The 144,179-nt window shown below is 41.0% G+C and overlaps 1 protein-coding gene across 2 annotated transcripts; it reads right to left on the bottom strand.

Annotated features, from left to right (window-relative positions):
• Nucleotides 1-53,338: 53,338 nt before the first annotated feature.
• TRANK1 (tetratricopeptide repeat and ankyrin repeat containing 1) lies at nt 53,339-137,872 on the bottom strand. 2 transcript variants are annotated; one of them, XM_075212628.1, is made up of 25 exons: nt 137,770-137,872; nt 134,409-134,478; nt 124,049-124,186; nt 121,367-121,493; nt 111,543-111,693; nt 110,402-110,517; nt 106,987-107,070; nt 104,495-104,633; nt 100,718-100,852; nt 99,765-99,944; nt 99,384-99,533; nt 98,318-98,569; nt 88,134-88,310; nt 84,885-87,647; nt 82,399-82,598; nt 80,939-81,076; nt 80,315-80,458; nt 73,590-73,746; nt 69,600-69,688; nt 64,359-64,462; nt 64,006-64,138; nt 61,423-61,568; nt 58,381-61,313; nt 56,316-56,417; nt 53,339-54,723 (listed from the first exon to the last, which is right to left on the bottom strand). In XM_075212628.1, the coding sequence occupies exons 2-25, from the start codon at nt 134,432-134,434 to the stop codon at nt 54,629-54,631; spliced, it is 8,679 nt and encodes a 2,892-aa protein (XP_075068729.1). In that variant the 5' UTR covers nt 134,435-134,478; nt 137,770-137,872; the 3' UTR covers nt 53,339-54,628. The 2 variants fall into 2 exon arrangements, with proteins under 2 accessions (XP_075068729.1, XP_075068730.1); XM_075212629.1 differs by lacking the exons at nt 110,402-110,517; nt 111,543-111,693; nt 121,367-121,493; ... (1 more) ...; nt 134,409-134,478; nt 137,770-137,872 and adding an exon at nt 110,117-110,254.
• Between the last annotated feature and the right edge of the window lie 6,307 nt (nt 137,873-144,179).

Here is a 144,179-nt window from a genome sequence, read left to right as displayed (position 1 = left end):
AGACTTTCTCAAGTCTCACTCAGCAACAGAACCAAGGGAGCTAAATTATGCAGCTCTATTGGGGTTTGTGCAAGAGATCAGGACATTACCCTGGATATTTATTAGGTAACTTAGCAACCTTGCCAATTTTCGTACTAGCTAGTGACAAACATTCTATGCAACATACCTACACTGGGCAATAAGACAATAAAATGTAATAGTAAAACACAATGCTATTCTATAATGCATTAGTGACAAATATTACATTAATTACACTATAATTTATGCAGCAAACATACCTATTTAATGTAAAGCATTATTGTGTTTAGATAGCAATTGACACTCTCATTTCTTGGCTCAGGATATATGCCTATATATCTCAATAATACTGGTGACATTATTGTGACAGTTGTGAAAAAGAAACCTTTTGAAGGATTTTACAGATATGGATGGCATTAATTCTAATTTATAGAACACATGTTGTTTGCAATAAAGGGTTACTTTATATTAGCAGAATCATGTTTCCATTGTTTCAGGTAAATACATTATGTGCAGGTGTACAGGCGCTTGCAATAGGGAACAATAAGAATAGCACCACTATAAATATGACCATTCAACATAAACAGAGGGTGGACTATAAATGTTTTATGCATTATTGTGTTATGTCCCCTTATGTATATAAAATGCAGTTTATAATTGGGACGTGTGCTGTTTCACTGCAAGGTTAATGTCAGGTAGCTTTTGCAATAAGAGGCAAAAGCCATAGCACCATTTCAAATTGGAAATATAGCAGAAGTCAATGATGCACTTAATTATGTTTGAATATTGTCCAAAATATAATATTCATGTAGTCGTATAAATGCTTGTATTCTGTATTTTTGAGCTGCGCATGTGTCATTAATATTACTACTTGTAGCTGGGACTGTCAATCAGCATGACATGATGGTATGACACTGCAAGGAGGGGCCAATCTACATTCAAACTGTGAGGGACTTTGAATACAATCATTGTCTATGGAGAAGGTTATTTTTTAAGTATGCCGGCCTTGCCCTGTCATTTCTTTCTTTCTGTTATTAATTAGCCTTTTAATATGGCAGTCTGCCTTGTTCTCCTTCCTAATACTTAGATCATGTTAGCTTGAAGGTCAGTGGTGGCTATAATAGGGGAGGATAGGGAATCTGTCAAGGGCCAAGGGTAATAGGGGGACTCTGGCTACATCCACACTGGGGGAGCCCCAGTTATATAATTTTGTCCCTGGGCAATTCTCTGCAAGCTGATGAGAAGAAGACCTCAATGTTCCTCCAACAAACACTGCAGCAGGTAGGAGGAACATGTGGTGGAAGAGGTTTACATGGCAAACATGACAAGGGGAGAATGGTGGGATAACATACGTGACAAGGGGAGACCATCATCAAGGCACCGTGAGTGGGGGGCTCTAATGGAAGCAGCCAGCTACGCTTTTAATCATTTTGTATTCCAATTCTGTTAAGAAAATTTACATGATTTTTCCATCGGGCGGGGGGGTCGGGGTGTTGGTAGTTATGGGTTGGCAGCTGCTACCCAAGACTAAGAGCTTCCCTGCTCACTCTGCAGGACGTTTCCACTCTGATGGATGTCTGCAGCACCAGCACAGCATAGGTAAGTACAGTGGGCTGGTGGTGTCATAAAGTGTCTGGGAGGAGTGTCATCATGTGTCTGCGGGGGTGTTGTGATTTGCCTGGGGGGAATGTCGTGATTTGTTTGGGGGGCTGTTATAATGTGACTGGGGGGTTGCATGATGTTGCTGGGGAGGGCGTAATGTGGCTGGGGGTGGCGTGATAAATTTAATGTTTTAATATAATGCAGGGCTGGACTGGCCATCTGGCACTTCTGGCATTTGCCAGAAGGGCCGATGGCTGTATGGGCCGGTCCGGTCCGGTCCCTGCGCTTCCAGTCCTTTTTTTTTTTTTTTTTAAAAACTTCCGCGCGTCCGCGCGATGTGACGTCATGACGTCACGCAGCCGTCTAGGTGCCGTCGGTCTGTTGAGCGCGCAGGTTGTTGAGGTGAGTTGGTGTGTCCGGGGATAGTGACAGGTACTGCAGGGGAGGGGGGGGAATGAGTAAAAATAACTGCAGGGAGACTGTATGGGAGAAGTGATTGAAAATGTCTGCAGGGGGAAGGGGGGGTGTGAGGGACAATGTCTGCAGGGGGAAGGGGGAGAGTGAGGGACATGTCTGCAGTGGGAAGGGGGGGTGTGAGGGACAATGTCTGCAGGGGGAAGGGGGGGTGTGAGGGACAATGTCTGCAGGGGGAAGGGGGAGAGTGAGGGACATGTCTGCAGTGGGAAGGGGGGGTGTGAGGGACAATGTCTGCAGGGGGAAGGGGGGTGTGAGGGACAATGTCTGCAGGGGGAAGGGGGGAGTGGGGAGTGTGAGGGACAATGTCTGCAGGGGGAAGGGGGGAGTGTGAGGGACAATGTCTGCAGGGGGAAGGGGGGGTGTGAGCGACAATGTCTGCAGGGGGAAGGGGGGGGTGTGAGGGACAATGTCTGCAGGGGGAAGGTGGGTGTGAGGGACAATGTCTGCAGGGGGAAGGGGGGGTGTGAGGGACAATGTCTGCAGCGGGAAGGGGGAGTGTGAGGGACAATGTCTGCAGCGGGAAGGGGGGGGTGTGAGGGACAATGTCTGCAGCGGGAAGGGGGAGGTGTGAGGGACAATGTCTGCAGGGGGAAGGGGGTGTCTGAGGGACAATGTCTGCAAGGGGAAGGGGGGGTGAAGGACAATGTCTGCAGGGGGAAGGGGGGGTGAGTGACAATGTCTGCAGGGAGATTGGGGGGGGCGAGTGACAATGTCTGCAGGGGGATTGGGGGGGTTGAGTGACAATGTCTGCAGGGGGAATTGGGGGTGAAAATGTCTGCAAGGGAGCAATGGCTGTAGGAGGGGGAAAATAAAAAATTGCCAATGTGTGTGGGGGTACAGTATATGACTGTAATGTATGTGGAGCGACAGTATATGACTGTAATGTGTGTGGGGGGACAGTATATGACTGTAATGTGTGTGGGGGACAGTATATGACTGTAATGTGTGTGGGGGACAGTATATGACTGTAATGTGTGTGGGGGACAGTATATGACTATAATGTGTGCTATTAAGTGAATGTGGGGCTGTTTGGGGAAAATTAGGTATATTTATTAAATTAAATTATAAATTATTTAATGCCTGAGATGGTTGGGAAATGGTTATTTTTATTAAATATAAATGCTATTTTATTTCTTGCTGGGGTTGATTGGAGGGAGGGAAAGCGGTTTATTTATTAAATGGGAATACTATTAATTTAATGTTGGGGCTGTGTCACGGGCACTAGGAGTCTTTACCCAGGGATCACCAGGTGATAGGCTTACCAGAGCAGTATAGGTGGTAATATGGTACTCTGGTAGCAGGGTGATCACGGAACAGGAAATAGCAGATGATGAGATGCTCAGGAAAGTCTATGACTAGCAGCACTGGCAATATGGAGGTAGTAATACACGAGGAACTGTATGGACAAAGGACACGTGAAGGTAGTCAGTGGTCTGCGGTAGCAAGTTGTACCACTGCTATAGTGAGGAGGAATGTCCAACAGAAACGAGGAGGTGATGAGAGTCAGCGGTCTGCGGATAGCAAGTTGTACCGCTGTCTGAGTGAAGGAATGGAATCCAAGTGGAGGTATCCGGGAGTCAGTGGTCTGCGTTAGCAAGTTGTACCACTGCTATGTGAGAGGATACTGGAACAGGTGAAACTGTAAACAGGAGTCAGTGGTCTGCCACTAGCAAGTTGTACTACTGAATATATATGTGAGGAGGTGCACGGGGAGAGACTGCAACACAATATATACACGGGCACCTTGACTTTGATCCACAGTAATATGCACAATATAAATGTATAAATGACTGAACAACACTGCCAATATAGAAAGTCTCTTGAAGCAATCCGGCATGAGATAACACAGTCAATGATGGCAGTAGAGTCAGCGGATAGTACACCCCAGAGGAGAACCAACACAGTCCAGCAAGGTATGCAATACACAGCACAGTCAATGGGAAGTATGCATACCGTGGTTCAGGAGAAGGCAGTCAGACAGGAGTGCAGAGATACCTGAAGGGCAGGAGGCCAGCAGGATACAAGTCCCTGGATGGGTGAAGCAGGGGTCTATCAGGTGCAGCGCACAGGTAGGTAGACCAGCAGGGAACACAGGAAGGCGTGGAGAGCGGATCAGCAGTAGATGGATGAGTAGTGCTGAGAAGTAACAGCAGCGGGTCTCTGCGGGAACACGGAGGTAACCAATAGCAACCAGCAGGTGCAGAAACGATGGGACACCGGAGCAGAGTTGAACTGGAACAGATGATCACGGAGAGTAGCGGGTAGCAATAGTGGCAGCAGACTCAAGGAAACACGGTAGAGTTGACAAGGACTGAAGACTGAAGCGCACAGAGGCAGCGGATAGGAATCAGTTAACCAGTCACGATGAAACACAGACGGGTTGCAGGTTGAAGACTGTAGTGCACGGAGGCAGCGGATAGGAATCAGCTAGCAGTCACGATGATGAAACACAGACGAGTTGCAGGTTGAAGACTGTAGTGCACGGAGGCAGCGGATAGGAATCAGCTGGCAGTCACAATCATGAACAGGTGAGTGGATGTGGTTGAAGCCTGTAATGCACGGAGGCAGCGGATAGGCATCAGCTAACAGTCCCAATGATACATGGTAGAGTTGAAGTGATTAGAAGACTGTAGTGCACGGAGGCAGCGGATAGGAATCAGCTCACAGTCACGATGATACAGTAGATGGTAGAAGTGGTATGGGAACCACAGTAGCAGAAGTGGTTTGGAAACCACAGAGGTAGAAGTGGTTTGGAAACCACAGGAATCAGCAGGGCTGAATAAACAAGGAAACACAGGAACACCTTCAGAGACTCATGGGGAATGAGACTCCAAGATCAGGCCATGTGGTGATGACCACAGGTGCTTAATATAGGGAGGTTGCCTGATCTGCCAATTAAGTTAAAGGAACATACACTGGAGGTATAGAAAGGGCTGCGCATGCGCAGTCCCTCAGGATGGAGGACGGCCACGGTTCCTAAATGTCCGGGAAGAAGCACTCACAGTCCGGTGAGTGACAGTACCCCCCCTTTTAAAGGTGGGCACAGAACGCCTGGAACCGGGCTTGTCCGGATTTTTGGAATAAAACTTCTTCAGAAGGGCAGGAGCATTAAGATCTTCAGCTTTGATCCATGAACGCTCTTCAGGACCAAAGCCCTTCCAATGAACGAGGAAACGGAGGACTCCTCGCGAAATTTTTGCATCCAATACCTCAGTAATCTCGAAATCCTCCTCCTGATGAACTTGAACTGGCTGCGGTGCTGAGGGAGGAGTCGAGAAACGGTTGATGATGAGAGGTTTGAGCAAGGACACATGGAAGGCATTGGAAATCCGAAAATTCTTAGGAAGAAGAAGTTTAACACATACTGGATTGATAACTTGAATGATCCTATATGGACCAATAAAACGAGGGGCGAATTTCATAGATGGAACCTTCAAACGAATATTTTTGGTAGATAACCAGACACGATCTCCAATTTTTAGTGGTGGAATAGCCCGCCTCTTCTTATCTGCGAAAGACTTATATTTGTTAGATGTCTTCTTTAAACAGGTTTTGACCTGAGACCAGATATTTTTGAAGGTTTGACAAGCAGTCTCCACAGCAGGAACTTGGGTGGGCGGGAGGGCAGGAAATTCCGGAAAAGACGGATGGTGACCGTAGACCACAAAGAATGGAGTTTTGGATGATGACTCATGGTACATGTTGTTATGGGCGAATTCAGCCCAAGGGAGCAATTCTACCCAGTTGTCTTGGTTGGCTGAAGAGAACATCCTAATAAAAGTCTCAAGATCTTGATTGACTCGTTCCGTTTGTCCGTTAGATTGCGGATGGTAAGACGATGAGAGTGCTAATCGTATGCCCAAGGTTTTACAAAGGGCCCGCCAGAATCTGGAAACGAATTGTACTCCTCTATCCGACACAATCTCAGACGGACATCCATGGATGCGGAAGATTTCTTTAATGAAATGTTCAGCCAGAGTAGACGAGGAAGGTAAACCGGACAGAGGGACGAAATGGGCCATCTTCGAAAATCTGTCTACCACTACCCAAATAGTATTGTGATTCTTACTTGGTGGCAAATCAGTAACGAAATCCATACTAATATGGGTCCAAGGCTTGGACGGAATGGGTAGTGGTCGCAGCAACCCTGCTGGAGTTCTGCGGGAGGATTTGAACTGAGAACATAAATCACAGGAAGCAATAAACTCTTTGACGTCTCTCCTCATTGAAGGCCACCAGTAACTACGAGAGAGAATCTCAAAGGTCTTGTGTTCACCGGCGTGTCCAGAAAAACGAGAGGCATGGAACCACGAAAGGATTTTCCTCCTCAGAGTAGGAGGCACAAGGGTCTTCCCAAATGGTAGCATTTTGGTGGATGAAGCAGCCAGAGAAATACATTTGGGGTCTAGAATAGCATGGTTGGGAACCTCTTCTACATCAGAGGACGTCACAAAAGCTCGAGATAGAGCGTCAGCTTTCTTGTTCTTAGCAGCTGGTTTGAAGGTTATAATTAATTCAAAACGGGAAAAGAAAAGAGACCATCTTGCTTGACGAGGGTTCAAGCATTGAGCAGATTGCAAATATGACAAGTTCTTATGATCCGTGAAGATCGTCACCGGATGGCGAGCTCCTTCCAACAAGTATCTCCATTCCTCTAATGCAGCTTTGATGGCCAGCAACTCCTTGTCCCCGATAGTATAGTTTTTCTCTGCGGGCAGAAGACCCCGAGAGTAGAAGGCACAAGGATGTAATTTTTGTTGCTCCGAGCGTTGGGAGAGAATAGCTCCTAAGCCCACATTAGAGGCATCTACTTCTAGGAAGAAGGGGAGTGTCACATCAGGTTGTCGCAGAATGGGAGCAGACGAGAAGGACTCTTTGAGGATTTGAAAGGCTTGGAGAGCCTCAGATGACCATTGCTTAGTATTAGCCCCTTTCCGAGTTAAGGCCACAATGGGAGATGCAATGGATGAGAAGTCTTGAATGAAGCGTCTATAGTAATTGGCAAAACCTAAAAAACGCTGGATGGCACGAAGAGTAGTTGGCTGAGGCCAATGTAGTACAGCATTTACTTTGTCTGGATCCATCTTCAGGCCAACTCCGGAAACTATATACCCCAAGAATGGAATCTGGGGTAACTCGAATGAACATTTTTCCAATTTACAGAACAACGAGTTTTTCCGTAGTCTGGAGAGGACCTCTGCCACATGTTGGTGATGAGAAGGCAGGTCCTGTGAGAAGATCAATATGTCGTCCAGGTAGACAACGACACATACATATAATAAGTCCCGAAAGATCTCATTGATGAAACCCTGGAAAACCGCGGGGGCATTACACAGCCCGAAGGGCATTACTAAATATTCGTAATGCCCATCTCTGGTGTTAAACGCGGTCTTCCATTCGTCACCGGAACGGATTCTAATTAAATTGTAGGCACCACGAAGATCCAACTTAGTAAATATCCGAGCTCCCTTGATGCGATCAAATAGCTCAGTGATCAGCGGAATGGGATACCGATTCTTGATAGTAATGGCGTTGAGTCCACGAAAATCTATACAAGGGCGTAATGATCCATCCTTCTTTTTGACGAAGAAGAACCCAGCTCCAGCGGGAGAGGTGGAAGGTCGAATGAACCCACGCTGGAGATTCTCCTGTATGTACTCAGATGTGGCTTGAGTTTCAGGTAACGAGAGAGGATAGACCCGACCCCTGGGAGGAGTCTTGCCAGGTAGAAGGTCGATCGGACAATCCCAAGAACGATGAGGAGGAAGACGTTCAGACTGAGCTTTATCAAACACATCGGCAAATGAAGCATACTGAGGAGGGAGTCCCGGGGAGGAAGCTGAGATGGAAGATTGCTGTACTTTAAGAGGAATAACTTGAGAGAGACAACGATGGTGACATTCAGGCCCCCAAGACGTAACTTGAGGGGTGCGCCAGTCAATCTGGGGAGAGTGACATTGAAGCCATGGAAGGCCTAAGACAATCGGACTTGTCGTAACAGGAAGAATTAAAAACGAAATTTCTTCATGGTGTAGTGCACCAATCTGAAGGGTTACTGGAGACGTACTCTGGGTGATGAGACCATTGATGAGACGTGATCCATCTATAGCCGTCACAGTAATGGGTGTTTTTAAAGTGATCACTGGTAGGGACCATTGATTCACTAGTGATTTAGAAATGAAATTTCCTGCTGCTCCGGAATCAATCAATGCCTGTGACTCAAAGGATTTGGTAGCAAAGGAAATCGTAACATCGAAAGCGCAGACTTTAGATTTCATAGACAATGGAGAGGACTCCAGGGACCCTAACTTCACCTCTCCAGAACTAGTTAGGGCCTGGCATTTCCCGATTTCTTAGGGCAAGAACTGAGCATATGTGTGGAATCAGCACAATAGATACAGAGTCTATTCTTTACTCTTCGTTTCCTCTCTTCTAAAGATAATTTGGAACGTCCTATCTCCATGGGAATCACAGAAGGTGAAACTGGACGAAATTGAGGGTTTAAACGAAGAGGTGCTTTAGCAGAAGTTGTTTTCTCAGATTCTCTTTCACGAAATCTCATGTCTACACGATGGCAAAGAGAGATCAAATCTTCTAGTGACGAAGGAAGCTCTTGGGTAGTCAGTGCATCTTTAATTTTATCGGAGAGCCCCTGCCAGAAGGCGGCAACTAATGCTTCAGTGTTCCACTGAAGTTCAGAGGCTAAGATCCTAAATTGAATGACATACTGTCCTACTGTATGGGAGCCTTGTCGCAAACGAAGAATGCTGGAAGCAGCGGAGGTCACACGACCTGGTTCATCGAACACACTTCGGAACGTGGAAATGAATTTGGCACTATCTTGTAGAATTGGATCGTTTCTTTCCCACAGAGGGGAGGCCCAAGCCAGGGCTTGTCCAGAAAACAATGAGATAAGATAGGCCACTCTGGAACGATGGGTAGAAAAATTTTGAGGTTGGAGTTCAAAATGGACTGAACATTGGTTAAGGAAACCTCTACAAGTTTTGGGGTCCCCGTCATATTTTGACGGAGTAGGCAGGTGAAGCGTAGGAGCTGTAGACACCTGGGATGGCACTGGGGAAACGGAGGAAAGCACAGGAGCTTCAATACTAGCTGTAACAGTCTGTCCAGATGTTCCTTGGGAGGTTAACGATTGGTAACATTGAAGTAACAGCTGTTGGCGAGCATCCTGTTGCTCCACACGGCTGACCAGATGCTGCAGCATCTCTTTAGCGGTAGGTTCCGTATCTGGGTCTGTCATGGCCTGATCTTACTGTCACGGGCACTAGGAGTCTTTACCCAGGGATCACCAGGTGATAGGCTTACCAGAGCAGTATAGGTGGTAATATGGTACTCTGGTAGCAGGGTGATCACGGAACAGGAAATAGCAGATGATGAGATGCTCAGGAAAGTCTATGACTAGCAGCACTGGCAATATGGAGGTAGTAATACACGAGGAACTGTATGGACAAAGGACACGTGAAGGTAGTCAGTGGTCTGCGGTAGCAAGTTGTACCACTGCTATAGTGAGGAGGAATGTCCAACAGAAACGAGGAGGTGATGAGAGTCAGCGGTCTGCGGATAGCAAGTTGTACCGCTGTCTGAGTGAAGGAATGGAATCCAAGTGGAGGTATCCGGGAGTCAGTGGTCTGCGTTAGCAAGTTGTACCACTGCTATGTGAGAGGATACTGGAACAGGTGAAACTGTAAACAGGAGTCAGTGGTCTGCCACTAGCAAGTTGTACTACTGAATATATATGTGAGGAGGTGCACGGGGAGAGACTGCAACACAATATATACACGGGCACCTTGACTTTGATCCACAGTAATATGCACAATATAAATGTATAAATGACTGAACAACACTGCCAATATAGAAAGTCTCTTGAAGCAATCCGGCATGAGATAACACAGTCAATGATGGCAGTAGAGTCAGCGGATAGTACACCCCAGAGGAGAACCAACACAGTCCAGCAAGGTATGCAATACACAGCACAGTCAATGGGAAGTATGCATACCGTGGTTCAGGAGAAGGCAGTCAGACAGGAGTGCAGAGATACCTGAAGGGCAGGAGGCCAGCAGGATACAAGTCCCTGGATGGGTGAAGCAGGGGTCTATCAGGTGCAGCGCACAGGTAGGTAGACCAGCAGGGAACACAGGAAGGCGTGGAGAGCGGATCAGCAGTAGATGGATGAGTAGTGCTGAGAAGTAACAGCAGCGGGTCTCTGCGGGAACACGGAGGTAACCAATAGCAACCAGCAGGTGCAGAAACGATGGGACACCGGAGCAGAGTTGAACTGGAACAGATGATCACGGAGAGTAGCGGGTAGCAATAGTGGCAGCAGACTCAAGGAAACACGGTAGAGTTGACAAGGACTGAAGACTGAAGCGCACAGAGGCAGCGGATAGGAATCAGTTAACCAGTCACGATGAAACACAGACGGGTTGCAGGTTGAAGACTGTAGTGCACGGAGGCAGCGGATAGGAATCAGCTAGCAGTCACGATGATGAAACACAGACGAGTTGCAGGTTGAAGACTGTAGTGCACGGAGGCAGCGGATAGGAATCAGCTGGCAGTCACAATCATGAACAGGTGAGTGGATGTGGTTGAAGCCTGTAATGCACGGAGGCAGCGGATAGGCATCAGCTAACAGTCCCAATGATACATGGTAGAGTTGAAGTGATTAGAAGACTGTAGTGCACGGAGGCAGCGGATAGGAATCAGCTCACAGTCACGATGATACAGTAGATGGTAGAAGTGGTATGGGAACCACAGTAGCAGAAGTGGTTTGGAAACCACAGAGGTAGAAGTGGTTTGGAAACCACAGGAATCAGCAGGGCTGAATAAACAAGGAAACACAGGAACACCTTCAGAGACTCATGGGGAATGAGACTCCAAGATCAGGCCATGTGGTGATGACCACAGGTGCTTAATATAGGGAGGTTGCCTGATCTGCCAATTAAGTTAAAGGAACATACACTGGAGGTATAGAAAGGGCTGCGCATGCGCAGTCCCTCAGGATGGAGGACGGCCACGGTTCCTAAATGTCCGGGAAGAAGCACTCACAGTCCGGTGAGTGACAGGCTGGTTGTAGGGAAATAGGTCTATTTATTAAATGTATATACTATTTAATGTCAGGGCTAGTTGGAGGGAAATAGATGTATTTATCAAATGTGAATACTATCATTTTAATGTTGGGGCTGGAGTAAGGCCTAATTTTAAAACGTAGGTGTTATATTGATGTAACACCACTGCTGGTTGGAGTTTTCTAAATTTCATGTGACCATTTTTTTTTTCCAAATAGGGCCCCCAACATTCCAGGATCCAGACAAGCAGCAACTGATCTAAAGACACCAGCAGCCACAAGTGGAGACAATGACAAGGCAGGTAAGAGAGACCAGGACATTCTGCCAACTGCCCTGAATTTGGTGGGTGACTGTCCCGCTTAGTCAGGATTTGGTGTGAGTACAAGGACAGTTGGGAGGTATGTACTGCTTCACATTGTACTGCTTGTGAAGGCAGAACTGTGTGCTCCTAATAGTGCTCACAGTATTGCCTGTGTATTTGTTGAAAATGTGTCTAATAACCATATTACATAATAGGCGCCTCTCTGTCTTAAGTGCCTAGGGCCCCCTGAGCCTAAGTCTAGCTCTGGTTAGCAGGAGGGAGCGGATAGCTACTCCCAGTTCCTGGATAGGACACAGCCTGCAGAGAAAGCCGAGGAGCTCTAAGTCTCATGAGATTTATTAATCTTGTGAGACTAAGAGCTTCCCTGCTCACTCTACAGGAAGTTCCCACTCTGATGGATGTCAGCAGCATCAGAAGCATAGATAAGTGCAGTGGGCTGGGGGTGTTGTAATGTGTTTCTGGGGTGGGGTGTGGTATGATAGGGAGGGCCTGATAAATGTAATGTTTTATTATAATGTATGTATCAATGCCCCACGTTGACCACGCCCCCAACATAATGTGGGTACGCCCCTTCTGGCGCCGCTGCTGCGCAGCGGCACACAGTTTTGTCCTGCTCATCAACAGGGATGGGCCTGTATGCTTGAAATGCCAGTGCTGATTTTTAGTCCCAGTCCGGCCCTGATATAATGTATGTATTATATACTGCGTGATCTGTGTTATGTACTGTGTTCACTTATTGCTTGGCTTTCCATATTTCATGTACCTATACATTTTCCAAACAGGTCCCAACATTTCGGATTCCAGACAGGAATCCAGTACCAGGTTATGAAAGCCCCAATAACAAGTAGGTGAGAGCAACACAGTTTTAATACATAATATGTTATGTCCAAAGAGGAGCAGCCATGCCCTATGTTGACCATGCCCCAACACAATGTGGCCCCATCCCACTGCGCGGTTGCACACATCCCTTGTCCTGCTCATCTATGGAGGTGGCCCCTCTTAGCAACTCTTTATATATGACAAAGGGTGAGGGTCATATATGACAAGGTAGTAGTGGAGGGGTATATGTTTGCGGAATAATGTGTAACAAGGACAAGGAGAGAGGTGCGTGTGCCAAGACCACATGAGTCTTGACTACACATCAAATGTACATTATGCTGCTCTCAATGCACCAGGAGCTCTGACAGGAAAACGTTAACAGCAAAGGGCAACAATAGGAAATAGTACATATTCCAGGACTGTGTTATTGTGATATTTGTGCATTAATTTGCAGAGCAAGGCAAAACAGATGAGCAAACTGCAGATCAATTGACTGCATATTTCAACTTGTGGAGGTTAAACTTATCTTAGGAAGTAATTTGTAATGTTGTTGGTTTTGTTTGTAATCTCTCTGCTCCAAAAATATGAACAACAGTAACAAAAAGGGAAGCAGTTATTTTGCTGATTAAAATTTTAGTAATCAGTGATACAGTAGTGATCCACTTAGTGAGGGGACACTTTAATATGTAAGACAATTTACTTATATAACAAGAAGCTAAAATGGAGCATATTTAGAAGAGACAGTCAGCGCAATCAAATGCTAGCAGCAGGGTGGATAGACCATACATTTCAAATCTAACCCACCATACTACCACTGACATACAATTCAGTCGATATGGTTAATACAAGGCCATTTGTCTCATTTAAATATACTCCGTCTGTTTTTTAAGAACACTATATATTTGCATCTCCTTCTTGCTCAGTAAATGTGCTCAAACTTTTTGTAGGGTAATGCTATATAAGCCTTCTGAGTTTTGTAATAAATTCCCCACTAGTCTATAGCAGTGTTTCTTAAATCTGGTCCTCAGGACCACTAACAATGCATGTTTTCCACAACTGCTTTAGCGCAGGTGTATTCATTACTGACTGATATAAATCCACAGGTGCTATAATTATTCCCTGGAAAACATGCACTATCAGGGTTTTTGAGAAACACAGTCACCGCTGCACATGGACATGAGTTTTGATATTACATATAGGTTCAATGTAAAAATCTTGTTCTGTTTTGTATTATTGCATGTACAATATAAGGAGTAGACTTTTGATGTGCTATATATAGAATATATGACTGAATGTGAAGATTTTTTATTATTGGTAAAATTATCCCTGCACGCTTGGATTCTAAACTAAGAAAAACTATCTCTGTTTAAAGTATACTCCTAGGTCCTGTCCTACGCAGGATCACAAGGATGAGATCAGTGAACCGATTCCTACAGCATGTGTCTTTTGGAGATACATACACTTCATTTTAAAATCACTGAACAGCAAAAATAGTCACCCAACATTAAAGTCTCAACTTCGTCACATACTCACATCAGTAAATTAAATACAGCTAATAGGATTAAAGAGCAACCCATCTTTTCTAAAAAGCTGACCAGCTGGATGTCCTGTGATGACCTAATATTCTCTTTTCACAAAGTGTCTTTACCTCAGACCAGAGTAAGATCATACAGTGTCTGAAATTAAAAGTTCTTTAGCAAACATTTTTTTTTACAATTACTTGTTCCCATATGCATTTGACAGAAGAGTAAACTATGCAACTAGGCAACCATCTCTTTGAACATTAAAGACACAAATGTAGTTGTGGCTGGGTCCCCCTCACATCCCACCTGACCAAGATGACTGCTGCAGCATCGAATGGGTTAATACCTGATGTTGCTGTGCCAAATGGGTTAAACCTCAGCACTAAAAGATTAAAGATCTATTAAAGGGTATATTTATTCATTTAAATGTAAAATTTTAAGGTATAGATGCTGTGACGCCGGTGAGTAACAGGCATGCTGCGCGAAAACTGGCTAAGTCCCTGTGCTGGAAGTATAAATGTATTTATTTTCATATGCATGCATTGATTTCTGATGCAATAGCCATTTGTTGGAGGAAGCTTGTTTTTGTAACTTTTCTAAAGAAAGATCCCCATGCTAAGTAGACCTTTTAATATGTGAGTGTTCAACAAACAGGAGGGGGTAATTAGATTTTCTATTTCTCTAAGACAGGATGCAAGTAATATAGGAAACGTAACACAAAGTTTCAGGAAATCACAGGTTAATGTCAATTTTGTTAAAGTTTAAATTGCATTAGCTCTAAGGTTAGATGATATATTACATCCTAATCGTAGTTATTGAATGTGATATATCAGGCATTGCGTTGCCAGCTGGGACAGGGGCTGGGTTACCCCATGCCAACATGAATGTCAGAATCTGTATAAAAAGTGCACTGTTTGACCATGTAATGTATCATTCCAACTGTAGGTTCTGGAAAGATTGCTAATACCACAAACTGGCATGTAACTGTCCTTATTAGGACGGCTTGACCTAATAAAACATCGCTGCTTCAAGATCCTGCTTTGACGCCTACTTACCTGCTGTAAATTCCTGTGGCCTACAGATTAGACCAATCTAATCCCTTATCGGACTTTTGGACCCAGCATCCAGTACCAATGCTCTGTCCACTACCCTGCAGCTCTGGCCACTGTGAGAGGACAGAGGGAACCATCTACAGTAACCTTGATCTAAAGGAAGAGGTCAGGTGTACCAGCCCAGGTGACCAGCAAGGGGGTACACTAGCAGCAAGAGTTACCCAGTAGGAATTGGTTCTATGTTTTGGCGAAGGAGCCTAATGATGGCAACAGGCCCCTACTACTGTTAGAGGGGTGCAATTTTGGATAAGGAAAGGGAACAGTGGCAAGGCAATCCCAGCTTGTGCCCAGCAAACACGGACAGGGTGGCATAGGAGGTCCATCCTGTCACAGTAGTCATCTTGTTGAAAATAAAATATAAATCATTTGCATTAAAATTATCTACTTACTATGTAATTGTTATTACAGAATGATTTTGCTTTATTTTCTATTCACTGTATGTAGAAGTGGCATCTGTGTTATAAGGCGGAATCAACTAAAATGTAAGTCAGGATGCCGTAAACGTTATGTGCTTGCAAGCAAAGTAAACTGCTGTAAGCCATGTGTTGCACACTTTACAGCAAAGTTTCTCAATTGTACATGTACCCATAGCAAGAGTACCGCAGCCAGATTCAAGGAAGGAACTTTCACAGAATTTTGAAATGATGTATTATGTCTCTTTGCTTTACACCAAATATTCATATTGTATGAATATACATACTCAATTACAAGATATAATATACAGTAAAGTGAAAAATAACGTACACACTCTTTCAAACTTGTGTTTTTACATATCAATACATAATTAACAGACATTTAATATTAAAATTTGATAAATCTAAGCTGATGTAACAAATAACATGAAGAAGCTAGGCGTGAAAAAGTAATTCCACCCTTCCATATCAAATGGGGATGGAGCTGACTGCCGAACTTTGTGACATCATAGTGCTTCATCTCTGCAGTATAACACACAAACAGTTCTAGGGAACAACCTCGGCGCTTGTAGTCAGCAGTTAACCCTCGTTATGGGAATATTCTTTAGGTAACCCTGCAGCTTGGACCACGGTTCATCGAGCCGTGTAATAAACAAAAAGATACACCAAAATGTCCAGCGCTGGGAATAGACCCTCTGCTTATATACAATCACTCTCTATAAAATACACACTTGAGTAAAATACACATATTTATTGGAACTTGAGTTCCTGCAGTAAATCACACAACTCCCAACTAGGTAACTAATATGCAGAATGCAAACAACAGTATATGATGTTTAAGTTAGGCTAAGCATGCCAGTATAATCCAACCTTTATATGTCTCATAAATTGTTAAAAAGGGAGACTAGTATGAACAACTGATAAAAACATTCTATGTCTCCTCTTTCATCTGATGAAACTTATATCTATCATAAACCTTAAAAATGCGAATACATGCATGATTCAAAAATATAGAGATCTCAATTCCTAAAAATTCTTGTCTAAAAATAAAATAAAAAATGAAAGGATGCTTGTAATAGGATAACTACTTCATATATATCCACAACGAACAAGTGATCTTCAGTGGAATGAAAAATAAAAAATCCAAAAATACAGAGTTAAACTTGTTCCATATCTGTACGGTGAATGCAGTTCATAATATCTTCCTTTCTACACATATATAGAATCCCATAGCATCGGAGACGATAAGTCTGTAATGTAATAGTTCTTACCGCATCCTATAGTCCTCGTAAAGAGGTGCAGGGAAGCGTGAATCCACCTGTGCAAAATTCTTAAGCCACCCGGATATCCGGTGATGTTTCCACTTAAAGAAGTGCAATATCCAATTAAAACATACAGGAACCGATATGCTGTATTTTCGTTCCGCTTGAGTACAATACCAATGGAAATCCTTTGCTTACTGACGCGTTTTGTCCCGTTCCAAAGCAAAGGATTTCCCTTCAGGTTTCTTCATTATACACAGCGCTGTGTGGAGAGAAATAACACTTTGATAGATACATGCTCCGACGTTTCCATTGGTATTGCAACATCAATTTTACACTAAAACAATATGGTAAAATGTTAGCAAATACCTTCCGCAACCAAAAGGTGCGCTCCAATAGCCTCCATCCAAGGACTGGGAGAGTGAGGGTTTGATCAATCCCACCAACATTGCTAATGTCTTTGCTAAGTACTATCATTTTTTTACAACCATCCTGCAGTCCCCTCAACCCACCAGTTGTCCCTAGAATGGATTTGTGAGTTCATCAATTCTATCCATTTGCCAAACTTGTCCTCTGAATTGGTTTGATGAATTGTGTTTCAATAGCAAGACAAAGTTCTACAGGTCTGTCATCACTCACAGTTACATAAGTATACTATTCTACTTTTGAAAAAGGATTAAACAATATTTTTCCAAGGTGTGTATAAGATGTTGTCATTCATAGTTACTTAACAAGTATACTATGCTGTTTCTGATGAGGAAATGAAAAAATTGGGTTAAGAAGGTTGTGTCAATCTAAGTCTGAGAATAATTTAATTATCTTACTGATATAGTGCTGAGCTTGCAGGGAAGTCAAGGTATAGGTTTGCAAAAAACTATATTTCTTGGCATGAGCAAAATTATAAGGCTTTCTAGATGTCTTATCTGTGAGGCATCCCACTGAGGAGATACCCTCCTGTTTCCACAGGGAGATGGGGTACGTTTCCATGTCATATTGGAAGTCTGGCTTGTGAATAAATGGTTGGTGAAGGGATTTGTGTACACTACAACAATTTTTGTGCCTTAAAATGGTGTGGTACAGCATTGTCTTGTGTTGGGGTTGTCTTGTATTTCTTGCGGGATTTCCTGGTCATGTTGATGGAAAAACATTTACAAATTTTTTCAACCAAGGTGCTTGTGTGTGTGAATTGATCATTAATCCAATCTCTGCTATAAACAAATGCAAAAAAGAGTTTATATGTCTGATATCATTGAGGGTCTCTAAGATTGTTAGTGATTGTATCAACTACATTAGTTTGGTGAATGACACATTTAGATCAAACTTGCTCTCCATAAATAGGATATGAAAAAATGGCTACAGCCCTCTAATTCCTTGGACATATTGTTTATTGCTTTAGTTATATTTAGATAATATAGATTGTCTGGTAGTTTGTGGAGCTGTATGTTCAAATAAGTGAAATGTTAATGGCTCATTGTAGAGAGGTGTCCCTACTCCTTGGCAAGCAAAGTCAGATACAGACACAACAATCTCCCTGAAGTTTTAAAACGCACAAGACAGAAGCCTGTTAAGTACATTGCTGCCTTTAATAACTTTCCCTGTGCTTATATCGACCTGTGGTGTGAACATTTGTAGTCCCCAAACAATAAAATTGAGACAATGCATCTGCAGAGAAATAAAAATTTTGCAGAGCTAAAAACCACCTGGTTATTCTACCATTAGTCTTTTTATTCTCAGTCACCCATTTTAACGGACCTAAATTTTCAGCCCAAAAGGTAATAGCTTAGCATTTCTAATGCTTTTCTTAATCCAGTTCGATGGTTGCATAATATCTCTAATGTATATTTCATTTTCTGCTTAAATAAATAAGAGGATGCTCCTCAACATCTTTATTTTGGAAAATAATTTTTAAAATCAGGTGTCATCAAAATAGATTGGGTGCACAATGCTACCTGTAATGCCTAAAAAGTATTTTCTGCCTTCGGACTCCACTTAATCATAACTGACTTCATACCATTGGTAAGGTCTATCAACAGATCAGTAATGGTGGCAAAATTGGGAATAAACTTTCTATAATACCCGGTGATTCCCAGGAGAGCACTCACCTGCTTCTTGTTTAAAGGTCATGCCCATTTATGTAACGGCCAAAGGATCGTCAACTTTATTAAGCATCTAATTCCAACATTTTTAAAATTCTTTGGACTTTGATTCTGATTGGCCTTCTGGTATTATATATGGTTTTAGCTTAACCTTAATCCGTGGTTCAGAGAATATGTCATATTTAATGACTGTTGTTTTACCTTGAATGTTCACAAACAAATTTCTATTTCTTATAAGAAACTCTTTAGCCTCATGCTGTTGAATGGCTGAGAGTGTTTTGGCACATATTACTTCCAGAATCAGAGGTATATTGGTTACCGGTGGGACCAGTGTAGCTGACAGAGCTATTCTATCTTTCCATGATTTTATAAGGTTTACATAATAGATCTGTTCCAGTTTTATTTTCCCTGGCTGGTATACCTTATAATTAACTTCACCCACTTTTCCATGATTTCAAACAGACCTTGCTATTTAGCCAAAAGTGTACTTTCTTCCGTGGGTACCAAAGCAAACACTCTGTCCCCGGAAGCAAAGGTGCATAATTGGGCATTACGGTTATACACCCGTTGTTGTGCCTGTTGGGCCTGTTCCATGTGCTGTCTCACTTCCGGCACCACTGCAGCTTTTCTGTCCTACATTTGAGAAACATGTTCAGTCATGGTTTTATAGAGACTCGGTTGGCCCTTTCAAACCCCTAGGGTGCCTCCAATATCAAAAGGTGAGAATCTCGAGGACTGTGGAAACTCTCTAATGGCCAGTAATAAATAGGGTAACAAACAATCCAAATGTTTCCCATCTTTATCTTCCTCCTTATTTAGTATATGATTTAAAGTTTTGTCAACCCTCTCCAGTAAACCATCAGTGTGAGGGTGTGTAACATTAGACAGCTGTGTAACATTAGACAGGTGGCACAATTATTTCACAATCCTGGACATAAATGGGGTACCATAGTCAGTAAGGATGTTTGTAGGTATCCCTACTCTGCTAAAAGCATATACTGTATTAGCTCCCTATCAATAGCCTGTGTTGATATATTGCATAGCGGTGTCGCTTCTGGGTATCTGGTAGCGTAATCCAGTATCACCAGAATATACTGATGACCCTATGCAGACTTTATAAGAGGTTCGACCAAATCCATAGCTATCCTTTCGAACGGGACCTCAATAATTAGTAACAGGAAAAGCAGACTTTTATAATGAGGCCTAGGAGCATGGTATTTACAGTCAGGGTAGGATGCACAGTAGTCAGCTTAATATTTATGGGGTCCTGGCCAGAAAAAAATGCTGCGCAATTCTTTTTGATTTTTTTTCCTACCCCTAGATGCCCTGCAGTTATGTGACCATGAGGCAGCTTGAACACTGTTCTTCTATAGGCCTTAGGAACTGTTAACTGTTTCACAATATCCTCTCCATTTTTGGACATTTCATATAACAACCCTTGACTCATTGCCATGTGAGGTTTTGACAACCTACTATCAGGCTCTACTGGGTTTCCATTAACCACTTTTACATGTTCTCTAGCCTTTACCAGAGAAGGGTCTTTTAAGTGTTCTGTGGCAAAAATATATTTTCTCACTTCAAGATCAGGCCTATGTGGTTCAAGAACAATTCCTACTTCAGTAGAAGGTACATTATCTCATGTTCCACTGCTGCCCTCGTCATTTCTCAATCATATTTGAGAAAGGGAATACTTCAGTCTCAGGGAACACTCCCACTGCCACTGCATCAGCAGCATAATCAAACAGATCTGGGTTGTTTACTTCTGCAAACTGTTGGGTTTCCCACAGCTTCCAGAAGTGGGAAAAATCTGTCCCCAATACAGCAACAAAGAGCAAACAAGGAAATGATTCTACAGTAAATATCACAGATTCACACTGTGATTCTTTGTTCACTTTAGTGGTAACATAATGCTAAGTATACCCATGTATGCAGGTTACCTTAATAGTTTTCCCTTGATGCTTTAAGGGGCTCACCAACTCAGCTCTTATAAGAGTTACCATACTACCAGAACCTAGTGAGTTTTTACCCGTTTGCCTTCTTCAGTAAGTTAACAAATTTGTTTGTCTGGCTCAGCCTGTCAGATTGCAGTGCATGCTAGCTGAGTAAAGAAAGATACTCTGTGATGTATATAAGAAGTATCACATTGCATTGCTTCAGTGGTAAGTGAGCAATAAGTAGCAATATGGCCTAGGCCGCCACATTTAAATCATCTAATCTCATTTCTATCAAATCTTACACGAGGTTGGAATCTTTTTGGTATAACTGGCCAGTCTCCAGGTTCCAAGCCTTCGGCCCCTGGATGTTTCAGTTCATTTAACAACCCAGCACCCATTTCCCCTGGAACAGTCTTAGTAGAAGTCACTGGAAATCACCATTTCAAAACTATGAACTGGTGTGGTGTACTCATCAGTTCATCGGCTGCCAGATTCTTCACCATCTCCACAAGCTGGTCTGCTGTTTTGAGGCTTACCCATTTGCACAGAATAGCAGACAGGGACTTTAGATATCAATCCATCACAATTCGTTTCACAATTTGTGGTCCTGTCAAAGTCTCAGCTTGTAGCCACTTCTTAGTGAAGTGGATTAGGTCATGCATCTGAGAGCAGGGATGTCTATCCACCTGATATCCCCAGCGACCGTTCTCATTGCGCTCCAACAGACATCGTGACACCCAAATGAGTCAGAATTTCAGCCTTCAGTATATCAAACTCCTTGGCATCAGCAAGGGCTAAATAAAATTATGCCTTGCACAACTTCCCAGACATAAAGGGAGCCAATATGCCTGATCATTGAAGTTTAGGCCAAGTTTCCCTTTCAGTCATTCTCTCAAAATTTGTTATTTAGACTTCCACATCATCTGCCTTGGTCATCTTTTGAAGAAACTGACTAGCTCGTACAGACCTCTTTCAGGGTTTGCAGTCTTTGTGCTATTGTCTCCAGGCCTCCTCAATGGCTTTAAGATTCACCCTGGTAGCTTCCTGCAGAGTCGCAATAGCTGCCTGTCGAGTCATAGTAGACTGTAGTAACGCAATGACATGTAGCCTCCTTAATCAGCGGACGATGTCCCGTATTAGGGTTCATAATATTTTGCAATATAACAGTCTCTTTCAAAATTGGATATTTACACTTTACATTTTCACACAGTTTTTTTATGGCTGCAATTGAAGTGCAATGCAAGCATTCTCTGCCATTTATCGCAAGATCGAGTTAGTGACTCCATCTCCTGGGATAGATGCCTGCACTTTACACGTATCAGCCACATATATCACACCAGTCCAGTGCTTTGGTTCAAATAGCCTCAACTAGGTTTATTCACTAGCATCTAAACATTAAAAAATCCATGTCTGTCCAGCTTCTAACTAATACACAGGACCACCATCTCACAAGTTAAGGACCTAGTGTCCCAGACATATACAAAACAATAGAGCTCACTGGTCAGAAATTGCAGTATCTCTCAGGAGCAGTCTGACATTCTCACCAGGTATTGAGAGTGAAAGAACTGCCTAGCAGCCTTTTAACAACTTTTGATTAGCCAGCATTTTGCTAGCTCTCTGGAAGCCGTGGAATTGGCCTGATGAATGGAGCCTGGATACCCTCTTGGTCAAGGAGGTGTCCACAGTCATGTATTATAAGTTGTGTATTACACGCATTAATCCAGTGTGCCCTAAGGCTGTATCCAACCCCCCCCCCCCTACCCTGTGAGTTTCTTGAAGGAAAATAACATCAGAGCACAATATGTTAAAATGTGTTACAACTTTTTTCCATTTGATTGGGGTATTTATTGCACCAACATTCCATGACACAGTTTTGAAATGTGGGAGCGTGTGATGGCATGGTCAACCCATCCCCTCAGGTGGGAATTTGGCTTGCTCAATTATCTCTCATGATTTTCTGTCACTTTGTCTCAGTCATCAGAGGATAGGTTGAGCATGCTGATTCCCATGCAGCCCCCTCCAACTCCTATATGTAAAAAAGTTGATGCATCACTATGAGGATTCAATAAGAGCTACTATAGCTATTCTTCTCCTAAGCTAGTAGCACTCTGGTCCATTAGCGAGTATGTAGCCTAAATGAAATGTAAGTTTTATTTGTCCAATCCACAGCTTTACAGGATTCTTCCCCAGTAGAGTTAGCAACTACTCTCTTACAATTGTAGTACTCTGAACTGCACTGACACTGGGTTTGGACTTAACAGCTTATCTCCAGGTAGCTTTTTGCCTTGTAACCAATATGTTGGATAACAGAAAATCAGGTAAGCCCTGACTTCTGAAGCCAACCTCGTTCACCAATGGCACAATGCGAGGGAATGTGTTAGGATCTGCCTTCACTTCTACTGCAGCATCACTTCTTCTTGTCGCTTGACTTGGCAGCTCCTGTCTCTTGGACTTCTCTGGACTTGATATTATTTGAATGTACCCTACAGTAACTCTGAACCACCAGAGGTGCTGCTATCATGCCTTGAGTTTTCTCTCTCTAGCAGGGATTAACCTGCTGCACCTGATAATTATCTGTATATGTTATCTCCTTTTTTTTGCCTGTCTCCCTCTAGAGCGTGGAAAGTTGTTTCAATGGAGGGGGGCAGCCCGGGAGAAGTCTTGGATTCTGGAGTGGGATGAAGTGATCAGAGTGGAGGAGAGGTGACTGTCATTGGCCAATTATAGGGAACGGGAAGGAGTGTGAATGGAGAGGAGGTTGGAGATATGTGGGGCAGTGAAGTGGTGAGGGTAAGAAGTTTGAAAAGGATTCTGTGGGAGAAGGGTAGCCAGTGTAAGGCAATGCAGAGAGGGGAGGCAGAAGAAGAGTGGCGTGAAAGGAAAGTAAGTCTTGCAGCCGCGTTGGAACAAAGGGGAATTAGGTGGGAGCAGGGGATGCTGATGAGAAGATTACAGAAATCAAGACAGGAAATGATGAGTGCATGGATAATGATTTTGGTGGCATCTTGAAATAGGAAGGGCTGAATGCGGGCGATGTTGCATAGTTGGAATCAACAGGATTGGGCAAGAGATTGAACGTGGGGGGCAAAAGAGAGGTAGGAGTCAAGGGTGGTGCCCAGGCAGTGGAGATGTGGAACAGAAGAGATGGTGGTGTAGTTAACTGTGATAAAAGGATCAAGTTGGGATGAGGATCTAGAAGGAGAAAAGACATGTACACTGAGGAGAGACAATACAACATGTACTCTGTAGATGCATGCTAATATTTTCCTCACAATCACGAGCCCTATTAAGATGCAGTCACTCAGGGTGCCCTGCCCACTGCACGTCTTATTGATCTCTCTGAATACTCCTTGGTCACAAAAGTAAAATAAAGGAAAAGGGCGTTCATAGTGTAGTATTTTAAATACCATTAAACATAATCAGAAAAAAGCAGTGTACATTTTATATAAAATGTTATGCTTGTCAATAACTTCTTTGAAGCATGTATTTCTCAATAAAACCCAATCTACTCAGATAGCAGTGTTCTTGCACTACAAATAGATAAACACAGATCGAAAGCGCCATACATGTAAAATCTTACAAACAATGTTTATTTTGAAGTGGAAATTATACACCCTTACAATGGGTAGAAATATGAAAGGCTTATCCATAAGAAGGATAGCTCCAAGTCCAATAATAAGTTCATTTTTCGTCCAAATGAGATGAAATGATGTTCCACGGATGCCAAACTTTTCAGTACATGCAACAGCCAGCCAGCAATGTTACCATAAAACTGTGAGGGCCACCATTCTGCATGTTTCTTTCCTAGAACTTTTTCAGAGCTGATAACACATCTGGGATGGAGGAGTTAAACCAGCATTAGCAATGCTGTTAGCAAACCATTAGCCTTTTAATTACACAAGTCTGCGATGAAAAATCTTTTTTTAACGAATTTAAGTGATACTTATAGATTTTTGGCTTCTGAACACGAAAATGACTCCCAAGTTTGCATATCACATCATGTTTTTCTGCAAAACGTGTATTTATGAATAAGTCATTTTTTTCATACTATTTAAAATAATAAATGTATTCTGCCTATATTTATTATAAAACATTGTCATAAATGAATTCAGTTGGTAGTATAGAATGTTGCAATTCAGTTCTCGTCATAAAATTTCCCCCCATCCATTGCCAGATTAAGGTCCACATGGGCCTGGAGCTGAAATGTACAAAGGGCCTAAACCCCATACTGTCTAAAGAAACATTGCACACACACTACAACTACAAGGTGAGCACATAAGAATACATTCCCATGTTTTCTCTGTGAATGGGATAGCAGAGCTAAAAATTTACATTGGCAAAAAAACAATTGCCCAGCTCGAAAAAGTTTAGAAATTGAAAAAAATAATGTCATCAAATCCAGTTTAGTAGATCCAAATAAAGTTTTACGTCCACCTCTACATATAAAATTAGGACTGATGAAACAATTTGTAAAAGCACTGCCTAAAGATGGAGAAACTTTCAAATATCTTTGCACCAAATTCACTAACATTTCCGATGCTAAACTGAAGGAAGGTATTTTTACAGGCCCTGACATTAGAAAGTTAATAAAAGATTAACATTCCAGGCATGTAATGAATATTGTGGAACTTTCAGCATAGACTTCCTTCAAACAAGTGATTTCAAAATTTTTAGGCAATGTCAAGGATCCAAACTACAAAGAAATTGTCAGGGAAATGCTCAATAGTTACAGAAATCTTGACTGCAATATGAATTTAAAGGTACATTTCTTGAATTCCCATATTGAGCATTTCCTGAAAAATCTCAGAGACTACAGTGAAGAACAGGGTGAACGGTTTCACCAAGACGTTAAAGCTGTAGAAAGAAGATACCTGGATAGTTGGGACATCAGCATGATGGCTGAATACTGCTGGATGATACACAGAGACGACACAAAAATAACTTATAAGCGAAAAGCAACAAAACGAAGTTTGAAGACAAAAAAAACAAGATATTAACGATTTTTCAATAATTATGGTTTTGTTTCTATTATTGTTTGATTTTATTGCTATTTTATTATGTAATTAAGACAAAAACACAGTGATATCATCTACACTTCTTCGTATTTCACAATAAATATGTCAAGAACTTCTTGTTTTTTCTTAAAAATGTATGTAACCCCCTTATAAGTAATGTGATGTGGTCATTTTTTTATATACTATTTCTTGTTGTACACAGGAGTATAATTAAGAATAAAAAAGTATTATTAAAAAAGATTTCAATACCTTAAATTTTGCAGACCTGTGTTACCTTCTCAGCAACTCATATAGCTATCTTACAAATGATTGTTCCTTAATCCACCTTTGACTTTAGCAATGTTGAAGGTGAATTATGATTAAACAACATTCTACTGTAATAGCAAAAAACTACTAATTCTGGCGCAAAATGGACAATAAACAATAAATACCCAAAATAATAAACCAATAGGATAGGCTGCTGATTAACAATCTCCCCCCTACATATAAAAATTGTCAATTTTAAAACTAACAGCGCTCTAAATCCTATTCATAATTTTAGTGAAACACAGAGGGCAAAAAATAATAAGTAGGCTCAAATTTATTTAAATTCATAAAACTATACAACAATAGAACATAGTAGATCAATATTAAATAGTCTCTAAACAATGAATACATAACATATATTATATTTCATTAATATCTACTGAACTCAAATCATCTGGATAAGAATATTTTGTTTTATGCCACACAATTATACAAGTGATCACTAGTAATCGCAATACTTCATATGCATAATCAGGAGCGTCCTCCTGTATGCTCATAAAACTCCCTTCTTGAGAAAATTGTATCTTATATGGAGTCTGTAGTCCACAAAAGCTTCAAATTTTACCTTACATAAGTACTGATGCACATGAGGATTTGATTTACTGCTGCTCTGAAGTGTTTGGTCCCAGGATCTGGGTAATGGATTAAGCAGCTGAGACAGAGACGGAGACATGCTGATTACACAGTGTACCTGTTTCACTCTAATAGCTAGATAGTTATTAAAAAAATGTCCAAGGCCCAGATTGTGATCATACCAAAAACTGCAATAAATACCGTATATACTCGTGTATAAGCCGACTTTTTCAGCACATTTTTTATGCTGAAAAAGTTTCCCCTCGGCTTATACACGAGTCAACAGCTTAACTCCCGCAGTGAAACAGCTTAACTCCCGCAGTGGAACGCATGTGCGTTCCACTGACAGGAAGTTCTGCATTTGTGTTTAAATGCCGAACTTCCTGTCTGTGGAACGCACATGCGTTCCACTGCGGAGGTAAGTGAAACATCTCTCTCTCTCTCTCTCTATAGTAGCAACATGTTTTCAACGGGACCTGCGACATAAGGCACATACACTTCCCACATGCCTTCTTCATGTCAGCCAGCGTCGTCGGTATGAATTTCATTTTCAGCATCTGCGTTTTGTTCAGTAGTACTGTAGTAGTAAGTCCTTTGTTTATAAGCAGTCTTTGTTTATTTACAAAATTCCTAGAGGGCTGCGTGATCGTGTAGTCAGTGGCTAGTAAACGGTTAATGTGAGGACACTGTGTATATATAAAGGACATGTATGTTATGTATTTTGTGTAATATAGCATCTGCATGCTGCATAATGTTCTGTTTAAGTACTTCCTGAACAGTTAGTTCCCTTTGAGTGAGGTGTGGGATGATAGAGGAGTGTCTCTTACCGTGCTGATAACGTGGCACATACACTTGTGAATCTGTGAGTGTTGGCAGTGCATCAATGAGCTCCATTCAATTCTAGAACATTTCTGTACAAGTGCAGATCATGAAGGTTACAGTTTTATTTCCTATAAATTGGTATCTAAATATTTGTTTACTCTGCCTGACTTGTCCTGAAGTTTGAGTTGTATGCTCTTCTGAATAGTGTACCACAGTGTCTTAAAAAGTGTTAGTGTTATTTGATGTTAGTGTTAGCAATTGATTTAGCATTATGGTCTATTATAACAGTCTATCCTGCAAACATTATAAAGAAATGTACCAGTAGCTGCTGCATTTCCCACCCTAGGCTTATACTCGAGTCAATAAGTTTTCCCAGTTTTTTGTGGTAAAATTAGGTGCCTCGGCTTATATTCGGGTCGACTTATACTCGAGTATATACGGTTAATTGCTTCATCTCTGGTGGCTTTATAATTTCACACCCACCTCCTCTTCTATCTTTGTTGATGATAAAATCAGACCCCAGGGGATACATTTATCAAGCTGCTGGTCTGAAAAAGTGGAGATGTTGCCTATAGCAACCAATCAGATTCTAGCTGTCATTTTGCAGAATGTATCAAATAAATAATAACTATAATCTGATTGGTTGCTATAGTCAACAACTCCACTTTTTCAAACCCGCAGCTTGATAAATTTACCCCCAGGTCTCTAGTGGCGATCCAACTGCATGGCTTACCCCTCCCATGGTCCCATGCTGTCTTCTGGTGCACTGGAGAATAAGTTTTGCTACACTGGAAATCCATCATACCCAGTAGACAGCTTCCTGCACCCTGTTTGGTGGGCAGTTCCAGACATCCACCAATCAGTGTGTGTGGGCCTCCCAACACTATGATTGGTAAATGACTAGCTTATAGCCCAACTAATGGCCACAGTTGCTGACTCCCCTGTCCTCTTGGTCTATTTCCCCTGTCGAAGTCGTATAATTGGATGAACGAAAGTATATTGGTTAGTATTGTTTTGCCGTGCGATTGCGATTCGTACGCCACATAACACAGATCCGTAACGCCACCTAACACACATCCGTAACGCCACCTAACACAGCGCATGGTGCAATCGCACGGTAAAATACGCACGTACACACTCACATTACAACATTTAGTTATTTATATAATTCATATTCATGCTTGTCTGTTACACTGTAATTTATGAGCAGATAGTATTTGGTTTATTATTAGTTTATATAATATGATTATATGTACACTTCAGTGATATTTAAGGTTCAGCTTATAGAAAAGGTGTCATGTCTAATATCATATTAATCCCCTTTACATCAGCAGCTGTTTGGTGCATTCGGCGAAGAGATCGCACATTGCATACTCTAGTTATTGATGTTAGGGAATAAACCTTTAATATGATATTAACTGTCAAATGCTAATGGACTGATTGTAATTGGAGTTTGGCGGTAAGAACAGAGCAGTTTGGTGGGAAGAACAGAGCTCATCCCCTGGAGAGACCCCCACCTTTGTATTCCTTAGATTGAATCAGCCTATGATGTGTAACCCCCTGGACCCTCCTGATCTCTGGACCAATAGAAGCAAGCTATACCACCTGCATTGTTTCACTGTATCTCTGTTTGCATATAAGCAGTAGCTCTCATGTAGTGTTCAGTCTACTCTGACCACAGTTATCTAAACAGATATACTGTCCACTGGGACCCGTGGAAGCGCAGCGATTGCAGCGGTATGTATTTATCTTTTGGTATTGGCTGTACTGTACTGTATTATATTACAATCAAGTATTGAATTGTTAACTTGTTACATCTGCTAAAATAAATCACTTTGTGCGTTAGAAACACAATACAATCGCTTGGGCAATGCTTATTTGAAAATGATATAATTACTTTAATACCCCCTAGCTAAAGCTATCGGTCAATTGCACTACTGAACTCAGACCTAAAGATTTAGCCAACAGAATCAACCTTCCCCTACCTCTTTTGATCTGGAAGGCTTAATACAAGGCAGATAGTCATCTAAAAATACCAGAAGACTCAACAAATGTATTAATTTATTCTTCCATTACTAATACTCCCTCCTTACTCCTATCCGTGGATACTGAAGAGGTGTACCATTAGCTCCACAAGTTATATATGAAGACTGTCCTACTTAAACTTGGGTTCACCAGTCATAGCCTGGCCTCCATCCTAGCACTATATTCGAATCATTCAGAGTGTCGAACATAGACTTCTCCAGATTTTCATGAATGGTAGAAGACAGGTGTGACAGGACCGCCTATGCTACTCTGTTGTGTTGCTGGGGACCGGTTGTGCTTGCCTTGCCACTGTCCCCTTTCTTTCTCCCAAATGCGCCCTCTAACCGCAGTAGAAGGGCCTTAAGCTGCTGCTACTACTGGACTCCTTGGCGGAATCCAGAACTGCTTCCTTCTGGGTAACTGTCACTGCTAGTGTACCCCCTCACTAGGCACCTGGGCTGGTACCCCTGACCGCTTCCTGTAGATCAGGGTTGCTGTGAATGGTCTCCCCCCTGGCCTATCACATTGGCCTGAACTGCTGGGTAGCTGGCAGTGTGGTGGTAGTAGACGCTGGGTCCATACCTCAGAACAGCCGGAAAACTGATTAGATTTGGGTCTAATCTGCAAGTCACAGGAATTACAGCAGGGAAGTAGTCATCAAGCAGGCTCTTGAAGCAAATGATGTTTATTAGCTCAAGTGTTAATAAGGACAGTTCATACACTAGTGTAAGGGACTAGTGATCTCCAGAAGTACAGATTACATGGTCAAACAGTTCTCCGTTTTATACAAATTCTGACACAAATCCTGGCAAGGCATAAGCCAGCCCCCTGATCCGAGATCCACAAAGACTGAAATAGTTCAATCAAAGATTAACATCAGGATGTGAGATGTTCTTTAAACTTGGATTTTAAATGCAATTTATACTCAACAAAATTCATACTAATCTGTGATATCCTAAATGACATTGAGCGGAGGTTTCCTTTCACTTTGACCAGGCAAGATACAGGTAACAACTCCCTGCTGTGTATTCAAGTGTTGGTCACTCACAGATGACAAAGATTTAATAAGTCTAATTGGGGTTTCCTCTAGAAAGGTTAAAGAAAATAATGAATTTCTTCTCCTGGTCTCAGAAATAAATACATTTCCTATACCAAAATACACACAATATAAAAAATCAGTACCTTTCTAATACACAATATCAAAAATACGTACATTTGCAATGATATAAATTAGCACACTGCGCTATTAATTTAAATATACTTAAACAATAAGTTATTTATAAGTGATGCAGCCACAAGGGATATCCTTTGTCCCTTGTAGTCTTTGAACTTGCTATGCCATTAGTTGAGTTGATCTTAAGTTCAGATCTCCAGCCCATTGGTAAATGGTCAATCACATAAAATATGTATTTTTGTGGTTGACATTTTGGTGACCTAACTAATCCTGAGTCTTCCTACCTACTTACAGGAAAATCCTACATGTTAAATACCTCCAAAACTGAAATCGAGGCAGGTCATCAGGAGTGAGTATGGAAAATACATTGGTGTATAACACTGAAATGGTCTTTGTGGAACCCGCCTGTTTAAGGAGTAGGTGGAGAGGATCTGGAGCAAAGACGAGATGGGCACTAGCAAACTGTGCCATCAGGGCATGACGTAACTGTAAGTATGTATACAATAAGTTGTTTGGTAAGTGAAAGTCTATCTGTAACTCTGCAAAAGATTTTAATTAAAAGAATATAATTGCCCTAGAGTAATAACGCCCGGAGGCCGCCATCGGGGTAACACTCTTAAATTTTACAGCTCCGGTAAAGTGCTATTAACCCATAGTGGAGTATTCTCATCCAACCCACTGGGCTGCAGCGCCCCCCTCACAATGCTCCAGATCATTAAAGCTTGTTTAAGCAATGGCGGGACCGTTCTAGTGACTCTGGTGCCCAATAGGGCCTGTATGGGGGGTCTGTCAAAGTCTACACATCCTCTAAGGATGCTAGTGAGATCAGTGTCGGTGGGGTGTCCCCAATCCATTCACGCAGGTAAGCCAATTGTACAGCAAAGTAGTAAGCCCTGAAATCAAGGAGGACCAGGCTGCCCAACATACAGGAATGACACAAGGGGGTCCACATAACCCGTGCTTGCTTCTCCCCCCAGACCAGAGAGGACACATTCCTAATGATTTGGGAGAAGATCCTGCTTGAAAGATAAACTGGAGAGTTGTGCAGTGGGTACAAGAATTTCGGTTGCAAGACCATTTTGATTAAATTGTGTCTCTGTCTCTGTAGTGAAGCATCTTGGCTATGAACGTGCGAGGGCTGGGGTGGAAAGCAATGAGCATGCTCAACTGCAAACTGCGAAGTAAAGGCCTCCCTTCCGAAGTCACGGACAAGCCAAGTCTCAAGAAACGTTTCAGGAGCGGATCCCTCTCCATGCTCAGGAAGGCCCACAAAATGGATATTATTCCTGCGGAGCTGGCCCTCCATATCAGACATTTTTTGTTTACACAGCTTGACTTGAGTGGCTAAATCTGAAGCTTCTCCCCTAATAGGGGCTGTTACATCTTCTAGCGAGGAAATCCGGTGTTCTGCCTCTCCAACTCATTCCCTCATTTTTTGTAGATCTTGTCGAATAAGTGAGAGATCAGAGTGCACCTCACCTATATGATCTGAGACCCGCTTTTAAGAAGAATTTATAACAAGAAGGACTTACTGGATGGAATTAGGGTCCTCTGTGGATGTAGGGGGACCTTCAGTCACAGGAACGGCCGACTTCACGGCACCAGATGCTTATCAGGATTGAGCTGCTGAAGATGCTTGCGCATATTTCTCCAATTTTGCAGCTGCAAGTGCAGCATTGGTCTTGCCCATTTTAAATCAGAGAGGAGATAGAGGTTCGGAGTCAACAACCTTGTAAGCAAACACTGAGACAGGAACCGATCCGTTTTGTTCTATATGCAGGGAAGTACAGCATCCGGCAATTCCGTGTTGCAAAGTATAATCACTCAAAGTTTTATGAGCTGTGTGTTAGTAGAGATGACAGTGACACAGGGCAGTAAACACGATTCACCACTAGATGGCAGCAACACTCATATGCCTTTCTTATATAGAGGAAGGAACAGGAGCTTGTTCACCACTCCACACTGTGTTCTTCACCCAGAAAAAGAGGCAACATACAGTCCCTATTTCCTCCCTGCCCCCCACTTGTATACAGGCACTGGCAGGCAACTGGAAAGAAGTTAAGCCATAGTCAGGAAAGCGCAGGGCGTGCGCTACATAAAACTCTGTGATTCAAACTCAGCATAAACAGCCACCAGGTTTTATATTCACAGTCCCAGTCCTTATCTGTGATGGAGGGTAAAAGAGGGGGGATGGGTCATAAGCACTGCCAAGGCTGTACTTGCGTGGATTCAACCAGGCACCATTCCGTGCCCTGTCCAATGCCAGACAGTGTATCCCAGTCAAAGAATTTATATTGCCGACACTCAGACCCTATCACCAGTGTCTATAGCGGATTATAGAGGCTCTCAGAGCTCGTCAGGCAGCCGCGCAGAGTCCAGCCGCCGACTGGATATCAAATTCTGCGCAGGTAGGTGGAGAGGGAAGGATGTTTTACAACGGCTTTTGTGGGAGAGCGAACACCAAGGGCTAGATTTACTAAGCTGCGGGTTTGAAAAAGTGGATATGTTGCCTATAGCAACCAATCAGATTCTAGTTGTCATTTTGTAGAATGTACTAAATAAATGAAAGCTAGAATCTGATTGGTTGCTATAGGCAACGTCCCCACTTTTTCAAACCCGTAGCTTAGTAAATCTAGCCCCAAGCGTCTTACTCCATGCCCCGTCAATCCACGCCCCGTCCCACGTGGGGACAGATTTAAAGTTGGGATAGGGCATGTCCTAGATCAACTTTAAATTTCAGTGTACAAATAAATCTATCAAGTATTTGTGCTCTACATGAAAAAACAGCCAATATTTTCATACTTGCATTGTAACATGGTTTTGTCCAGAAGAAAACTTACTCCTATTTTTACCTTTCTTTCCTTAATGAATCAGGTCCTTTCTCTTCAGTAGATATAGATACCACTCAACACAATATTAAACAGTTTTATTTATTAAAAAAAATAACCTTAAACCATATTAAAAAAACATTATTATGAAATCTATAGTTAAAATATACAACATAAATAGAGCAGCTTATAAGTCTGTTTTGTGTCTAATAAATGTCTAATAAAGACCCACACCTTTCAAAGATAAATCCAGCTGTTTTCTGTTGCCATATTATTTTATGTTTCCTGATTGGTGCAAAGAGGTTTATAAGGAGACCTCTGCATTTTGATTGCTATCTCTGAAGAAACCACAATCCAGTGTGGAGAAGCCAGTCAGATTGTTTTATCAACAAATCTTATGAAATAATGGAATCTGGAAATACTTCACTAACTGATTGATGGACTTGTAAACTAAAGTGCTGCTTCTACTTACCCACTCTCTGTTACAAACAAATTAGCAATATGAATACTGAAGTAATAGCTGTAGTTCATCGTCTGCTGTGTATCCTGTGCACCGCTGATCTCTGCTTACCTGTTCCACTCGTTAGTGGTAATCACTGTGGATCATGCCCGCTATCTATCCTGTATGCACCGTTGACCTCCGCTGTGTCAGGCGCCGTCCGCACGGCCGCCTGACTGCCTGACCGCGCGTCTGGTTGCTATGCAACCAGACGCATCACTTCCGGATTCCCCCTGCCTGACCCCTTGCTGTATGACGCGCCCCGTTGCTAGGCAACGGGACGCTATGTAGGATTCCCGGCGGCAGGTATGACAGCGCTGCAGCGCTGATGCTGATTGGACCTCCACACTATTTAAACCTCTTCCTGCCCTCTAATCAGTGCCAGAGTATCAGGTCTTCCTGTCTCCAGCGTTTGTGTGTTCCAGTTGCTGTATTTGTCCCTGACATTCCTCGTGCTGCTTGTGACCCTTTTGACCCGGACCGTTTGACCACCCCTATCTGGATTCTGCCTTTGTACTGCACTCCCTGAACGTTACCGACCCGGCTTGCCTCACCATTCTTCTGGATTTCCCTTTGTACCTCCTCTACTTGAACGTTGCTGAACCGGCCTGTCTGACAACCCCTTGTATCTCGCTGTGGACTCTAGGAAGGACCGCGACCTGCGTGTCCCTGCAGCGGAGTCCATACTTCCTTGCGGGGGTTCCTGGTGAATACCAGGGGCACGTTAGACTCCGCGCCTTCCTCTGAGTTGTGCCAACAACAGCAGGTACCTTCTACCAGTCATACACCCACTAACAGTCGTGACAGTATACTCTGGCCATGACAACGGAGGGGTCTGGTGAACCGTCTGCTCGTGACCTACTCCTGCATTTGGCTCAACGAGTGGAGCAACAAGAAGCAGCCCAAGCACATCTTCTACAATGTGTCCAAGGGATTGCTTCCCGCTTCGATACATTTCAGAATGCTGCACCCGCTACACCAGCCATAACCTCTGCGGCATCCACAGCATCCAGTGTGGTTACGGTCTCTACAGCGGCCTCCGGTGTACGCATCCCGACACCCGAAAAGTTTGACGGTGATCCCAAGAAGTGCAGGGGCTTTTTGAACCAATGTGCCATTCAATTTGAGTGCAACCCAGGGGCCTTTTCTTCAGAACGCACCAAAGTAGCCTTTCTTATCTCCCTCCTCAGTGGTCAAGCCCTTGCCTGGGCCTCACCTTTATGGGAACAAGGGGGTCCACTTCATAATAACTCCAACTCTTTCATTGAAGCTTTCAGGAAAGTCTTCGATGATCCCGGAAGAGTTGCTTCTGCAGCTACCAGCTTGTTAAACCTCCGCCAAGGTGACCTGTCCGTGGGGCAATACGCAGTTCAATTTCGAACCCTGGCTTCTGAGTTAAAATGGAATAACGAAGCACTGGTGGCAACCTTTTGGCAAGGTCTGGTGGACCGGATTAAGGATGAGCTAATTTCCAGAGAACTCCCGGCTGAGTTAGATCCTCTCATCTCCATGTGCATCAAGGTGGATTTGCGCTACCAAGAGCGCACGCAAGAACGCTCTCCCGGCAAACGGTTCATACCACGGCTAGCACCCCAGTTCCAAAATCCCATCCTGCCAGTGGACGAGCCAATGCAAGTAGGCCGCTCTAAATTATCCCTTGAAGAGAGGGAGAGACGCTTCAAACAACGCCTGTGTCTGTATTGCGGAGATCCGGGACACCTGCTAAGAGTTTGTCCCAAGAAACCGGGAAACTCTTCCTCCTAAACGGTGGCGGGGAGGCCGTTTTAGGAGAATCCACAGTTGCTCCCTATTCTAAAGAAAATTCCCCAGAATTTCAGATGGCTGTCATCCTGAGCACCCCCAAGGGTACCTTTGCCACCACGGCCTTTGTGGACTCCGGCTCCTCCGGGAACTTCATTTCGGCAGATCTAGCTTCGCAGCTCCAAATACCTCTAAACCCATTGCCCCAACCGTTATCTCTGACGGCAGTCGACGGAAGTCGTGTCACTCACGGCTCCATCTCCTCCGTGACGTCTCCAGTTCGGTTGAGGGTAGGAGTACTTCATAGCGAAATGATCCAACTTTTGGTGTTGCCGAGGTCCATTAATCCCCTCATCTTGGGGCTACCGTGGCTGAGAAAACATTCTCCTCAGATGGATTGGGACCACGCTCAAGTCATGTCGTGGGGTTCAGGATGTCGCTTTGAATGTCTGTCTAGAGTCTTGCCTCCAAAATGTCAAGTAATGGCTCATTCCGAGCTAACCCACCTTCCTGAGGCCTATATAGAATTCCAAGATGTATTCAGTAAAGTGGAAGCGGAGATCTTGCCTCCTCATCGTCCCTGGGATTGTGCTATTGTTTTATCTCCTGACCAACCCATCCCCAAAGGAAGGACCTACCCTTTATCTCGTCCAGAGACGTCAGCCATGTCTCAATATATTTCAGAGAACCTGAGACGGGGATTTATCCGCAAATCCACTTCCCCAGCGGGTGCAGGGTTTTTTTTTGTTAAGAAGAAGGATGGGTCTCTTCGGCCTTGTATTGATTATCGTCCTCTCAACCGCATCACTGTCAAGAATCGATATCCACTACCCCTCATCTCCGACCTCTTTGACAAACTCAGTGGATCTCAAATCTTTTCCAAACTAGATCTCCGTGGGGCCTATAATTTGATTCGCATCAAAGAAGGAGACGAATGGAAAACGGCCTTTAACACCAGAGATGGACATTTCGAGTACCTGGTGATGCCCTTCGGCCTCTGCAACGCCCCAGCCATCTTCCAAACCTTTGTTAACGATATCTTCCATGACCTGTTGTACACTTCTGTGGTAGTGTATTTAGACGATATATTAATATTTTCTAAAGATCTGAAGACTCATCGGGAACAAGTAAAGGAGGTCTTACGTAGACTCCGGAAACATCACCTCTACTGCAAGCTGGAGAAATGTGTGTTTGAGATTAGCCAGGTACCTTTTCTTGGTTTCATCGTGTCGGGTCAAGGTCTTTGTATGGATCCCACCAAGGTGTCAGCTATTCTGGACTGGCCTCAGCCACAAGGCCTTAAAGCTATTCAAAGGTTCATCGGCTTTGCAAACTATTATCGCCAATTTATTCAGGGATTCTCCACCATTATAGCCCCCATTACAGCCTTAACCAGGAAGACTGCCAACCCCAGGGTTTGGTCCTCGGAAGCCATGTCTGCCTTCATAATGTTAAAGAAAGCATTTTCTTCAGCCCCAGTTCTGTCCCAGCCAGATCAAGAACGACCTTTCTTCTTAGAGGTAGATGCATCCTCTGTAGGCATTGGGGCGGTGCTTTTTCAAGAGTCTCCGGCTGGCTCACACAACCCGTGTGGGTTTTTCTCCAGACGATTTCTTCCTAGTGAATGTAATTATGGAATAGGGGACAAGGAGTTACTGGCCATCAAGGCGGCTCTGGAGGAATGGCGACATCTGTTGGAGGGGGCTATATTTCCTGTTACTGTGTTTACCGACCATCGAAACCTAGTGTTCATTCAAGAGGCTCGTTGCCTTAATCCTCGGCAAGCCCGCTGGGCATCCTTCTTCGCTCGATTTAACATGAAGCTCACATTCTGCCCGGGAGCCAAGAACGGACGTGCCGATGCATTATCTCGCTCATTTGACGATTCCGATCGTTTAAGACCGTTGGTTCCTCAGCATATTATTGATCCTGCTAATATCGTAGCCCTTACTAGGACCAAAACGTCCTCTCCTCCTCTAGGCCGGTCATTCGTGGAACCCCATCTCCGGCTCAAGACCCTGCAGTGGGCTCATTCATCCCGCATTGCCGGCCATGCTGGAATAAAGAAGACAACATCGCTGCTTAGCTGACGCTTCTGGTGGCCTAATGTACGTGCCGATATTGGTAAATTTATTGCTTCCTGCACTACTTGTGCTCAACACAAAACTTGTAGAAGAGTTCCGGCAGGCCTTCTTCGTCCACTCCCTATCCCCGATGCTCCTTGGGAAAGTGTGGCCATGGATTTTATTACGGACCTACCCCTCAGTGCAGGGTTTACCACTATCTGGGTGGTTATTGATCGATTTTCGAAGATGGCACATTTTATTCCTCTAACTGGACTGCCCACGGCCAGTCGTTTGGCGGATATCTTCATCAAAGAGATATTCAGACTACATGGTTGCCCGAAGGAGATCATTTCGGACCGTGGAGTCCAATTCACGTCCCATTTCTGGAGAAACTTTTGTAAGAGATTGAACATAGAATTGAAATTCTCTTCGGGATATCATCCGCAAACCAACGGACAGACGGAGCGAATCAATCAAGATCTCGAGACATTCCTCCGCTGTTTTACCTCCGACAACCAGAATAAATGGTCTCAATTCCTTCCTTGGGCGGAGTTCTCCCATAATCAACACATTCATGAGTCTACCGGATTCTCCCCTTTCTTTATTGTATATGGAAGTCATCCTGTGTTTCCGGATCCTTTTCCAGTGTCCTCTTCACCGGTTCCAGCCGTAGATACTCTGTATCGGGAGTTTTCTCTCATTTGGGCTAAGACTAAGATAGCTTTACTCAAGGCTACTCAGCATCACAAAATCTTTGCAGATCGTCATCGGAGGGCCACTCCTCTCTTAAAGGTGGGAGACCAAGTATGGCTATCCACCCGGGACCTAAGACTAAAGGTTCCTTCTATGAAGATGGCTCCTCGATTTATTGGCCCATACACCATCATGCAAGTCATTAATCCTGTATGCTTTAAATTGAAACTTCCTCCTTCTCTGAGATGTCATAATACTTTTCATGTCTCATTACTACGACCACTGGTACTCAATAAATTCTATCGACCTCCCTGTTGTCCCCCACCAATACAAACCTCTTCTGGAACTGAATTCGAAGTCAATCGGATCTTGGCCTCTCGCATTCTTCGTGGCAAACAGCAATTTCTTGTCCATTGGAAAGGATTTGGCCCAGAGGAGAGATCATGGGTGGACAAGCAGGACCTTCACGCTCCTAGAATTCTCAAAAAGTTCCTTCAAACAGGAGGAAGAAGAGGAGGGTATACTGTCAGGCGCCGTCCGCACGGCCGCCTGACTGCCTGACCGCGCGTCTGGTTGCTATGCAACCAGACGCATCACTTCCGGATTCCCCCTGCCTGACCCCTTGCTGTATGACGCGCCCCGTTGCTAGGCAACGGGACGCTATGTAGGATTCCCGGCGGCAGGTATGACAGCGCTGCAGCGCTGATGCTGATTGGACCTCCACACTATTTAAACCTCTTCCTGCCCTCTAATCAGTGCCAGAGTATCAGGTCTTCCTGTCTCCAGCGTTTGTGTGTTCCAGTTGCTGTATTTGTCCCTGACATTCCTCGTGCTGCTTGTGACCCTTTTGACCCGGACCGTTTGACCACCCCTATCTGGATTTTGCCTTTGTACTGCACTCCCTGAACGTTACCGACCCGGCTTGCCTCACCATTCTTCTGGATTTCCCTTTGTACCTCCTCTACCTGAACGTTGCTGAACCGGCCTGTCTGAAAACCCCTTGTATCTCGCTGTGGACTCTAGGAAGGACCGCGACCTGCGTGTCCCTGCAGCGGAGTCCATACTTCCTTGCGGGGGTTCCTGGTGAATACCAGGGGCACGTTAGACTCCGCGCCTTCCTCTGAGTTGTGCCAACAACAGCAGGTACCTTCTACCAGTCATACACCCACTAACAGTCGTGACACGCTGATCCATTCCACTCCCTAGTGGTAATAGCTGTGGTTCATCGTCTGCTGTCTATCATATGCACCGCTGATCTCTGCTTACCTGTTCCACTCATTAGTGGTATTGCTGTGGATCAACACCCGCTATCTATCCTGTATGCACCGCTGACCTCCGCTGACCCGCTCCACTCCTTAGTGGTAATAGTTGTGTTTCATCGCCTGCTGTCTATTCTGTGCACCGCTGATCTCTGTTTACCTGCTCCATTTGTTGGTGGCACTACCCTGGATCAACGCCTCCTCTTCTCCAGTATACTGCTACAGACTCCTGTTCTCTACACTTCCAAGTGTCTCATCTCTCAGCCTCATCTCATTCTACCCCTAGTAGCTATTTGGGAATCTCCCTCATCTCTCAAGCCACTTCTCTGTCCTGTCTCACTGGGAACTTCCCTATAGGGGCGCAACCTGCAGGGTGGAAGCCGGAAAGCCCAAATCCCCTTGCGGGGATCCCTGGTGAAAACCTTCCGCTCTGTTAGACTCCGCGCCTCTAGGTGGAGTCAAGCCAATTCGAGCCTAGACAGCAGGATCTCACTCATCCTCAAGGATGCCTGACAAGTGCCCAGAGACAACCTGGAAACAAACAGATAGTTTGCTATTCATTGTGTTTGACAATTACCGCCTGCTGGGTAATCAGTTGATTGCAGGTAATACAGGTCTCAATATTAATAGTGGCTCATTGGTATTGAAAATCAGAAGGAGAGATGTACATTCAAGGTGCCGGATTTATCTTTGAAAGGTGTGGGTCTTAACATCTATGAAGTACAATTTTTTTTTACAGTAGCATTCATCTGCCAGAGGTCTTACTCTCCCACACCCCTGTCCCCAAGAAGGAGCACTTAGTGATACACCAGGGTTGTCCAACCCGCGGCCCAGCACGCCTGCAAATGTGGCCCAGAAGGAGTTTTGGTTGTGGCAAGGGGGCAGCGCTGTTAATGGAAAAAAAAAATCCTGCAAAAAAAAGAAAAGAAACTACTTACCTTGCGGTCATGTCAGCTGGTACTCCGGCTCCCTCCCTTGTCTCCTCCTCTGTGCGGTGCTCGCAGTGAATGTCAGGCATGATGTCATCACGCCCAACATTCATTGCGGAGCGCAGCACAGAGGAGACACCCGTGCGAGAAGAACAATTAGCAGCACAGAATTGGAGAAAAGAAGAGAAGAGGACAGGAGAACAAGCCGATTAAAAGGTAAGTTAAGGGGGATTTTTTTATTATTTCAAGGGACGCTGACCAGTGAATAAAAGTCACCTGGTCCTGGAGCATCATTGACCTTATCTACCTGCAACATACTTCTACTTGTAATACTAATGGGGCATTATATATTATTCTCTTTGGCCCATTATAAGTTGTTATCCCTTAACTAACATAGTGGTGTAATTATCAAAACAGGTCACAATTTGGGGTCACAGTGGTGTATATGTCAGGTACCGCAGGCCTGGTCAGGGCACCCTGATATACAATGCCTGGCTTAAATGCACTTTATTGATAATGCATCGAAACAATACAAAAAGTGATTATAGTATAATAACTAGAGAGGATTTTTTGAACAGGGCGATTGAAAGGTAAGTATAGGGGGATTTGAAAAAAAAGTGATATATATATATATATATATATATATATATATATATATCACTTTTTTTCTCATATATATATATGTTAACTATGTTTTCTATGGTTTTTTGGATGATCAGCTATCGTTATTGTTAGTGTATCTTATGTGCGGCCCAAACCAACTCGTCGTCTTCCAATGTGGCCCAGGGAAGCTAAAAGGTTGGACACCCCTGTGATACACCATCTTAAACTATCCCCGAGACTTTGAAAAACTTCCATGTATGATTTTCTCTCTCTCTCTCTCTCTTTGATAACAAACTAGTTTATATTAAAGTGTTTTAAACATATTGAAATCCAAATGCTTTACAGATAGTTCCTTGATCCACTTAAATTACATAAAATATCTCCATCATGCTCTCCTCTTTGCTTCAGGAACTGAGCCGGTGGACACATAGACGGACTTGCCACTTTACTCAAAAATAACCACCCTGGACTGCTACTTTTAAGTTTATTGTGCCTCCCCCTTTCATCTTTCCTTTTGCATCCATCTTAAAGAGCTATGAAAGAAACAATAATTAAAAAGAGTAATTTGAGTAGCTGCTAATCAATAGCACTTCATTATTTGATCATCGGGAAGTGCTACCACTTCTGTATAAAAGGCAGAACTTTGCAAGTTCAGTCTGGTTGCATTCAGGTTTGTGCTAACATCATGCCAATGAAAAACAGTCCCTCCAATGATTTCAGAGGGGCAATTCTAGCTGCTCATCTGTCTGGATAAGGCTGCTTCCAAATATTTTGCAGTCCATCGTTCTAAAGTGAGAAAGATTATTTGCAAATCGAGAACCATATGATGCTCCAAGAAATCAAAATGAAACAAAAAAAAAGTATATCTATGGATTCACAGATTTCTGTCAACAAGGGAATGTTACATTTTGTGCCTCTACAATCATAATAAGACTGCATCTATGGCTTTCATGAAATAGCCAGGAGAAAGCCCCTTCTATAAATAAAATATTCAACTGGCTTAGGTTTGCAAAATTAAATCTGAACTAAAAAAAGACTTTTGGAATAATGCCCTCTGGACCGACCAAACCAAAGTGGAGTTGTTTGGTCTTAAAGCACAATGTCATGTTTAAACCTCATGTTAACCAAGCACGCTTGTGGAGTAGGTACCTCGTACTGATTTAGTTGAACATAAACTACTCTTTATACCAGAGCATCATCAATAAAACATTGAGGTCATCTGTCTGACTACTGAAACTTGGCTGAAATTGGGTCATGCAACAGAACAATGTTGCATGATCTAAGTCTCTGTGAATGGCTGAAAAAAAGGATCAAGGTTTTGTAATGACCAAGTCAAAAGAGTTTTCCATAAACAAATGTCCTCAAACATATGAACTGAAACAGTATTGTAAGCATTGCAACAATTCCTCAAATACGATGTATGATAAACTAACACAAAAAGTTATTCCTGCTAAACATGATTCTACCAGATCCGGTATACATACTTTTTCACACATGGCTTCTTCACATTGGCTTATATTCTGTTAAATAAATAAATAACAAAATAATAAAATCTGTCATTTGTAAGGTTCTGTCTGAGATGGAATCCAGGACCTTTGAGTTTTAGTGCCTACCTCTTATCAAATATTATAAATACATCTTGCTCGGGGAAAGCCACACAGGACCTCATTTATGGCCTGAATGATGAAAGTAAAATGATGAATGATGAAACTTGTGTTTTGTTTTTTATTCTTTGTTTTACTATTGTGTACCTAGAAATGAAAGTGTAACTGTAAGAAACACAATGCATCCCCTTTATCTTGTTACAAAACTCTCATGCTGCAAATTAAATTCTAATTTTTTCATTGCTCCACAAAACTCTATGTTCCAAGAAATGCCCTCGCTTCATCCAACTTTTTAAATTGGCCGGTCCAAACTTCTGCTCTTCTGCAACCATCGCAATCTTGCACCTTATTCCTATTAGATTTGGCAGAATTCCATATGGAATTGCTCATAACGAGGCATATTTGTGCTTTACCCATTTTGTGTAACCGTATGGAGGTGTATTGCCTGCAATAGAAGTCAGTGCAATGCTTGTGTTGTAGTAGAAATATTATTTATTTAAAGAAATTCCTTCTGCACCAAACTATTATTCCAAATAATCTGTCTTTTCTATTTATTAATAATATTATCCTATTCTTTTCTGGGAGACAACAAAGATGTGCTACAGCTCATCATCTGCTTAGTGAAAAAGAAACAATATATCAGCAAATATTTGTTCATATGAAATATGATGAGATATGAAATTGAACATTATTGCTTGATTTATTATGGAAAGTAAAGCAAAAAAATGAGTAACTTTGAACCTTAGCAAAACCATGTTGCATTGGAAGGGGGGGGGGTAAATTTAATATGTGGGGACAGATTTATAGTCGGTATAGGGCAGGTCCTAGACCAACTTTAATTTTCAGTGTAAAAATAAAGCTATCAAGTATTTGTGTGCGACTTGAAAAAAACTGCCAGTATTTAACTTATGTACAAAATGATAAACTAATCTGCACCCCTTGCATTGTAACATGGTTTTGTCTAGGAGAAAACTTACTAATTTTTTTGTCTTACTTTCCTTAATAGATCAGGCCCAATATATTGATATATTACTGTCACAAGGGGCACAGCTGAAAAAATAACCATCTTTCTTGTTTCTTCTTCACTAAGATTGTATAGATGTGGTAGAAATGACAGTGCAACAACAGTTGGTCTTCTAATTTTATCAAGTATAACTGGCATAAAAGGGTGGATTTCATGCACCTGAAATATGATTAAGGCATATATGCAAAGAGCATTTTAGCCTGTACGATTTGTATCAAAATAACAGTTTAATGTATTATTAAATAATGAAGTTTACATAAAATAAATTATAAGTAGTATTTTTTCAATATTTAGAAACATATGGGGTGCATAAGGGGAGCACATGGAGTAAATTTACAGTTTGAGGATTAAGAGGCTTATTTTAGTGTTTCTTTGACTGCATGGATTAATAAAGTTTTATGTAACAGATTTATGGCATAAACCATTATGTATCATAGCTGTCACGGTCACTAGATTTCTTGACCCAGCGTTCTGCTAGTTGTTATCACTACTCTCAAGGCGCGGAGTCTAACGCAGCGGCTGGTCTTCTCCAGGGACCCCTGCAAGGGGGTTTGGGTTTTTGCGGCATCACTGCGCAGGTCGCGGCCCTCAAGAGAGTACAGCAGAGCAACGGAGTACAGCTTAGATATAGAATTAGACAACTAGAAGATATGCGAGAATACTCAGGAGAGCGGGTATATAAGACAGTTGTAGCTAACAGCTGTCCGGCCAGAAGGTGAAATATAACAGATGCTTTAGGAAGATCAATCAGAGGCAAGATTATCACAGATGTGGCAACGAGGAGTCTGCCCAATAGATGAGGTATAGCGTGGGCAATGAATATTGACCAGAGGTAAGTTTTACCACGGATCTGGCTGAGAAGTATCCGCCCAACAGATGAATAGCAGCGGTCACTACAGCATACAGCGGGAGACAGGAGAAAGGGTAAACAGGCCAGAGGTCAGGGTCACGGGATACACAAGCGAAGTCCAAATCCAAGCCAAGGGTCATACACGGGAGATCAGTAGAAGTTCAATAGACAGGAACAGGAACAAGCAGGTCAGCAGACTGGGTAGCAGAAGCTATAACCGGCAATGAGGCAGCAGACCTCATTGCCTTAAATACCAATACAGACCAATCAGTAGTTGGAAACACTGCTGCAGGCTAATTACTCATACAGAGCAGGGCCAATCAGGGCTTGTCCCTGAAATACACAGATGCAGGCTAATGCCTGTAATATCAGCCTACTAATTAAATCAGCCCACAGGCTGCCTGTCATGCGCATGCGTCTGCCTACCGCCGGGACGCAGCGCTATTGTAGAGGCGTCCGGCCATTGCCTTGGTGACGGCCGGGCAGGAAGAGGAAATGACGTCCCGGCCATCACCTTGGGAGAGCCAGAAGCGAGCCGCGACGGCTGTGAGTACCGCCGCGTCCGTAACAGTGGCTGAGAAGTTTCCGGCCAACAGGTGAACAGCAGCGATCACCACAGCATACAGCGGGAGGTAGGTTTACTACAGATGTGGCTGAGAAGTATCCGACCAACAGGTGAGAACCAGCGGTCACTACAGTGTTCAGCGGGAGGCAAGTTTACCACGGATGTGGCTGAGAGGTATCCAGCCAACAGGTGAATAGCAGCGGTATAAAGTCTGGAACCAGTGCAGAGGTGCTGAGGCAATGAGAGCAACAGGAACCACAGGAATGGAATAAACAGCTGACACTGGGAGGTGAGAATCAAGAACAGACAATCAAGGAGAGGTCAGAGGTGCTTTAAATAAGGAGAAGGCTAATGGATAGCCAATACCGACAAGAGAAAGGTTATAAAAAGCCCTCCTGGTCTGTACATGCGCAGAACCACAGTCAAGACGGCCACGGCACAGGCGCCGGCAGAGGGGGGAAAGGCCCGACTCTAGGTCTAGAAGTCCGGTGAGTGACAATAGCTTTCTCAAAGGATGCTAGTAGTGTACAAATGTATCCAGGCTGTCTTGTGGAAAGTTCATTATCATTTATCATATATTATTTATGCAATCAAATGTAATTGGTGTGGATCCAAATATATTGTGAGAGGACAGGGTCTCCGATTGAGTCTCCGATTGAGTCTCCACCTGGACAGTGACAGTGGGGTATATTTACTAAACGGCAGGTTTGAAAAAGTGGAGATGTTGCCTATAGAAACCAATCCGGGTCTAGCTGTCATTTTGTAGAATGTACTAAATAAAAGATAACTAGAATTGGATTGGTTCCTATAGTCACCATCTCCACTTTTTTTTTTTTTTTTTTTAAGTCAAAGTTTGGCTGAACGTTTAATTTACACATAAAAGAACCAGGTCATCTAAACAAAATCATCTCCACTTTTTTTAAACCTGCAGTTTAGTGATTATACCCCAGTGTCTGGACTGTAATCAAATACCTCACTTCCTCTGAACTCATTAATGGACTATGGGGGCTTCACAAAGAATCTATCAAATCACTGTTTTCGCAATTTCCTGAATTCTTTGATTAGTGACAGTTTGTGCTTGAATGTGCACTTGTGTATGTGATTCCCTCTAGGAGTTTGTCAGGTTCCTTTACATTGAAAATCCATGCTTTAAAGTATTGTTTTGGAATATCTCTATATCCAACCAACCTCCCCACAAATAGTTTTCCCAAAATACCTACTGCACCTACTGTATAGCCATTATAGAAAAATGTAAATGTAACCCAGGATACAGTGGCTGGCATAACTAATAAACCGTTTAGTACACTTCTAACTATGCATAACTGTCAGCCATCTGCTTCACGACAAAAGGAGCTGAGTTAGCTGATCAGCACTGGTGGGACGGCCGTTAAAGAAACGTAGTGATTTCAACAGGAAGTGGGCTGATATGAGATTGGATATTTGAGAGAGAGCTCTAGGGAAAGAAAATTAGCCATATCATGAGAGAGAGAGTTCACAGCAGGTCACAGTGTTAGAGGCTAAAGAGTACACTCATACATTGGAGACTGAGAGGACCACAAAAAGCCACAGAGACAGATAAATGTGCGTCTATCACTATTTACACACAACAAGATTGTGATACAGTTTAAATCTGTTGTTTGATATATGGGGCACAGACAACTAGCATTAACATTCAGAGAGAGAGAGAGAGAGAATGTGTCTACAAAATGTATTTTACTAACTAAAGCATCCTACTAAGGGACAACCTCTCACTCCAGTTACGGTTAACTATTTATTTAATAAGGATCATCATCATCATTTATAAAGCACCACTAATTCCACAGCGCCACACAGAGGACGCCCTCACATCAGTCCCTGCCCCAATAGAGCTTACAGTCTAAATTCCCTAACACACACACACACACACACAAAAAGAGAGACTAGGGTCAGTTTGATAGCAGCCAATAAACAGTATGTTTTTGGTTTGTGGGAGGAAACCGGAGTGCCCAGAGGGAAACCACGCAAACGCAGGGAGAACATACAAACTCCACACAGATAAGGCCATGGTCGAGAATCAAACTCATAACACCAGTGCTGTGAGACAGAAATGCTAACCACTAAAGCCAATGTGCTGCCTACGTTATTAAATGTGTCAAGACTTGTGTAACCATACAAATAGATAGTGCCGATGATCATTAGGAGACCAAATAACTATACATACGAGTTGTAAAACATTATTTGAGGTAGAAGGTAGACATTAAGGGGAGACATTGTATTACTGTGCATCTGCAGTGAAGTTGATGGAAGAGACTACAACTCAGGGAGAAGCCTAATTGACAACACTAATTGATATCTACCCTTGGTGGAGCATATTATAATTATCAAATCTGTTTGAAGTTCTTCCTGTTCAGGTCAATTTTTGAATTGTTTGCTTAATTGGAAATAAATATACTCAAATTATTTACTTTATTCACATACGATCATCAGCAGCAATTAAATTAAATTGTGCAACTCAAATACTTTCAGGACAGGAATATACAAGACCTAATAATAAGTTATTACACCTTTGCTATTTGGTTCATATGCATTTACCATTTAATTCCTAAGACAACAGTCCTATATGTGCACCAACAAAAGAGGCCAAAATGAACTGTGTTATTGTCATCATTCCTAAGGTTTGCAGTGTGAGTGGGGTGTGTGAAGTGTAAATGCCTTGGAATGTATAGTGAGTGGGAGAAGTATTGAGTTTCTATTAGAACTGTATGAGGTACCTTGTTAATTAACCCCTTATGATATTAGGAGGAAGAGTCACTCTTGCATAAGTATTGTGGGGTATTGTTATTTAAGAGTATTATTATTGAACAATACTATTGTATTTAGTATTATTGCATGAATCTTTCTAACTATATTATCCCACATTTGTTTAAATTATTTTCAACTTGTCACGCCTGAGGATCTGTCTGTACCCAGACTGGGTTGTGTCTCTGGAGGTGGACTGGTGACTACATGGACAAAGCTGGGTGGCCTGATAATGTTCCTATGCATGTAGTGAATGGACTGGTGCAGAAGGTGATTACACTAGCAGGGGAGAGCAAACAGGAACTGGATTACTGGACCGAAATGTTATAACCGGAATGCTGGAAGAGGATTGCTGTAACTGGACTGTAACTGGAATGCTGGAAGAGGATTTCTGTGACCGGAATGCTGGAAGAGGATTGCTGTAACCGGAATGGAATCAGAGTGGATGGAACCAGATTGATGGAATCAGACTAGATCCAGAATGCAGACTGCACTGTCAGAGCTGAATAAATAGCAAGATTTTAGTGCGATAGATAGCAAGACTGCAAACTGCTATGAACCAGGTTGGCGTCTGAAATACAACATTACACTGGCAACAGGTAAGGGCTCCAGGAAATCCTCTAATAGTTGTTTTGATCCCTGATTGGAGACTGCAATCAGTTGGGCAGCAGCAGCACTCTGAGTTGTTGAGATGGATCAGGTGACTATATCCAAGATGGCAGCTCCCATGGACTGGTTTTGGAGGGAATCTGAAATGAAGGCTGTTATCACCTGATTGGCTGACAGGAATCATGTGACTGAATCCAAGATGGGCCATGCCCATACTCTGATTCTGGAGGGATCTCTGGAGTGGAGACATACTGGACAACATCTTACAGAGAGGTCTGGAACCAGCAGAGCCTGAGGACCGCAGCGAAGAGGTAAGTGACAGAACTTGAGAGCCTGGTGTGTGGCACTCCTACATCACCTCAAGTTATTGCCACATGTTTGTAGTAATTCTTCAATAAAATTAAGGTGGAATTTGCCAATTAAAACAGTCTTTATGTTGTCAGTAGTTTATGTGTATATGTGATTCAATATGGTGTCAGATCGAGGATTTACCTGAGTCAATCTCTTATGGGCTGAACAAGTCCATTAGCCAACACATTATTATTATTAGTAATAGTAGTATCTTTTATTAGGCGCCACAAGGTGTCCACAGAGTATGCAAATATAAGACATAGAAAAACAGGACTAAACAATAAAAGCAAAAAAAAAATACAATAATAATACAAACAAAGCACAATAATATAAACGGAACAATATTCTAGCAAGACATTAGCATGGCCAGCACTGTGGCGGTAGGAGAGGGATAACCTCTCCCTTAAACATGAGGCATGTGAAGAAAGGGAAATAAAAAGGAGTAAGACAGCACTAGCCGAGTAAAAGTAGGCACAACATACAGGATCAGAATCCTTTATTGAGAAAAAGAGGGCAGGCACTGGTTTGCTGGTGGTAACGATAGTGGAAAAAGGAGTACATCGGGGAAGAGGGCCCTGCTTGCGAGAGCTTACAATTTAAAGGGGGGGGGAGGGGGGGAGGGGGGGTGTAGACAAACAGAGGTGAAACAAGGGGAATAAGGTAAGCAGTAGAGTTGATAGGCTTCAATTAAGAAATTGGTTTTAAGAACCAGTCTGAAGCCAAGGAGAAGGCTTGGAGTTGAGATGTAAGGTTGCAGTCATTGGCAAAGTGAAGATGGTGGGAAGGAGTGTGGAGGAAGATGAAGTTGGAGATGTAAGGGGAAATGATTGGGTTAGGGCTTTATAGGTGAGAATGAGAACTTTGAACTGTACGCTGTAGCCGAGAGGGAGACCGTGCAGAGATTGAAATAGCAAATGTAGAGCAGTGGGAAAGAAAAATTAGATGGGTTTCAGCATTAAGAATAGCTTGGACTGGGGAAAGGGCGAGAGGAAGGGAGACCAGTGACGAGTGTCAGGCACCGTCTCTGCACAAGCACTAGGTGCAGGAGACAGACGTCTGTGCCCTGCCCACAGCCATGTCCTGTTGCCTAGCACTAGGATGCTCCTTTGTTTTTATCTGCATGCTGTGCGTGCGCATGCCCAGATGACTCCCGTCCCATTGCTAAGCAACGGGACACTTACCCCACTCACCTGTCTGCACTCAGCGTGTCTAACCACCAAATCTCGTTGACCCAATCAGTTTGCACCTTATTGTTTACATAGGATCCTCTGGCACCATTAGGGTGATAGAGTAGTGGTTCACTACCTGCTTCAGTGTCTCCTGTTACTTCTGATCCCTGCATACTTCAATTCTGACTTGGCTATTTCACTCCTATTCTCCTGCTTAAGATGTGGTGCATTATTGCTCGGTTGGCTCAATTATTGACTTGGACTGTTTGACTACGCCCAATACTGTCGCTACAGTATTTTTGGAGAGCCGCGACCTGCGTACCCACTGCAGCTTAGCCCAAACTCCCTTGCGGGGTACCTGGTGAATACTGAGGGTACGTTAGCACAACTGAATGGGGAGGCACAGAGTCTAATACCGGTTAGCGGCCATCTCTGCCTATTTTGTGACGAGGTTGCTATAGTCCAGATAAGGGATGGAAAGCGAGTGGATTAGGTTTTAGTAGAGTCCAGGGTATGAAAGGGCATAATCCTGGAGATGTTACAAAGGTGGAAGTGGAAAGATTGAGTGAGGGATTGAATGTGGGGAGTGTAAGAGAGGGAAGAGTCAAGGATAACTCCTAGGTAGCGAACTTGGGGGACAGAGGAAAGTGTAATGTTTTCAACGTAGAGATAAGGGGAGAACTCAGGTGGAGGCACCACTACTGGCCCCAAGGTGAAAGAAGACCTAGTGGTTCACTTATAATGTTAATTTAAAGTATAAAAAAAAACAATCAGTAAGAAGGTTAAGTAAATATGTGCACCTACAATGTTATTATATGCACACAAATGCACCAACTGCTTCCTATAAGAAAAAAAAACCTCTGTAATGAGATTATATGCTTAGTTTTGCAGCTCTGCTTAGAAACCTGAAGACACAGGGTGGAACCAGTAAAAACTTCATGTCAAAGCCCCTTAAAAGTATAAGCACAACACCTAAATGCCAGGAGCTCTGAGATGGTGGAGAATGTGAGGCCCTTATCAAGGAGGAAAAAGGCTGTGAGCCTTACCACAAGCAAGGAGTTCTTCTGTAAATATGTCTTATTCACCCCTACACCATGTAATTTTACCCAAATATTAATAAGCATTCCTGCATCAGCTAGCTTCCTTCTCTCAGCTAGATCCCAGCACCTGCAATCTACATTGTCATCCTCACCCTCATCAGTGTGTACATCATCATCACTAATTAATCTAGGCTGCAATCCACCATTACAGAAGTTTCTGTACTTTGATCTAAATGCCAGTAAAGGCCTACCTCGTGGAATTTGTAGTTCATTTTACGACAGAGCGGTCACAATTATTGAGCCATTCTTTTACACCAGACCAAATGTCAAAATGTTCTGCTGAATCATCTGCATCATCCTTGGGTCTCTCAGGCTACTGCTGCTAGGAAAAAGATAAGCTTTTCTGAGAAACTGAAGAAGGGAACGCCTGTGTGTCAGGTACCACCTCAGCTGTCAACTTTCTCACCAGGAGGCTCATTGCATCTCTTTTGATCTGGGACAGTGGGAAATAAAGAGAAGACATAGCTCTTAAACCTAGGATCAAGCACAGTCGATATAATGTAGTGATACGATTTCCAAAAGTTGATAACACTTCGATCCTGGCAAAGTGATTAAAGTACTTCATCTACAAGTCCGACATACTTAGCGTAATTTCTTTGTTTCATCTCCTTCATCAAGGTGCTTTTCCAAAAGTCTAATTAAGGGAATCACTTTGCTCAAGCTATCAGTTGAGTCAAATGATTCCCAGAGTTTTGGAAAAGCAGCTAGAGAAATTGAAAGAGGAGATGAAACTAAGCAATTCCGCTAACTATGTAGGACGTGTAGATCAAGTACTTTATTCGCTTTGCCAGGATCCGAGCGTTATCAACATCTTGAAATCCGACTACATTTTGGCAACTGTGAATGATACTAGGTTTAAGAGCTAGTCTTCTCTTTTTTTCCAACTGACCCAGATCTCAAGAAATGCATTGAGCGCCAGGTGAGCAAGCTGACAGCTCAAGTGGTACATGACACAAAGACTCATCCTCCTTCATTTTCTTTGGCAACTGCTGCTAGGAAAAAAACTTAGCTTTCCCAAGACACCCAGTGGTGATGCAGATGAGTCAGCACAACATTTTGACATTTGTTCTGGTGTAAAAGAATTGCCCAAAAATAGTGACAGCTCTGTCGTACAATGAACTTCAAATTCCACAGGGAATGCCATTACCGGCAATTACATCAAAGTACAGAGACTTCTGCAATGGTGGATTCCAGCAGGGATGAATTAGTATTGTGTGAGGATGATGTACACACTGATGAGGGTGAGGATGACGACAGTGTAGATTGCAGGTGTTGGGATCTAGCTGAGAGAAGGGAGTTAGCTGATGTTGATATGCGTGTTAATTTTTGGGGTAGAATGACATGTTGGCAATTTTATGTTTTTCTACAGTAAAGTTTCACCTTTATTAGAGAGGTACAAGTTTTTTATTTTTACATTTTTGTTTCCCTGACTTAAAACCACTATGCACTTGAACATCGGCTTTATCACATGACGTAGAGGGATTAGTATCATCATGACTGAATACTGGAGAGTGACAAGGACAATGCCAACCCTCCTGTTTCTGTGTGAGCTATGGCACAGTAGAATGTGACTGCAAATTTTGAAGAACACTGACAGCCCTATTATTTCTTTTTCAACAATGACAATTAGCAATGGACCTCTCCCGTTTCTGTGTGGGCTATAACTCAGTAGAATGTCACTGGAAACTTTTAAGAAAACTGCCACCGCGCCTTTGTTTTAGATATGACGCTGCCCAACTGCACTAGAGACTGACAAGAACCGTGCTACCCCTTCTGTGTCTCTGTGAAATATTGTTCGATTGCCGTGGAGGGCGGTACTTCTAGAATCCAAAACTCGTGAGATCCAATGACACAAACATGACGTTTTGCCTCATTTTCACTTCCAAGGGCGCGGCGAAAGTACAGAGCAGCCTCGCTTTGGTACTCGGGTGGGCACAGTTCGGGTGGGCTCGGTTCTCCGAGAACCAAGCCCGTACATCTGTAGTCTATATAAAGCGGAGCAAAAACAGTCAGTTAATTGAGCTGTGTGTTGTGGTAGGAGTGTGAGCAAAAATATCCACACAATAAAAAGTACTTTTTACTAAATTATTATTTTTATTTGAACCTGGTAACTGAGAAATGACAAAACATTATTTTTTAAAAGTTTAATTTGAATATGATGAAATCAAAATTGTTTCAGACAAAATTAACATTTTGTAAACCTATTTTAAACATTGAACAAACAATGACAAAAAAGTTTAACAATGCAAACTGCAAGGAGTATGAAATAAAAATAAATGGTTCCCTTTTATGGAAAAAAATATCTCTGGAAACAAGCACTATAACAATGTGCAAATTTACATTAAAAATATATATTTTATTAAAAAACTGAAAAAGATTACCATTTTGGAACTATACTAGAATATTTTCAGTTGACCAATTAAAAAAAAGTGAATCAATGGAAACACACTATCCAAATACGGTTCAAAAAGCAAATACTAAGTTGTTGGAGGTTTTTCCGCTCTGGAAGATCAGTTTTACCAAAACGGATTTTTCAAAATGTAATTTTCTGATCTACCATTGTAAAGGAAAAACAAACTTTTTGTATACATATTACTACTAAACACAGATGCAGGATTATGGTCTGTCATAGCACATAATCTCATATACCTTAGATCAATAGAATACAAAATTAAGTGCAACGTAAAAGAACTTAAAATTAAAAAGTGCAGCGGAACAAGATGTGAAACTAGTAAACACACAGCAGCTTATTTAGGCAAAGAACTAGTGGTTTCAGCATTTTATAAATGTTTTTAGTACTGTTAATAATGAGTGAACGGATTACTTAGCAGATATGATATGCTTAAAACAACAAGTTATGTAAATTGGAATAACATTTTAGGGTCTTTACATTATGGTCTGATAAAAAGAAATGTAAAGACAAAATAAATGCTAGTCATTTGAGGTACTAAGGGGATTTCTTATTTTGTTTATTCAAAAACCAATGTTATGAGAAAACAAAATTAAGATGCAAAATTATATTACAAGCTTTCCAAATTGTATCTCCAAACAAACAAACATAGGTTACAAAGGGTACATTAAATAATTGTGCCCATAAAATACACAAATGCGAAGTTAGTCCATTGCCGGCCATAAATGTTGTATCATCGTAGATGGCCCCTATCAGCACATGAGATTATTTTCTGACCGCTTTAACAGGACTTAATGATGCTACAAGTGAACTGGCTTCTGTATAAAATAATATCAGAGCTCACATGTGGGCTGGCCTCTCTTTTCAACAAAAACAAGGAAACAGTTTGCCTTTATATTATTTAGACACCGACAGTCCCTTATCACATGTGTCTTTAAATGATATGAAGAATCAGTGATGTTTATTCTTCCTTTTGCCCCTTTTTGGTTTCTTTTGGCAAAGTTCTTCAAAATCGAAATAGTCTATTTCATAATCCTCTTGGAATCCTGTAAACCAAACAGAAAGATTTATATATTTTAAAGTAAAACAATAGAACTGGTGATGTCAATGCCCTAATGTGGTGAATGAAGTACACATGGACCATAGAATAGAGATCAATGACCCCTACAGTAAGCTGAATATTAAGTAGACACAATACAATAGTGCATGTTGTGTCCTTGATCCATCTTTTTCTGTAAGGTGTATATTCCATCCATTTATCATAGGGAATAATGTAATTCCTATTGCATGATGCTTTTTTGCTTCATTCACGTGTTTTGAGTAGTGTAAAGGTGGTATGTGAAATATCCTTTACATGTACTTTCCAGTGAATGGAACACAAACCGAGCACAGGAAAAAGTAGTGCAAATAGTGTCCATGATCCGTCCTCTGTTTTCTCTAAAGTTTGTTATGCATTGCAATATAAAATAAAATAGTGCATTGAAGAAAAATAGTACAAATAGCAATGCTAAAAATGCAAAAGGGAAATTGAAAGAAAAAGGTTAGTATTGTATTATGGGGTAATGTATTTTTTTCATCAATGAGTCAAAACAAAACTCAAAAGTGCTCCTACTAGAATTTTGTATGCTATTTTGGAAATATCAATATAAAAGTAGTGCTAATATGTGGAATACTGTGCTTCTATATAACTATTCCTTCCTTTATAATTGTATCCAGTATAATAGTGTCATGTAGCTGAATGCATGTTATGATTCATAAGGAATCACATATGCGGACTATAAAAAAGGGGAAAACACTGAAAAAAACATTATAAATTGTGACATTTTCAGTTTTATGGTTATTAACTTATGACACCTAAACCCAAATGATTGAGTCTAACCTATAGATAGAATATTTTATCCCATCTTCATCAAAAACAGCTATAGCCATGCTCACAATTCTAAAGTTGACTCTACATTATTTAACCCACTACAAAATGTTCTGCTGCCCAGGTCACCCCCTTATTTTACAATTACAAAAAACCTGGGCTCATTTAGCTAATGGATTTAAAAACAAACAATAATCATCAATTTATTCAGCCAATGATCATGTAATAAATGAAAATAAGGTGAAAATCAGGAGCAGTGCATTTAATAGCTGGAGAAAAAGGCCATATTTGGCGCTGATGTAAAACAACAAGCTTATATAAAAAAGTATTTCATGTTATGCTTGATGATCACTGGCAATGACTGTGTATAAAAAAATGCACTTTACATTGAATATTTCTGTTACCTAGAACACTGGGAAGTATCTGCTCCAGAGACACAAAGTAGATAAGCACCATCCGATATAAAATAAGTCCAACGAGCTATAAGAAGGTTGAAAGGGTAATTTTTTGCTCTGGGTCTCTTAAAGCCGTTATTGAAAAGCCATATGCCACTATTGCCATATTATTTCACTGATGTCATGGGTTTTCAAATATCAGGCTTTCATGTATCTTATTTTGCTCAGTAATACACAATCATTTATATGCAATGATATGTAAACCGTTCCTTTACTTCCTCTTTAAAATTAGAGTTTTTGTAATGCTTGTCATCCTATGTTTAAATCACATACTTGTGGAAGATCATCATTAAAATATAGAGATAAATAGAAATACCTCTTGTTTTTGGTATCTTTTGTTCAGTCTTCTCAAGAAGTTTGAGACCTTCAGAAATACTGACTGTCAAATCAATCACAGGATTTTTCATGTTCTCTTCAGCTGCAGCAAAACAATACAAAATGGCATGTTGCTTGAACATGAATCATACAACCTAACTGAGCAACTTGCACACCTTAACGTACTTTATGTGGCAAATTCAATTAGCTGCAAGGTTCCATAGCAACTTGCGCGCTGTTTTGTTTACAGGGTAAATAGGAATGAGTGAAGATCATTACCTAAACATCACACGGAACCATAACGGTTGATCTAACTACAGCACCTCGCAACTAATTGCATTGGTCTCCATGTTTTTCAAGATTGTTAACTGTTTTGAGCAGAGTGCTACTTTGCGATGTAGGAAGAACTGAGAAGAAAGATCAAAAAAGAATGAAGATGAAAGAAGGAGAAGTTTCCATTCAGCACAAATACACAGTGAGCGAATTCCTATACACTATTATACATCACACCAACAAGGGTACAGGTCTTTATAACTTACCAATAGTACTATTAAATGGGAAAAAAATAGAAACTTGAAAGATATTTGTCTAATTCTACAAATTATGGGATACCAAATGTGTCATTTTAATCTAGGTTTTACTGAGTTTTAGGGGGAAAAAATGGTGTATGTGTTTGTGTGTGTTTTATTTCCTTACTCCTATCTTAAGATCATTTTAAGAGTCACTAGAGACTAAGGGTTATATTTACTAAACTGCGGGTTTGAAAAAGTGGAGATGTTGCCTATAGCAACCAATCAGATTCTAGCTGTCATTTTGTAGAATGCACTAACTAAATGAAAGCTAGAATCTGATTGGTTGCTATAGGCAACATCTCCACTTTCCCAAACGCCCAGTTTAGTAAATCTAGCCCTAAGAGTCTCTGCACTATTTATATTATTAATAAATACAATTCAAACTGGAGTTATTAACAACATCAATAACAATCACTTAGATACTATTGGATTCAAGCCATCACAGATCTAAAAGTAAGTCCTTGCTTAGGAACAGATTCTGGTATCTCAAACAAGATACCCATCTGTCAGGAAGAGTCCCTATTGATGATTTACATGTTAATATCCTTTGATAATGCAAAGAATATCAGCTTCAGTACAAATCCAAGTGCCAATGAAAGTGTACTGTACTTTCATCACAATGTAGCAGAACTCAGGTGCTTCTGCATGTGCTCACTTATGGATTCTGGAACTGAACTAATGTGTTCCTGGTCCCATTGTTTATCCACCAGCTGTTATTGACAGCTGCAGTTTAAAGATGTGTGGAGTTGTGTCCATTACCCCTTATTTCTGGAATTATATTTTTTTTAAACATATGGCATTAAAAGGGTTAGAGAGTACAAAATAAAAAATATATATATATATATATTTACAATAATTAAAACTGAATAAAAAAAATGGAGACATGCATAAAAGTTATTGCCATATAATATATTCTAGAATTTTCCTATGACTATTTGGCAAGTATTGCAGTTCATACTAATGTTAATATTTAGAAGTACATATTGAATATTGAATTTATGCACTCAACATTTATACAAAATGACAGCGAAAGTAAGCTGTATTGATAAGAGTATACATTATTCTCCTTTTAAATATATCTGCCATGACATAGCACCCCGTTTATCTAATAACAATGAACCAATTCTAAATAGGGGTTGTATATAATCTTTGTATACCAAAGTAAAGACTAAACAGCAAACAAGTGTACATTAATCTTCTATAGGTCATGCGAATAGGCAATGTAGGTATAGAGTAGTCCAGTGATGGCTAACCTGTGACACTCCAGGTGTTGTGAAACTACAAGCCCCAGCATGCTTTGCCAGCTATCAGCTAGTTATCTACTGGCAAAGCATGCTGGGGCTTGTAGTTTCACAACACCTGGAGTGTCACAGGTTAGCCATCACTGGAGTAGTCTAATCTGAAATCACAACTCCCAGAGATTAAGCACGTTGTTCTCTGGTTTCCTTTAGAAAGGTTATATCTGAAATGGTTACGATACATGTGTTGGCTTACCTCGAGACCAGGTCTTTCTCTCATAGATTTCTTCCATTAAGTCAGTAATTATTTTAATTTTGTTCTCAATCTTTGCCTTTTCCAAGTGTAACTCCTCCCTTGCTGTTAATCTGTTTGCGGAGGTCTGCTCCATAGTTTGTACAATTGACTTTCCCTCATTAATCACTGCATCTACCTCAATTTTAAAAAACTGAAGATATTTGTTGTAGGCCTGGTTTTGCTCTCTATGTTTCTCGAGGGCAGTGTGATTTTCATAATCTTCATTCACATCTTGTACTTCAATTTTCTCCAAATTTTTCACAGAGGATGGAGTTGCAACCTCTTCTAGGTCTTCTTCAATTTCGAGAGGGGTAGAGAGATTCATAGCTTGAGAAAATTTCACACCACATAAGTCACACTGGGTTCTGTCAACATTTGCCCTTTTGAAATTATCTGGAACCAACTCTTCCACATGTGTTTTCAATGTGTGCCTGCAAGCCCTTTTCCATTTTACCCAGATGTATACAACAAGAAACAGCTTATGCAATTTGCTTCGTAAAGCAATTTGCTTCTGTAAATCAGCTGCCATGGCTGCCACTAGATCAACTTTCTCTTCTTCATATTCCTCTTGTTCATTTTCCATGTAAATGGGTTTTAAATCTTGGACATTGTGTTGAACATAAGAAAATCTTCTAAATTTGAATTTATCATCAAAGAAAATCCCACGTACGTTCCCTTTGATATAGGCAATATCCCATCTCCATGAGCATTCTACCAAGCGTTCATCATCGCGCTGTTCAAGCAATTCTTGCAGCAAGGAAACCAGCTCTTCAGCTTTATCAGTTGAGGCAACTTTGTCAACAGCATTAACCAGCCTTCTTGGAACTCTCAAGGGGAATTCATTTTTTAGGCATTTCAACTTGTTCTGGATATTTGGAATATGTTTTCTCAGTATAGGTTTTGCGTTTTCATTGACAACACCAGTGAGATTTACCATCATTACTAACCAAAGCACCAATGTTCTTTCAGCTTCTCCTGAAACAATGCAATCTATACAACTAAATGCATCGAGGAGAACATTGAACTCTTCTTTCTCCTGACCAGAAAGAACAGCAGCAAGATAATAAAGATGATGTCTAAAGTGCCCCACAAGCTGCCAAACATTATTTGGTCTGTATTCCCACAAGATGGAGTATGTATCTTTCAGAGAACCTTTCTTTCCAAACATGAATTGCCAATAGTGGAGAATGGAAATGTAACTTTTTGGAAGCACAACTGTGGTATCTTTCCCAAGTCGCATGAGGATGGCACTACAGAGAATAAACTGGAATTCTAGCAGCATCACAGTATTTCCGATGTTAGGAATCAATGGCTCAACACATTTCTTTACTAGCAGATTCATAAACCTGTAAAAATATCTCTTGCAACTATCTGGGTTTCTGTTCACATACAGTTGCTGTAATGACGTTTGTAGAAGTCGAAAAAAATGGATATGCGTCACTTTTGATGAGGTACTTGACATTTCAGGCTTCAGCATGCCGTATCTGCCCTCTGGATATTGTACTCGGTTTCCAACTCCTTGTGAATAATTAACCTTCTTGTTTAGCTTGCTATATTCCTCGCTATAATGTTTCTCTTCCTTTTCAAGGAAATGTTGTAGACCATTTGGGTACTTTGTTTGTAAGCTACAGATCTGCATTACTTTTAGCCAAAGGTCAGTTGACTCTCTTATGGCTTTTTTATCTTGACTGAAAAGTGATTCAACAAATTTATTTAGCATGGTAATCCCTGGCACTGGAAACTTGAGTAGGACCTCTTTGCAAATTTTTGAGTTTTCTGAAAGTAGCCGAAGATGAAAATGTTTAGAGAATACAAGACTTAAAAGGGAATTGCAGTAATTATACCCATGAGCTTTGACAATTTCTTGGAACTCATCACAATAATCTTCAGAGAGGTTTTGTGCTTCAACTAGCAATCCACAAATGGTTATTAAACAGACTTTAGACTGCAATATTTTTTTTAACTGGAAATGTTGCAAAGGCTTATGCATATCTCCACAGTTCTCAGCTGTACACTCCAGTCCCATGATGTAGTTGGGGCAAATATCTGGGTAAGGGTTTCCAACGACCATTTTAGACATTTCATATAGCATTTTTAGAAAGTGTTTTTGCAACAAAAACTTCACATCTTTGTGCTCCATTGGTTCTTTACTCTCTTCTGTTTTAATCTTTACAAATCTCGCCCCCTCGTGGTGAAGAATGGAGCACTGGTGTTCATCCATTTGTACAAGTCCATAAAAATCTAGACAGTATTTAACCATTTCCCTCTCCGCATTGTTTTTTGTGTCCTTCAGTGCTTTTACGAGGGTCATCAGAGACTCTAGTCCATATGAAGCCATAGACAGCACTAATGGATTGGATTCATCACAGATTAAAGCTTGAAAGAGTGCTTCTACGACACCAGCATGGTGAGATGACTGCTTAAAATTGAAAAATGATTTTTTAATTTTATCAAAATCACTTTCCAATATTCCTTGAATGAGGAGAGCCTCCGCAGCCTCAATTTGGTAGTTTGTGTCAATAAAAATCTTCAGAGCCTCAGAAAGAACTGTGCCAGGGTTTTCACCGTTTGCTACGCTGTGACGTGCTGCTGCAAGCAGACATGATGCCCGAAATTCTCTCTTTTTTGTCAAGTCGGCTGCTTCTAACAACATGCCATTCTCTCTCATCAGACATGCCGCTTCTTCACATCTGCTTTTACTCGTAAGCAAGCCTGCTGCTTCCCTCCAGCATTTTCGATTCTTAAGGAAGACCAATTGATCTTCAACGTCAAGTTTAGAGAGCATTTCACTCATTTTTTTGAGTTTATTATTTCTGAAGTAATCTGCAGAAGCTTCTAAATAGAACTGTTTCACATTGAACTGTAATGATGCATCAGGGTGCTTCTTTTGGTGTCTACAAATACATAGAATGAACAATAGGTAAAACAATACAAAGGAACATGAAAACGTAAAGGGAGGATTTTGTGTTCTTAGAGTTAAAATGAGATTTCATAATTTTTCACCTTTCAATAACATCAGCAGCTTCTTCATACATCTTCTCATGGTAATATAGGTTAAGTGCTGCTTCCAACTCTCCACTCTGTTCATATAATTGAGCAGCAACTTTGTTGTCCTGTGCTTTTTTGTAAAAGAAGGCTGCATCCTTGGTCTAGAACACAAAAAGTGTAAAAGCCATTCAAAATAATATAAGCAGGATAAAAAAAAAAAAGTGTTCAGTTACAAAATGTTGCATCACCATTCTTTGTCCATTTGATATTTTATGAAGAAAAGTGACATTTTGGTCCATCACTGATCTGTTTGACTACTTTTAATGAATTGTTAAGATTCTATTGCAAGAAATACATGTATCTCTCATTACCTTTATCTAAAATAATTAATCACCTGTAATGTCACACACACACACACACACACCTGAGAAAATCCTAAACTCGGGAAATAGAAAACAACAGCAACATCAAAGCAACAGTTTTCTAGACACAGCTCTATGTTATTTGTTAGGACTGTCAGTTAAACAGTTTTATTATCTCACCAGCAGATGTTAGCAAACTGTCTGGCCCTTAGCCAAACTGTCAGAACAAACTTACTGGAACTCCAGAGGAAGAAACTGATGAAGTGCACTTGATGTGCACCATAAAACACCTTGGGGTTTCACCAGTGTGCCTAGATGATCCACTCAGCACAAATCAAGGTTCATGCCTACTCTCAGCTTTTGAGACACACGCTATGCAAAAGCATAAACATCACATCTTTTGAGCAAATTTGGGGGATTATGCCTTCCCTTATTGTGTTTTCTATAATGCTCAAATCTTTAATGTGGCTACTGCCCAGTGACGTCATAACACCCAAATATTTGTTACTAGGTCATGCAAAGTTGTATATGAGGAGTATTTCTAATCAGTCCTCTAGCACTCAAAGCCCTCTGCTCTCTTTAGTGTCAAACATTCTGTCTAGTGGCTCCTATCTGGTAACAGTGTGCTACATGAGAATTAGACCAAAGTGGGTGTAGTTTCAAGGTGGATAGAATATTGTTACTTTTAAAACATCTTCAAATTGCACACTATTGGTATATAGAATAAACAGGAAATGTGACACTAGTACGAAAATCCACCATATTAAAATCTGATTAATATTCAGTTCTAATTAGCCATACACAGTAAGAAACCCTGTGATATGTGATCCCACAGTGTTTATAGGTCATTTTCATTTTCCATCTGTACCTAAAAAACCTGTTGGCACCATTTCAGGTGATCTCAATGATGCATTTAGTTTTATTAGTAACTCACTCACTCAATTAGGTACCTAATCTAATTAGACTATCTGTCAACCAGATGGTATGCTTTCATATGGGCACAGTGCAATTTTGTGAGGACCAGATTCTGTGGTGGTTAGACCTCTATGGTGGCAGGACACCCATGGTACCAGTCAAAGTTTTTTTTTCTAGTGGAAAAGTTTGTGGCCTATATATGAAAGGTGGAGACTTCACATGTGAATTAAAACAAATGGAATTGCAATGGTTTGTGACATGTTGGATAAATATGTATAGAGGTCTATCTGTATTTCTGTAACTCCTACATGTTAATTGAAAATCCTTTATGCCTAATCTCGACTGACTATGCTTCAAAATGTTACTTTGTTTTACACTGATTAATATGTGCATTGGAAGTGAATCTGAATGTGCAAATGAAGCTTTTTTTATTCTGCTGCACTGTGATGCAACAATCCCATTATTTATACTGTTTTGCTTCTATTCTGCCTGTTTACTTGTTGCCATGGTAACCAGGGATTACAGGGTGTCAATGTCATGACTTCAGACACTGCACAGATGGCTGTGTTAACTTTGATGCAAGAGAAATCTCTTGAGAAAGGGATTATTCAAAAAAAATGTTGGGGATCTTCTTTCATTGTATATGGCTAATACTGAATGCACATTGGAGACTGTCACTTTCTATATACACATAGTGAACATATATATAGTATAGTATATTTATTTTCACTTTGCTAATACAAATCTATTTGCATTTTGCGGGTGTGCTGTTATTGCTTTTTCTACTTTGTTCATCATATAAACTAGGGACAGAATCTGAGTAAAGAGATGAGGAAATCAATGTGCCACCATCGGTAAATAACCTACATTCATCCCAATTATAAAGCGCTATGGAATCTGCTGGAGCTATATAAATAAATGTTGATGATTATGATAATGATGATATACATACCAGTCCAGCTTAATGGCATTCTGAGTGTAGTGTAGTATAATTTTTACACGGATATAATTTTATCATCAACAAGGTAAAAATTACAGTACAAGCAAAGGGAGAGTTAGAAAGCCCCAGATGAATACCACAATGAACTGTAGGGGGACAGTAGTAAATTGTTAAAGTGTGGTCAATCACATTTTAGTCACCCTTACCTTTGGTTTACAAAAGTGAAAAAAGGCAGGTATTAGAAATAGGAAGTATTACTTTCTGCAGATGTGCATAGCACATATTCCATGGTAGCACTGCAAAAACTTTTATTGGGGAAAATACAAAAAACTAAATCTGCCATTGTACTCTTCTGTGGAGCTTTTTATCAAGTGATTTTACCTTTTCCAGTTTCTTGCAGATTTCTGCACACAGTTTAAATTTACTGGCCTTCATAAGGCATTTCAGAGCCAGTTTTGCTTCTCTACATTCCAAGTAGGTCTTGGCAAGCATCATATATCCCATTTGTTTTTCCCTGTGGTAAAAAAAAATAATAGTTACTTGCATACATATATTAGCAGAAGTGACTATTTACGGTTTTACAATAGTCTCTGGGTTGCATTTAATGACCGGGGTTTGCCTACACACATGCCTTGGTCCTAAGACTTTTAATAAGGCAGACACTTTGTGACCTCTGATCAAAATAAAAAAAAACATTTCTACCTGTTTATGAAATGTGAAATTTCTGTGCTCACCTTGCATTGGCTTTCCTAGACTGCAACTGTAACACTTCATCATGGGCAAAGGCAAGTTTCTCTTTCTCTATTGCTCCACCCTTTTGGTAACACTTTGCAGCAACCTGAAAATACACAGTATTTATCTCACACATAGTCAATCTAGATAAAGTTAATAGTTAACCACATACTCACCACAATAAGCAGCCTAAAAAAACCTTAAAGTTTAGCATTATGCTGCTGTGATGGATTGTACAATTTTTGCACAAATCCCGGTCTGCTCCCGTTATATATGTTGTTCTGTGTCACGCAAAAAGGAACAAATGTGAAATACAAAGTAATGTGAGCATAGCTAGTGTGTATAGTTCTAAGTGTATAGTTACAAGTGTAAAAAAATTTAAATAGCATAATTCAGAGTTATACCGCAGTCAAACAGGGGGAAACATGAGAAGAACATTCTGCCTATTGTCACAAGTCGCGGCGGTGCCCAGCAGCCGCGACTCCCCTGCCTGCGCCCCGGCCGTCGCTATGACGACCGGGGCAGCCGGGCGCGTGCGCAATATGCTTACAAGCCTGCGGGCTAATTAATTATTTTATCAGTGGCCAGTCAGACTGCTAGGAGAGAGCTAGGCTCTTATTGGTTCACTTCTGTATTTAGGGCAGGGAGGGCTTAGCCTCCCTGCCGGTTATAGCTTCCAGTTACTGTGTTACTGCCTGCTGCTGTGTTCCTTCTGTTAGCCTTTTGGATCTCTGTTTGCCCGTGTATGACCCCTTGGCCTGGATTTGGACTCTGCTTGTGTTTCCTGTGACCCCGACTTCTGGCGTGTTTACCGTTCTTCCAGTTTGCTCGTGACCTCGATCCCTGGTGTGTTTTCTGACGATTCTTCCCAGCAAGTGACCTCTGACCTCGGCCTGTTCCTTGGATTTGCTATCTGCCATTACCCTCTGCTCCTGGGTTCCCCGCAGCCGGTGCACACCACACGACCCTCTGTAGTCTGCGGCCAAGTCTGTCCCCACCACTAGGGGCTCCAGCGAACACCAGACTGTCAGAGCAGACTCCGGGTGCTGCTGTACTGGCTGAGGGGTTCCTAACACCTATTACCACAGCTACACAAGGACAACAGTCAGTATTCACCTGAAACTCCATAATCTACCCCTGATGTTTCCATCTCTCTCTGGCTACAAGCTTCACACAACATGAAGACTGTTTTGGACTCTGAACTTATTTTCTTCTCACCTCATGAAAGTTTGTTTTATCTGTCAGTTTATTTTCCCTGCAACATGCCCTCTGTTTAATCTGCCTGCTGTACTACTTGCTCAGCCACTCCCTACCCATGCTACAGCTGTTTTAGTCCTCCATCTCATCACTACACTTTCACTTCTACTCAATGCATTGTCTGCCATCACAAGTATAAAGAAATGGAAAGGAGTTTGAACCACTCTACTCTCTCATGACTCTGCAAGAACTCAGCTACTCCATCACCTGTGCCTCATTACTCTCCATTCAACACTTCCACCCACTCCCCCACATCATTACTCCATGTTATCCAGACATCCAGGAACAAACTACATCTACTGTAGCCTCACGCTGCACTACTTTTCTGATTGCACAGGACATTGCAACTAGGCAATTCTTTTAATTCCCTCATTTTTTGCCATTTTACCCATAAATCCCAATGTTTGCCAAATTATTTTTCTTCCTCTCCTTTCATGGCATTATATTTAGGACTATATCATCCCTCACCCATCCTGCAACACACACCTCTGTCCACATTGCCCCATCATTACTTCATTCACCTCTAGTTAACACTCATGAACTGTTGTCCTATCTAAATTCAATAGCTATAACAGCCTCACCCTGTCGCAAGAAACTAAAAAGGACACACATCTTACAATCATCTTTCCTATCTTTCTTCCTCCCTGCTTCTAGTAGCTGGTGATATATCACCTAATCCAGGTCCCCCTCACACATATCTGAACACTACAGAAATCCAGCAAACCTCAAACGCTTCACCTGTCTCCCCTCTATACCAAGGTCCTTTAAAATGTGCCCTTTGGAATGCACACTCTGTTTATAACAAACACCCCCATACACGATGTCTTCCTCTCAAACAACCTCAATCTTATGGCAATAACAGAAACATGGCTCACGCAATCAGAGACTGCCTCACCTGTAGCCCTTTCACATGGTGATCTCCATTTCACCCACACCCCCAGACCTGGAGGCAGACAAGGAGGTGGGGTTGGACTACTTCTCTCCCCACAGTGCACATTCACAGTTCTACCAAATGTCCCATCACTCACGTTCACATCTTTTGAAGTACATGCTGTTAGGATTTATAACCCATTCTCTATACGTGTTGCTATCATCTATCGCCCCCATGGATCTCACCAACAATTATTTTTTTGAACACTTCTCTGCATGGCTCCTTCACTTCTTATCCTCTGACATCCCCACCATCATCATGGGTGATTTCAAAATCTCTATTGCAAATCCACATTCCAATGCTGCTTCCAAACTACTCTCTCTAACATCCTCACTTGACCTCTCTCAGTGGACTGAATCAGCTACTCATCAGAATGGCCACTGTCTTGATCTTGTTTTCACTAGACTATGCTCAGTTTCTCATTTCCTTAACACTCCTTTCCCCCTCTCGGATCATCACTTTATAAGTTACTTGCTCACCCCCAGGTCTTTACCCTCCCCATGTCAAACTATTCCATGCCTCCTCGCACCCACAGGAATATTAACTCTATTGATTCTCAACAGTTTTTCCACCACTATTCTACACCTTCTCTCCCCAATTTCTACATTCTCCTCCCCTGATAGGGCAGTACCTCATTTTCACCAAATCCTAGCAACTGCCCTTGATCAAGTGGCTCCAGCGGCTCTACATACTCCTCGTAGACATTGTTGCCAAACCATGGCACACTAAAGTAACACAAACTGTATAAAAACTCTCTCGTAAAGCAGAACGTCACTGGCATAAATCTTGTACCTCTAATGATTTCATCACATATACTGCTATCTACCACTCCTATCAAAATGCTCTGGACACTGCAAAACAAACATACTTCCAATCTCTCATCTATGCTGAGGCTTCTAACCCCAAACGCCTTTTTAATACATTTAAATCTCTTCTAAACCCTCCGACTACCATCAGTGCCCAGGATCTTGCTTCCTATTTCAAGGACAAAATAGATCAGATCAGACTTGAAATGGTGTCATCTCCCTCGACAAGCAGTCATCTCAATTCCTTTATAGCACCCTCTGACACTCTTCATCTGATCCCACAAGTTTCTACTCTCTTCTCATCTTCCTTCTCTACCTCCTTTCCTCTTGATCCCATACCATCACAAATTGGTAGGTCCCTGTCTCCTGCGCTTATTCCACCTCTAACTAAAACCTGTAATCTCTCTCTGCTGGTATTTTTCCATCACTATTCAAGCATGCAATGATTACTTCTATTTTGAAAAAGCTAAATTTTGACCCAAACTCTCGCTCAAATTACCGCCCAATCGCAGCTCCCATGCTCCTCCAAGCTTCTTAAGAGAATAGCCCACACTCCCCGCTCACACTTTCTTACAGCAAACAACGTACTGGATTCCCTTCAGTCAGGCTTTTAATCTCAACACTCCACAGAGACTGCATTGACCACTGTCATCAAATGATTTTATCACAGCAAAAACTGAAGGCCATTAATCTCTTCTAAATCTCCTGGATCTCTCTGCTGCATTTGACACTGTTGCCCACACTCTCCTCATACAAACGCTACAATCCCTAGGTCTTGAAGGCACTGTCCTATCCTGGTTCTCATCCTAGTTATCTAATCGCTCTTTCAGTGTTAATTTCTCTGGATCCACCTCTGCTCCGCTTCCTTTATCAGTTGAGTACCACAAGGCTCAGTCCTAAGTCTTCTGCTATTCTCCATCTACACCACTTCTCTTGGAAAATTAATAAGATGCTTTTGATTTCAATATCATCTCTATGCAGATGATAAACAAATCTATCCATCCTCTCCTGATCTCTCACCATCTATGTTGTCTCATGTTACTGACTGTCTTTCTGCCATTTCATCTTGGATGTCATCTCGCCAACTCAAACTCAATCTTTCAAAAACTGAATTAATATTATTCCCACCCAAAAAACAAAAGCTTCCTGCCTGACATTTCAATTTCTGTTGATAACATGACCATAAATCCCACCCCGCAAGCTCGCTGCCTAGGTGTATTCTTTGACTCACAACTATCCTTTGTTTCCCACATCGACTCTATATCTAAATCATGTTACATACATCTAAAGAACATTTCCAGAATACGCACATATCTCACACAAGACACTGCAAAAACCTTAATTCATGCACTCATCATCTCCCGCATCGAATATTGCAATTCCCTCCTTACTGGTCTTCCAAAAATCAGAATTGAAACCCTACATCTATTTTGCATGCAGCGGCTAGACTGATTTTCCTTGCAAACCGTTCTTCCTCTGCTGAGCCACTCTGCCAGTCTCTACATTGGTTGCCTGTTTTTCAACGAATCCAATACAAAATTCTTCTACCAACATACAAGGCCATCAACAAAATTGCACAGACAAACATCTCCTCACTTGTCTCAAAATATCTCCCAACTAGACACCTCCGTTCTGCACAAGATCTGCATCTCTCTTCCACTCTCATCACATCCTCCCATTCCCGGTTACAGGACTTTTTTCGGGCTGCACCCACTTTGTGGAATTCCCTCCCTCGCACAATAAGATTTTTCTCTAGTCTTCAAACCTTCAAGCGTTCTCTGAAAACCCACCTCTTCAGACAAGCTTATGATATTCTTCAACCACCCACTTAATCTCCCTAGGTTAGCCTATTATCACCCTCTACACAGCCAACACAAGACAACAACCCTCTGACCAACATTGCTGTGTGACTGATCACAAAGCCCGCTCAATACATTTTACCTTTGCATTCTAGCTGGTCCAAAGTGCAATATGATGTAGCATGTGCCCTTGTGTTTCAATCTCGCATTGTCCCATAGATTGTAAGCTTGCGAGCAGAGCCCTCTTACCTCTCTGACTGTCTCTATTACCCAGTACTGTTTTATTAATGTTTGTTCCCAATTGTAATTCCAATTTTAAAGTGCTACGGAATTTGCTGGCGCTACATAAATAAATGCTGCTGATGATGATGATTTAGGTGACAGCGGCATATGTACAAAAAGTCTGCATTTAGTAAAACACTTATTTAAAGCAATTTCAACAAACTGTACCTTCCAACATTGGTGGTTGGCGTAGTAATCTCCTTGAGAAATCCATTCTTCTTTAGTGGAAGTTTTTACAAACATATTATCATCAATATCTGGGTGAAGAGATTATAATTTCAGTACCTATTTTTTACATCAAAGATCCAATGATTTTATTTAACATTGCCATTATCCGCTCCTCTTCTGTCAATATAAAACTGTACTTCTTTCTTTAGCTAAGAACATTTACAACTTTCTGTATGACTCAAATATAATGAAACTTATGGCATATGGAGCCTTGGAATGGCATGAAAAGCCACACTAACAAAGAAGAATAAGACCTAAACACCTGTCATTCTTGTAGTTAAAGATTTATATTAAACAGCATTTAGCAAAGGAAATTATAAAGTTAAGGGAAAGAGGGAATATCTGTAGGGTAAGTTCCATTCAGATAAATTATTTAAGAAGCTTTGTGAACAGGGGAAATATTGTATTGGTAACAGGGGCTTCAAGTTTTGTGAAAGTCAGAACCCTGTAATTCATTAAGTTGGAAAGGTATTACATAGAGCATACAACCCATAGCTGTTTCAACAAGGCATTTCTAACTGGGGAGGAGGGCTTGCTTCTTCTTGTGTAAATGAGTAGTAAATGAGAAATGACTATCTACATGTTTGTTTGTTGAGTGATTTGATGGGCCTGTTAAATATCAACCCAAATATCTGATACTTAAGGGGACATTCCAACTAAATGCGCATGACGATCCTAAATTGCCCACAATTTCGCCAACGCAGGTTGGAGGTCTGGAGTAAATCTTATGTGATCTAGATGGAACTTCTAGATGTTAAATTCAGTTCTAGTTCTCAAAGGGGCTTTGTGTGGCTCAAGTGTTTGAGATTTAGGACACAACACAGTGCTATATAAAATCAAGATCACCCCTTTTCTATTTGCGGTGTATGTACAAATACGCACAAACTGGGTTAATGTACTCATTCAATATGAGTGTGAATACAGTTTTTTTTTTTTTTAATTGCAGGTATTGGAAGAAGGTGAATTGTGCAAATCCATATTTTTCCTGTATCTCAATAGTGAAGATGGGGTGAAGTCTCCTATGATATGGAGGAAACGTCTGACACCCACTTTGGAAATGTAAATATCTGGTCTCGTTCCTCTGACGTAACATCAGATGGCGCTACAAAGGGCTGAGAGGTTAGGGATATGTTGCACACTTAAATAGCCCATTATTCCAAACTGATGCAGTAAATAGAATAGTCATTATTTCATAGGAAGAGACTGGTCTATGTCCTTTCAGGAGCCAGGTAAGTCCAGGTGGTCACTCAAATGAGCATTTTCAATTTATAACTACTTTTTCAACCCTGGTCTGGCATGCCAAGACATTATGTGACTAAGCGGAGTAGCTTGGGTCAGCCTAGCCCACCTGAAGCTGTAGATTTCATCAGAATCATTTTGTAATTTTGGGCTTTTTATTTCCCAGATAAATTTATTGGACTGTTTGCAGTAATTTAAATATATGAGCGGAAATAAAGTCTTGAATAGGAGAAAGATATTGGATTGGAATAGCTGGCTGTTATCTTGAGTAATAGAAAAACCCAGATATTGAATGGATTTTGGTATCCAGAGGAACTTCAAGCAACTTACTGGTGTGAGGTAGTGCTAATGCTTCTGCTTTTGGAGTTATTCATTTTGTATCCTGAAAATGTACCATAGATGGTGAGTTCTCAAAACAAATTCTAAAGGGATACTTGAGGGTTAGTAAGTTAGGAATAAGTCATCTGCTAATAATGAGATTTTATACTGGTGAAGGTCAGTTTGAACTACTCTGATATCTGGAATAGAACTGATCCTAGAAACCTGGCTTCTATGCAAGGGGCAAAAATTAGGAGGGAAACCTTGACTGGTACCATTTCCTAACTTAATCCATTAGTCATGATTGATGAAGATGGGTTAAAACATCAGTGCTGTTATAGCATGTAGAAAATCTTCATTGAGATCAAAGGTCTTATAAGGAATTAGCTTGAAAGGCCGAAATATTCTGCTCTGATCAGAGGGAATTTTCCACTGGATGATATAGTGTACGAGGTCAATAGTTCTACAGTTAGACTTTAAGGGGCATATTCAATTCTTCCGTTCCCGTGCTGCATAAAAACTATTACCGATATTACGGTAATAGTTAGCTGGATTTCAGGGAGCTGCGAGCTGAAATCCAGCGAGAAAATCACTGTATTAACGTTTTTCCGCGCACTATTACCGTAATAATGCGCGGACCGCGGGATTTTTGGCGTTTCCGCCGAGAATTGAATATGCCCCTAAATGCCACAATTTGGAGAATTGTTTTTGGTAGAACTATAACTTTTAAGCCAGCTGCGTCAGGGTGAAAATGTGTGCCATGTATTACATTGTTAAATAGTTGTACTAAATACATGAAGAGGAGTTGTGCAAAGGTTTTATAGTATGCCATTGGAAATCCGCTGGGACTCGGAGCTTTTGAGGGTTTCTTCAATATTTTTTGTTTATCTTAAATTCTATTAAAATAATAATCGAAATCTAACAATGCACTCCTGTGTGCAACATTACCCGCATTTTAATGACACCACATAAGCCCTTAATTATTCATATACTTAAAACATGATGTTATAAGTTCTATTAAGTTTGTTAAGGCTTGACTGTTCTACACAAATCAAGGACTGGATTTCAAAACTGAGCATTGGTGATAGTGCCACAATAAAGCATACAAACAAAAGGCAAGAAACAGAGAAGGATCCATTAGGAAAAACCTTAAAAGACTAGCAGAAAGCAGTAGCTTGCTCTTTTTGACATTTCATAATATCTTCCTTAAGGAAAAATGCTAAAATTTCATTAAATTGTTTTTTTTCTGGGCTACTATCAACATTTTACATCCTACAAATCGCCCTTGGTGAGCTTGAAAAACATATTTATGAAAGACCATGGAAGGAGGACATGGGTGAGACCGTGGAGGCAGAGCACTGGCCAAAAAAAAATCAAGGAAAGGATCTCCAGACTTTTGATCTGTTTAAGAATTAAAATACGTATTTATAAAGGTTCATTTCATTGTTGGAGAACCTTTTCATTAATGCTATAAGCATGTAATTACGGTTTATTTCTGATTAGGAATGTACTGGTGACCAGAAACCATTTTACAGTTTGGAAGGTTCTTTTCAATAAACATATACTTTGTTTATCCAAGCACTGTAAATAAATTAGTTTGTCATATTTGCTCAGCCATCTGTCCCTCTTCCCCAGCTGGGTAAACTTAAAATGATCCAGAAAAAATGGTGGATTTTCAACAATGAATAAATTGCTTTGTACTTGTGATGAGATATTGTTTAATTCAAAAAGATCAGGAATCCTCAGTACAGTAAGACTTCTGATCCAACCTACTGTACATTACAATCATTCCTCTCTTTCCTTCCTTATTACCCCTCAGGCCATTTCCCTACCTTGGACCCCACAATGGTACTACTAGCAGTCTAGTACTGCTTACCTCTATGCTACCAATGGCTACTTACTGTTGGCACAGTGTTCCCTAGATCCACTGGCTCTCTACTCTGGTTCTTATGTTATAGATACTCAGATATGTTGTTAATGCCCAACCCCTATGCATCAATGGTGAAGGGGAAATGACAATACAGCTGCCTGTTTGAATCAGGCAAACATGAGTAGAGCACTGTACCAACAGTGAGTATAAATAATTAATGAAAGTTATGTTGATGGGTTTTTCTTTTCATTTATTGGCATGTTTAATTTTTTTTTATTTTTTGTTTACAGGTAATGTATCTCGAAGACAAAATAATATGCATCAAGTGAGACATTTCATTGTAGCTACTTGTTCCCAACTGTTACATACTACCATGCTTACCATCAATAAAGCTATTGTGTTTATTTGAATCATTATAGCATAAATAGATTAATTTGGTTGTAACACACACACACACACACACATATATCTCTCTGCAGTGTTACAACAAAAAATATCTGTACCTTTGTTTCCATCTGTCCGGACCACTTTGACAAAGTTCCCTTTCACAAAGTATTTGAAAGCAGGTGCTCGCTTCTCCTGGTTTTCATCAAATATCCACAGGTTTACTCTAGCTCTAGTGATAGCTGTATACAGTTGTTTCATTTCTCCGTTTAGTATCTATAAAGTAAAATATATTAGCACAAATGGCACAAACCTTTACACAGTCTAAAAGATGCCTGTATGTATGGAGTTTGTCCATTTAACTTTTTGCAAAATTACACACACCCTCTGTACTAGTCTCTGAATTCATAAATTAAACAATAATAGGCCTGTTTTATTAATTACCATTCCAAATTACATAGGAGGGGCAACTAATAATCAGTAACAACATCAGGTCTCCATAAAATGTTATTTAAAGCATAGAGCGATTACCACTAGATCATGTGTGTTTGTGTAATTCAGAGACTGACTGGTCAAGAAAAAGGACACATATGCATGAGTGTACTACGCCCAGCAACAAGGCTAAGGTTTTCAAGCACAGAAGTATTGATAATGGGCCAAAAAATGGGTTAAATAACTAAACTGACCAACAATGGTAGTCCTGAGGTCAGAACCAGACCTCTAGTGTAAGAGACCAATAGGGGCTGCCCCAGTGGATTCTACAGTCAAGTCCATAAATATTGGGACATCAACACAATTCTCATATTTTGGGCTCTATACACCACCACAATGGATTTGAAATGAAACTAATATGTGCTTTAACTGCAGACTTTCAGCTTTAATTTGAGAGAATTTACATCCAAATCCGGTGAACAGTGTAGGAATTACAAAGGTTTCATAAAATTGAACAACTTTTTAAAATTTTCTTTTCAGACACCAAAGGGTACATTATGTAAAGGGACAAAGGAATTTAAATAAAGCCATAGGAACTCCTACAAATCATGACCTCATAAGAACTGGACTGCGTAACATTACTGATGTGTAATTGAGGCATAAAAGCATGTATATAATTTACTATTAATTATAATGCAACGTTCAGCCACAACAAGCAGTGTGTTTTTAATGGTCATGAATTTTTAACCTACTTTATATTAACATGCACATATTTTAAATTCAGTTTGTAGACTGGAGTATTTCCATGACTTACTAGCCAACATTTATACTATTCGTAATCACCGCGAGTCAAGACACCCTGATCAGAAAGTGAGAGATATAAAACAGCAACTGCTTAGTTTATAATATGAAAACATAGATATGGGCTTGCACTTAGAGGACATAGACAATTGATTTAGGTACCATAGCTTGCATTTATGATGTGTCTCTGACAGAGAACGACTTATCTAGAGATATAAATATGTTGTTTCAACAATTAATCCCTGAAGACCACCACATTATGCCTGAGTGGAGTGCCATTACACATTATTTTGAGACTGCATTACTGTAGTGTGAAAGAGCACATAAAACAGGCCAGATTCAATACGCAAAACGAGTGTATTGTGCATTTTTTTAAAAAACGCACATAAGTTGGGCATATGCACGTCCGTATTCAACAAGGAGTGAATGTAAAGATACGTTGGTTGATCAATTCGGGTCTAGGTTCGCCCTGCTCTAACAGACAATACACTGCAGGGTATGTACAATACATATTTAAAATATAAAGTCCCAAAAGAATGCATAGAGAAAAAAAACATTCAATTAATATCACCGTTTAATAATATAGAGCCAATAATGAAAAAACATTGATTTTTTTTTTTATCATCCCCCCACACAAATAAAATATATTTATTAGGATGTTACTAATGTCTACTGTACACAAAATGCATTTTTACAGATGCTCCTGCTTGCAAACACATGTTCTAGCATGCATACGTGATCGTCATCACTAGTAATCGGCACTTACACCTAAGCTGTAGCTAGTGCAAGTGGTACGACAGAAAAACACGTACCTTTGAGATGGCCAAAGCTTGAAATCGGAGCTTGGCACGTCCTTATTGTACAACGTGCCTACGCCCATTCCCCTCCCTTTTCCGCCTCGGACATTGTAGGCTATAGTAAGGGTCCTTTACGGTCAAACAAAAATTGCCCATTGCTGTGTCTCTAGAGTATACTTTGTTTCTTTGCACAAAGCGATTTTACACAAAATATGGCATGTTTCTGCATTTATGTGCCTTAATGAATCAAGCCTAATGTGAGCAACTCAAGCTGTACCCCATCTGGAGGTGGATGGAGTCCCTATTTGGCTCTTTGTGGACTTGGCAACTACCACTCTCACTAATAAGAAAGACTTCAAACCTGTTACAAATGCCCTCAGAAAGCTGGCATTAGAGGACCATTATATCCCAAGAATGAAATGTTCGTATATGGATCGTGAAGGTAAAATACATTGTTCAGCGTTTATCAGACTTGCCCCTCCTGTTAGGACACCAGATCACACTGGGGACTCCCAAATTTACAGAATTACAGGCAGAGATAGAGCTTTGCATAACAGAGAGGGGCTGTCCACTTACATTTAGTAAGGGTATTCATGCTTCTATAAATTGATTGCATGAATTGGATGATGAATTTGGTTTCTATTTTGTTCCCCATAAGATTGGACTATTATTACTAGCCTTCCCAGTTGCCTGCTCTAATTTTCCTAGTGGAGTGGTCATGTCAATCCCTATGCAAAGCTACTTTGTCAAACCTTTTGATGCCTCCTGGGCAAGGTTTGTGTAACTTGTTGTCACTTCCAGAAGTTATTCAACAAATTATTTATCATGTTCATGATCCCTTAGTGGATTTTTTTTTTATTATTTAAATGTTGACAATATTTGCCCTTAATTACTCTGGATGGCTTACAAACCAGTTGTGAGGCACTCAAAGTAATGTCTTAAATTATACAATATGGTCTCATTTAGTATTGGATGCATTTGAACTCTGAGCGTAGGCATAAAACTTTTGTCACAAAAAGAGTACACTTAGGTGTGTATCTTGACTCATATGTATCTCAAGATGCATCCAATTCAAAAACAATAGTATTTGTGCCATTCGTAAGTCACGTGTACAAGTGTGCGTATATTTACGCCTAATGATAGTGCAGGGCTTAACAGTGTAAATAGTAAATGCTAAAGTCACATAACCTAATTTGTACACAATAAAATATAATATAATGAGGTGTCATATACACAAGAGAAAATAGTGTTTTCAGTCATTAATAAATGTGAGTCACATTTTCCATATAAAATATAATTAAATACAAACCAAGGAATTGGCGAATAGCAGATGTGGTGCCGTTGTTTATAAAGGGGATGAGATCACAACCAGGGAATTATAGACCTGTAAGCCTGACATCAATAGTGGGGAAACTACTGGAAGGTATATTAAGGGATAGTATTCAGGATTACTTGGTGCGCAATAAGATTATTAGTGGGAATCAGCATGGATTTGTGAGGGATAGGTCATGTCAAACTAATGTAATTAGTTTCTACGAGGAAGTTAGTGGGAACTTAGACCAGGGCAGCACAGTAGATGTGGTATAGATTTTGCAAAGGCCTTTTGATACAGTGCCATACAAGAGGTTGGTTTACAAAATAAGGGAACTGGGTCTAGGAAACAACATTTGTACTTGGATCAAAAACTGGTTAGAGAATAGGGAACAGAGAGTTGTGACAAATAGAACATTTTCTAACGGGTCAAAAGTTTTAAGTGGAGTACCTCAAGGTTCCGTGCTGGGGCCACTCCTTTTTAATATATTTACTCTCTAAACCATCACCAAGGTCATTAATAAAGTTTCTATTTTTGCAGATGACACTAAACTCTGTAAGGTAATAAAATCAGAGCAAGATGTAGTTTCTGTACAAAGGGATTTAAATAAACTGGAGGATTGGGCGGCCAAATGGAATATGAGGTTTAACATAGATAAATGTAAGGTTATGCATTTAGGGATCAAAAACAAGAACGCAATCTATAAATTAAATGGAATTCATTTAGTAGAATCTATAATGGAAAAGGATTTGGGAGTGCTCGTAGACAGTAGACTTAGCAATAGTGCTTAGTGTCAAGCAGCAGCTGCAAGGGCAAATAAAGTATTGGCATGCATAAAAAGGGGTATAGATGCAAGGGAGGACAGTGTAATTTTGCCACTGTATAAATCGTTGGTAAGACCTCATCTTCAATATGCAGTACAGTTCTGGACACCACTCTGTAAAAAAGATAATTTGGAACTAGAAAGGGTTCAGAGAAGGGTGACAAAATGACCCCATACCCTCTATCAATTAAGATATGAGGAAAGGTTAGCCAGTTTAGGCATGTTTACTTTAGAAAAGAGGCGTCTAAGGGGAGATATGATTACTATGTACAAATACATTAGGGGTCAATACAGAGAACTTTCATGGGACATTTTTACCCCAAGGACTATACACAGGGCACGCGGTCACCCCCTAAGGTTAGGGGAGAGTAAATTTCACAACCAGCAAAGGAAGGGGTTCTTTACAGTAAGGGCTGTCAAGATATGGAATTCACTGCCAGGGAAGGTTGTGATGGCAGATTCAATAGATGTGTTTAAGAAAGGGTTAGACAATTTTTTTGCGGAAAAGTGTATCCAGGGACATGACCGTTAATTAAAATGAAGGATAGTAGTGGATATAGGGTAAAAATAGGACTGCAATATTGGGTGTGGGGAATTTTCACAATTGAAACAGATTGGCAGTTGCTTATTCTGGATCAATTTCAAATATAAGTGAGGGATCCCAGGAGATCCAAAATAGGTTGAACTTGATGGACTGGTGTCTTTTTTCAACCTCATCAACTATGTTACAAACACCTCCACAATCGTTGTTTACCCCTTTAAAAACTAAATGCAGTATTATAAATATATTAGTATAGGGGGAAATCAATTGACAGTGTTACTCTCAAAAGTAATAGGGTCGGCACACCATTACTGGTAATACAGTAATTTAACCCCGAAATCCAGCGTTGAAATTACAGTACGAATGCCAATAGTGCACACTATTACCGCAGTAACGGTAATCATGTGCAGGCCGCGTTACTTTCGGCACTAACGTGGGTATCTGAATCCCCCCCATAGAGTGAATAGACAGATATGACCCGATATAGCCGTGATGCTAAAAAAATGAAGTACTATCAACTGAAAGGGTTTAAACGCAAATAGATACTCAGTGGCTAGACAGTGTTGCTGATGGTCATCATCATTGTGTATCTTTGCACCAGCCCTTAAGTGGGAATACATCCATGTTTAATTTTGCGCCTCTCCAGGGTGCATGCTACATTAACGTGAGATTAGTAACAAAGCATTCCTTTACTGGATAACTAATGTTAAAGCTGTAAGACAGGCTTGGAACTTATGCTAAATTCATTAATTATTGTAATGAACCCAACATCACAATTATGTGGATGCAAAAAAAGCCTCCACTCTATTTGCACGTAACTTATTGGTGATTCAAGTTGTTCATTCATAGTGTTTGTACTACTTTTGGGTACTATTAACCTGCTAAAAAGTAGAGCTACGTTTAATGATTATTATAAGAAAAATCCCAACCTATACCATCCCTTGAAATGGCTCTCGCTTTGTTTTAATTGTATTTCTTGAACTCCCTAAGCTATCCGAGGAGGATAATGAACCCTAGTGCTCCCCTATATAAAGGAAAGAGATAAATCCACTGTAAAAAACCTAAAGTTAATTTAGGTCCAGGGGCTAGATTTACTAAACTGCGGGTTTGAAGAAGTGGAGATGCTGCCTACAGCAACCAATCAGATTCTAGCTTTCATTTTGTAGAATGTACTAAATAAATGATAGCTAGAATAGGATTGCTTGCTATAGGCAACATCTCCACTTTTTCAAACCCGCCGTTTAGTAAATATACCCCCAAGGTTCTAACAAGCCAAGTATCAATAACATTTTTCTGCCCCTTTTGATGCCATATATGGAAGCAGCTTTCCCTGCTATTCTACAAAGTGTTACAGTACCAGAAGATTATATACACATATTTCTCTGTTTCTCAAGACTGATAATGATTGAACCCAGCGCTGAAATTACAGAAAAATTTCTGAATATAAAAATACAACTTTAAAAGAAAACAAAAAAAAAAAAACAGGCATATAAGCAGCATGAAAAAAATCCTTCCTACCCTGCTACATCTTGACGAAAAGTGAGCTAAATATTCTGAACTGTTCCTTGAAATATTCACTCCATTTGGCCAGGAAAATGTGCATGTTTCACCAGCATACTTTTAGTTGAAGTGTTCCCAGTTCTACGCCAACCACACCAGACAGCAGAATGAAATGTCAATCATTGTTCTAACTACGCAAATTTACAAATAAAGTGCAGAATGGCATTGCACAGAATGGTGAAGCAAAAGCAAAACTCGATTACTGCATCGTCAGAGCTTTGCACCTGTGTGTGAAATGGCCTGTTCCACTGCGCAACTTTATTTGCGTAAAAATTCACAGCGTCTCCGCTCATCTCTAATTTTGACCAATCAGGTTTCATCTTGGCAGTCAGTGGATAACTGATGAAAATCATCCATAGTATTCATATCTCTGCTGCTGCTGGTATGGATTTGGAGAAAGTGTCTGTAGTTTATGTGAAACTCAGTCCATGTGTAGGATACCAAGGAAAATGTGAAAACTTGTAAATCTTAGATTTATCCTAATTTTTTAATCCTTTTCGTTGCATGAAGTAATTTTTCAGCACTCACAGTAATTTAATATAACGTTTTTAATTATTAATTCCCTTATTATGGAGTACCTTGTGCATTTCTGGATCCACTGGTAATTGTCTATTAGAATGATTACTAGAGCTTTCCAAAGGAACTTCAATAAGTGGCTGCCTCTCTTCATTTGTTAATACGACTGGTTTAAAAGAAGAAATTATTTTCCACTCCTTAGATGCCTAAAAAGAGAAAAACACAAAGTGAGATACTGCTTTCAACATGGAAAAAGCATCACTGAAATAAGCACAAACTTTAACACATTAGAATACAAGGTTATCCACTACACTTTCATTGCCATGAAAAGTAGTCCTTATATCAAGGCAAATATGGAGGAGTGGCTGGGGCATCCCCACTCTTTCCATCAAGTTTACCTTCGTTCGGAGGCATGTCCAGATGAGTTGTGTTCATTGTGATGGCGTGCGTACATGGTAGGGATTAATCACCATCACACACAGCAAGTTGCATCATTCTTTCCCCTCCCACTGAAAATCGGTCTCATCATTATTACATAGTGCATATATAGTGCATATACTGCACCAAAAACGGAGTACTGGAGGTATAAATATAAGTATTTATTATTGTATAGTGTTGGACAGACATTTAGTGGGAGTTCCATTTAATTCTAGCAGAATATTTAATTATAATATAATGTCAGATACCTCAGAGTCGGTGAAGAAGTTATACAGGAGTACGTCATCAAATTCCAAGCCTTTCGCTTCATAAATTGTTAGAACCAGGGCAAGACTCAACTCCTCAGGGATATTTTCCTTGGCAATTTCATTTGTCACCAAAATCACCTAAAAATATAAATTTAATTAATAATGTAGAAAAGTTTTATTTTTTAAAAGTAGAATTCTGTATGTAGCTACAATAAATGATCAGATCATTTTAACTAAAATTGCCTTTACTAAGATAAACTCTCAATATATTTCTATTGTATATTCCTGTTTAAAGAATACTCTTACTGATGAATGAATGTTTGTCCATGATCATAAATTATTCCCCTAAACAAAAAAACTATAATCCAAACTACTACACAACATCTTTTTATGAGAAGGTTAACTGTGCTTACAAGCAGCATATCTAAAAAACAAAATAGGACACTACAGTATCATGGTACTTTAGAAAGACAAGACACTCAAATGTTAGGAAGAGGTTAACACATTGACTAAAAGGTGGCCATAGTATAGAAACAATTCCATAGAATGTAAATTAACATGATTAATATAAGTGAAATGATCTACCCTTATGTGATGAATACAATAATATCAAATAATTTCAATAGCCAATAACTGCATACTTTTTCAGAAGGATGTTTAAGATATTGCATTACTTGGTGTGCAACATAACTGTTAGTGTGTATGTTACGGAAAGTACCGCTTTTTATTGCAACAATGTGTCAAACATTTGATGGTTAGGACCATGTATAATTATTTTTTACAAACCTAAGCTGGCAGGCACCCTACAGTGTTAAGAAAGGAATGTTGTAAAAATAGGTCACATGAGAGGGTGACTGACAGTTTTGGACAGTTTGCTTCTGTAATCACTATGTATACATTGTGCATGACTGCTGCTGTGAACAAAGTATATTGCTTACAATAATAAAACGATTTGTAGAAACTGTCTTAGTGTCGTTTTAATTTTATATTTTGTGTCTGGTGCGGTTTTAGCATGATGACATTAGAGTGAAGAAGGATGCCAATTTTTGTTAAAGACCAGTGTACATTACATTGGTTAACCCTTTCAATACCATCTACAAGGGGATTTTATTTTAAATTCTTATAAACCTGCCAATTTTTGTTGTTGGTACAACTGATATCAATGACACATTCTATTCCATCAGACCCCATAAAAGGCAAAGAGGTGGTGTGGATGTAATGGCGGTAAACACTTAAAATGTAAATTAAGCGCAGTTTGTTGTCGTTTTTGGAGTGCGTTGATATAAAACAAATAATTTTATATTCAAGTATCTGTTAACTGCATGCCAGACTATTCCTACCATTTTGCTAAAATACCTTTTTAAAACTACAATTTGCTACACATTGTTTATGAACAAAAATGCTTATTAGAGTGTGTATTTATTTACAACTTTTTCCTTTAAAAACAAAACACCCCAAACCTGATGTGCTCCAAATTCAATTGGTTGTGTCTTCCTCTTGTTACCACGTAATAATATAGCCAGGTCACTAACACAGCAGGATTCAAGCACAATCGGCATTGGGCCATCAAACAACCCACAGTCACGTGGTAGTCGATCAAATGACTCAGGAAAGAAATTTTGCAGGAGATCCACGACGCCAGAAGCCAGATGGAGAATCCCTATTTTGTGCAGAATACAAGAACTTTTGACATATCCAAAAAAAACAACATACTGCTAGGTTATTGCTAGAGTGTGTGTTTATTTGATATTGAGCTTACACAGTAAGCTCCAAGGGAGGAAGGACTGATATGAATGATTAGAAACGCTCAGTGAATCGTTGCTTAATAATACATTGGTGAACAATAAAAAAAAAGAAAAAGAAAAAAGGGAGGAGGGGACTTGCGCTCTACTCCAATGATTGCAAGAGCTGCATATACCAATGGTATCCCTTCCTCAATACAACAATTGTTAGATAAGGGTTATGTGCTCATTGACTGGTTGTGATAGAATTAAACTAGGATTGTTTAAGTAAAAAAATCTATTTTATTATAATACCATGATAAAATGTTTTTAAGCAATCTTAAACCAAAAAGGTTACTATACTCTATTCAATAACCTTACATATACATATAAAAGAAAAATGTTGTCCGGCGCTCAGAAACAAACAGAATTAAAAATCACTGTGTCAGCATAAACATAAAGGAGAATTTTGTGCACAATATAGCTATATTGGGGTTAAGCTCACCTGCCGGACGTCAAGGCATCTCCTGTAGGTGAGTCCCTAAGCTAGTGATACAAATTTACATTCAGGGTGTTCCATTTAAAACCTTCCCCATAACCTCCATCTTATAAAGCCTGCAGCACCTTTGTAGGGACATATACATATGGCATAAAACAATTGCACATGCTGGCGCCTCTCAAACCATACGATACTAGGCATCAAGGATGCCATGTTTCCATTGGTATCACAGTGAATAACATACTGTAAATATACAATCATAGCCAAGCGTCAGATTGATATTGTCCCACCTATATAATGACTATGAATCTCCAATGGGAGCTTCCCAAGCTTGATATATGTCCAGTATAATAAATCTGATCCAGGAATGATTGACCTTATTGGTTTATAGTTTGCAGTTCTGCGTGGCTATTAGAGCAGTTAAGGACAGGAGTCAGAGTGCCGGCCTTGCGGTAAGTCTGGAATCACATTCAAAGTTAGCAATAAGGATAATACTTGCTGTTGAAGAGAGTTGCCAGGTACCCAGCGAGCTTATTTAGCCTCCGATATTAGATCAACGTGAGTAGTGTCTTTGAGGAAGTGGATCTGCGTGTGTTCCATGTTGATACGCACCGTCACTTCCGGTTATTGAGATGAACGCCGGTTATTGAGATGAACGACTGAAATCTTAGGGGTGTTTTCCAACGCGTTTCATCCGTCAAGGACTTTCTCAAGGGAGTAGATTGATTGTTGTCATATGTGCCGACTTAAATAGTCTCATGCTAGTCGACTGGACACCCGATTGGCTAGAGATATTATTAGGAGTCCCTACTTACACACTTGGCTACTATTTAATAACAGTTTTCAGAAATAATAAACACCATCAGTTATCGCATATTGTGGATTCTGGACCAATAAAGATGTTAATATATACACAGATCCATATATCATATCCCTAGCAAATAAATAACTTTGTGCCTTCATTGAATAGTTTTATTAAAATATAAAAGCCATTATTAGTATTCACATATTTGCATTCATTCATTTGTACAGATGACAATATCAGTCTGACACTTGGCTACGATTGTATATTTACAGTATGTTATAATTCACTGTGATCCCAATGGAAATATAGCATCACATGCATCGTTGATGCCTAGTATCGTATGGTTTGAGAGGCACCAGCATGTGCAATTGTTTTATGCCATATGTATATGTAAGGTTATTGAATAAAGTATATTAACCTTTTAGTTCAAGATTGTTTAAAAACATTTTATCATTGTATTATAATAAAATAGATTTTTTACTTAGACAATCCTATTTTAATTCTATCACAACTAGTCAATAAGCGCATAACCCTTATCTACCAATAAATGAAACCTAATAAAAATTTCAGTATGCATTTTCATATACCTAATGAATGAAAGCCTGCAAATTTCTGGCAGAGAAATGACTATACTGTGTATCTTGAATACTCCAACAAAAAAAAATATTCTGTGACAACATTGCAATGTAAGCTCTGCACCTGTAAGTAAGTGCATTTGTGGCATTCACAACAGCCATGGTTTATTACACACAGAGAATTTTTTTTAAAAATAAATAGATTTTAAGGAGTAGGAAGAATGTCAGCATGGTGTATGTGCAAGTGAAAGACAATATATTATATATACTAAAATCACATTTATTGCATCAAGGAGAGAAAACACAAATTTTGGAAATTAAAAAAAAGTTCAGAAAAATCACTTACCAGAATGAGATCTATAGTTTTGATACAGATGATACAATTGTTTTGGCTTTCGAACAATGCAGTTCTTCTTGTCATCAGAGCTGTTCTTGTTTGCGTAATAGAATAAGGATCTTAAGTCACTGAAACGAAATGCAACGCCTTTCATTATGCTCTGTGCTGTATCTCCCGTAAGAAACATTGAATTGGGATCATTAATGCATCTCATGAGTAGAAAGAGCTCTGCCTGGGTGAAGTCTTGAATCTCATCCCCATAAAGCTCATGGATTGACCATGGCAGCTCTTCAAGCTTTGACAGTCTGCAAGATAAATTGTACAAGACATCCTCTTCATCAAAGTATCCCAGTTCAGACTTAATTTGTAAATACGTGCGAAAGAGACTATAGATTTCCTTCCGGTCCCCTTGAAAGTTTGGGGCTCTTTTCTTGCCAAGTTTAATGTACTCCTGTTCTGTAAGTCTACCTTGCTGGCAGCTCAATGCTTCAAAAGAGCCTTTCAAAAATGACTTGATCTCTTTCCAAACCAGTGCGGCATTGTACGGAGACTTTCCTTTTATCATTTTAGGCCACAGTTCATTGGCAAATAACGCAAAGGTTACAAAAATGCGAGGGTCAGTCTCTTTAAGCTCACAGTTATTTTCATCTTCCTCATATTCATGGTCAGGCTCAATCTCCTCATCTTCTCTCAACAAATCTATTATATCCAGGTCATCCAATGTAGACCAACCAACAATATTCCTTTTAAGACTTCCATCATCATTTCTAGGGAAAAATGGATCCGGCATGGATGCATCCAACAGAATTAGCAGCTGCTGGGAAGTTATAAACAAAGGAAAGTTCTCATCTTTGATATCTTGCAACCTGTAAACATTAGGATCAAGAGGCGTGAAATTACTTGTTGCCTTTGTAGATTTGCTTAACTCAAGGAAATTTCTTTGTACTTCCTGACAAAGGACGTGATTTTTGGTAATAAAAACAGGATGATAGTGTTCGAATTTATCAGAGTTTTCCTCGCCATCTTCTGGGAAAATGTCTTCTGCGTCCATGTTCTCTGGTTCTGGAAATGCCTGCTCTTCGTATGAGACGTCAGACGATTCTGTTTCAGAATTCTCTTCATCATCTGTGCCATCAATTTCCACATTTTGAGAATATTTTCTCCTTTGCCAGGTCTGCTTGACTAGCAAGGGGCCAACGGACTCTGCTTTTTCCCAGTAAGAGTGAAACTTCTTCCAGAGGCGATACAAACAACAAGTTGTTTTTCCTGTGCCACTTCTGCCAATTAATATGATTGTTTCCATGGGTTTGGGATTCAGATCAATCACAGCATATTCTAACTCACCAACTCGGAAGGGATACTCAACTCTGGAGTTCATATTGCTTAATATGTTTAATGCCATGTCTGTGCTGAAGCTGTGGAACTTCATAATATTGTATTCAGTTTCAGCTGCACTGGCAGGGGGAAAATAATCTGGAATAACATGCTCCATATTGGCTTCCAATTCAGTGTCTTCCAGAAAATACCTAGGAATACGCCTTTGTGTATTTGACGAAACTATAACCTTAGTTATGCCCTTCAGTTTTTTTCTCAGTATACAGGTCAAGCCTCTATTGTAAGAACTACAAATGCTGTCAATAGCATGATTGAGTTTGCAATGGTCAAGAACAATGTCCCAAATCCTAATGATTTCAGTATAAATCCTTCCTGTTTTTTCTGACGCCAACTGTGTAGCCAGAATTTTTTCTGGTTCCTCACTACAACGAGGTGAAAAATCTACTGCAAGTTCCCAAAGAATCCTTGCTCCTTTGTCCAGCTTAACTTCAAACAACTTGATATTACTCTTCAATTTAAGTTGTTTGTGGAGACTGCGTGTCCATTCCCCATTTCCAAGCTTCTGAATAGAAATAATTATTTTATTTTTCATGTACAGAGGTACTGCCTTGCTTCCTAATTTCTTCAAGGCTCCTGGAGAACACTCAATCTCCCAAGTCATATTATTGAAGTCTATATTTGAAAGGTCAATGTCCTCCAGTAGTTCAAAGTCCTCTTCGTTATTGTTAAGTACTGGCAAGTCATTCTCCGTACACTCATTAATATTATTATTCTCCAGCCAAGAATCGTCATTCAATGCATTGTCACTTGCTGTGACACCATTTGAATGGACCATACATATATCATTGGCATTCTCTTCTGCGTTTTGCACAGTCCTAGATAGCCTCAGACTCTCAAACAATGATGGTGAGTTGCTCAGCTCCATGGAGTCTATTAACTCTCGGATGGTTTGCTCAAGATTTTCTTTTAGAGTCATTGTCTTCTTTGTGTGCTCAGGTAACATAGTTTCAACCTTATCCACAGATCCATTACACACAGATTCAGATAGTGACGGAGCAGAATGGGATGGCTTTGTTTGAGTCTTAGGTTGTGTTGTATTTCTATTTGTTAGTGTCTTAGTAGACTTTGAAAAGGAAGAAGGCTGATTATGTTTGCATTTCTTTCTAGCATCATTCCAAGCAATGAAATGGGGGTCTGTGTTCTTTATCTTGTACTTTGCATCTTTTCCCAAGTTATTGCTTATTGTTAGTTTAATGTCAAATTTTGCAATTAGGTCTATTATTTTGCGATACTGTTTGGGATTATTGCTTTGAAAAACCAAATGCATGACTGTATCCCCATTTTTGTCCTGGATGTTGGGTTCTAAATATTGATAATTCTGTGGGTCTTTAGAGTATAAGTCCAGAAGGTGTTTTGTCATCAAAACCCCATCATCACCTGCAAAAATAATAGCAAAATCTGAAATCACTCAATACATAGTAATAGTAGAAAATGTATACCACAAATTGACTTTACAAAATAAAATAACCTTAATAAAATGTTTAGAAGCAGCAATTCCCATATAGTGGTGTGTTTTAACATACTTGTTTGTTTATTTTATTAAGTATAGTATACTTATATATAAATAATATGTTAAACATTGATTGAAACCACTTATGATGTACATACATAAGGAAGCATTGGGCTTTGTTCTCTACCAGCACAACATGCTGGCTGAAAGGCCTTTTTTTTGCTGCCTGCTAGAAGCAGAACAAATACAGGAAGACCAGAGGCAGAAATACTACTGTAATCATCATCATATTTTATTTAGAAGGCTCCACAGAATTCTCAGAACCAGTCAACAAAAAAAATATACAGAACTTTTTTTTTGTTTTGTTTTTTTTATAAACAGGAAAGATGATTTGTAAGTTTATAGAGATTCACCTGTGTTATTCAAGGCAATGGCAATTGCAGCGTGTAGAGGGGTGTCTCCTTGTGTGATGGATACACTAGCTGGATCTCCACCATTACATAGTAACAAACAGGACAAAGCAAAATCACTTCTCTTTAAACATGTACAAATTGGATGTTCAGCATTGGCTCCAATACCATTAGGAGAAACTGCATAGAAAAATGAGAGCAGAAAAGAAAGTAAATTAAAATATGCAGTCTTTACTTTTGGACCACTTATAAAGTATCATTCTGGAGATTCCATATTTCCAAATGGCTATTATAAAAATGCATTAAAGATGGCTGCTGCTCTGAGGCAGGCACACTGCTATTGCTAGACCGCCATCTTGACAGCCTGGTGGCCCATTAAATGTTCCGTTTTGTTTTAGCCCTATGATCACAACAAAAACTGAACTCAGTGCATTTCCGAAGCATAGTTCATGGTGTTTGCGCATTACAAAGGGAAAACCTGTGATATCACATCAATTACAACTCTGCTAAATGGCTTCAGGTAGCGGAGGGGTATCCAGCGGCATGGCGAGATATGCTCTTTTAAGAACTGGCTGTGCTAAAGTTGAAGACCCCTTTAGAGAAATGAGTACATTATTTCATTGAGATATCACTCAATGCTGCCTGGACTCAAATATAGTTTCTCAAGACACAACCTAAATGGCTTTCTAATCCTCCTCAACAAATCCCCTGAATCTGATGGGTACTACTAGGATAGTTATAATGATAACCACTATATCTAACAATTCAAAGTGACTTTAAGTGATATAAATACATTTTATTAAAGTGTTTTTACTTTTTTGATTACAACATTAGGTTCATGTTCCCATCTCATTTAATTAGTCAACCATCTAAAAAAAAAAATGTAATTGATAAATTTGTATAATATTATATATCTTTTTTGACCTGTACCAGATCCATCACTTGGGGACATTTGGTGCCTCCTGATGATTCATGCGAATAGGACTGCCTCTTAGGAAGGGCTCTGCTTGTAGCACAACGTTCAACACCGATTTGAGCTTGGGAACATTTAATGGAAGCACCAATTCCTTTTGGGACCAAAGTCCCTGTAGTCGGAAGTTTGCAATCACAACTCTTCATCCTAGTAAGCTGGCATCTGTGGCCACGATGGTCCAGTCCCAGATGGATATTTTGTTTCTTCAGCCACCAAAAAAGGAACCAATTGGTCTGCGGCAACAGTTTCTTTGGACCTTGACCACTGGCCAGAATTCCGCTCTGGAAGGCCCAAGTGTGAAAACTTGCAAACTGCACAGCTTCGAATGAAAATACCATTTTCGATATAAGCTTCATGAAATAGATAAAAGGATAACAGACTTAGCATTAACAGTGCTTTCACCGGTTACTGAATGGCTAGGATTTTCTCCTCTAGTAAAATGACTGACATCTGGTATCGAAAAGACCCAGAAAAATCATGAGTTGGGCTGGGTCGAAATTGAACTTCTGATAGTTTATCAACTAGCCATAGGATTTGAGCATCTCTACTATTATCCGCAATCAGGTCTGAAGAAAGGTTGCAGATTCTGCATTTATCAGAAGGTCATCCAGGTATGGTACAACAGATACCCCTTTTGACCGTAAGAGTACTGCCATCATTTTGGTGAATACCTTTGGTGCTGAAGCCAGATTGAAGGGCTGTACCTTGAACTGAAAATGGTAGTACCCACTGCAAACCTGAGGAGGCTGCGGTACCCTTCCCAGATAAGGACTTAGAAATATGCATATTTTATGATCATGGAGGTGAGAAATTCGTCTTGACCCCAGCTGCAGAAGTTTGGGTTCGCATCTAAAAAAAAAAAAGTGGTAGCTTTCACTAAATTAATGGCAGAATATGATCTATACGATGTTTGGAGAACCTCAGAACCCAGTGGTGGGGATTATACCTATTTTTCTTCTGTACACAATTCATATTCTCGAATAGACCCTACGCTCACCGACAAGTGGACACTACAGGCCACTCAGATTAAAATATTTCCAATGTCATGGTCTGACCATGCCCCAGTACTTTGGACATGGTGCCAGGAGAGAGCATATGTAGTACCCCCCAGGCACTGGCGTATGCCGCCATATCTATTGACTCTTCTGGAAGCCAAATTAGATCTTAAGGATGCTCTCCATCAATACTGCCACAATAACTCCCCAGAAGACACCAACATTTCTGTTGCGCTCGGAAAGCAGTTCTGCGGGTAGTAGCGATCCAGACAGGGTCCTGTCTAAAAAGAGCCCATGCACATTTACAAACTGAGTTGCAGTTAAAACTTCAAACCCTAGAATCCCAAAACAATGAAAGTTCGAGGTCAAATACAGAAATTGTTAATGACAAAAACACAACAAGCCTTGACTAGACTTAGGCAAAAATTTTATGAACAGACAACAGAGCAGGGAAACTCATGGTCAGAAAGTTTAGAAGCCAACGTGCCAAACATAGAATCAAACATCTGGTGGATAAAATGGGCCGAAAACGTTTCTAATCCTAGAGATAAAACATATTTGTTCAGCATTATGCCAAACTCTAAGCCCCACGCCCTGATGGTTATATCAATGGCTTTTATGTTACATCCCAGGAGGAACTCCTCACAATTTTTGAACAACTCTTCATCGCGGGTACAACACAAGGGTCTATCGACCCCCCACGAGATGCTAGTATTTCAACTTGTTACTATACCCAAGCCAGGGATAGGATCCTGCATCATTCCTCAATTATAGGGTAATTGCCCTTCTAAATTCAGATATTAAAATTAATGCTAAACTGATAGCGAATAGGCTCAACGGCCTTCTCCCGAGCGATCCTCCCAGATCAGGTGGGATTTGTTCTGGGGCGCCAGGCCTCGTCGAGGACTCTTCGTGTATCGTTCATTATAGAATGGATCTCAGAAGCCCAATCTGAACTTATGAATGCCTGTTTACCACGGACAACTAGAGACTCCCTGGCAGTATGGGACAAAGTGCTGGACGCCAACTCTAACTATGGTTCCAAAAAAGAATATCTCATTAGCTGCTTTAGCTAGGTTAATCCCAGACTTAAACCTTAATCTATGAATAATGAATGGTATAACCTCGTTTACTGTTTTGCTTGAGGAACAGGGCTTACTCTCTTTCATGCAAATAAGGGAAAGATTCCACCTTCCTGCCTGGGAATTTTATAAAGATTTACAGTTAAGACACCGATTTAACTCCTTCCCTAGACTAGGCCTAAGCATTACATCACCACCAGCTATGCTATACACAAAGTTAACGAAAGGAGACAAAGCCAGCATTACATTCTGGTATCGCTATTCCCTCCCCTTCACATCAAAAACTAAACAAGACTAAAATACAAATCCAGTGGCAGAATGACCTTCATCTTGATTTAGATAGTGAACAATGTGAAGCCATTTTCTTAAACTCATATCGAATGTTTAAATATATAAATCATACAGAAATGATGATAAAATTATTCAACAGATTATATCACACTCCAACTAGACTCCACAAAACGTGGCTCCTTTAGTTGAAACTCTGTTGACGGCAATGCAATATATCGGGAGACTTGATACATACATTTTGGAACTGCACCCACATTTAGTCATTCTGGGTACAAGTCTTCAAATTAGCCAATAAGTTTACTGCCCAGATTCTATGTCCTACCCTGGAGGTTGCACGCCATCATCACTACCCCCCACAGTTTTCATCGCATGCTAAATATGTTTTTGGCCATATTCTGATTGCCGCAAGAGCCGCCATAGCCTAATGCTGGAAGTCTCCACATCCACCCCGATACAAAAAGTAGTGACCAAAGTGCAGAATAGCTTTGAAATGGAGACAGTGGGGATTACATACTCCACTGCCCCCTCATCTCCGATTATGAAATAGCTCAGATGGCACGTGTATGTTAAAAAAGGTGAGGGAGTCTCCCCAACCCGAATAGACCCTAAACTGCCTCTTGAGCCACCAACACTTAATGAATCTCACAAACAATCTCAGACACGTTTTCGTGTTCATTTCAATAAGGTAATCTCTCAAACTGTGAGGGAGGCAACTTTGCCTACATTCTTCATGTGTAGAGTGTATTATAGATATTGTATTGTCTAATGTGTTCCTCCCTGCTATGTACCCCCCTACTCTCCTTTTTTTTATGTTCTTCCGCTACCTCCCCTTCTTACTTTCTGTACCCCATAATCCTTGAAAAAAAACAATAAAATACTATTGAAGTTAAAAACAAACGTGGTACAAAAGAGTGTGACTACAGAACAAAGGACAATTTCACGCAAATATTCTAGAAACGAGGGCAGTATGGTATGCAATTCAGGATTTTCAACTCCTCTTAAGACACAAGCATCTTAAAGTATTCTCAGACAATGGGACAGTGTGCTGGTTTCTTAAACCTACACGGTGGCATAATAAGCAGGACCAGGATAGTGGAAACATACATAATTATGTTCTGGACAGAATTTTTTTTTATATCCCTCTCTTCATTGCAGATAGCAGGCAAGGGCAAAAAGATAGCTGATTATCTCAGTCAATATCAAGTCCATGCAGGAGAATGCGCTATACACAAAGAAGTTTTCCCAACTCCTAGTAAAGAAGTATGGGATACCTCAAATTCATCTGCTGTCGACATCCTCAAACACCAAGGTAACTCAATTTTATTCCTGACAAAGAAACGCCAGAACAATGGGAATAGATGCTCGATCAATTCCATGGAATTTCCAACTAGGGTATGTGTTCACTCCTTGTCCTCACGCTACGGAAAGAGAGAATCAGTGGAAGTCATAGCAGTGCTGTCGTTTTGGCCACACCGCCCATAGCTAGCAGCGGCTTTAGGAATGTTGCTGGAACAGCCTTGTGGCCTCTGTCATCTCAGTGAGATCTTCTACATCAGGGACCGATCCTGCATCCCAATCCAAATATTCTGTTTTGGAGGTTATGTAGAGTGAGAGTAATTGAGGTGCTACTTAAAGCTAGAAAGCAAAATTCTTCTGCTACCTATGATAGGATTTGAAAGACATTTATTTTCTGGAGCAATACTAAATGTTTGAATCCAGATTCTTCGGCAACCATCCCATAGATTCTGGATTTTCATCAGGGTGGACTGAATATGGGTCTTGCTCTTAATACCCTGAAAGTGTCAGCACTTAAGGCCTGATCTATGTCCGGACGCAACTTGCACGTAAATTGCGTTTTTTAAGAGAGCATGCAACCTGAGCGTAGTTCTGGTCGTATTTACACCCAAGCGTATCTGAAGAGCAATAAAAGGTCATATCAGAACGCATAGAGCTTTTATGAATTCATAAAATAACAATTCTATAGTATAATTATGCAGATAATTTCAAATATATTTTTAAAAATACTTTTGTTAAGATTAATTAAATAAAGATGATTTCAATGCGTACTGTACATACAATGCATACAGTTTGTTATACGATAGCTAGTGGCGTGCATACGTGTAATTTTTAAATCAAAGACTATGCTATGTCAGTCTTCACTATCAGTCGGCATTTACACCTGACCTGTACTGGGTGCAAAATATACTGGTGAAAACAAGAGTACTTACAACAAACAAACGCCCTATCCCCGCCTTGTTCCACCTCTCAAGTCGTAGACATTTGCGAGTGTCGTTTGCACTCAGACATTAATTGTATGCAATTGTGTTTATTGGAGTAATGTCCATATCTGGGCATGCGCAGAGCTATGTCACACAAGATATGCTACACACACGGGCAGACGTCAAGAATCAGTTGCTTTCTAGGGTATTAAGTGAAACAAAACAACCTTCATAGCAAAACTTTTCTGGCACCTTACTATAGTGTTAGAAGTTATAAAATCTGAACCCTTTGAGCCTTTACAGGAGGATCCTCTAAAATGGCTTATGCTTAATGTGTTGTTCCTGGTAGTAATCACGTCTGCCCATCAAGCATTCTCTTTTATTTTTCTTTCTGCGACCAACCAGTAAAAAAGGAAAAAAGAGTTTACATACCCTGAATTTAATCAGGGCAATTCCTGTAGATCTTTCCACAACAAAAGAACTCACAAAAACTGATCAACTGTTAGTATTTCCTGAAGGATATTTTCAAGCTCCATCAAAACAGACTCTTGGAAGATGAATCCAAGAGGTCATTGGGAAGGCCTACAAGGAAACGGTCACAAGGTGCCAGAAATAATAAAGGCACATTCTATAAGTGTGATGGCAGCCTCCTGGGCGTGCAGAGTATTTATGCAAACCAGCAAGATGGTCATCCCTTCATACCCTTACCAGACATTATCTTCTGGATGCGAGATCTTCTGCAGATGCTCAGTTTGAAAGGTATAGTCTTAAAACAGTCATTCCATAAAAGTACTTTTTATTACAACTATTTGCACCCACCCATTTCATATATTGCTTGGGTATATCCCATTGTGTGTTTGTGTTTTCATAGAAGGGACTTTGAACTGTATGCTCTAGTGGGTCAGAGACTGATGTGAATGATTCAATATTCTCTGGAGAGCTCTATGAAATAAGATGAAACTATACAAATAAACATTAATAATATTAATAATAACAACTTATCCATTCGTAGAGATCATTGTGAAGGATGATTCATCTGACCTTACTCCAGGGTAGCCATTGCTTGTGCTATTTGCTCCACCAAACTTGCAAACATGTATTGCCAGGCAACACAGTTTATGCAAGTAACCAGACTAATATCCTGCTCTGTGGAAATCTCAATGGGCTGTTTTTGATTAAACAGACTAAGTTGAAATTTGCGCCCAATTGATCTATACTCCTGTTTTGTGCCTTAAATTAATGTAAATATCACAATCCTGGATTATGCATTTCCACTCACCCATGGATTTTTACCAAGCTGGGATTTTACTTGTTTAATTAACGCATGAGCCACATCTGTGTGGAAGCTCTTTCTTTCAATATGCTTAGTGTACCTCATTTAACCAGGTGTTTCCAGTTAAATGATCCATTTGGTTTTAGAAATGCTAGTCTATAATTTAGCAACAATGACTTAAATAAACACTTCCTGTATGTGTATCTTCCCTTTCCTTTCATGAATAAAAGAAATAGCATGAAAAGAGGATTTTTACTTACCGTAAAATCTATTTCTCTTTCTCCACTGGGGGACACTGCCAGACATTGGGTATAGTAGTGGGATTGGGAGTTTAGGCACTAAAAACTCTATGATTTTTACTCCCCTCCTCTGCTATGCCCCTCCTCTCCTAGATACCTCAGTTTTGACTAACCAAGTGTACTATAAGGAGCTGCCCAAAGGGCAAAAGAATGTAAATCAAAAACATTCATAATCAGATCGTCTACAGAGCAAGGGAGGGAGCGCAGTGTCCCCCAGTGGAGAAAGAGAAATAGATTACGGGTACCCGCGTGGGGGCCAAGGAGTCATGCTGCAGGTTTTTCACTGGGACGCGACGTTCCCCATCTGGGAGCGCTCCTACCTCTGCCGCCACCTCCTCTGGAAACAGCCGGCTGACCCCTTGGTGGGCTGCCCCAGCCCTGAGAGAAGGAGCGAAAGGACCGAAACAGAGCTTGACGCGGTTTACGAGAGCCCATGGGAAGAATATTACTCTTACCTCCTGTGGCTACCTCAATCACTTTTTCAAGCACCAGCCCAAACATAGTGACTCCATCAAAAGGCAGGATTTCCAAGGACCTCTTTGACTCAGCAGCCGTCGTCCACGAAAGTAACCATAGGGAACGTCGTGATGCCATAATAAAACCGCCAATTCTGGCATTGACTGCTACTGCGTCCATGGATGCCTGTCCCATATAATCCGCCGTCTCCTGAATGTGCTCAGCGAGAACCAGGAGATCAGGTAGCGGAGCATTACTCTGGATGGCCGAGATCAACTGCTCTGCCCATATCTGCACCGCCTTATTTGCCCATGCAATTGCCATAGTGGGCCTAAACAAGCTACCAGAAGCCACATATGCGGACCGGAGAGCATTGTCACACTTTTTGTCAGTGGGGTCTTTGAGAGATACTCTCTCCTGGGTAGGACTGGCAGAGGAAGTGGACAACCTGATAATTGGTCTGTCCACCTTAGGAGACACCTCCCATTTAATACAATCCTCTGCTGAAAGCGGGTAAAAACTCTTAAAATCTACCCGGCATAACGAACTGTTTGCCTGGATTTAACCAAGCGTCCGTCACAATCTGCACCATCTCTGATGACGGTGGAAAAGACATAACCTGAGATTAAGTCCTTTTGAAAATGGAGAATCCTGAGGGAGCCAAAGGTGTAGGGTCAGCAAAACCAAGGCTATGCCTAATACCCAACACCAGACTTTCAATATTACCCACCGAGGTGGTCATAATACTCAGCGAGTCTTCCTTCTGAGTATCCAAGACTATATCCCCATCCTCATCTGATGGGATAACTGAGCCTGGGCTACGACCCTGGTTAACATCCAGTGAAACCCTTTTGGCTCTGTGGGAGACCGCAAGTAGGCGATCATCACTATGAGTTAGAGAACTCTGTGAGGATGTGCCTGCAATTTCTGTCTGGTCACTCCCCCCTGCTACATGTGTGGAGCGCTGACCTGCAGAGAGAGATACCTGAGAGTCTGTAACTACATTCTGACGTATCTCTGCAGCCTGTAACATCACCGTAGTAAACTTCTCCATGGTTGCAGCAAAGGATTTAACCCAAGGCGGCTCTATCATGGCTACCGGTGTCTGAGCTGGGGCGGGACGCTCCTGAGATCCGGCCTCACAAGCAGCGCAAAGGGCACCTTTGTCATGCTGTCCTTTTGAAAGTTTTACTTTACACATGGCACAAGTAAAATACAATGCAGACCCTCCAGAGGATCCCCTGTCAGAGGACTCTTTGTTAGACATCACTGGTTAAATACAGTATAAACTGATTATCACTAGACAGATAATGATTATTGTCTAAACAGTTAGTGTCAGAATACAGCAATACACAATTTGTAACCAGATCTATATACCCGGGTACAAATCAGCCCCAAAGTAACTTTTAACCTCTCCCGCTAGGCAGAACAATCAACCATGAATGTTTAAAATGTTTTTGTACACAAACAAACACAGGATTTAACGATACCAGTCACAGAAGAGGTAAATGAGAGGAGAGAAGCGACATGCAGCTGCTCGGTATGAGTTTAAGATGGCGACTCCGCTGTGCAGGATCCTGAGAAGAGCGGGAATCGAAGGTCCTCCTCCAGCTCCGCCGTCAAAAAAATGTCTGCTCCTCTCTAAGTTACCAAACAGCTCATCTATAATATGGCTGTCGGTAACCTCTCCACAACACGCTTGTTACAGTGCCCAGGAGCGTGTGTGATGTCTGCCCTCCTCATGCAGCGCCGCTCTCTATCAAAGAGGGAGCGCTAACAGACCCCCGCTGCTCATTGTCAGGGGAGGTAGGGGTATGGAGGAGGGGGCTTGCCGGCTAGTCCGTCGGCGTGGAGATGGATCCTGGATCTCCCTCGCGCGACCTATCTCTGTGGCCCGCTGAAGAGGACTACCCCCGTGGGCACCTAAAGTCCTAATGGCACTATCAATCATCTAAAAGCTCGCTTCTAGGGGATGAACTGCCGGCAAGACAGGTGAAAGGAAGACCCGGGCATCAGCCACTTCTTACCTTGCGCGGGGATCAGGGTGAAGAAAGCCCAGGACTATTCACCCTCTCTGGGACTTAGGATAGATCCCCGCGAAGCACCACTGAGAAAAAATAAAATAAAAACGTAACAAACTATCACTAAAGAAAGTATAGGCAGGAGCCTATACCAAACTGGCCTAACTCCTAAGGCACTAAAAAAAACCTGAGGTATCTAGGAGAGGAGGGGCATAGCAGAGAGTAAAAATCATAGAGTTTTTAGTGCCTAAACTCCCAATCCCACTACTATAACCAATGTCTGGCAGTGTCCCCCAGTGGTAGGAGAGAGAAATGGGAATTTCAAGGGAGAAAGGCATCTGCAGCACCAATCACTGTTAAGCCACCCCCGTTTCCCCCCATTAAAGCAGAGAAGCCCTGGACTAGTGAGTCCACAGAGGGGATCCAGGTGGATTTATATTATAACTATGAAATCCAGTCAAAGCTAAACTTAAAAGTAATGTCTAAATAGCTGCTGCAGTGGAACAAAATACAGTGACAATTCAACCAAACCATAAAGTGGCAAGTAACTGAATAAATAAAAGGAAATAGAAAAGTACCTCCTTGTTTTAAAAGTAGCTTGATTAAATGCAATCGATACTTCACTTTGGAGTCAAGATGGTTTATAACATGGCCAATGTTGATGTTCGGGAGAGGACATCTTTTAATCAGTCCTTCCTCAACAGACTCTCCACTGGCATCTCTAGTAAGTAGAAGCAGAACCTCTTGCCACTTTTTTTCCTGTATTAACTGTGTGATGAGGCACTCAACAATAGAATCTGGGATGTCACATATCAGGTCAGGTGGAATCTCTGAAACAACAGACAATGAGAATTGGTATTAAGAAAAGACAACTATAAAAATGATCTAGTTATGTAAGGGAACTTTGAGGAACCACCCACAATTCACAATATACATACTGCTACCTGTATGGTCAGTTCTTCACCACCATGCAGGCCTTTGATTGAATACAGTGATCAGTGAATGTATCCATAACGCTTTGCAATGGCAAAGTAATAGTATCTACTCTCCGTATTCACCAACCACAGAAAGCACAGTAAAGGCAACATGTTCCCTTTTGGTTGCATCAGACTCTTCAGTGGACATAGAGAAAACATTTATTATAGAGATCAAAGATCTCTATAATGCAAGTAGTTCTTGTTGCATCCACCACAACTAACAGAGGTAAAATGTCATTGTTTTACCCTAAGGAATGTATTTCTGTTACGAGACAGGAATAATCTTTCTCTACTGTTGTCGGGTTATTGCTTTTCAAATCCCATTAGAGAAGTAAAAAAGGCAAAAAGACTACAAACATTTTGGAGATATGCAGTAAATAATACCCACTTTATAGATTAATGATAAACAGCATATACAAAGTCACATAAATATAAAAATACTAAGACAAGTTAAGCAAATCATATAGTACTATTGGTATTCCTACATTAACTGGCATTGGCTAAAAATAATGTTTAGATTACAATATATTTATAAAATCATCAGTACCTGCCATAACAGGATATATACATTGAGGATATGTGCATATCTTGAATGGTGCAAGAAATTGGTCTTTAGGGAAAAAAAAAAAAGTACTCAAAGTGATAGTAGGTAGCAATAACTATTTACCTTTCACAGAAGACAAAACTCGCAAAAAATTCTTAACGGATTTATGTTCAAAAAGTTTATCCACTTGACCAGCTTGCTTGCAGAAGTTTGTGAACTGCTCAAATGCAGAATCAAGTGAATCCGCCTTGGTTTCTGCAAAACTGCACATCTCTACAAACATGCCAAGGAGAGAAAGATAAATGTAATATTAGACAAAAAATACATTTGAAGACCATAAAACACAACTATGCACTTTAAAAATACCCTTGGATTGAGCAAAATAAACCATACTTGGCACACAATGTAATGTACTGTGTGTAATACGAATTACTATTGTGTAGACTGCTCTACCCACCATATATAGTCAGGTTTACATAACAATCAATATAGCATAGCCAATACCTGATGGCTTGGTTGATGGATCTGCGGTGGGAATTTGGCTTGCCAAATGCTTTTTTATTATGTCTTCTGCTTTGAAGTTTTTATTTCGTTTGAGAATACTTGTGACATCCTTTCCCTGTTTGTTGGCAATACATGGGTCACCTCCGTAACTCAAGAGCATCTTTACATCTTGTGCTTGACCTACAGGGTAAACATTTTAACAATGCTACATAAGGTGAGTTTACAGAATACTGCAGTTTATCTTGCTAGATGGCATTTCATGATTTTTTTTCTCAATTGTCATCCTGCTGTTTACCACATGTCCCCCCTTAAACATGCTCCTTTTAATGGTCATTTAGCAAATGGAATGGTTTTCGCTAATGCTCCCTATAATTTCCCACAAGTGTAGGGAAACATGCATATTAAAATGATAACACACTAAGAAAAGTGCTAAATGTTTTGTATATCGACAGTGAAGTTTAACTCATGATGAGAAACTAAACTATAGAGATGGTATGTGCATATAATGTATGAGATTCAAAGAAAAACTCCACCCAAAACGTAACATGTACATCTTGTGTGATTTTCACCATGTTAAGCCAAAATACAGAGTTTTACTTAACTGGGGTGCAGCATTTCCATAAAGCTTTCCATGATCCAGCACTGCTCTGGCCTATGCTAATGTATATACCTGGGCTGCTTAAGACAGCCATTCGGTTCATGCAAATGGAACGCTTATATGGAAGTTGCATTGACAATTCTGCTGCCTCAAACATGCTAGTTCTTAGCCCCACAGCTCCTGATATTCGGAGAAAATGGCACTTACCAGGTAAGTAAAACTGTAGAGTTTTATTATTACTGGAGTGAGAAAACGTCACATACAAGCAACTAGAAAATACAAATCTCAATTTTTTTTATCTGGAAACCCACAATCACTAATCAGAAAAATCAATTGTTCTGTTTCAGGCACTTACGCTTTGGCGTATACACATGTGATGAAAAAGATGCTACAAGGTGCAGAACTGTGTTGCCATCTCCATCTTTCTCATTGATAGATTTCTTCATGGTTGGCTTAATATTCAACACAAGTTTGAAAAGTCCATTGTCTACTGTTAAGAAAATAGAAAAATGAAAATTGTGTAAAGAGTGTTAACATGTTATTAAAGATTTGCTGACTGAATTTTCAGCTTATACCTTGCAGGACTTTAGCTATTTTCCACTACAGTTTTCTAGACTGTGCTTGTAATCCATACTAAACCTGTACTTAAGAACAACAGTTCTACAGTCCTTTTAAATCTTAAAAGTTTGGTGCTCAACGCACAGCCAGAACACCACATTAGCAACAAAGCACACAGATTTCCTATGCTAGAATATGAGCATCATATACATACTGTGCATTAAGGTTATTTGACTTGCTGTCTACCTTCTACTGCATCAATTTCCTGCCATGAGTCAATATTACTGTTACTTCTTTTCCACCTCAACTCAACCTTGTACAAGAAATCAAGCTTTTTGCAACAGTAATCTGTCAAGATATCAAGGCTCTGTTTGGAGAAGGTGATTTACAGCTGGTTACATCCATACAAGAAGAAGAAGGACTTTAAAATAAATTAACCAGTTACTACATTTGTACATTACAAAACGTATCACAACTATTCAAAAACTGAAATGTATCAAAGGAAAAGTTAAATGTGCTCTGGTAAATATAGACAAACTTGGGTTTCCTCACAAAAACAGTTGGGTGATCCCACCACCAGCAAATTCTCAGAACACTGTTCAAATCATTTAGTTACTGCATTATAAAGCAGACTATTTTGTATAATGCAAATGTTTCCACTTTGGCACTAATTAAATATGATAACCCCAACCCCCTAACCAGTGCCATATAGCCTACACATAGAGGAAGGCCTCTTCGACTGTTATATATGTAATGTCGACATTTTCACGAGTTCTCAATATACAAAATATATTAAAGTAGACACTTGTAGGCTCAATACACGGAGTGCAGTTATATACTCCACGTGTATACCTAATATACAGAGACAAACACAGAATTTTTAGACATGAATTTCCAAATGCTTTCAGAACAAAGAAAAAAATGACCACAATAAACTTGCAACAGAATTTTTTTTGTAGTTTGTTGTTTAACCATAACCACACAAACATACCAGAATCAGTGTAGGCAGATGTCAATATGTATGGATCATGGGAGAAATTCCATGTTCCAAAGACATACATTCAAAAGTCATACAATACTGCTTTGAGAGGACGAGAAATTGGGTAACAGTGTAAAAAGATCCAAGGGCCTTGCTAGTTTGCCAAGTGATTTGGGGGTCAGCCCAATAACCAAGCTGTATACATAGGTTCCTGCTCCCAACAAAGGCACACATATATTAGTCCATATGAGCGATATCTCAAGCTGCGTTCCAAATGGAGTGCAACTTGAGAACACCGCCAATAAATTGTGCAGCACCAAGATCCACTGATCCACACATATAGCAGTGATACACACAGCTTTGAAATTCCTGTGAACAATCCTTATGCACAGCTATAAGTGATGTCTCTTGTAATCGCATATGTCATGTAACAGTGTAAGTATGTGAAATATCTGTTATAATTAGAATCCAGAATCTGTGTAAGTTACAACAGGCAAAAAGCCCTATGGCTAACTGGTGTTTTTGATGGCTATGAGGCTTCCCCATATACATCAAGGTGCTACCTCCATTATTTACGTTGGAGATTACTTTACCCTGCAAAGCATGTAGGAGTCTATTTATCAAGGATTGCAGTGGAACAAGTACATCTCAGTATGGTGATAACAAAACAAAATCAAAGAAAACTGCTTTATTCTTTGAATAAAACATTTATGTGTATTTTAACATTTTAACACATAGAAAAAAAAAAGTGTTTTTGGAATTTTTAAACAATATTAAGAATTATTTTTTTTATGTCCAGTAAATGCAACTGAAGGCCTGAGACGGGCCCGGCAAACCGGTAAAGTTAATTCTTACTGCTCCGAGCCAGTACTGAAGAGACAGCCGAGTATCAGCAATATTTTATTGATAAATTGTGGAGATAAATGAATCTTTATCACTGCGTTAAGTGGCAACAGAAAATCAGTCTGATCACCGCACATTGATAAATAGGCACTTATGTATCTAAGTTTTATTTTTCTTTGCAGCTTTATCAAACATATTTTTTTTTAAAATAAAACTGTCACCCTAACTAATAATACTCCCAAATTCAAGTTTAACCCACCCCATAGATATAACCCCCTTACAATAAAAAACCCTTAATAATCACTGAACAATGCACATGTAAACCCAGTATGCATTTTAACCAAGCTCACATGAATTTAAGCCACTCAAAAATATTATATTATCCCTGACAATGACATGTAAATATTTGACCCATTAAATAAATAAATTATCTCAAAATGACTGTTAAACTTTCCAATGCTAAATAATTCCGCCATGTAATATTAAATGTAGCAATTATTCTTAACAATTAAGATTTACCTTCCAATTTGTGTAATATTTATTTGGACAGGTTTCCCTTCCTGTGCTACAGGTCTAGCTGCTGTCATGTCAGGTATTAAAATGCTGGGTCAGTAGGGGTGGGAATCAGATTTCTATCACACTTCTCACTGTACAAGAGAGTTAGGGAGGTTCCCTCAGGCCTGGGAGTTTCAATAAGCAGCCATGACTGCAAGGTGATTGGCTAATGATTAGCCTTTCACTGTACTCTTTATTTTTTCTTCCAATAGGCAGGCATTGCTGGACACGTGTGAATTATACCCAATGAGCAGCCTCCACTCACTGCCTTGCTCCTCCCAGTCCTGGTAGTTTCACATAACAATGCTGTATTTGCGGAGATTGGGAGGAGCAGAGCAGAGTGCAGGTTCTTCACTGGGGATAATTCCTAGATGTGTGCAGTTTTGCCTGCTGATTCAAAACAACAATTTGAGCGTGATTCAAGCGCAAGGGAACCCCCTCTTAAGTGCATCGCCGAGATATATAGCTTACTGATCTATCTACTTTAGTGTATGTATATATCTATCATCAGCAGCATTCCTTCTTTTCAATACATCTCATTAATTTGCTGAAAAACATTTACCCTTAGTATGCAAACAAAGCAGTTCTGTTGTATGATCATTTTATTTATTAAGATTTTTAAAGAATAAAACACATTTCAGTTTGAGAAGCGTTTTTACTAGGTGCCGTTTACAATTATGATGTATGCAGTAACTGAAATTAACAAATGGGGGCATTCTCTGGGAAATTGTTTTAAAATGTGAGCTCAAGACATTTTACAAAGAAATTGTCTGATTAGTGTAATGGAAATAATATTATAGACACCATATTTCCCTCCTATCACAATAAATGCATAAATCCACCACCACATCATAGGCAAACCAAGGGGGGGGTTCCTAGTCCCTGAAACCCCCCTCCAAGCCTGGGGCACTGTATAATTGAGGTGGCCCGCTTCACATGGCTCTGCTCGAAAAGAGAGCTACATGTACCTAACAGTAGAGCACGCAGCATTGCTCATGTATATTATGGGGATAGGGAGGGTTGGAGAGCAGCCAAGCACTCTCTAAAATTATAGCTACGCCCCCATGCATGCTGGTCACACCCACTGTCGCCGTGGTGTGGAAACCCCCCTCTGAAAATCCAGAGTTTGCCCCTGAACATGCATCTGCAAATTACAAAATAGCCACACATATTAAATATTAGTCAATATTAATTTACCTGATTTCATGCAGAGTTTGATAACGGCATGAAGAATATGCTCGCCTATGGTCTCCACATTAGCACCCATCTCTATGAGCCAAATGACAAGCTCACTGATGGAATTTAAATTCTCACATGAAGCAGAATTCACATATTTCTGGAAGGCAATAAAGTGAGTAATAAAATTAAAATGCTGCCCTAATGTAAACATAAACATGCTAAATAAATGTTTGTGTTAAATAAACTGACGTCTCAAGAACAACTGGAAGATGACATTCTTACATTTGTAGCTATCATTTTAATTTATGTATTTTTCTTTTAAGTATGAAGTAGATAAAAATAAAATAAGAGAATAAAATGTAAATGAACATAGTCAGAGAGTACATGGACTTGGAGTTTCATTCCAGAAACGGCCTACCAAGCAAAGTGCAACATATCTAAGAAATATATATGTTAAACTACTTCAATTTCACCCATGCCACAAAAACACTAATTTCCAACAGATACATTTTCTATACAAACATAACCCATATAACCCAACAATTAAATGAAAAACAAAATTCCCTGGAAAACTTCCATTTTTTACACCCTTTATTGTAAAAATACGTTCTAAACCCCAAATCCAGGCATTTAGACAACCAACCTCAAAAAAAAGTGATAAAAAACGAAGACTGTGATAGTAGTCAAAAGTTACAGACAAGAATGGATCTATACAGACACTAACACACCAAAGAGAAAATCACTGTACTCCATTTGACATTGTTTTTTTTGTCGTTAAAAATCTTCGTTTTTAAAAAGCTGTTCAAAGATAGACAATAAAAGGAATACATTTGGACAGAAAACAATGGTTATTTGATGCTAAAAACTGAGGTTTCATAAATAGCGTAGGATTTTTAATATATTATTGGTGATCATACAGACAATTTAATTCTGTGGCCCAAAGGTTGCGGGGTTTTTGCCCTTCAGGGGGTACAGGTATAAGGGGCCACCTGCCTGCCCTACTTTTTATTTGTTATGTTTATCTTGCAATGCAGAGGCCCAGACAATGATAGGCTGGGAGCAAGCAACGCAGTGACCAAATCACAGTGCAGCATGCTCCCAATCTATTGGTGACTGGGAGCCTTCACATCACATCAAGAAGGGAGAGAACGGAAGCAGAGAATAATAAGGTAAGTGCATTTGGGCAGCGGAGGTTATAAATAACTATGTGTGTATTGGTAGAGGACATATTCACAATCTGACGTCTGATGGTATGTCCTTGATCATGAACTTTGCTTTAGTACTATGATAACTATAATCTTGCCCATTTAAAATGCATTGTATTGCTTCTGCATTGTGTTTACTTTGAAGACACAGGATTACATCACCAAGAGTAACTCCTTGAGGTACTGGACAAATTTGGGAAAATTCAAGTTTCCCAGTTCAAAAGTAGTTATAAGGGGAAAAAATAAAGTTATTCGACCACCCCCATCCCAAAAATTTGCAATATAAAAATAATCACTCATAATTATATGCAAATACAGATTATATCATAAACTATATAGAGCTCACAATGGTTGCCATACAGTAGCCACAAATGCACAATGCAGTGAGCGCCACATGCCTTTTAAAGTCAGTATTCAATGACAAAAAAACAATACTAGCTTTAATATTTTAATTATGTGTTTCACTCCATCATCAGCAGCATTTATTTATAAAGCGCCAGCAAATTTCATAAAGCTTTACAACAAAGACAGTAATATACAATACTGGGGAATACAAAGTGAGAAGGCCCTGCTCGCAAGCCTACAATATACTCCATGCCTCTCATGCAAGGTTAAGTCATGCTGAAAGGCCAGTTAAAAAAACAAAACATGTGTACAAGCTTTGACGGACAATTAGGTCTATTTATTAATATCCAGCTTATTTTCTATCGCAGGTTACTGCAGCAATTAAAAAACACCTATCACCGCAATTTATCATTAAAATCTCAGTTCCACTAAATAATAGGTCAACAAATAGATAAACATATCTTTAAATAAGACTTGTCATGAAAGCCTATTTAATAAGAGTATCTCAGGATGGCAATAGCAAGAAGAACATAGAACAATGCTTTATTGTTTGAATTTTAAAACATTTTTATTACCTTTATTTATTTTTTACAAGTCTGGGATTTCAATTCCATTGCACATGCGTGAACTGGCTAGCTCCTCAGACTGGTCCGGTTTCACTCTAAGTTAACCCTTACAGCTCCGGGCCAGTAATGTGGAGGCAGCTGGGCATCGCTTAGCAGCCACATCGAGATTTTAACGATAATTACGGCAACAGGTGATAAGCGGCAATACAAAATCAGCCACATCATCACACGTTGATAAATAGGCCCCTATATCTATATTATACAAATAAATGACTATATTGTCGATGGCACTCTGGAGATTAAAGTGAACAGTAAAGCATGAATAATTATTGAGATATATATATTTATTAGGTATTTAAAAAAAAAAAAAAAAAGGAGATTGTGGATACTTTACCTCAAAGATGTTCGTCAGTGGTACTTTCAAGTCATTAATATGTTTAGGCAGATTGTCACGCGATGTCATTAAAAAAAGGCAGGACTAAAAGAAAAAAAAAAGTTAATGTTTTAGAAATATAAAAGGTGTACATTTATGATGGGCAAACTACGGCTGGGGGGCCAGATCCGGCCCACTTAGAGGTTCTATCCGGCCCGCCAATATTTTAAAAAATTTCATTCAAATATGCGTAAAATTATTAGGGCCGACCCGGTGTGTCAAAACCTTCATTTTTATGCCTTCCCAGCTATTTCCTCCATTACACTTCATCCTCCTTCCTAAAAGGACACTTCGTATCTTAATTACTCAAACACCTGCCCGCCTACTAATGGCTGAAAGTCATGTGAGAAGAGATGGGCTGGGCCATATACTAAGGCGGATTTCGATTGGCTTCTGTGTTGTCAGTTAGTGGCTCACCAGAAAGACGGATCTGCAACAACCTGCTGAAATAAGTGCTGTGTCTGTACGATCGCTGCACTTATAGAGGTAACAGTTTTTTAATAAATTATATTGGCCCGCCTAAAGTTTATCTTTTTTATTTGGCCCGCTCCTGAAAAAGTTTGCCCATCACTGGACTATGCAATCCCCCAGGTGTGACTTCACCCCCATTATGAAATGGGCCATTGCCCCCATCGTGATATGGACGTGCCCCTGTGGTCATGCCTCATTTGGTATGAGTCCCAATATGATCCTCCGGTTAATTGGGAAGTATACATTCACAGGGTCTATGTGGAAGGTTAGTACATGATTAAATGTCTCACTGGTTTAACTTACCAGGCATAATATGTTGTGGCTGCTTGTTTGACTCTTGTGGGGCCCCTTAAAAATAACATATTGCCCATGCTAGCAAAAAATATCTCCATGAAGAAGCACTGACTTCTACCAATACAGGCCAGAAGTTCTCAGGTTCCAGCTACTCTGTACTTTATTGACAGCTGACTATTATATGCTACATTGTAGAACATTTCAGGATATCATGTTAGAATATAAAATCGATGTTAAAATATTTATAAACTCCTGCAAATAATATGTTTATAAACCGAGTATTATGATGTCACCACTGCAATGCTCAAAAACTTACAAGAAATAATTAACTTTTGCTGTAAATTATGGTATTCACCTGCTTCTATATGGTCACAAAACTTCTCAGTAACTTCTAATATTCATATAATTTACAGTAGGAAATGTATTATGCCATATATAATTTCCTATCCCAGAAGAGTACAATATAATCAACCAGGTATAGGAAAGCAAGGAATGTTGGCCCCCGCAAACTCCACCAAAGATTAAGTATAACAGTTTTCAACTAGCAAAAAAAACAAATAAAAACAGACAGCATGAAAAGTAAAGAAAAACAAAAGGAAAAAAAACAAAAAACGGAACACAAAAGCCAAAACACTTGTGCGTACAGTACAAATGCATTATTCAGAGAAATTAAATCATTGATGGGCAACAGTCAGCCCTCCTAACCTTCAACTACAGCCCACAGCTCTGTTTTCCCTCTTTATGCCCTTTAAGTCCTTTTCTCTGTTTTATGTCCCATGGGACCCAATTTTTATTCTCTACTTTAAGACCCAGCAATCTCCACCTGTTAATCCAGCTCTTGGAGTAGGAGTCTGGGGAGCGGATGGATCATAAAACAGAGATCAAGACATAAATGTATTATATTCTTTGCTCACAGGAACTGATTTTACATCATGTGACCTCCTCTGCATCACATGACCGTCTCCATACATCGAAATCAGAGGAGGAGGGATGTGCAGTCTGCAGCCCATGGTCTCCCTCCTTCACCTGCAGAAGTTGGTGTATTATTTCGGCTTAATTATTAAAGCAAGGATAGCATTTTTAGGCAGGCCCTGTTATGCAGAAGTGTGCTGTAAAGTTGTTTTTTATTTTTGGTTACATTTACACATGTGAACACATCATTGGGCTCTTTAGAAACAACTGTTTCAGCAGATTGATAGACGGAAACCACCCTTTAGAAATCTGATATGCCTTACACCAAACCTATAAAGTTGGTGGAAAAATCTGGTCATCCAGAAGTCACACTGAATTGCAAGATTTGTTTGTTAGAGCTTGTAACACTTTGTCTTACAAAATGCCTTATGATGTTATTACAGAGTGGTATCTATGTATTTACTAAAATGTATTGTTTTAACTTATTACTCAGATTAACTTTAAGGTGCGCCCTTTTTTGAAGATCAGAGGGCCACATAGGCAACTAGATACACTTCAAGGACTGTATACCACTGAATTAGGTATTGAACTGTATCATGTGGGTTTATCATTCTCACACATATGCCTCCTACATATAAGCAAAAAATATTTTCTGCTTGCAAAGGTCACCAAGAGGATTCTTATTACATACTACAAAGATTAAGTCCAACATGCAGTGATGGCAATTTTGGTCTATGAAAAGAGTACCTACCACCTCAAACTAAAATAAAACTAGTAAAGTAAATAAACTAAATAGGAATATATAAAGGATATAATTACAATATTTTCTTTGTCAATTTGCTGATTTTCCCAATCTGCCAAGCGCAAGGCTATTATACTGACCGCTCTATTAAAAATATGAATATAGCTTTGGCTTCTTCTGTCTAACTGATATAATGTGATCTTTGCAGTCATGCACAACAAAACAGTAATATGCGGTTTATCTAGAGCGTGCCTCTGCTAGGAGCAATTTGAATTAATCTATTATGTTTGTTTTCGCTCCTTTTTCTCCTCTCTCCTTGTAAAAATTAAGGAATGAAGATCTCTTAGGATTAAGGAGTGCAATAAAAAAGAACATTATGGGTTTAAGTCTTTTATTTTATTTAAAATGTTTTTAAAACAGTGGTTTTTTTCTATTAATGCTATGGTGGCACTACATATTCCAGCAGCTCCTCGCAGCCATGGGCATGTTAGTAGTTTTAGTTCAATAACCATCAGCATGTCCAAGCAGTCAATGGCTGCCAGGTCTTGCTGGAACTTGTAGTATTTCTTTTACCTATAACCATTACCTTGGCCGCCTCCCCCAGGGTTGTCACAAAGGAGAGTCCATGCTATCAGCAAGAGGAAGTGAGCGTTAGAGGAAGGGCCCACTTACCCGTTTTTGCGGTCTCATTTCCCCCTGAGGCTTCAGCCATATCCTGAATGAATAGTGTCTAGTTCCATTATGACAGAGGGATTCCACACTGTCAATTCTGGTGTTGGTTAACATTTAAGCAATGGGATCCCATGCAGGCCATCCACACATATTTAAAAAAAAATTAAAAAATTATGTGTAGAGAGAGTACTATTAATTCCAAAATCTTGAGCACTGAAAGTGTATAAATATTTGGAGTGCATGGAGCTGGCAAATATGAAGATTTGAAGAATCAACGGCCCTTACCTGGTACATTTGTTGTTTCACAAGTTTAACAATTAGTAACTTCCAAGTTTCCTTACTGTATTTCTCTCTCAAGATCATATTGAATAGGCTCCTGAAAGCATAACTCATTCCATGCACTGTGTAAAAAAAAAAACAAGTGTACATAAAAAAAAAAAAAGTGAAGTATCTTTAAAAAATATTGTGCATAATAAACTTTCCAGGATTAAGCAGCATTGGAAGGGGTCTCTTTGGAGAAATCCATCATCATCATCATTTATTTATACTAATTCCGCAGCACTGTACAGAGAACTCGCTCGCATCAGTCCCTGACCCATTGGAGCATACATTCTAAATTCCCTAACACACACAGACTAGTGTCAGTTTCTTAGCAGCCAATTAACCTATTAGTATGTTTTTTGGAGTGTGGGAGGAAACCAGGGTACCCGGAGGAAACCCACGCAAACACGGGGTGAACATACAAACTCCTCACAGATAAGGCCATGGTCGGGAATTGAACTCAAGACTCCAGTGCTCAGTGGCAGAAGTGCTAACCACTTAGCCAGACTTAATGTTCTGAAGACATAAAATCTTATAAAAATGTATGCTGGACTAAACAGACTAGAGCTGATAACAATTTATTATAGGTTATTTTAATCTGTTTTTTAAAAATTGCCCGCTGAGCATGTTTGGTTTTGTCTGGATCTACTAATATATGGGAATACTGCACCTAAACGATATCCCAAGCTGAACTCTTACTGTTCTAGAACAGCAGGGTCTATGCTAAAGAAAGGTTTTGACTAATTTATATTTTCAAGCATCTATTGGCATTGCTCAGTGCCCCTAATTCCCAACCCTGCTACCATGCCACACCAACAGCCTTGGATGACCCAGATTAGTTATCAATGCAATGCAGGGGAGCTATCTTATTAACTCTAAAACTACTGGCAACCACCAGTTTACATGGCTTTAGGGGGATCACAGTCACCAAAACAGACTGCGGCTTGGGTAGTGTAAGTAGTTACCACATAATTTCAATCCACTATAGACAATATTGCCCTATTCTGCAATTTGTTTTGTTTTTGGTTAATTACAGGGTGCTCAGCGCAGAAAATATTTTTTATGTGCTTACAAATTAACTTTATGTATGCAAAATATGCATTACCTTCAAAAACCATTAATACACCATGCAGAAAGTCTACTACAATTTTGACATCAGAGGAGGGAGTAAGATTCTGAAGTCCATTAGCAAACATCTCCAATGCAAAAGGTACTTTATTCAATTTCAGCAACGAATATCCAGCACGGTAGAAAGCCTGTAACAGTAATAGATGTAATTTACTAGTTTATAAACATGGGTAGGCCCACAGACAAAATAAAATACAGAAATGTTGTGAATATTTACCAGCTATTTCAAAGTTACCAAATGTTCTGCATATAGATTTGCTGTGTACTTCCACAAAAGGACAATATATTTTGTTTTCTTGTTGTTTTGCTTGGGTTTAAAGGACTAGTTTGAAGATATTGAAGAGTTTGCTACAGATGCATCCTACAGTGACTTTAGACACATGCTTTCTTTTCTAACTCATAGGCCATCTGATCTGTCTGTCTAGAGCAAATGGGAAGCTCCGATTTATTTAAATGGTGAATGCCACCTCAATGGTAAAGGCATTATCAGTACACAATGCCACTTCTTCTAATTAATTAGCCGTTCAAAGCCATTGATTCAGCCAAGGCATTTGACTCAATTGAATGGTACTACTTATGGGCTATTTTGTCCAAGTATAACATTAACACAAATTATATTAAATGGGCCAAATTGTTACATTATAACCCAAGGGCGCGGGTATTTATCCATAATATACCAGCTTCAAAGAGGCACGAGGCAGGGCTCTCCCTCATCACCCACCATTCTCATCCGTGCCCTACAATCCCTATCAATTCTAATCTGCTTACAGAGATTTGAGGGCAGCTACTTTCAAGAAAAGGTCCCAATAAGGCCCCGACAATATCCTTGTACAAGATGCGATTACAACCTTTGCAAAATAACTAAAATAAGCCAGCATTAATGCCAGAAGACCCATGGCCAGGGTCTCTCCAAATAGATCTATCGCACATACGTTGTGTGAACATTAGAGATTGTAAGATAAGCGAGTTAATAGTGAGTGATACTATATATTTGCTCCTGCATATTTACAACTGCACACATTTTTAAAAAAGCAACTTCCAAGTCTACAACATACCTGCTGAGTTATTTCCCCGTTGAGACGCTGGCATACTATTGTACAGAATAGGTATATTAGGTATAATAGAGAGATTAATGAAATTTGCAGTGACATATCACGCAAACTGATTTTCAGGATATTTCCCAAAGGTATAAAGTTCCAGTGATATAATCTTCAAGTTCAGCTTTTGTTTCACCATTTCGCAATGTATTTATAAATTTTCATTTTGTTGAATGAATAAAGCTTGTCCAATCATTATACAGTGTGGTACGGTCAGTTAATCTGGACTACTTTGCTATCATTACAAACACCCAGTTAATCATAACAAAGCCAAATCCCGACAGTGAGACAAATGACATTTCCCAGTCAAGTATAGAACACCATGAATATTTTGCAGAATAATTTTGCTCACATGTATTCAACATCTTGAAATATTTGGGGGTCAGTGTCTAGAGTTGTGATTTAGTATATAAAGTCGACTTGGGATCCCCTGATTGCTCAAAGTATGGCAAGAATTCAGACATGGTATAGTGGCCTGTGTGAGACCGTTGCACAAAAGACACCATTACTCAAAATGAACCATGTAAAAGCACGTCTAGAATTTGTCAAAAATCTGAAGAGTGACCTAGATGCAAAATGTTTTGTGGTCAAATGAGACAAAGATAGAGCTTCCTGGCCATAGTACTTAACAAAATGAGTGGCACCACTATCCCCTACCTCAAAAATTCCATACCTACAGGGAAGTACTGTGGTAGTAGTATTATGCTGTGGGGCTGCGTTTCACCAGCAGGGATTGGACACCTTCATCACTATCCCTTATTTATATATCATTTATTTACATAGCACCACCAATTCCGCAGCTCTGTACAGAGAATATTTGGCACTCACAATAGTCTTGTTAAAAAGAAAAAATGAATTGATTGATGATGCAGAACAAAGGGAAATACTGAAAGAGGAGCTATATTAGTTTGCTAAAAAAACGGAGCATGGGTGAAGTTCAACTTTCAGCAGAACTATGATGTGAAACACGTGGCCAAACTAACATTGGAGTGGCTCAAGAAGGAAAAGGTGAATGTCCTACAATAACCAAGTTAAAACCCAGATTTTGATTCAATTGAGAAGACTATACACTATTTGAAAATCAGGCTGCACAAGCATCATCTGACTAACTGGGAGCAAATCTGCCTGCTCACTTGGGCCAAATCTGCCCAGAAGAAATGGGCCAAAATTACTCACAGTGTTAGAGGTGACAAATAAGTACCCCTAAAATTCAAAGCTTTTAATGAAGCAAAATTTGATGTGTGGGGAAACATCTCATTGTTATTTATTTTAATATTTATTTATTTATTTTTAAAAACATGTCACATTAAAAAAACCAAAAACTTATGGGAACGCCATTTTAACTAGACGTGCTTTCTCAATGCTCTTCCTTCTTAGGTCGAAATCTTTTACTTATTTTGATTTTGTGGGACTCATCTACAATCTGACCAGTCTGAGTGCTTCTGGTACCGACTGACCCAAGTATTGCCGTGACTTGGACCACCCCTGCAGCCTCACACGCCGCCTTCCATGGCTGCCACGTGGAAGTGACCCCCGTGACTCTGAAGAAGCAGGACCAGTTATTAGTCCCTTGGGCAGCAACTCCCATCAATATAAGCTGGGGCACCTTACTCTAATCTGTATGTAGCCTACATCTTGGTACCTCTCCACCTTTGTAGTGGTGCTTTATCCTCTACCTACAAAATCATATATATGCAAGGAGCACTCCTCCTCCAGCCCTGCATTTCTCCAGCTACATAAAGCCTAAACAGATGGGGAGGGATCCCTCTGCCAACATGTGATTTTACCCTCAATGTTCAAAGTACCTGCGTCAGACGCTTGAGCGGATACAGCCCTCACTCCTAATTTAACTCAGTCTCAGACGATGGCCTTAAGATCACTACTTCAACAATATCGCTTTCAACTGGGTCTTGACACCACCATGGCACCCAAAATAAATTAAGACTGTGGCATCACCCTCTGCGGTCCAATTCTTTAAACCGCAAGTTTCATCAACCTCGGGGGCTATACCTCAGACCAAGGGTTCTGGAGTCTCCAATACTGCATAGTTGCCACCTTCTCCTATTCCAGCACACCAGACTGACCCCGACGGTCCACTTACTGTCAAACCCATGCAACTCATGTTGACCACGTTTAAGGCGGATCTGATGTCTGACATGCACTCCTACCTTCAGGAAGTGAACGCACAAGTCACTGAGCTGGGAGGTAGGGGGGGCACCTCGCCCATAGAGGACAAAATGGAAGAGCTGATGGCATCAATAATGAGCTCATCACCGCTCATGAACAGCTCGAAGCCCTAGTCTTTTCCAAACCTGACAAACTGGCTGATAAACAGACAAAACAACTTGAAAATGGGTGGCATCCCGGAGTCAGTCTCTCCTTGTAAGCTTTCTACCTTCGTCCGGGAACTTTTCCGCAAATTGTTCCCGACTACAGCAGAACAAGATGCACTCCTGGACTGTATACATAGACTACCGAAACAGAGGTCTGGCCCAGACACTATGCCTCGTGACACACTTATGCAGGTCCATTTCTACCACATCAAGGAGAGGATCATGAGGAGGGCTAGGGCTTCTAACTCTATGGAGATTCTACAGGACTTACAAGTCTTTCCTGAAATCTCCCCTGCCACGTTCGCCAAGAGAAGGTCTTTCCAGCCTATTACTAGAGCTCTGCAAGATCAAGAGATCCATTATTGCTGGGGCTTCCCAGTCAACCTGATCGTTCAACAAAACAACTCAACCCACATTATTGCCTCGACTGATGATGGAATACAGTTATTATTATTATTATCGTTTATTTGTTAGGCGCCACAAGGTTTCCGCAGCGCCGAACATGGTACAAACAGTAGACTATACAGGGTAAAACAGTACAGGACAATAAACACAAAGTACCAGTACTTCAGAAACTCCAAGCAGGCAGATACAGTAGAGATGGAGCAGAAGAACAGGTATGGAGACAGGAGGGAAGAGGGCCCTGCTCATTCGAGCTTACATCCTAAGGGAGGGTAAACAAAGTCAGGCACAAAAGGGAGCCAGTGAAGCAACGGGGAGAGAGGAAAGGAGCCAGGGGAGAAACAGAAGGGTGAGTGGTTAAGTGGATGGTTGGTAGGCCTTAAGGAACAGGTGAGTTTTAAGTGCCCGCTTGAAGGAGCACAGATTGGGTGAGAGACGAATGGAGCGAGGGAGGTCGTTCCAGTGAAGGGGTGCAGCACGGGAGAAGTCTTGGATTCTAGAGTGGGAAGAGGTGATCAGAGTGGAGGAGAGGCGGCGATCATTGGCCGAGCGCAGGGAGCGGGCAGGAGTGTGAATGGAGAGGAGGCTAGAGATGTAAGGGGCAGTAGACTGAGAGAGAGCCTTGTAAGTGGTGGTGAGGAGTTTGAAAAGGATTCTGTAGGGGAAGGGGAGCCAGTGTAAGGAAAGACAGAGAGGGGAGGCAGAGGAGGAGCGGCGTGAGAGGAAGATGAGTCTTGCAGCCGCATTGAGTATAGAGCGGAGGGGGGAGAGACGGGAGTGGGGGAGGCCAGTAAGGAGGAGGTTGCAGTAGTCGAGACGGGAGATGATGAGGGCATGGATGATAGTTTTGGTGGCATCTTGAGAGAGGAAGGGACGGATGCGGGCAATGTTACGGAGTTGGAAGCGACAGGCTTGGGCAAGGGATTGAATGTGGGGGGCAAAAGAGAGAGAGGAGTCGAGAGTGACACCTAGGCAGCGGAGTTGGGTGACAGAGGAGATAGTGGAGTTGTTAACAACGATAGAGAGGTCATGGTGAGAAGGGAGCCTGGGTGGGGGAAAGACAATGAGTTCGGTTTTGGAGATGTTAATTTTAAGAAAGCGAGAGGACATCCAGGATGAGATGGCTGAGAGGCAGTCAGTTACACGAGAGAGGAGGGAGGAGGAAAGATCAGGAGAAGAGATGTAGAGTTGAATATCATCAGCATATAGGTGATACTGAAGACCGAAAGAGGAGATGAGAGCCCCAAGGGAGGAAGTATAGAGCGAAAAGAGTAAAGGGCCAAGAACAGAGCCCTGAGGGACTCCAACAGGGAGAGGGGAGGGGGTGGAGGAGTTCTTACAATCCTGGAATATATCTTTATATTCCACTGGTTCTCCTTTAAGCAACTTAGTTCGTCAGGACTGGTTGTGTGTTCCGGGAGATTGAATGATGGGCCAGCTGCTTTCTCTACTCATTCAAGTTTATGTTGAGCCATCGGGACCCGAGGTAGTGCCTTCCTGCTTTCAGGGGTACCTCTAGTTTTCAATTTGAGACTTATATATTGCCTCTATCACCATGAGGGTGTTCCTTGTATGGACTATGGCACAGGTCTCCGATTGGTAAGCAGGACTGTGTTCAACAGGTTTCTTACCTTGCTACCATATTATGCAGTTTTAGATGTTTAACTTTAAGTATGATCTATAGCTATTTGAAAGTTTAATCTATAGTATCCCAGCGGATTGTAATTTGAAATACAGGTTGAGTTAGCTTGTTGTTTTATCTTCTTTTTGACACAGTTTATTGTTATTCGTTTTCGTGTTAACCACCTTATGCAGGTACTGACACTACGGTTTGTTATCATGTGGGTGCAGGGGGTGACACCGCCCTGCGGGTCATGTTACCCTTTATACTGATTTTGCCAGTTAGTTCCCATTCCAGCAACTACATTAAACCCAGGATTGGGGTTATTGTGGTTCTTTTTTTTACCATCCCCCCCCCCATTCTGGGTACATACCATGTTCAGTCACTGGTTTATTTTGTCCTCTCTATGTAGCTACAGCTTCAATCCACTCTTTTAAATGGTTAAATTTATTTCGCTTAATGTAAGGGGCCTTCATTCCCTGAACAAAAGACCCTTAGCGCTCTCCTTTTTCCACCCTTTCTCAGAGCTACTTTCCGTGACATTGAAGCCCATAAGCAAGGCACATTCATTATCATGGGCGATTTCAATATAAATCGCTAACCCCAAGTTAGATGGCTCCCATACCCCCTCTTTTCACTCTGCAGATAATTTGGAGGGTCCCTCTGCAGCATTCTAAGCTTCTTACGGAGTTTGGCCTTTATTATGTTTATTGACTTAATCTTGATGGATAAGTGGTCGTTACAAACCACTAAATCAGGTGGGATCCTCCCGATATCATGGTCCGACCATGCTCCCATAGTTTGGACCTGGCGATTTCCCAAACCGGTAGTCTCCCCTGGTTCCTGGCGCCTGTCCCCATATCTCCTCTCTTTATTGTAAGCTAGAGTTGCACTCAAGCAAACGTTAGACACCTACATTGAAACTAAATCCCCGGAGAACACTTCCGTCTTCAACTTCTGGTGCACTCTTAAGGCTGTGGTTCGAGGCTCTGCCATTCAAACTGGCGCGAGACTTAAACGTGCCTCCATCCATCATCAGAGAGAACTGGAGACGGAACGGTTTTCCCTTGATATGGACAGCAAGCCCAAAATCGTATAAGACACTTAACTGTCTCAGGTACTAGAATCTCTAATCCCAAGATATTGCCAATGTCTTTGCGGCCTATTATTCAAAACTTTATTATCTGAAGGAGGACAAACTTACTCCTCAACCGACCCCCTCCTTAATAGCAAATTTTTTGAAAGAGGTCCATCTCCCTATGATACCTGATGAATCCAAACAGTCCCTCAATCCCCCATGGACAACTCGAGATCCTGTCAGTCATTAAATCCATGCCCAAAGATAAAGCACCAGGGCAGACAGAGCTTGCCCCAATCCTAGAATGAGTGTTCAACGAGTCCCGTATAGTGACGATACCCAAACCGAGAAAAGACCCAACCATGTGTGAAAAATTATAGACCTATTGCTCTTCTTAATTCGGACATAAAAATCTATGCCAAATTAATAGCCAATAGATTCAATCCCCTTATCTGATTCTTGTACACCCCAATCAGGTCGGATTTGTTTCGGGCAGACATGCGTCCGACAATACCCACAGAATAATCAACATTGTTGAGCAGGTAAATAAACTCAGTTCTGAATTAGTGTTACTGCCACTAGACGCCGAAAAGGCCTTTGACAGACTACAGTGGGAATACATGCACCAGGTCTTGGCCCAGTTTGGGTTTGATCACGATATTCTGGCATCCATGCTTGCCTTGTATAATGGACCCTCAGCAAGTGTATACAGTAATGGCTTCACCGCTGCTAGATTTACAATTACGAATGGCACTAGGCAGGGATGTCCTCTGTCACCTCTTATCTTTGTACTTGCCATTGTACCTAGCTGAACAGATTAGACTAAACACGCCGTACACAGGTGTAGAGGTAGCCAAAACCAAGCATAAATTGCATCTGTTTGCAGAAAATATTTTGCTGTTTGTGACCAGCCCGGAGACCTTGTTTGCAACCTTTCATAACACATTATCTACCTATGCTGCCGCCTCATACACTATCTACCTACGCTGCCGTATATAAGCTAAATACTTCTAAAAAACGGAAGCCTTACCCATTAATGTCTAACCCGCTTAAAAACAGAATTTCCATACTCCTGGAAGACCTTTGCTCTCCCGTATCTTGGCATATTGATCACTCCATCAGTAGATACTTTGCAACCACACCCCTCTTTTGTTACATTTGACCAACTTAACAAAGTCTTGGCAGTGTCACAAGATCCCCTGGCTGGGTAGGATTGTTGCATTTAAAATGTCTCTATTGCCTAAACTTTTATACCTGTTCCGCACATTCCCTTTTAATCTTCCAAAGACATATATAGATAAATTATGCTCCCTCCTCACTACATATGTTTGAAAGAACAAACCGCCAAAACTTGCTGCTGCGATCATGACACGCTCAAAAAGGGCCAGAGGCCTCACCTTCCCTGACATGGTTAAATATCAGGAAGTGGTCGTATTGGCCCAGATACGGGACTGGTCTCCGCCATCTAGCTACAAGTCCTGGGTCGACTTAGAAAGAAATCGCACCCAAACCTTCCCACTAGCTGATTTAGGTACCCAGAGTACCTAAAGCATGGCGCCCATCACTTCCCGATCTTCCCAGACTCACGAGAGATGCCCTGGCGGTATGGGATAAAACTCTTACGGGGGTGTAACACTTGACGCTTCCTACGACCAATCTTTCACTATTTGCTGTGACTAAACTTATCCCTGACCTCCATCTCTCTCTTTGGATTAGTAAAGGTATCGCCTCCCTTAAGGCCCTCTACTCTGACCAGACTCTCCTATCCTTTACACAGCTAAGAGAGTGTTTTAACCTACCCAAGAACGACTTTTACAAGTATTTACAAGTTTGACATTGGCTTTTCCCTCTTCGGTCTCAACACAACAGATTTCATTACAACAACCTTCTCCTCTACTCTATGCTAGATTGACATCGGGTTCCAATAAGGCAGACATCTCTTTTTGGTATAAGCACCTCTCCGATGAGAAAGTTTGAGAAAACTTCTTCCCTCCTTCTGTGGGAAAGAGACATCGGGAATGAGCTGGATTCAACACAATGGGAGTATATTTTCCGCACAACTCATCGTATGTCTCACTGCTTAAACCACAAGAAGATGATGTATATCCTACTTCATAGACTATCTGACCCCGGTTAAACTCCATAAGATCAGGCTATCACACTCCAACTCTTGCTGGCATCACTGTGGACAGCCTGCTGATATCTTTCATATCTTTTGGACGTGCCCTATAATTGGCCCTCTATGGGCCTTAGCCTTTCCATTAATAACGACTGTTACTAAACTCCCTATCCCAGACGTTGCACTCCTGCACATCTTGACTCCCCGGACTTCCATGGGAGACCGTTACCTCATAGGACACATACTCATTGCTACCAAAGCTGCAATTGCTCAGACCTGGAAGACACCTCACATTCCCCCTATCTCCCAAATTATCTCTAAAGTCCAATTGAGCTGTGACATGGAAACTCTAGGAGTTCTTCTGCCATGTCACCACACATGAAGTGGTTTCCGTGGCAGGAATATATCTTGACCCACCCTAGTCCCTGTTCTACGCAAGAAACCCTCTTTCTTTCTCCATAATGTTATGATACAGTCAGATTGGTTGCCTTAGATATGTTTCTTGCTTCTGACTTTGTTTACCCATATTGTAATGCTTGATATTTTATGTGCATTATACCTTCAGCCCCTCCCTACTTTCTTTTTCATTTTTGTACCCTTAACATTTAAAAAAAAAAAATTCAATATAAAATCATTGTTTAAAACAGGAAAAACAAAAACAAAAAACAAAACAAAAAAAAACTTATGTTGAGGTACAGTGCTTGGAACAAGCACGTTACATAACACAATTTCAGTGTATGATGTTATTAAATAATTTGTTTAGGTCTTAATACTCTATAGGCCAAAAACATTTACTCAAAAAAAAAAAAAAAATCCCTTTTATTCACAATTTTTCCTCTAACTAACAGTTGTGAAAAGGCAATTATTGATGAAACTGTCTAACTGGTTGTGGTGGTATTTTTTGCACATAAGAGGATTGTTAAATGACTATCAAATGGTTCAACTTTAAAAAAAAAAAAAAATATAGATGCAGTAATTGTTTTTTTAACCCTAAATATTTTCCCCACCAGTTATTAGAACTGCAGGAAGAGGTGAACGGTATTCTCCAATCATGACCATCTGGGTAAACCTAAATACAAATAGCACTATTCCACTCTTGTCAGCCAACTTCTTGTGAAAACAACATTAAAGTACTGTGGAAAATGTTTCACCTTGACAAAATATGGATCCAGTTGTAAACTCTTCTGTGCAGAAAAAAATGATTCTTGCCATTTTTCAAGTTTGAACAGGGCATTGGCATGGTTGCTCCATAACACTGCCAATTCTTTTATGAAATCTCTGAAAAGATAAACAATTAAACATTATGAAATGTTAATACATATACTTCCATAAAGAGGATTGTCAAGTGACCCATTTGTAAATACGACAACAATTCCTCTTTCGACACACAAAGCCAAAAGCTCATCCTTTTTCATCTGTTCATAATCAGGGACCAGGGGGGGGGCAAGAAACTAGATGTGCAGTATGTCCTTTAAAATTTTGTAAGCCTTGAGCGTAATCTCCAGTCTATTAGGATGCAGACTCTTTCTAGAATCACACACCACTACTTCACTTAAGTTCTTATGATAAAAAGAAACATTTTTATCAATCCCATAAAGCTGCCAACCGGTTTGTCACGAACGCCCAGCCTGTCCAAGATACAGCAATCTGAACACTGACTGTGACTGGCGTTACCTTAGTCACTTCGCAATGAATACATCTTTTCTGCAACAAAGGATTTATCATGGTGTCACCCAAAACCACTTATTAATGTTTCACACTTAAATCACATACACATGTGGCATGAATCTGCCTGGGCTTCATAAGTTCACAAAGAAAATGCTAGATTACATGTATTTTAATCTGAAAAATGTTTCCAAGTTGCACAAATAAGTTTCCGAAATAAAATAGGAAATAAAACCAGTTACTACTTACTAGTTAAGACTTGGTGTGTGAGGGAACACAATTGAGAAAGATAAGACATTTCAGTTTTGATAGACCTCCTCATGAAAATGCACACGTTATTGTCTATGTCGGAAGATTTTAAACCTGTTTCCACATAGCTCTCACCCCCCACCTGTGGAGTTTAGCTGTCAATAAGGACAGATTGATCTTCCAAATGTCACTGTTATGGCCAACGACTACTATCATGAACTTGTAGAACAAGATGGAGAGGTGTTCACCTATAGCAGCCGCCTTTCCTGTAGAGGTCGTCACGCTCACAGATACTTTGATGCCTCCAGGTCTTACACTCAGTAGTACAAGTTTATGAATGTAGCACAGCGGGAGCCAGTAAATGAAGCGTGGTCAGAAAACAAGCCGTGGCCAAGGGTCCGAATCAGATACCATGGTCAGGAACAGGTAAAAGGTCAGGGCTGGCAGCAAACGGGGAAGGTCCAGGAACGAAGCAGTGGTCAGGGCAACAGGCAAAGTCCAGTAAACAAAGCCAGGGGTCATACACGAGCAATCCAAAACAGCAAACAGGTTCAAGGCACAGGAGCAGGTTAGCAAACAGCAACTGAGAACTATAACCGGCAGTGAGGCTAAGCCTTTACTGCCTTAAATAGTGATGTGGCCCAATGTGAATGCAGGGTGCCCTACTGCCAGTAATCAGCCCAGGTGGATTATAATACAGTTTCCCTGTAATGAGTTCAGGAGGCTGAACTCATTACAGACCTGCGTGCACCCGTGCCTGGCCAGCTGTCAAACAGCCGGGCTTGGCGGCATGGAGAACCAAGCCTCCCGGTTGTTGCCCAGACAACTCGGTCGAAGAAGGGAGAAGAGACGCCCACAGTGAACTGCGTCTGTCAGCAGTGGAGCCGCGGCTCATAACAGTCACAGGGCTTTCAAAGTGATCTAGGGATGTCCCGAGATCGGGAATGTTCACAGGACCTCAAATTCTCACCTCTGCTCGTTCTGCTTGACTAGATGGTTTACAAATTTGGGCCTTCAAACTCCTCAGAGATGCCTCTCTCTCCCTGGTCAGGCTAATTTCAACAGATTATTGACATTTGCAGTTCAGACTCATGTCATTTAGCAAAGCACACGTTGAGATTACATTACAAGGTTACATACAATATGCATGGTCATACATGAATTCAACAGAAAATTCAACAGAAAATAACATTGTCATTAGATGCAATACATAAATCGTCACAGGCAAGTTGACATTGTCCTGATTTTGTTTGATAATAGAGAATGACTCTTGTTTAAGCAGGTTTTAAGAAAAGCAAAAATAAAAACTGCGATATTTGGATGTGCACTAATTTCTGCTACTAAATGGAATAATACCATTGCTGGCTTATTTTATGAAAACAGAATCTATTGTACATTTTCTATTAGAACCGTATTAATGCTGAATTATCAAGGAATGATAAAAAGACTCAGTGGAGATGGGCCTGGTTATAAAAACTATAGGGATCGGCCACGCACTCTGCAATATCTGGATCTGTAAATTACAGCATGACCAGCACATTATCCTTCCAACATCATCAGTGTAATGGGTAATTTTGCTCGAAGGAAAATAACTGATCTTAGCCCAATTTATATTTTCACATTTTCAGTGAAATGTAGCCTATATGAAATCACTATAATAAATAGGTGAGGTGTATCTGCTAAATTGATTTCGATAGTGTTACATGATATCAGAGATGACAGAAAAGGATGCAAGAATGAAAATTAGTTTTATATAAAGAAGCAAAAACACAGGACAAGGGTCTGCATCATAACAAAACTAAAAGATGGCATAGTTTTACTGTTTTTTTTGACATATTTTACACATACTAAATATTACATATTAATATAATTTTTGCTTTTATCTTCAAAATACATATATACATGATCTGGACACTTACATGGAGCCTATGTTGAAAGCTTCTGACATGTAGCCTATGGCAAGCTCATATGTTTTAAGAGCCTGTACATAATGCCCAGCTTTGTACAACTCATTTCCTTGCATTTTTAACATGTTTGCCCATGTTCGATGATCCACCCTGTCAAAAAAAGAAAAATAAATATATACAGGGATTTTACACATTGTCGGTGTTTAAAAATATTTAGAATTAGAGCTTTTACATGGCTTCTTACACTATATAAAAATAAAGCTTGTACACAATTGAACATAAGGAGCTAGTTAGGTGTTCTTGCCCACATAAAGCCCAAACTGTCTCTGAAACAACCTAACCCAATGAAAACTTTCCTTGAGAAAAACGGAAATTCTGCAGAGCAAAAAGCAAGACATTTGTGTTGGTCATAAAGATGCAAACCACCTTCAGTTACAAAGGGGTTAAGACAGCAAAAAAAAAAAAAAAAGAGGATGTTATGCTCACGTTAAGTTCATTTCTCTGAGTCCATCTGGGAGACACTGCTTACCATGGTTTTTGTATGAGGGTACTTGGAGTAGGCACTTAAATAGTTAACTTTTCTGCTGACAGGCTATATCCCCTCTGCAACCCCGTGTGAACTTTAGTGTGCAATACAAAAGCCCAAAGGGAGGGAACCACAACACCAAGAGAATAACCACAGAAGAGCAGAAGGAAGGGAAATGTAGGTATGTCACACTCTAAAATAAATGCAAGCTGAGGTTGGTTTTCTGGCTCGCAGCAACCCTCAGGCTCACCAGAAGCTGCCCTAGAACCGCCAGCAACTTCTGGGGCTCTGTGAGGGATGGGAAAGTCCTTCAGCCTGCTCAAGGGACCCTACAGGAAGTAACGAGACTAGGGCCAGCCCCAGGGGGTTTATATCTGAAGACTGTAAACTTTCATGCCCAGCCATCTCTTGAGGAGAGGTCTGATGGGCTAAGGGATTGAATGGAACCCTCTCCCGGTCATATTCCGGCAGATGACTCCTGCTGAAGGAAGCAAAGCGACAGCCTGGCTTCAATTTATTATCATCCTTATCTGAAAATGAAAAAAGAATTGGGGGGGGGGAGTCAGGGAGGAACAACAGCTATGCTGACCCTCTGAATGATCACCCCTCTCCAAGTTGTGGAAGGAAGCCGCTCCAAGAATTCTGACCCACAGCAGGCGTCCCCCTATCCCTGCTGTCACAAAAAGGGGAAGGGTCCAGTCAGGCTGCCGGTTTATCCGGGAGCCTGGGGTCTGGATGTTTGGTAGAGAATAAGGCTCTACCTCTCTGGGAAGGACCTCTGCCCACAGAGGACCTGCCACTAATGGTCTGGGCTCTCACCAATGGACCCCTCCCTGAAGGAAAGGATGAAAAGACCCAAACCTCGGAATCGAAGCCCAAACATTAGGTTAAGGGGTACTCACCGGAAGGAAGATATTTTTACCTCCCGTGGCCCGAGAGATATTATTATCTAATTCTGGACCAAAAAGGGCTGAGCCCGAGTAGGGAAGAGCCTCCAGAGATTTCTTTGACTCTGCATCAGCATCCCTGGACCTGAGCCAGAGGGTCCTACGGGCCACTATTGCGAATGCCGAGATAAATGAGGAAACTGAGGCTACGTTTTGATCATACGGATAACCCAAGGCCTCCTTTAAATATAGAGCCTGGGGAAGAAGATCTGTGTCTTGTAACCCTGCTACCAGCTGGTCAGCCCAGATCTCCATTGCCCAGGGGACCCACGCTGAAGACAGTATAGGTCGTAGTGAGGCGCCTGCGCCAGGAAGATGGATTTAAAAAAAAACAAAAACAAAAAAAAACAACAGCATTGGATGAGTGGTACATGTGTCACTTGCATTGGTTTGCCACAATACCATATCTATTCCTTCCACTGGATGCACTATCTACAACCTTCCACGGAAGAAACAAACACTGATTCATAGCTCCCGCTGCTGATACGGAGGCTTGCCAGGTCAGCACGGGAGAATAGAGGGAGGAGAGATTACCATCAGCTGCGATATTGGCAAGAGTCCCGCGCATGTGCGAACCAACTAAAGAAGCCGCATCTGTTGAACTCTCCAGGCTACATCATGCCACCCCCGGCCACTATCAAGGGAGGTAAAAGAATTTCAACACACAGCTGGCAGCTGAATCACAAGTCCCCCTCATTTCAACTAAGACTTTGGAAGCATTTGTGCATCACATTTGGATATAAAGGTCCATCCTATGTTCATTATCTCCAAAGACTTACTGTAGTCATACGGATTTCATACAGTTAGATTGATAAGCAGGTTGTTTCAACCCTCCATTTAGTCGATTATGCTGTTTCTACTTGTGAGCCGAACCTTTGACAGATTACCACATAAAGCAGGACTTTGTATGCCTATTGGGACATTGCTCTGAGCATCCCTATTTATGTAAGTTTATATCATTGAAATACCTTGCTGTGTACCTGTTATTGATTATTTTATTGCAGTTCTGGCCAGAACCTGCATTTCTGTGTAAAAATAAATACAACACCATTTCGTTCTTAGTGCCAAGGATTTTCTTTGTTGCATTGTCAGATGAGGAAACTGAGGCTGTGTTTTGAGCAGCCTCATACAGGTAACCCAAGGTCTTCTTTAAATGTAGAGCCTGGGGAAGAAGATCTGTGTCTTATAACCCTGCTACCAGCTGGTTAGCCCAGGTATCCATTGCCCGGGGGACCCACGCTAAAAACAGCATAGGCCGTAGTGAGGCGCCTGCCGCCAGAAGGATGGATTTAAAAAAAAACAAAAAAAAAACAGCATTGGATGAGTAGTATGGCCGGTCAGCCTGGCCACTGACACATCCACCTTCGGAGCCTGTTTCTAGCGGGCCGTTTCTAATGCCTGCAGGGGATAAAGGACTGGAAATCTGCGTGGTATAACAAACTTACGATCTGGCTGCTTCCAAGTTGACTCAGCTTACTCTGTAAGTTACACTGATGCCGGAAAACAGACAACATGACATTTCCTGCTTAAAGAGGCCTAAGTCTGACCAAGGTTTCTCTAGATCAAATAGATTCAATATCTGGCGAACTACCAGTACCAGATCCTCAATGCCTGAGGGTGCAATCACATCACCCACCATAGGGGGGGGGGGTCCCGAATCCTCAGGAAGCTCAACTTCCTCCACAGAAGACTCTTCTGAATCAGAAAGTGCGAGGTAAGAATGAGTAGACCTATGACGCTTGCAGCGTCGTGCTTGGGTTCTGGAAGTGTCCCGATTTAACCGGTCCAGGTCTTTAACTAAGGACGTGAACTACGCAGGCTCTTCCTGACAGGTGTTTCTGAAAGAAGCGGTGAATGCCTGACCAACAAGGCTCAGGTTCACTTCCTGCCCTACTTCTGGTGCCAATGGTGCAGCAGACGGGGCTAAAGGAACAGGAGCAGGGGGAAGTACCCCAGTGAACGATGGGATCTCCACCGGATGGGCAAGTATCCGAGTCAGTGCAGATACAGACTGCGCCAATGTGACCGTCCACGCCGGTTCCTCCATCTGCTATGGAGCAGAATCCTGGGCCTGTTCACACCAGGCCACCGCATCACAGTCCGCACAAACAGAAATTGTGATTTATGTGGCACAATGTTTACTCCAAACAGCATACATATATCCACTATAACAATAGTGTGTACAGTGTGAAAAAAATGACAGAAAAAAGGTACTTCGTCCTCCTGTTGGCCAAGAACCAGTTCAAATGATTGGAGAGAAGCCTGTTTCTGATTTGCAGCATTTTCTCCAGTCCCCTGACTGTAGATAAGCGCCTCCAGTGTATTTCCAGGGTTGGAACATACCAACTTGTTGCAATAAACAGGGAGTTCTTTTTCATTCACTCCCTCTCCTCTCAGGCAGCCTGAGCATACAGGCCAAATGCGGGCTTTTGCTAGCTTAACCCTGCTGGCCTCTTATCTATGGCTATAGGTTTTCCAATAGCAGCTGCTCCATTTTTGATCTGAGCCAAGTGCTTCCCTCCAAGCAGCAGGGACTTGGCATTTCCAAAATGGCACCCAGCACACAGAGACGCGGCACTCATTGCCAGAAGGCAGCGCCGGTGTCTGAATGGCCCAGGGTAACAGTAGTCTCCTTACTTGGTGAGGTGACCAGAAACATCCCTGCAGAAGCCTCCTCTTGTCTGTGGCTGCTGCTCTCCGGTATATAAAGCTGAAAAACCTACATAAGCTGTGTATGTGCGGCCTATATCACATACACCTTCTAAAAAGGTAATGTTACGGACTTACCTTATCCCCGCCGCTCCGTCCAGCCGCACTTCCGCATTCAGGACCATGTGACCGCACCCGGAGGCGGTCACATGACCACAACCTAGAGGCGGGGATTTTGAATCCCCTTCTGTATAAAAACCTCACTCTGACACTCGCTGAGTGTCAGAGCAACACTTACCTGTTCCTGGCTCCTGCTCTTCGTGGATTGCAGTGTCTTCCTGTTTCCAGTGTCTCCTGTGTGCTGATCTCTGCCTGTTTGACTTCCCTGGCTCTCTAATCCCTGTGTACCGACCCGGCTTGCTGACCATTCTCCTATTCTTGTGACCCGTGTACCGAACCGGCTTGTTGACTCCGCTACCACCGCTTCACTCCGCTGTACTACATCTTGAGGCGAACCTGGGGACCGCGACCTGCGACTCCTGGCAGCGAAGCCCACCCCGCCTTGCGGCGGTTCTTGGTGAACACCGGGGAGATCGTTAGACTCCGCACCTCAGGTAAGCCAGCGCTAATCAAGATTAGTAATATAGTATCCAGAATCTGTTACAGTTTGCTCTGACCATGGATACCACAGCTAAAGATCTGTTGGAGCATTTAGTAGGAAGGATGGATAAACAAGAAGCTAACCAAGAGCAACTTTTAAAATTCCTCAATAGTCTATCCACTCGCTTGGATGTTGTCCAGAACACCCTAGTGGCTGGTGGATCACCTGGGCCGGCAGTGGCCCCTGTACCTCAGGCAGCAGCAGCAGCTTCTTCCTCGCAGCTACGGTTACCTAACCCACCTAAGTTCGATGGAGACCCTAAAAATTGCAGAGGATTTTTAAATCAATGCTCCATACAATTCGAGCTTCTACCTGGGAACTTCCCCTCCGGAAAAACGAAAGTGGCCTATGTGATTTCGTTATTGTCCGGTCAAGCTTTAGCATGGGCTTCCCCCTTATGGGAGAGGGACGACCCCATTCTACAGAACTTCAACCTCTTCTTGTCCACCTTCAAGAAAATATTTGATGAGCCAGGAAGGGTGTCCAATGCCGCTTCCGGCTTACTACGACTCCGCCAGGGAAACCAGTCTGTGGGGCAGTATGCGGTCCACTTCAGAACCATGGCCTCTGAACTTCGCTGGAATGATGAGGCTCTAGTAGCTACATTCTGGCAGGGCCTTTCAGACCGAATCAAAGACGAGTTGGTATCCCAGGAACTCCCTACGTCTCTGGACGACATTATCTCCCTCTGTGTCAAAGTTGATTTGCGTTTCAAGGAACGTAATTCCGAGAAGGAACAGTCGCGGCGTAGCATGATTCGCTTGGCCCCCAACTTCCAAACCCCTGTTCTTCCCCCTGAAGAGCCCATGCAACTTGGGAGGACCCGCCTATCAGCCGAAGAGAGGGAGAGGAGATTTCGGAACAAGTTGTGTTTATATTGTGGAGAGAGTGGCCATCTTCTGAGTTCTTGTCCCAAACGCTCGGGAAACGACAGGGCCTAACGAGTTCTGGAGCTGTGTCGTTGGGCCTCTTTTCTCAGTGTCAGTCAGTTCCCAATAGTAATGATTGCCTGTCTATTCCCATTTCCCTTCAGTTAGGACAAAAGACCTTCCCGCAGTCGGCTCTTCTAGATTCCGGAGCCGCAGGAAATTTCATTTCTGCCACAGTAGTTAAACAATTCGCTATTCCCACACAAGCCTTGGAACAACCCATCTCTCTGATGGCCATTGATGGGGGAAGAATCCCTGAGGGGTCCATCTTGGTACGCACTATTCCTCTTCTACTTCAGATAGGAGCACTTCATCGGGAGAAGATTTCTTTTCTAGTAATACAGAGATCTACCAACCCAGTCATCCTAGGACTTCCTTGGTTTCGTGCCCACTCTCCCACCTTGGACTGGAAATCTGGTCACATATTGTCCTGGGGACAGTCCTGCTTCTCTCGCTGCCTACAGAGAGTGGTTCCCCCGAATAGTCCCAGACGTACCCGAGAATTTCCTGTGACTCTCCTGCCTGAGCCATATCAAACCTTCTCTGATGTTTTCTGTCAACAAGAGGCCACTAGACTTCCTCCTCACAGAATCTGGGACTGTGGCATTGATCTGATACCTGGTAAACCCATTCCCAGGGGCCGTGTTTACCCCCTTTCCCTCCCGGAATCTAAGGCTATGGAGGAGTACATCCAAGAAAATCTAAACAGGGGCTTCATCCGCAAGTCTGCCTCCCCAGCTGGGGCTGGCTTCTTCTTCGTAAAAAAGAAAGATGGGGGCCTCCGCCCTTGCATTGATTACAGAGGCCTGAATGCCATTACCGTTAAAAATCGGTATCCACTGCCACTGATTTCTGAACTATTTGACCGGATCAAGGGTGCCACCATCTTTTCTAAACTTGACCTCAGAGGAGCGTATAACCTTATACGCATTAAGGAGGGGGATGAATGGAAGACGGCGTTTAACACCCGAGACGGCCACTTTGAATATCTGGTCATGCCCTTCGGGCTATGCAATGCCCCAGCCATATTTCAGAGCTTTATGAATGAGCTGTTTCAAGACCTCTTGTACCAATCTGTAGTCATCTACTTGGACGACATTCTCATCTTTTCTCAAGATCTAGCATCTCATTGTACTCATGTATTGGAGGTCCTCTCTCGTATCCGAAAAAATCAGTTATTTTGCAAATTGGAGAAATGCACCTTCGAGCAGAGACAAATTCCCTTCCTGGGATATATTATTTCGGGCACCGGTCTACAGATGGATCCCACAAAATTGAAAGCCATACTTGACTGGCCCCAACCTTCAGGCCTTAAAGCCACTCAACGCTTCCTAGGATTCTCCAACTATTATCGTCAATTTATCAAGGGGTACTCCTCTCTCGTGGCTCCCATCACAGCATTGACCCGCAAATCTGCTGATGCTGGTATTTGGTCCTCTGAGGCTATCCAAGCCTTTATATTATTAAAGTCTCTCTTTTCATCCGCACCCATTCTTCAACAGCCAGATTGTTCTCGTCCCTTTGTCTTGGAGGTAGATGCCTCTTCTGTTGGCACAGGAGCCGTACTATCACAGCGAGGTTCTTCTGGAAAACTTCATCCCTGCGGATTCTTTTCCCGTCGCTTTTTACCTGCTGAGAGGAACTATGGGATTGGCGACAAAGAGCTCCTGGCCATCAAATTGGCTCTCTCCGAATGGAGACATTTACTAGAAGGAGCACAATTCCCTATCACCATATATACCGACCATAAGAATTTGCTTTACTTACGCACTGCCCGATGTCTAAATCCTCGACAAGCAAGGTGGTCCTTATTCTTCTCACGCTTTGATTTCAACATCACTTTTCACTCAGGATCTAAGAACACGAAGGCAGACGCCTTATCTCGCTCTTTTGATCCAGCTGACATGGAATCCTCGGAAGATAAGAAATTCATTGTAAATCCATGTCAAGTATTGGCAGCTACACACCTGAAAAAGGGCTGTCCTCCAGGCAAAACATTCATCTTGCCACATCTACGCACCCGGCTCCTTCACTGGGCTCATCACTCACTCTTCTCTGGGCATGCCGGCATTCGCAAGACCTGGGACTTATTGTCCCGAAGCTACTGGTGGCCTTCCTTGCTGGAGGATGTGAAGAGATTTGTTGCTGCTTGTTCCAAATGTGCTCAACACAAGACCTCTAGGAAGAAGCCTTATGGATGCTTGCTCCCATTACCCATTCCTGATTACCCTTGGTCACAGATCTCCATGGATTTTATCACGGACCTTCCCCCTTCCAAATCCTGTACTGTAGTGCTTGTGGTCACGGATCGCTTCTCTAAAACAGCTCACTTTATTGCTCTCAAAGGCCTTCCTTCTTCCTCCTCCTTAGCCGATATTTTTATTAAAGAAATATTTCGCCTCCATGGCTGTCCTCAACATATTGTCTCCGATAGGGGATCACAATTCATATCAAAATTTTGGCGGTCTTTTTGCAATAAATCCGGGATTAAGCTTGACTTCTCTTCCGCATATCATCCCCAGTCCAATGGGGCTACTGAGAGAACCAACCAAGAATTAGAGAAGTTTCTAAGAATATTCATCTCTAGTAACCAAGACAACTGGGTGGACCTTCTCCCTTGGGCCGAGTTCGCCCATAACAACCATTTTCATGAGGCCATCTCTAACTCCCCCTTTTTTGTTCTGTATGGCTGCCATCCTAGACTACCCACCTTCTCTCAAGTCTCATCTTCTGAAGTTCCAGCAGTGGACTCTCTGGTTCGTAACTTCTCTGATATTTGGGAACAAACCAAGACAAACTTAAAACAAGCAACTACTCGTTCCAAAAAATTCTACGATAAAAGGAGAAGAATGACTCCAAGTTTTGCAGTTGGTGACAGGGTATGGCTATCCACCCAGAACATTCGTTTAAAGGTTCCCAGTAAAAAATTTGCTCCCAAGTTTATTGGCCCATTTGCTATATCTGAGATTATTAATCCCGTAGCCTTTAGATTGAGTCTGCCTCCCTCCTTACGCATACCCAATGTCTTCCATGTCTCCTTGTTAAAACCGATGGTAACCAACAGATTCTCCACCTCATCCAGAACTCCTCCTCCTGCTGTGGATCGGGATCAAGTTGAATACGAGATTAAAACTATCCTAGATTCTCGTAAAGTTCAAGGTGCCATACAGTTCTTGGTGGATTGGAAGGGTTACGGCCCTGAGGAGCGCTCATGGGTAAGAGCCATTGACCTACATGCTCCCCGTCTAGTCTACTTAAATCCTTCCATAAAAAATTTCCTTTGAAACCCTATTAGGTGTTCGGAGTCCACCTTTATGGCAGGGGGTACTGTTACGGACTTACCTTATCCCCGCCGCTCCGTCCAGCCGCACTTCCGCATTCAGGACCATGTGACCGCACCCGGAGGCGGTCACATGACCACAACCTAGAGGCGGGGATTTTGAATCCCCTTCTGTATAAAAACCTCACTCTGACACTCGCTGAGTGTCAGAGCAACACTTACCTGTTCCTGGCTCCTGCTCTTCGTGGATTGCAGTGTCTTCCTGTTTCCAGTGTCTCCTGTGTGCTGATCTCTGCCTGTTTGACTTCCCTGGCTCTCTAATCCCTGTGTACCGACCCGGCTTGCTGACCATTCTCCTATTCTTGTGACCCGTGTACCGAACCTGGCTTGTTGACTCCGAGTTGCCTTCTGATTCTGCCTGACTCCAGTCCTGTGTACCGAACCGGCTTGTTGACTCCGCTACCACCGCTTCACTCCGCTGTACTACATCTTGAGGCGAACCTGGGGACCGCGACCTGCGACTCCTGGCAGCGAAGCCCACCCCGCCTTGCGGCGGTTCTTGGTGAACACCGGGGAGATCGTTAGACTCCGCACCTCAGGTAAGCCAGCGCTAATCAAGATTAGTAATATAGTATCCAGAATCTGTTACAGGTAATAAGGAATATTTAAAAAGGAAATGGCTGCAACACAGCACACCAATGGTCCTAATCCTCTGGCACTCAAACATACACTGAAGGGGTTGCAGATGGGATATAGCCTATCGGCAGGAAAGTTAACTATTTGAGTGCCTACTCCAAGTTCCCTCATACAACCCCTTGGTAAGCAGGGTCCCCCAGGTGGAGGCAAGAGAAAAGACAAATTAATCAAGAGTACCATTATGCTCTTAGCAGCAAAATTATTATCATCATTTTTAGAATGTCCTAAACTGTATAGGGGAAATAACAGATCCTGATTGATGCACGTCTACTTAAATATGGATCAGGGATAATTCTTGCCGTTTACAGAAGTTTCATGGATTCTGTTGAGCCTAAAGCAAGTCTAAAGCACTGTTTCTTATCACTCTATTAGGTCTATTTATCAAAGAGTAAAAATCCCCATGACTGGAAAAAAACAGGTGTTCTAAAAAAAAGGGCATAAGGCAACAGAGGCTGACATGAAGACGGGAGGTAATTGTATGCAATTGCATGCAAATACACCACTCAGTAGAGGACATTTCTGGGAACAACAGTTACATGGCAGTCAATGGAATCAATGCCTCATTGATACCTCCCTCAAACACTGACAGGTCTACGTAAAAAAAGGTGGAAATTATTCAGCGGTCATACAGTAAAAGTGATTTTGGAAATGCTAGATGTTCGTAAACAAATTAGGATGCCTTACCCAACTTGGCCATTTTTGGAGTTCATTGTTGCCAGAAAAGAAGATTCTGCGACAGACTATGAAGTATGTGCTGAAATAACCAAACATTACACATAATTAGTATGCACAAAACAAACAAACAAACAATCTTATCTGCTAAAATCTCTCTCCAAGAGGGAGACCAAATGCACCCAATATTCCCCACATTTATAAGAATGTGGGACACGGCTGGAGACTGTGGGCCTGGTGCAGTGTCGGACTGGGGCATGAAGGGCCCACCGGGGGACTGCAACGCTAGGGGCCCACCAGAGGGGGTGTGGCCAGCCATTATAGAGGCGAGACCAGACACTAAAGGGAGAGTGGTCAGCCCACGAAGGACAGCTAGCACCATAGTGTAGTATATAAAGAATGTAGTGTGCTCATCCTTCTCTTTTAAAATGACAGGCTGACTGCGCACTTAGTTACTAACCTGCTCATGCTCCTCTGGGCGGTTGGATATCCGGAACTCCTACTCTCATCTGCCCTGCTCAAAGTGAAAAACACACTACCGCGCAAGTTCAGAGAGCCCAGACGCGACTCTCTGCACCTGTGTGGTAGTGTGTTTAACGGGAGTGTTTGTCAAAAACGGGGAGGGGGGGGAGGAGTTCCGCTCTACCTCTACTGTTGCAAGAGCCGCATTAACACAGGTTATCCCTCTCTACGAACTAATAATATACTGAAAGTTAAGCGCTCATTGACTTATGTATTATTCCAAGTGTAATGCTAATAATAAAATTTGTATTCTTTTATCTTGAATACAATTCGTATTTTTCTATATCTTGTATTAGGTTGTGAGCAAGAGGCTCGGTTCAATTAGTGGGATAACATTTAATGTTAGTTTTATCACAATTTATTGAATCCTGGTTAAAATACATAAAAATACATTAATATAGACAAATAAAATACTCCAATTAAACTACAGTATTTATATTATGAGGCATTGATTTCTATATACATACATATGGTATGGCATCAATTGAACATACATAAAAAATCAGACAAACCTAGGTATATAGACCTGGACTAGTCTAGCTACTGGGAGGCAAATGGCAGTGGGTATAAATGCTGCATTGATCCAGATATATCACAGTCACTGATATCTCAATAAAATAATGTTCATAGCATACAAGTTTAGTAGATGGTAATTGGTATTTCTTTAAGTCTCTGCTAGTGCAATATAAATATTCAGATCACTGTCCACATATATCACATGGTTATTGCTGCGATGCTTTCAAATTTAACTTTGTTTACTTGAAGTTTCGATGTATATAGAGATGGTGGCCGGGTACCCAGTGTGCTGAAATCAGAGGATGTTTCTCGTGGTCTGTGCTTGTTACTGTTGGAGAGGAAGGTGCCTACGTTCCACTGTGGAACGCATCTGTCCCTTCCTGTTCTCGCGTATGTCCAAATGATGAATTGTATGCAAGTCGGGAGTCAGCTGTTTTCTTAGCTCCTCCCTAACAACGGAGGGGGCGTGGCTATAATGTGGCAGGGCCTACCGGTGGATAGTCCTGCTGCCCTGCAGGCCAGTCCGAGCCTGGCCTGGTGTATAAATTAACTAATCAACACAATGCATTTCTAAAAGTTGTATCACTCTGTATGACTTGTTAGAGAAGCACATCCCTTCTAACTTCACAACCTAATGTAGAGAAGTGAAAAAAATATATGTAATAATTTATTACAATGTGCTTATCATCCACCAAGTCTGTGCTGGACTTGGGCATGCGTTTTTTCATAAGTTTTCTCCATTCTCAGTTCTAAATATAGCTGCATAAAGTTGTAAATTGTCACAAACTTTGGCTTCTGGCAGACCAGGCACAAATGTGGATACAAAACATGCAAATAACATTGAGAATGTGTCACTGATATTCTGCCATGTTATTTGCAATTTGTTTGAAGAAAAATGTGGCCCATTTTAGAATGAATGCACCCATAAAGGATGCTGCTGGAAAAAAAACTACAGACTAACATATTGTATATGTGTGTGTGTATTTTCTGTGCTTAAACAGCACAAAAATCCTTATGATTAAAGTGTTTGTGTGTCCCCCTCTCAGATTGCACGTGATTTCCAGAGAGGTTACATATAATATGGTTGTAAAAGGGAGATGCGATTTGCTGCATATACCATGCAATACAGGAACATAAATGGGTCCAAAGAATAAAAATACATATGACATACTTCAGCAGACAGTCATAAACAAAGAGCAGATTGTATGGCACAAATCACTAGTGTAGTCCTAGTCTGATTAAAACGCAGACCTTCAATGTGGAAGAGCAGGAGCAGAAATGGGCGAGAATGGCATCTATGCATTAGTTGCGATCCGCAATAGCTTTATCATTTCCTATAATTCAGTCAGTACTTCCAATACAATTTATTGCAATAAACTATTAGAAGATTCCCACCAAAAATATAAGCCAAACACTTGCCACTATAGTTCTCAAAATATAAATGATATATACAGGTCCATTTTCTTATAGTATAAGCAAATATACCATGGTCTTATCTGTGTGGAGTTTGTATGTTCTCCCCGTTTGCGTGGGTTTCCTCCGGGTGCTCCAGTTTCCTCCCACACACTCCAAAAACATACAAGTAGGTTAATTGGTTCCTATCAAAATTGACCCTAGTCTGTCTGTGTGTGTGTGTGTGTGTGTGTGTGTGTGTTAGGAAATTTAGACTGTAATCTCCAATGGGGCAGGGACTGATGTGAGTGAGTTCTCTGAACAGCGCTGCGGAATTAGTGGCGCTATATAAATAAATGGTGATGATGATGATGATACCTGTACATATACATTTTCTGACAAGCATTTGCTTTGCGTCGATATTGATACTGCCGACAGTATTCAGGAAAATAATCTCTAGGCACAATAAAATTACATTCTATGTGAAAGCTCAATGAATACAAATATAAGCCAGAACCTTGCCACAAAAGGCAGTCACTATACTGTAGATTAGGTTTGAGACAAACTATAAATGTAAGTTCTTCAATGTCTGTGTAAGAGCCCTTAAGGTTCAACAGAATAACAGAGTGAATAAGACCACTAAATGAAAAACAAATAAAACAGCAACGACTTACTTGTTTGTGAAAATAAAACACACACTCAGTGGCTGTATTATCAATTTATCAAACATAGGTCTCCTTTAAAGTATAAAATATTGGAAACAGTACACTAGAGCATGGTTTAGAATGTTTCTGTGCAGTACTCACACAAAATTATGTGGAATGATCACAATTATATCCCATTTTATAAATATAACAAAGAAAATTGAAAAAATAAAAAAAAATACAAGATCATGAACTAAATTTTCAAACAGCAGCTTAGTTAGGGTTATGCAGGACAGTACCTTCCACAGAGTAACAAAGAGATCCAAGATCACAGCAGCAGCTCTAATGTTTACCATCCAGCTGTAATGTAATCAATACAATTTCCTTACTTCCAAATCTCTTAAAAACCCTCAGTTCAGGATCAGCCTTGTGATGTCAAAGGAGGGAATTTGCATTTAAGTTTCAGTTTCGATTCCTCACAAACACTACTGTTCAGCTTTGCCTGCTAATGATACTGCCATGTGTACAGTCACATGATTAAAGTAAACATGTAACCTTATTATACTCAGGCAGGAAAAATTAAATTGATCAATATTTTCATTAAGAAAAAAAATCTATTTTTTCTTGCAGCATCCATAACTTTCATAAATCTAAGAATATTCAGCAATGTAAATGTCAACAGAATAAGATCTGATACACCCGTTGAAACCAAAAATCAAGGTATTCACATTAGTTTAATTTACCACTGTATAGCACTGCATATTTCATTTGCAGTAGATTCGAAAAAAAATGGGTAGCCTTGTAGGTTGTGAAATTAAATAAATTAACAAATACCTAATGCTGGGTACACACTTCAACTTTTTCACTCAATTATCGGGCTGATTACACGAGAAGCGACCATTCAGTCCGATATAGTGTGTATGCTCAAACAATCATATTTTCTCGTTCCAAAGCATACCGTATTGTTTGATTTTATAAATGGACTATCTATAAATATCTATAAACGATGGAACGATGTTGTGCCAATTCTGCAGTGTGTATGTACTCCCATCTGTCCTGCAATCTTCGGAAAGTTCCTTCAAAAGCGACGCCTTTCTGAGCATTTATATTTAAATTTATGATGTTGTCTCTTGCGTCTCCCACGTGGCGAGTTGTCTAAATGTAAAGCACATGGAAATAGTTATCTTTTAATAGCTAATCAATAATAAACCTTTTTTACTTGCTCCATATGTTATTTGTGTGTTCAGTTCACAAGTGTACAGTTGTGAACAGAGTACACTACAAACAAAGCAGGACTAAGCAATGAATGGCGATGATGGTATTTTCTCTTTGTGGATGTATGTTTGTGAATATTGCTGCAGGCACAGCATAAATCTGTAGAGTGTGTACGGAGTCATGATACTTTGAGCAGATGGTTATGACAGACGAAAATCACAGATCTGACGAAAAAGCATGTAAAATGTCTATAGTGTGTATGCATGAATCGGCATGTTGACCAGGACTTTCAGTAATTGGTAAAATCATTAACGATATCGCATTGGGAGAAATTTTCTGTAGTCTGTACCCAGCTTAACTCCAACTCTGCAGTTTGAGGGTGTCAGAACTCGGATACAATGCTCTAGATAAGATTATAAGGCATGTGGTTCGCTTTCAAAACAGGCTCTTCTAGGTGGCTACTAGTCAATGGGTACATACACAGGACTTGATTCAGAGTGGAACACAAGCTTAAGCATAACTTTCGTTTGAAAAAGTTGCACGTAAGTGAGTGTATGTACGCTGTATTGAGAGTTGAGGATGCGTCGAGGTCCTAACGAGTAGCAGATATGTGCACCTAACAACAGACACACCCTCAGACACTTATATCTAACTTACGAACATGTAAAAAAACAAAAAAAAAACAAACACTTCTTTTATATGGTAGAAATGTAATTATCATGAAGCATCATTTAAATTTGAATAACCTAGCTGATACAGCAGGAACAACTTCCCGATATGGTCGTCAACTCCTAACCTATATCCAAGTCTCAGTAAGCATCTGCAAATTATTAGAAAAAATCTAATTACAAACAGTTCCCTAGTTCGGGTGTTGGTCATCGTCCGCTACTTACACTTGCCACCGACAACCCACAAATAAAACCTCCTTTTCAGTATATGTGACTACGTCCCAGTCTGAATCCGAACATAATTGCTTGAACACGCCCTTACTGTACATTGCCAATGTTAGAGAACCCCTTCCCTCCCCCATCACACCTCTTCAGGTGTAAGGAGTCATAAGTGCCAAAAAAATCTCACGTTTCATATAGCCGCAGTTGCGTATATTCACTTTCTGATCATGCGCAGTGTGAAAAAAACACAAAGATATGTCACACAAAGTACGTCTCACTTTGACTGGAGCCCACATTATAGACCCTTGTGGGCCTATTTATCAATCATTTTTTCCTGTAAATCCCCCGAAAATGGCTGTTTTCGGAGAATAGCCGTAAATCTAACTACCCTGCAAATTTATTATTGGTGCATCACTGCTGCTTTGCATTTTTTGGGGAAATACATAGTGTGACAGAATGGACCGCCTATGCCACCATGTCTGCTGTTGCTGGGAATCGGGTGGGCTTACTTTGCCACCGTTCCCTTTAGATCTCCCAAATGCGCTCTCTTGCCGCAGTAGGAGGGGCTTACACCTGCTGCCACCACTGGACTCCTTACCGGCATCCAGAACCGGGTTTTTTCAGGGTGACTGACGTTGCTAGCAGAGTAGAGAAGTTTCCAAGCAGGTCTTTGAAGCAAGTGATGTTTATTTGCTCTTACACTGGTTAAAAAGGTACCAGTGATCAGGTCATATGAAAGAAGAAGAACAATTTGTAATACAAAACAGTGCTGTTTTTATACACATTTGAGACTTATCTTAGCTGGAGGTAATCCGTCCTCCTGTCCCTTTAACCAATCTGGGCTGATTCATGCAGCCTGCACGTGAATCAGCCCAGAGAGGTTTAACACCTTCAACATTGCTGCTAGTGGCTGGGGGGAGTATACTTCACTCCCCTGTCCACAAGCTGCCAGGAGAGGGGGGCTCAGCCCACTCTCCTCCCCTGGTGCCTCTCTGTCTGGGGCGAGAGGTTTATCTTTTAAATATCCCACTCAAACTGACTTCCAGGGACTGGGTGCCAGGGTCTGGCTCTGCTCCCTGGCCGAAAATAGTACCAGGGGAGAGCAGCCAGATCCAGGGGCAGCAGTCCCTGCCCTGTCGCTAGTTGAAGCTATTGGAGCTCCAACTAGCGACTTGGCTTCCTGGGACTCCCAGGAGGCGCTGCACCTCCTGGACCTATTTGCTTCCAGTAGGCTGGTTGCGAAGTCCCTCCGGCAGCCACTGAAGCTGGCTGCCAGAGGGTGAAGGGCATCCAGGGCTGCCTCTGCAGCCCCAGCACAGGGTAAGTTTGTTTTATTTATTATACTTATATACACTTTACACACACATGCATTTAAAATACACAGTTATACATTTAATACTTAGCTAACTGCCGGTTCTTTACCGTCGCTGCAGCGCCTACACACACATTTTAAATCTAAAACCCATTTTTACACTCAGGGTTTGTCGAAGTCGTATAATTGGATGAAAAAGTATATTGATTAATATTGTTTTACTGTGCGATTGCGATCAGTACACCACGTGTTACATGTCATGGCGCGATCACACGATAAAACACGCACGCATACACTCGCACTTTCACATTCATTTATTTATACATTTCATATTTATAATGGTTCCATTCCACAGTCGTTTATGTGCAGATAGTATTTGGTTTATAGTTATATATTATAAGGTTATATGTACACTTTAGTGATATTTAAGGTTCACGTTACAGGAAATATATCATGTTTAGTATCATTCTAATCCCCAATTTATTCGCAGACATCAGGTGCAATCGCCAAACAGAACGCACATTGCGTATGGTAGTTATAGATTGTAGGGAATAAATGATTAGAATGATATTGTCTGTGTAGTGTAAATAGACTAGTTTAAACTGGATTCTGGGCGGGAAAATCCGAGTCATCATCTGGAGAGCAGACCCCCAACCCTTGGATGGGGTTGTTTGAACTGGCCAATGACCTGCATTGCACTGGACCCTCCTGAAGCCTGAACCTATGGAAGCAAGCCAACTCATCTGCATTGTTTTCACTGTATCACTAAGTGTTTATATACAGCTCCCTGGAACCAGATAATCATCTAGACTGAAGGACTGTAGATGGTACCAGCGGAGCGAGGCGAATGTATGTATATATTTGGTATTGGCTGTATTGTACTTGTTTATTGAACTACTAAACCTTTTTGCTAAATACATTGTTTGTGCTTTGGAACCACATAAATTGCTTAGACAATGCTTATTGAAAAACAATGAAATTACTTTTAATAGGTTTAACCCCAGCCAGTGCTGCAGCGATATATATTAAGCATTTTATTTACATTAAAAAAAAACTAAAACATTTTAATACATATACAGTTCATGCGTCGCCTAGCGCCGGTGATTTAACCCCTCCCGCGCCGGAGTCAATTTCAAGATGGCCGGTACTCGGGAACTCGTCCACACATAGCAGTCCCCATAGATGTCTATGTGAACTGCCATGTAACGCATATTTAGCAACTTTCGAAAAAAACTTTTACACAAGCTCAGGCTGGCGTACATTACCGTTTCTGAACGTTTTCAGCACTGTTAAGCTCTGCTCTGAAAAGCAGAGCTTTACAGCGCATGTGCAGCCCTTTCTCATGACCCAGGTCCTTCGGGTCAGTGCTGTTTGGATGCCTGTGCACATGCCCGAGTTATCAATCGGTGCATGCGCACAGGATTTGAAATGAGGAACGAAGAATCCACCCAGGATCGCATTACGAAAATGGAATGGTAAGTTCTTTTTTTTTTTTCACAGGAACAGCAGTTTATCGGAACTGCTGTTCCTGTGTAGGTTTTTTCATGAATATGAGAAATAGTTCAATCCTTATCAATGCGTTAAGGATTGAAAACTATTTTTCATATTTTGCGGTCCTTGTTAAATATGCCCCTTTGAGAGCTAGAGTGCATTAAAATAAAAATAGACAGCATATTTTATTTTACCCGAAAGTTTTAACTATTACATTAATAATGTGAATTACATAAATATATGAATGCAGTGTTTTAATGATTGATTATAAACCATACGTGACATTGGCCTGTTTGATGGAGGAAATGTTATGCATACAAATAAACCATATCAATCCTTGTGAATTTTTACATTGTGGATGCGGCAGTATTGGCCCATGCACAATAGGTCGCAATTTAGTTAATTACACTTATGCCCACTGCCCAGGGATGTCAGAAGAGGTCCGGCACTTTTTGAGGGCACGTGAGGGTGTTGCTGTTTACTGCACCCTCCAGCATAAAGGCACTAGTCTGATACTGGTTTTTATTACCACAGGGAGACACCATGCTCATGGCTGTCATTTTGGGTTGGCTGACAATTTGAGGATCGTTGTTATTTGATTGAAATGCATGAAATGCATAAACTGTAGGTAGCACAACAAGGCATACCAGTTTGAAAACTTGACAGCCTACCACATCAGGTGAGGGTACCACAGAGTTTATTGAAGCCAGGATGGGGGAGATCTGGGGATTATAACCCACCCTTCTCTGGACTTCTTACTACTTTCTGGAGTGTAGGGCATTGGTCTGTAGTGTTGCCTAGTGATCACCACAACACAACATAACTTGCTCCATCTGTATATAGTGCTATACAAAACCAACACCTTGAGCCTCCTTTAATATAAATGAGGAAAAATGCAATGTTTAACGAGAAAATACACATCTACAAAACAAAAACAAGAAACATGATCTCTCGTATACCCTGCAATAACTCTTACAATATAGTGTTTAGTGACCTCTAGTGGTAATTGTCTACATTTAAAAAAGACAGATAAAACTACAAGAAACGAAACCGAATATACTGTAGTTATAGTTATGAAAACAAGAAACTGAAACAAAGATACATTTGCTATCTTGAGTTTATTGATGTTTCACTGTTGTGAGTGATTCATATGTCAACATAACCTGTGATGCAAAGATTAGTTATTTATGCAATATATCAAAACAGAAGATTTGACTTATATTGCTGATATATATATATATATATATCTCTCTATAGCAAATCATATTATGCAGTGCCGCACAGGGAATATGTTGTCATGCAGATCAGTTCCTGTCCCATTGGAGCGTACAACTGACACACACACATCCATTTTGCCCGAAGTCATGGCCCCAGCACTGTGAGGCAGCAATAATATATATATATATATATATATATATATATATATATATATATATATATATATATATATATATATATATATATATATATATATTATATAGCAGGTGCATTTAGTTCAAGAGAAAATACTTACTTGGCACCACTAGCTTGTTTACATGCAACCTGCTCAGGGCCTGACTAAGGGTTGAGATCAGCAGCCTAGACTAATACGCTTGTAGAGCCCCCTTACCTTCCATATCAGACTATTATGCGGTAGTTAAAAACAAGCTTGTCCTTAATTTTGAAATCCAGCTTCCTTCACCTCCCCATCAATTTTTATGTTCGCATGTTTTTTAAACTCTCTTCCAGTTGGCTGTTTAAAAAGGTCATGTCAATCTTTGTCACTCATTTTGTTTTCATTAAATCAGAACTATATAACAGA

This window comes from Mixophyes fleayi, chromosome 5 (genome assembly GCF_038048845.1).
Source record: "Mixophyes fleayi isolate aMixFle1 chromosome 5, aMixFle1.hap1, whole genome shotgun sequence".
Classification (NCBI taxonomy): domain Eukaryota; kingdom Metazoa; phylum Chordata; class Amphibia; order Anura; family Limnodynastidae; genus Mixophyes; species Mixophyes fleayi.
This window is presented reverse-complemented; position numbering and strand designations above follow the sequence as displayed.

Coding starts and splice junctions, on each gene's coding strand:
- TRANK1 (XM_075212628.1), bottom strand. CDS start 134,434: ATGAACTCCAAAAATGGCCAAGTTGG. Junction 104,634..106,986: donor CACTGACGAACATCTTTGAG/GTAAAGTATCCA, acceptor ATTGCCTTCCAG/AAATATGTGAATTCTGCTTC. Junction 61,314..61,422: donor GCTGCTGATGTTATTGAAAG/GTGAAAAATTAT, acceptor ATGTATTTGTAG/ACACCAAAAGAAGCACCCTG.